The 144,179-nt window shown below is 43.9% G+C and overlaps 1 protein-coding gene across 1 annotated transcript; it reads left to right on the top strand.

Annotated features, from left to right (window-relative positions):
* The first annotated feature begins 25,771 nt into the window (after positions 1 to 25,771).
* TACR3 (tachykinin receptor 3) lies at positions 25,772 to 134,692 on the top strand. The gene is made up of 5 exons (XM_014608867.3): positions 25,772 to 26,477; positions 66,578 to 66,766; positions 69,653 to 69,803; positions 122,174 to 122,370; positions 128,789 to 134,692. Exons 1-5 carry the CDS (start codon positions 26,002 to 26,004, stop codon positions 129,102 to 129,104), a joined length of 1,329 nt encoding a protein of 442 aa, XP_014464353.1. The 5' UTR covers positions 25,772 to 26,001; the 3' UTR covers positions 129,105 to 134,692.
* The last annotated feature ends 9,487 nt before the right edge of the window (positions 134,693 to 144,179 follow it).

Genomic DNA, 144,179 nt, shown 5'->3' with positions numbered 1-144,179 from the left:
CTTCATGCACTCCTTTCACCTTCAAAGTCCAAAACTTCAGTCCTGCTATGCAATTTGTCTGCCTTGCGATGGACAGTGAGCATGATGATTTCATGGTCACTGCCACCCAGGCTACCTTTTATTTTTAAGTTGGTCACCAAGTTGTCCCCCTTGGCCAGGACCAAGTCCAGAATATCATTACCTCTGGTTGCCTCATACACCTCCCAAGTCAGGAAAAGTTGTTCAATGCAGGTCAGGAAGGAACACGACTGATCTGACTTGGCTGAGTGTTCCTCCCAAGAAATATCTGGATAATTGAAGTTGCCCGTGATGACCATGTCCTGTGCTTGTGCAGCCTCTGTCAGTTCTCGGGTAAACTCTAGATCAAGTTCCTCTCCCTGGTTTGGTGGTTTGTAGTATACACCTACAGTTAGGTCTCTCTCGCTGTGTCCCTCCCCCAGCAGTTTGACCCAGAGGGTTTCAGGCCATCCTTCTTTGGAGCAGATGTCAGCCTCCAAGGAGGAGTACTGCTCCTTCATGTAGAGAACTACTCCTCCACCTTTCTTCCCTACTTGGTGCCTTCTATGCAGGGTGGAGTCCTCAATGGCTATGCTCTAATCATGTGAGGACTCCCACCAGGTCTCTGTAATCCCTACTAAATCAGCCCACTGGAGAGCTCCTCCTGCTTGTTGACCATGCCCCTGGCATTAGTGTATAGGCACCCGAGTCCTCCTTCTGTGGCTCTTGACTTCCTGTCATGCTGAAGAAGAACTATTCCCTCAGTTCCTGCATGAGTACCTCTCCTAGTGTTCCTATTTATGGAGCTTTTTTGTGCGATGGTCCCTGGGCTTTCTTGAATTAGTGTATCCCCATCCCCCAGCAATCTTAGTTTAATGCGCTGTCCAGAAGAACAGACATCCTGGCTGAGAACAGGGACTTACCTTTCCGTGTGAGGTGGATGCCATCCGTTCCCAGGAGTCCTCTCTCCCTGAAGTGTGCACTGATTGAGGAATCTGAAGCCCTCTCAGTAGTACCACTGTTGGAGTCATCAGTTTACTTACTCAATGCATCCTTCCCTCCTAGGACCATGGCCTGCAACAGGGAGAACAGCAGAAAAGCTTAGGCTGCAACAGGATTGTGCATGCTGCAGAGAGAGGGAGCCTTGCAGGACCAGAGTTTGGGTGTAGCTACAGGGGCAGTTGGAGGCCACAGGGAGTGCCTGGGAGGCACTCTGAGATCTGTCCCCTTCAAAGACAAGGACCCCAGGCTGCCTATACATGTGCTGGAATGTGTTTTAACTAGAACACATTGGAGAAGACTCAATTAATGGAGTCTGCTCCACGTTCTAATTAGGATGCTGCAGCATTGCCACAGCATTATTTGTGGCAATGTGTCTTTAACATGCCTCCCTGTTCCCTGCCCTCCCCCCATGTGTTAAAAATGGGCAATGGGGTTCTTTAACTAAACCTCATGAATAGGGCTTAATACACATTATGCTGCTATGTTTTAATTAGAGCAGCTTCCCAGAAATCACTCCAATTAAAATGCCCCCCCCCCCTTCTTGTTACCCTGTACATCCCTTGCTAGCTGCAACTGCAATTGCACTTGGGCATGCAGGGATGAAGCCAGGATGGCCAAAGCAATACCCTTGCAGCCTGACCAGTACTCCATCCCTTGTTTTTTGTCCAAGTTTCCATTTCTTATATGCTTCCTTTTTGTGTTTTAACTTACTGAAGAGTTCCCTGCTAAGCCAATCTGGTCTTCTGCCATACTTGCTAGTCTTCCTGCACATTGGGCTGGTTTTAATCTTGCAGGGTCCTCTACCCCCATGCTGCTGACTGGTGGAGGGGCTCCTTTTGTGGCTCACTCCTGATCAGCAGGGAAGCAAAAAAATCACAGTTTTAAATGTGGTGCCATTTTTGTCTCCCCAACGCTGATTGGCTGAGGGGCCCCACTGTTCCCAATGCTTGCTGCTGACTGAGGCAAAAATGGTGCCATGTTTAAAACTGTGGTTTTTGTTTCCACACTGATCAGGAGTGAGCTGTAAGTAGGGCCCCTCCAGCAATCTGTGGCAGGGGGTCAGGTACACAGAGGAACCTACAAGATTAAAAGAGCTGCAGTGCAGCCCACTTCACCAAGAATTCAGTAGGGCCCTAATCATGGAGCAAGTTCTCAAGGAATCCATTTCTAAGCATTTGGAGGAGAAGAAAGTGATTAGAAATAGTCTGTATGGATTCACCAAGGGCAAGCCATGCCTGACCAACTTGATTGCTTCCTATGATGAGATGACTGGCTCTGTGGATTTGGGGAGACCAGTGGATATGATATACCTTGACTTTAGCAAGGCTTTTCATATAGTTTCCTACAACAGTCTCACAAGCAAGCTATGAATGGACTGTAAGGTAGATAGGAAGCTGTCTGGATCATTGGACTCAGAGGTTAGTAGTCAATGGCTTGATGGCTAGTTGGCATATGGTATCAAGTGGAGTGCCCCAGGGGTTGGCCCTGGGGCCAGTTTTGTTCAATATTTTCATCCATGACCTAGAAGATAGGATAGCGTGCACTCTCAGGAAGTTTGTGGATGACACCAAGCTGAGGGGAGTAGTAGATACACTGGAGGATTCAGAGAGACGTCAACAAATTGGAGGATTGGACCAAAACAAATCTTATGAAGTTCAATAAGGAGAACTGCAATCCTCTGCACTTTGGACAGAATAATCCCATTCACCAGTGTAGGCTGGGGACCAACTGGCTAATCAACAGCTCTGAAGATAAGGACTGAAAGGTTACAATAAGCTGAATATAAGCTAACTGTGTGCCCTTGTTGTGAAGAAGACTAACAGCATACTGGGCTGAATTGATAGGAGTGATGCCAGCAGATCAAGGGAAGTCATTATTCCTCTCTATTCAGCACTCATGAGGCCACATCTGGAGTATTATGTCCAGTTTTGGGCCCATCACTACATAAAGGATGTGGACAAATTGGAGAGAGTCATATGGAGGGCAATGTAAATGGTTAGGGGGCTAGGGCACATGACTTCTGAGAAGAGGCTGAGGGAACTTGGTTTATTTAGTCTGGAGAAGAGAATATTGAGGGAGGATTTAAATTGCCTGAAGGGTGGTTCCAAAGAGGATGGAGCTAGAGTGTTCTCAGTGGTGGCAGATGACAGAACAAGGAGAAATGGTCTCACGCTGCAGCCAGAAAAGTTTAGGTTAGACATGGGAAAAATTCTCACTAGAAAGGTAGTAAAATACTGGAACAGGTTACCCAGAGAGGCTGTGGAATGTCCATCCTTGGAGGTTTTTAAGACTTGGGTAGAAAAAGCCTTGGCTGGGATGATCTACTTGGGGATGGTCCTATTCTGAGCAAGGGGCTGGACTAGTTGGCCTCCTGAGGTCACTTCCAACCTTAATTTTTTATGATTCTATTATTCTAAGTCTATTTCAGATTACCCCATTATGACTTAACTCATTTTTGTAGACTCTTCCCTTGTTTTTTTGCGTATAAAATATTCGTGGCATCCTCATGTGTTCTCATTGCATACCATATAATTTTTTATATGCTTTTATTATCCATAGCAGGTAAAATAGACAAGAAGCATATAGCAGTTCATCAATTTTTAAGTGAAGAAAAATTTCATCTTGGTTATGTTGAAGATGTAATCTGGAAAACTGTCCATTAAATTCCAATTTCCCTTTTTTCGCTTGATGTTCTCATTTTATCATTTATCCTAGTCACTGGTTTGTACGTTAGTAAGGTAATTTTCACTTCAAAGGACAAACATTTTTGGAGGTATTTTGATTAAAACAACAATTAGAATAAGATTCATAAACAACTGAAAACCAGTGATATCTGAACTCCAGGCATTTAGCAGGTTCAGCTGATTCTACTGCTCAAATACATTGACCAGCCTCAAATTTCTAATTCTACAATGATCTCTAAATGATAATCTCTGTCAATCTGGAGACTTCTGTGGCCAAAAGATTATAACCAGGCTATAAAATCTGCTACGTTGTTTTAAAGCAAAATGTTTCTGCTGCAGCCAAGAGGAAAAGGGGTGGTAAGGAGGAGGTTAGATAGAGTTAAGAATGGCTACCTGATCTAAGGTAAGGCAGGATGGGGGGTGGGTCTAGTGGGGAACTAGGGGGATCCAGGGAACAAGCAGGTTCCAGGGGGAGGGGGAAGCTAGTGGGATCTGTGTGGGGGGGGGGGGATTGGTGGGCGAGCAAGGTCTGTATGGGCATGAATGATGTGTGCCTCTGGCAGCTGGGGGGGCACGGTAGCACTGGCAGCAGCAAGAACGCGGTGGCGGCAAGTGAGGAGCTCCCACAGATGCCACCAGCGCTGTTGGCAGCAGGAGGTGGGGTGGTGAGCACTGACTAGGGGTCGACAACCACCCGCAGATGCTGCTAGCAGCGGTGGCCAGCGGCAATCACTGAGTGCCTGCAGATGCCACCGGTGGTGTCAGCAGCCGGTGGGGTGGGGGGTGGTGATGGCAAGCAGTGACCATCATTTCAGGTTGCGGCAAGTGCCCACAACCTGAAATGACCAGAAAGATATTGATGATCACCAATGTGTATGGGGATCAGTGGAGCAAAGTGGTCCACAGGGCATCAGCAGAACAGGAGGGAAGTCCGCTTCCATGGTGGGGATCAGGGAGTTCAGGGGTGCAAGCAGGGTCTGTACTAGGATTGGGGGTGCAGGTGGGGTCCTCAGGAGGGATATGGAGGATTGGGGCAGCTAGCAGGATCTGTGGGGTGGATGGAGGGGAAGCAGGGTCTGTGAGGGAATGGTGGGTTCTGAGAGGGTTTGGTGGGATCAGGGGGCTCATGGAGTCACTTGCAGAGGGGCTTGGAGGGATGGGGGCTCTCTACCTTACCCCCCTAGGAACAAGGGCTATTTTTAGCTCCCAAACCCCCTCATCCCCAGATAAACCACCTCGCCTCCCCCCCGCCCCTCTCCCCCGGCAACATGATCTAACCTCCCCCTATACTCCCCATATGTCTCTATGTACTCTTAATTTACTAGTGTTCAAAGTGCTATTTTAAAAAGTCCTCCTATAAAATATTTTTCATTTAAAGTCTAGTAAAACACCTGAAAGTCAATGATTAGAAGGAGCACCAACAGCATCTCGACTGCCGAAAGCAAGTGGCAGAGCGCAATGAAAATCAGTCACTCCCAATTCTGAGGAAAATTTAATTTCTTTTTTAATCTTTTGCAGGATGGAAATTTTCAGAAAAGAAGAAGATTAGGACATGTTGAAATGTTTCATTCCAAGATTTTTTAAAATCTAAATGAGACATTTTCCAAGACAGTTAAATTTGTTGAAATGACCTAAAATACCTTGTTTCAAGTTGGTTCAACAAAAGCCCATCACCATTGTAGCACTTTCTTCATGGAATTTGGACAAGATGAGGAGAAGAAACAGATATGTAACCCAGAAGCATAACTAGCACTAGAAGGGAAGAGGAGCTGAGAGCAGGTGCTATGTTACATGACTGATGTGAGCAAGTAGAGAACGACTGAAAGCAAGAAATGACCAAAAAGATACTAGCAGCTTATGCCTTAAAATGGCTCTTTTCCCACATTTTTTTTAGAATGTAAGGGAAGTCATGGAGGAAGCAAGAAAACAAATTGAGCATTGAGAGAAACTATATCAGAAAAACCTGTACATAGAGTGTCACGGCGGGGTCCTCGCGGAGGGCCGTGATCTCCTTGAGGCCCTCTCACTGCGCTACTCCGGCCCGAGGGCACCCTCCATTCTCGCCCGCCACGTCTTGATCAAATATGTAGTAGGGAGGCTGCCTTGTGTTTCCTTGGGCCTGTCAGCTCCTGGACCCCTCGTGGGTCTCCCCGTACAATGAGCGCTACCCAAGCGCCCTAGCCTTATGGGCTATGCGTGGCTCCTACCTCCTCTGATACCACACCCCAAGCCTCGCAGATGTAAAGGACGTTGTCCGGTCTGTCTCTCTACTGTGGCCCACCCTGGGCTCCCTCTCTTATGCCCGGCCTCTTGCTGGGACTCTCGTCTGGCCCACTCTGGGCCTCCCCTGCCGGTGTGGTTCCACTCCGGGACTCTCTAGCGGGCCTCCGGTCCTATGGGCCAACTACACGGATACCCTCCCTGACTCTGGCTCCCCGCACTGCTACTCCCAGTCTTCTCAGGTGCAACCGCAGCGCCCTGCCTTGGTCTGAGGGGGATTGCTGCACTAGCCTGCAGCCGGGCTCGTTATGCCCGTGCGCCCACACTGGGCTACTCAATAAAACACAATGGCGTTCCCCCTCTCTGGGGGCTCGCCGCGCCCACACTGGGCCACTCAACAACGTACAAGGGCGTTCCCCCCTCTCTGGGGGCTCGCCGCGCCCACACTGGGCTCCTCAGTAATACCGCCCCTTTCCTGGGGCCGGGGGCTATGTTCCCCCACACGCAATCTGGGGTCTAGGTCCCCGTCTGCAACCTACGGGTTGCGCCCGCGACCCACTGGCCGCGCTCCTCGCTGCCAGCTGCTTATACTGGCGTGCGAGCTGCACCTTCCCTGGCGCTATGAACAATAATGCGCCCTCCTGGCACTAGGGCACCCCACACTCTCTGGGGTCCCTGTGATTGAGGCCTCCTCCAACCCCTACAGCCTCACCCAAGCCTCCGGGGGTAATAATACAAACACAAAGCAAAACCACAAGCCCCTAGGCTGTAACACAAATGCAAGCCGCCTGGCCATAACTCCTCATCATAGCTCAAGCCTCCAGGGCTATCATGAGCTGTACTTGCAACTTAGGCTCCTTCCCATATCTCAGCCGAGGGAGCTCCTGCCTCTCTGGCTGCTGGCAGAGAACTGCTAGCCTGGCTTTGGCCCTGGGCTTTATAAGGGCCAGGCCCTGCCCCCTACAGGCAGCTGGCTCCCCTTAGTTGCTCCGGCAACCCGCAGCTGTGCTCACTTGGTTCTGCCAGGGCTCTCTCCCTGGCAGTTTCTCCTCTCTTAGGAGCAGGCATTAAGGTGCCCTGCGACAAGAGTATACCAGCAAATGTAAACAAAGCAGAAAACGAACAAACGAAAGTAAGAATGAATACCAGTCAGTATCACAACAGACAGAAGGATAATTAGAAGCCACACTTAAACCAGCTTTCATGAGAGAATGTCATCATAAAAAGGCAGGACAAAGCCCCGTCATTTTACAAAGAACCTGTATTCCACACAGGTTATTTACATGAGCATAAATGTGGGGAAGTGAAAAGGCTGCAAGCCTGGGCCTTACTTCAGGAATCATAGACTGTTTCCATCTTCACTAATTTGTACTATTGCATCCTCATTGTGCAGCATGCCAATAAAAATACACCTTTCAAAAATATTGGACCAGACTTTTCACTGCCATCTATTTTTGCCTCCACATAAAGCACATTTAAAATCCCACCAAAGCAGAATGAAAATTCTATTAAGCCAATGCCATGTAGGGAGATGTCTCCAAGTAATTGAGTAAGCCACATTTTGGGTTGCCCTGCATTAAGAGCATAACCTGACCCTTTAACTGCCATGCAATGTGTGAACTTATTTCCTCCTGAAAAAAAATTCCAAAAAGATCCATATCCTTACAACCAAAGGGCCCAGACATACTGCCACTGAAATCAGCATTTCCATACACCACAGTGACGGCTTAATATCAATACTTTTTGATCAATACACTAATTCACACAATATTATGCAAGCTTCAGTGAGGGCAAAGCAGACTTTTTTAATCTCCTGTTGTACACAAAAACACCAGCACATCACCTCAAATAAAAACAGCCTTTTTGAACCACCCAGCTAAATCATGCAGCTGTCTGGAAAGTCAACAAAAATGAAATTGCCATGAAAGACAGAAAACAAAACAGTGAGTTTCAAATCAAATTGTCAGTAGATATGGAGATTGTTAAAACAAAGTTCCAATATATGTAGACTATTATACCATTCATATGAATGCAATTCATATGCAAAACCCCTTTAAAAGAAGGAAGTGATCAATTTCCAGAGCATTTCAGTTATGCCTTCCTTTTAGTATTTTCTTTGCATTTTTAGTAGAATAACTGTACACTGGAGCAGAGGAAATATGAGATAAATGTTGTGGAATTTATTACTTGTTACAAATTGGAAATCCATCCTCAGGAACTACAAATTATAAAATAAAATTGCTTTTTATGATACATAGAGCCATATACTGAAGAAACCATGCTGACAGTACAACTAATGGCAGTCATCCGCTAGGTATTGGGGGAAAAAGTATAGCATTTTACAGAATATTTTTCCCTCCCACAGCTTTAGCTGATCAGAAAAGCTAATGAATAAAAACTGTTTTTCAAAGAACAGCTGTGCCCTACAAAACATATTTTGATGACTGACTGTTCCAGATACTCAACCCCTGTGGGCATGTCCTATGTGCAGTAACTAAAAATTACAGTGCAGATGTTATTGTCACATGGACAGCATAGCCAATTCAAGATCAATTGTAACAGATTACAGTCAGTGGGAAATGTAGGTACTCAGCATCTCACAGGAGACATTCAGTGCCTTGCAGGATTGAGACCTCAAGGGTCAACGAGACCTTTATTGTTTATTTTCTTGTTTCTTTATTTGTTCCTTTGTTATTTCTGAGTCTGGATCAAATATGAAAGACAGTCTTTCTTGGAAAAAATCATTCTTGGATTCAACACTAGTCCAAAGAAATCTTCACTTCCATTTATGTTCCACCTCACCTTCAAAGAGGAAGTCTGCCACTTCTAGATCTGTGGAATTTACTGACTTCTCAAAGTCATCTTACTGAAATCACTGCAGTACAGTATTGCTCAACATCCACACATGCACCAGAATTTGGACTACCCCTTCACCTCAGCTTGATAGCAATGTAAATTTGTTAACTTAACTGGAGTCAGTTACCCATGTGTGAGTAAAAGGGTAATTATAAAAAATATCCAGTGTAGAATCCTATGAAATTAAAAATGGCCACTTCAAAACTAATTAAAAAGAATACTTTTTTTGCATAATGCCTAATTAGACTACAAAACTCATTGCTACTGGAAGCCATCAAGACCCAGGCTACAGCAAGATGCGTAGAGATTTAACTGAATAATAAGAATATCCAGAGTCATTATAATTAAAAATAACATTTAGAAATCAGCATTATGCTTCATCCTTCAGGACTTTGGCCAATCTCTCATTCCCAGAGATCCATGCCTAATGAGATGCAACTGGGAAGCGCACTATCCTACATCTGCCTACAGTTGAAGCAGCTGGTACTGGCTACTGTCAGAAACAGGCCATTGGACTAGAGAGATCTCTGGTGTAAAACAGTATGGTGATTCCTATGTTCTTATGAATCCAACACCAAATGCAAAAACATCTTTATCAGTTAGATGGCAGACTTGTTTGTCCAGTCAGGAAAACACTTTCCTGTTTTTTCTAATATGTCTATTACAGAGTAGACTTTAAGGGAGATGAAAAAACATCATCATAGGGATACATATACAGAATTTACCACCATTAGAAATACTGTTTTGATGTATTACTCATGAGGCCCAATGTAATATTCTAATAATGCTTGTGTAATGGTAACCCTATCTCATATATCATATAACAAATGTCAACCAGGTCAGTATACCTGAATTCATAGTCTTCCTTCCTCTAATGTCTTAAAAGCCAAGTTCCATGCACTTAGACATCTAAAGTCCACTTAATTCTAACATTTCAATTTAAAAGCTCCCTCTCCCCAGCCATCTAAATCCACTATCCAACCTGAAAGCTCCTTGACAGATTTGTTCTGCCTTTATTGTCAGAAATACCCTAAGCAGGTGAACCTAAGTCCCCTGCCTATGCCTCCTTTGAATCCAGAAATGAGGTCAAGTGAAGAAGCTACTGTCGGAGGCAAGCTGTAACCAGGGGTGTTCAAAGACTGGCCTGCAGGCCAAATCTTTCCATGAGTCTGAAAATTTGGCAGCAGGCAACCATAGCAATGTTAATTGCCACTTCACTGCTGCCAAATTTCCACACCTATGGGGAGCCCTGTAGGTTGGATAGTGTGCATCTAGCCCACCCTCTGCACATTAGATCAGGCACACAGGGCCAGGGTAGCACAGGGCCCAGTACAGGCACGCAGGATGGGGCAGCGCAAGGCAGGATCTGGGTGCATTAGGCCCAGTCTAGGGACATGGGGCCTAACAAGGGCAGAGCAAGGTTGAATTTGGACATGTGGGTCTCCCTGACCTAATAATGCTCCCTGCCCAATATGATGCCCTGCTTTTCTGCTCTCTATCCTATTTGACACTGTTTTCTGTCCCCTCCCCAGTTTGAAATATCCACATGCAGAGGCTTCCTGTGCCAACTGTGGCACGTGCATCACAGGTGACCACCCCCACTGTAAGCACACCTAATACACATCAGCACAAAAGACAATAACCACAGCTGGCAAGTCCCACTTAAAATGTCTATGTATTTTACAAATATAATGCAATATGCCTAAATGTATACCTTCATTATGAGCATGGAGCATATTTATGAAAAATGGGGAGGCCTTCCTGTTGGATTATTTGGCTGCTATCGTGCAAATTTGGTTTGCTATTGGTTTTTAAGTAGTTGCTATTTCAATTGGGTGCCATTTGCTGTTGTTTCATTCCTGGTAATCAAAATCATGTTTCAAAACGTGATAGGATTTGAAGCAGAGATTGACTTCTTTTTTAACTTCTACCTGCAACAAAATCACTGGGTCTTCTGGGGCTGCCAGCTAGTTTAAAAAACCAGTTAAAGAGGACAAGGTCATTGAAGAGAAGATAAATGATTTCTTGAATATTAAAGAAACTGGTTCTATCAATGGCAGACATCTCTCAAGGGATGTAGTGGTGAACTCATTTCAAATAATTTACAGATTATGAAGCTTTTATGTACCTTAAAAGAGTGTAAAGGCCTTTGAAATAAACAGATATGCAGCAAGAAACTGAACAGCTGTATGTTTACAGATATGGAATTATGCATTAAGGATCGCACCATGCTTCAAAAAGACTTCACTCTTCCAAAAACACGAACATTTCATTTTGTATGAAAAGTCTCCACTGAATATTCTAATGAATAGCCCCAATAATCAGCAGGGTTAAACTGTAGGATATTTAACATTGATAAAAATATGCAGACAATATAAACCCCTAAAACCGTTATCTAAATAATTTGTATTTCTCACATTCTTTTTATCAAAAAATGTTATTTTCTATAAGTTGGATACTAAAAGCTTCTTGCTTTTATTTTCATTTTTCAGATAAAAAATACTAAGGTTTACTAAGATAACTTTGCACTCAGTTACTTTCTGGGCAATTGCATTGAAATCAGTGAAGCTGTGGCATGTACTAAACTAGACAGTCTCAAGGCTATGACTATTCTTTGTTGAAGTTTTTATTTCATGCAACAAGCATGTGTCACACATCAAAAATATTATACCATAAATAAGTTCCTGTTCTAGAGGAAAGGGCCTCTGGGAAAATGTCTCCTTCTGTACAAAATTCAGGAAGGAAAATGTTTTTGAGAAACACCTTTTCAGACCAGAATTCTGCAAAGGAAAATTAAATGCTTCCAGGAAAAGCTTCTCTTGAGGCAACCCCTGCAAGAAATAGTATACTAGTTTTTAGATAAAACTCTGAGTAAGGGAAAACTGCTTTTGAAGTACATTTGTAAAACCCTACCCTCAATCTAAACCAAAACTACAATTAAAACATTTATAAAACTGGACTCATCTACTCTTTCATTATTCCTGCTGCATCCAAAGTATTTCAATTAATTCTGAGTTGTTTCTGTATAGATTTGCCTTTTGATTTGCTTTAGACAAGGTTGCACCATCATTCACTGAACAGTGATAGAATCGTACAGAAAATGTCAATTCTTCAATCAATAAACTGTCACCTCCCACTGTTAATTTGTATTTCAGAAAAGCATTTTCTGATTAAAATAATTCACTACATGGCTAGATATTAGTTATTTTACTGTCAATTGCAGATATTGGAAGAGTTTGAATGCACGATGCTTTCTGTGCTATGTTATATCCTATGTAACCCCATCAACATTAATACAAGGCAGATAAAGAGAAAGCAGGGAGGAAAGGAAAAAGAGAAACAGAGACAATGGAAAGGAAAAAAAAAACTGGAAGTCCTATGGGAGAGAGACTAACAGCCCCAGTTAGATCACGTTATATTCTGTACATAGCAGAGGTGGATTAATGTGTACTGGAGCCCGGGGAAGCACAAAATTGGAGGCCCTCTCCCCCCATCGGAGCTGGGCTGCAGGGAGGGGGGGCAGAGGGGCCCCTTCCTCTCCTAGTGCTGGTGGAGGAGGCTGGGTGGATCCTACCTGGCTGGGGGGTACATGCCTGCCTTTTCTCCCTGCTCTCTGCCCCCACTACGGCTGAACATACACACGCACAAACACAGGCACACACAGACACAGGTGCACACACTTTACTCTCACTCTCTGCACATGGACACAGACAGAGACAGACACACACACAGACACACACACGCATGCACACACACAGACAGACACACACACAGACACACACGCACCTGCACTGACAGACACACACACAGATATGCACACGCACTTCCCCCTCACAGGTCCTCCCCCCCCTACTCTCGATCACACAGAGTCAGCCCTCTGCCCCACTGCTGTGAGCCACCCGCAGGCTCAGTCTTGCTCCCTGCCTGGCCCCTGGTACATTTATCTGCAGGGAGCTGCTACCTAGCTGTCATGTGCAGCCCCACAGATGCAGAGGGCTGGGCTGGGCTGGGCTGGGCCGGGCTAGGCCAGGAGCACCGCGCGTTGTGTCTCTGTGGGTGGGCAGCGGCACTGGGAGGGGTGGCTGTGGGAAACTAAAATGAATTTTGGGGGCTCTAAGGCCCTTCCAGCACCACCACCCATGAAGGCACAGTGCAGTGTCGTGCGGCGTGGCATGGCGTTCCTGGCTGGCCCCAATCCCCCTGCACCCGCTAGGTAGGGCGCAGCTCTCCCAGCCCGACTTGGCCCTCTTTCCCCCAGATGAGACACCATCCAGCCCGCCCCCCTCACCCAGGCATGGCATGGCTCTCCCAGCCCAGTCCCAGCCTGGCCTGATTCCACCCCATTGGTGGAGGGGCCCTGCTTCCAGCTCCCAGGGAAGCAAAGGTGAAAGCCACAGTTTTAAACTTGGCACCAAAATTGGGTGCTGAGTTTGAAACTGCGGCTTTCACTTCCCTGCTGTTGAGGATCCTGGGCCCAGGGCCCCAATTTGGTATGGGCCCCAATTTGGTATGGGCCCCTGGGCTCATGCCCAGCTTGCCTATTCATTAATCTGCCTATGGTGCATAGTATGTTGTGGTTTCTCAACCCACCACTATATACAAAAATAAGTCAGTAAGAGAGAAAGAGAGAGATCACAATGGAAAAGTTTTTACTTCTCTGTAGTCATTCCTTCTTTTTAGGGCGTATTCAAAAATCTATTGTAGCCAAGACACCCATCAGTTTCAACAGGCTTTGGATCAGGCTCATGGTACTAATCATTTTTGAGGACTTTGAGGACTAAACACAGAAAGGCTGAAGGCAGAATGACAGAAACATTATAGCCAAATCGTTATCACTATGGACTTAGTGGAACACAATACAGGGATTACATGCTGTAGGAATGTTTGGGTTTTGTTTTTTATCAAACAACTTTTTATATTTGATCCTTTGTCCAGGAAAACATTCAGTGCATGGCTCTACAATGAAGAACTCAGGCAGAGGAATATTATAGATACTGCAAACACTAAACTGTATTGAGAATAAATGTAGTCAATTGCCTTTACATTAGAAAATATACAATAATAGGGTGTCATAAATCTAAGTGAATGATGGAATATTTTATTTGGAGGCTAAACAGAAAAAAGCAAAGAAAATTCATTTGAATAACACATTTTTTCAGATTTTTCATTCAAACTACAGCAAAGCCCCCCACACAGAACAAATATGTGGCTTCTAATCATTCTTACTTTAGTATATCCTTACTTTGCACTGAGCAGAGTTGCTGCTTGACATTCAGTATGCACTGATTCTTCAACAGGAAACAGATTCTGCTATCTCCTCTGTCAGTGTGAAGATCACTGCAGAAGAAACATTGAGGGTGCTGTTACAGGTTACCTTTCAAACGTTAAATCTGTGGAATGTTATACCATCATAAAAGTTAGAACAATTTCAAAGCAGTCACAGGTTAAGGCTTAATGACATCTCAGACCTACACAACTGTGGCTTGAGGTTTAGAGGTCCTGGTGGTGAGCAGAAGCATAGATAGAAGTCAGGACTGTATCCCTCTGGCAAGGGAGAGGAGAGGGGTAGGGTGGTATGTCGTTTGGAGGTGGAGAAACCATTATGGGTGTTCTGGCTTCTCCACAGTTAGCCAAAGCCAACCAGAGCTATGGGTGGGAGGGAAAATCATGAAAGAAAAACTGTTTGAAGCAAACGGGCAGGGGACAGAGATAAAGAGAAAGGAGTAAAAAAATAAATAAAATTAAATTTAAAAAAGAAGAAAAAAACAAATTACCAACATTTTACATGTGTTTCACTGAATTGGGATTGAGTTGGGGGGGAGTTGGTTACCACTCACACCAGGACAGAGCTGAGACCATGTAGACTTACTGCAAGTATGCCATACTGAGGCACAGTTAATACCAAGCAAGATCACTACATACCACACTGGGGCAGAGCTGAGACCAACTAGGTTGGCTACATGCAGGTCTCACCAGGGCAGAGCTGTTACCAAACAAGCTCCTTGCATGCCACACTGAGGCAGAGGTAAGACCCAGTTTGCAGTCTGCCTGATGTTTTTTATTCAGCTCATTCCCTTCATAGAGGTAGGCAGTAGGATTTCTGCCGCTGCTTGTGTGGGGGTGCTAGAGCAAGCAGCAAACTGCTGAGCTGGAATCCCACCCCTGGGAGTGGGAGGGGCTCTTGGCTTGGAGCCAGCATCATCCCCCTGAGCAATAGAGTTTGGGGGGGTTGAAAGTCTGCCCATGAAGCAAAGGAGTGGGAAGGACTGGAGATGGTGCATCCTGGTATACTGGAGGAATGAAGAGAGAGCATTTTAATTCCCCAGAGCTGACTAACAATAACCTGGAATGACCAAGTAAACCAGATCAAAGATAACCCTCACCTGAAGTGGATAACTAAAACATTTAGAAGGTACTTAGCACAGGTTAACACACTGTAAGAGGTAAATACTCCCATTTTAAGTGTCTTCATAACATTTAAAGGTAACCTGTAACACCACACCTGAGCCTCTGCTGTGAAAAGCTGGGAGTGGCTTTGGGGAGGCCACACAGCAAATGTATATCCCAAGAGGGAATTGCTGGGGATAAGGAAGTGCTAAAACCTTATGGTTTGTCATTCACTGCATGGCTCCTCTGGTGCTTCCATTCTCTTTAGCACTGTGGAAGCAAGGGCACTAGGACTGTGCAGGCTGTTTTGGCTATGATGGTGAGTGTCATCTATATGGTGACTTTTGTGTGGCCCAGGCATGATGATTCCTTTCTACCATCTCTCCCAACTTATGTAACCACATGGTCATGGAGTTCTAAGGAATCTTGCTGATTTGCTCAGGTTTGGTCCCAAGAAGAGGATTTTGGCACATGTGATCAACATCAACAAATCAGCATTCAAACTATGATTCAAACCATCAAATGAAGAGTTCCATAAACAGGGACCTACCAAATTTGCAATTGTGCTATTTTGCTAGAAAATGCAAAATTGGGCAGGCTCTGCAAAAAGTGGTGGGTTCTGCAATTTTGGCAGGCAAGCTGCAAAACAAAACAAAACAAAACAAAACAAAACAAAACAACCTTACCTGCAAGGAGAGAAAAGGCAGGAAGCCCTACAGTCTGAAGCACAGGGTGGCTGGGGTTGAGAGCAAATCAGAGGCTGAGCCTGTGACATAGGCTTACTACAGGAGTCAGTCCAGATCCAGTCAGGGAAGTGAGAGGGTTTTGTCTGTGGCTTTTAAAACAGCCACAGGCATGCTACTAAACCACGCTGCAGCCCAAGAAGGATTCTTCAGCATGACCACTGAGAAGAAATCCTCCAAGATGGCCAAATATGTTTCAGCACTGAACTAAGTAAGGCAGCATCCTGCAGGGACGTTGCAGGCAGATGGAGGCAGACTGTTGTGTACCACCTGCAGTGTGACTCTGGATGTGTCAAGGAAAATCAGTATAGATTGACACTTAGAGTCCAAGGCGCACATGAAGTGAAAGTCTGTTGCAGAGGCTGAAGGTCAGAGCAAGAAACAAGCAACCATGTCTTCACTCTTTAAAAAGGACTGTGGAAAGCAGCTTGGCAAGCAGAGGAGTGGCATCCTGCTAAAGAAACGTGATCACCCAAAGTTAAGGGATTACCTTAACCAAAACATACCAAACGCTGGCAGTTTTCTGTGTGTCAACAAGCTTTACCAAGACTATCTCCCTGCAGTGATTGCTTTACATGTACAGTCCATAGATTGGCAGAGTATGAATACTTCTCCACAGTGGCGATGTGTAGGAAATGCACAGGGGTGCACACCAGGACAAGCGCCACTGGCACTTCCAGGCATGCCCCTGGCCCTTCTGGGTGCACCACTGGCACTTCTGGGTCAGCGTGACCGGCCACAGGGGAACCCCCCCAGTTGCTGACTAGCCACTAGGAGGGCGAGTGCCCCCCCTTACTCAGAAGGCACCAGTCACCCATGCTTCTCCACTGGGGCTGATGAAGCCACTACCAACCCTCAAGATAACTATGTGGTGCAAATTTTATTTGTACGAGGGAGCTGGACATACTGACACCTGCCTGTGTTTCAAACAGAGCCAGTCCACTCACGTCTGTCAATTTTTCTACAGTGTCTCAAGCCATAGTGAAGGCAATTGTCAGCTATGGCCTAGAATTCAATAAGATCTCAGCATTCCTGTCCAACACTGCCATGTACATATGCAAGGCTTTCTGTGATGTAATGCTGCCCAATGCAGTTCATGTTACCTGCCATGTGCATATTCTGTCTTTAGCAAGTGATATCTGGCACACACAGTTCCCCAATGTGGATAGTCTGGTGTCCTCCCTCAAGAAAACTTTCAAGCACTGTCCAGGTCATAAGGTCCAGTACAGGGAATCCATCGCCGGTCAAAATGGGTACTCACCTGCCACTGTGCCACTGCCACCAGAGCCTGTGCTTACATGGTGGAATTCATGGTTCAATGGGGTCCATTACCACACCAAGCATATGCAGTACCAGCAGCAGTTTGTGAGTGAGGAGTTGGAATCACACCCAGCACACCGTGCATGTTTAAGCTTTGTGATCTCTTAAGGTGAGGCAACATTAAGATCAAGAAATGTTTGTGGCTGAAAATGCCACCCAGTTCATGGAGCTTCTAACATGGTTTGAAGACCAGCAGGCTGTGATCCACCATGCCTACAACAAGCTGATGGATTTGATAAACTGCGTCAAAGACAGGACATTGCAAGAACTGTCAAGCAGTACTTGTGAAAACCAGTGGAGACAGGAACTGCTCCAGATAATAGCTGTGAAACTGAACCAGTCCTACATGTGCAACCCATTACTGCCACCTTGTTATAGCCATCCAACGTCTTGACAGATGAATGAAAACATGACAAAAGTCAGTCAGTCAATGGTGTTTGGCAGTGGTGTGGGAGAAGAGCCCAATGCATGAGCAGCAAGCCTTCCCACAGTGGCTAAGTCCACTTGTCAGATGGAGGTTGAAGAACACTCTGCTTCCTGGCTCACCTGCAGGCCTCAACCTGGGCTCTCTGAAGGCTTTCTCTGGTGACTGTGCCAGTTTTGACCTGGCTTCTCCAGACTGAGTGATTGTGGGCAGAATTCTCCCAGTTGTCAGTGGGAATGCTGAATTTCTTGAGACCTTGCTTGACCTTATCACTGTATCAGAGCTTTGGTCTTCCTCTGTGTCGCAGGCAGTTCTTGAGTTGGCCATAAACCATAGCCTTTGGCAGAGGATCTTGAGGCATGCACTACATGTGCCCCAGCCAGTGAAGCCTGCAAACATCCAGTGTAGTCTGCATAGACTGTAGACTGGTCCTTTCAAGGATCTTGTTGTTGGTGATCTATTGGTCCCAAGTGACTCCATGGATTTTTCTGAGACAGTGAAGGGGGAAGCTGTTCAATCTCCACTCCTGATTGGAGTATGTGACCCAGATTTCACAGATGTAAAGGAGGATACTGAGGTCACAAGCCTGATAGATGTGAACCTTTGGGTTCAGGGTTAACAGCTTGTTGTTCCAGACATGTGAGGAAAGTTTGTCAATGGTGGCAGAGGCTTTGCCGATTCTTGTGTCAAGTTCTCTATCAAGGCTAAGTAAGCTGGTAAGAGTTGAGTTGAGATAGTAGAAGTGGTCTATGTTGTCCAGAGCTTCATATTAACATAGATTTGAGGTGGAATGTTAGTGCTCTGTGACATGAGAACTGTTTTCTTGATACTGATTGCCATGCCAAGCTTGATGCATGCATCAGAGAACTTGTTCATCATGATCTGCAATTCATCAGGTTAGTTAGACATTAATGCAGCGGCATCTGCAAAGAACAGATCCTGAACAGTGAGCTGGGTGACACGTCTTTTGATTTGAAATCATCTGATGTTGAACAAGCTGCCATCTGTCTTCAATTCAGTTAGTACACAAAACTGATCATTTCTAAAAGCATACTCAAGAAGGATAGAGAAGAAGATGCCAAAACTGGTAGATGCCAAAACTGCATTCCCTTATGGAACTCCTTGAATAGGGAGAGGACTTTTTGTGGAAAGCCAATTTTCGACAGGATCTTGTAGATGCCATTCTTGCTAACCATGTTGAAGGCCTTTTGTAGGTTGATGAATGCTACATAGAGAGGTGCCTTTTGTTCACAGCTTTTTTCTTGCAACAAATGCTGTGTGAAGGCCATTTCAGTTATGGAGCATCCAGCTCTGAACTCACACTGGCTCTCAGGGTAGACTCTGTCAGCAAGGACTTGGAGTTTTTTCAGCAGAATCCTTGAAGCACCTTGCCGACCACACTGAGCAGAGATATCCCTCAGTAGTTGCTGCAGTCTGCTCTGTCACCTTTATTTTTATATAGAGTAATTATGTTTGTATTTTTCAGATCCTGGGGTATATGGCTTTCTTCCAAGTAGGTTTTTTCCTAGTAGGTGCAGAGAAGTGTGTGAATGTTGCTTGCAAGCTTTCTCCTCCCTGGCTTTAGGAGCTCTGGGGGTATCTGATCATTGCATGCTGCTTTCCCAGGTGCAGTCTCTTCAACAGTTTTCTCTACATCTTCAAGAGTTGGTGTTTGGTTCAGCTCCTGCATCATTGCAAGCTGGGGAATGGCAGTTAAGGCAATATCACAGATAATGGCATCCCTTAAATAGAATTCTTTGTAATGCTCAATCCATCACTCAAGTTCTTTTTGTCCATCAGTCAGGATGGTCCATATTTCACTTTCAGGTTTGCAGTCTTTTTATAAGTTGGACCAAGTGGCTCTTTAATTCCATCATAGGTACCATGAAGGTCCCCTCTTTCAAAGCGAAACTGAATCTTTTTACACAGATCTTGCCAATACTTCTGGGCACATTTTCTGGTGGCTTTATGGACTCTAGCATTAGCTCCTTTGAACTTGAGATTTCTGGACTTAGTTGGTTGTTGAAGTAGAGTTAGGCGAGCTTGCTTTTTCTGTTTTATGAGTGGGAGCAGCAGATGTTCAGATGCTACAAACCACCTCATGAAAACCAGTGAAGACAGAAACTGTTCCAAATAATAGCTATGAAGCTAAACCAGTACTACAGATATGACCTGTCATTGCCACCATGGTTCAGAAAACTGTTTACCTCCTACCTTAGTACTGTTTGTATTTTGGACCCCAAATTGGTGCCTGTTCCAAGTTGTAACCCTTAACTACTGAAATCAATCCCTGGGTGGCAGAAAGAGCATGGCAATGAACATGCTGCTTATGTGAACTTTGTTAAAGAGTGCTGGATGCCTGTGCTTGTGTTCTGGGACTCTGTTAGGTTTCTACACCCTGGCAAAATGCTGTCTTACCATTCAACAAACTCAGTGGATGCTGGGTGTGCCATCTCAACATGTGGACAAGTGCTCACCCCAAGAGACAGAATGTCTGCTGGGTGCAGAATGCTTGCATTTAATACCTAACATGAATTGCATGTCTCAAGGTTAGCATTCAGTAAACTCTTTTTTATAATGTTCATTAATAAAGTATATATAGTTGGTATTAGTTAATAAAGTCTATATAGTTGGTATTAGTTACAATTCATGCTGTGTATAACTTTATTTTCGTGATGCATTTAATTTTAGAGCTTAATGAAATGCTTAGATTGCTTAAAAATGTGTCAATTAATGGCTTCTGTGGACTTAATCCCCTGATTAAGTCCACAGAAGCCATTAATGGTAAGCAATTAATTCGTGTTTTCAGGCCCTCTGACAATCTGCAGGGAGGGGCAGGACTGACTGGGCCCCTTGGCCAGAGGCATGGGGGGCCCAGCCACATTCAGCCTGCAAAAATGGCAGCTGGCCCTGGGATCTGCCCATGAAATTGGCCAGTTGTCTCCTTGAGTTTGATAGACTCCTATCCATAAATAAAAGCAACAAAACTGTTTCTTTATTAGATTGATATTTAGATTTAGATTGATTATTCATTTAGATTGATATACAATAGGACTATATTAAACATTTTTAAATGACAGTTCTTCCACTAACTAAAACACTGCATGAAACTAATGAACAGTGAATTTCAAAACAGCAAAGAAGCATCTAGGCTGAAGAAGAAATTTTGAAATATCAAAGCTGTTGCTAAAAGGATTGCTTCTTGAAGCTTCTGCTCTGGGGTGTGTGAAGTAAAAGAAAATGAGATTGCAAGAACTATGTCTGTGCTAGAGAACTGAATCACCGAGGTGCAAGCTAGTAGGACAGCAGCTGTGTAACTGACCTTGGAACAATACATTCATATGATGTCACTATGCTATGTTGGGGGCTGTTAGCCTCTGCTGTACTGCTGTACTGCTGTTATATCTATATCAGCTATCTCTCAACATGAGGATGATGTCACCGGGAGGGGGGTGAGGGAGGATTATTGGTGAGTTAAAATGGCTAAGAAGTCCAATCTGTGCTCTGCAAGTTTTTCCAGCACAGGTGGTGCCTTGGTGGGGGGGAGGGGAGGGGGAGGAGCAACAGCTGCTGGCCAGGACATTGTGCACTTTCCTTCCTCCTCTGCCATTTCTTGGATTCCTGAACAAGATGGTTCTCTTCAAAGTGGACAGTAGTTTGATGTATGGTGCAGCACCTTTGAGACCTGTTATCAGCCAGCACTTCTGCTGATGCTAAGATGTTATCAGTCTTTTAGTTGCTTGATTCAGCTTACTGGAAAGCTAATCTGAGCACAAAGGGAGCCAGGCCTCTGTCGGACGTGTACCAACGCTCCATTGTTGTTGTGTAGAATGTACCCAAAGCTTCTTTATTCTCACTTACCTTTTATAGTAGCTGTCTCCCATATATGTCTATGCACCTTGCTGTGTCAGGGTGTTCATGTCCTAGCTGCATGTATTCAGTTCTTTGTAGTTGGATCACGCATGGTTTGCTCAGACTTGTTGTTTGGGTGGATTCTTCTTTGCTTTGGGTTTCTCTGTCTGTAATCTTCAGCTGTTGAAACAGGAGGTTACTACAACCTTTGGCTGTTGAACTATCTTATCACATGCATACCACATCCAAACAGAAAGAGAAGTGTAACAGAATGGCATTACACTTAGGCTAAGCAGTACCCGAAATTGGAGTTTATCTTAGGTTAAGTCATACAAAAGTAAATGGATACAATCAAAGTAAAATGGATACAAGTTAGTTTTACCTTAGGCAAAGTAGTACAAAAGTGAAATGGATACAAGTTAGTTTAAAAGAAAATCACCCCAAACCTGACACTTGTACTGGGGCAGGCTTATGGAGCACCTTGGTCTTGCCAGTATTAAGGGAGTATCCCAGGCTATGATAGGCACCTGAAAAAAGGTGAAGGGTAGACTACAGATCAGTCTCAGTGTGGACAAGGATAACAGTTGTCAGTGTACTGAAGGTCAGTGATGCCAGTCTTGGTAACTGTGGTTTTGCTGTGAAGGTGCTGCAGGTTGAAAAGCTGAACATCCATTTGATACTCAAACCCAATTCCAGGAGGAAGGTAGTCAAGGATGAGAATCAAAATCACACAAAAATAGATGGAGAAAAGGATTGGGGCGATGATGCAGACTTGTTTTACATCAGTACAGATGGTAAATGGGTCTCTCTCTGATCCATTGCAAAGGACTGTGGTGGTCATCCCACCACAGCATAGCCTGAGGATGCTGATGAACTTCAGGGGACAACCAAATCTACCCAGCACATTCCATAAGGCTTCATGATTGATGGAGACAAAGGCCTTGGGGTTAGGTCAATGAATGCCACAAACAGCTCCTGGTGTTGCTTTCTACACTTCTTCTGGATCTGCTGTGCAACAATAATCGTGTTGACGGTACCCCACCATGGTCTAAAAGCCATGCTTCAAGTTTGTGAAGTTTTTGCATTTGTGCTGTTCCACCAGCTTTGAAGACCTCTGCAGGAATTCCATCGGGTCCTGATGCCTTATTGTTCTTGGTCTGAGTGATGGCATGCCAGACTTCCTTGAAAGATGGGGGATCATTAAGAGATTCTATTACTGGGTGTTGAGGGATAGACTCAGTGGTGGCAGCTGAAACCTCAGATTCACAGTTGAGTAGAATATCAAAGTGCTCTTTGCAGAGTTGTTTGATGGATACATTATCCATGAGAAGGGTGGAACTGTCCTGGGATTGCAAGGACATTGGGCCATTGGAACATGGCCTGTGGATGGCTTTTATTGCTTGAAAGAAGCTTCTTATGTCATGTTGATAATCAAAACTCTGGATTTCCATGTCCTTTGCTTGCCACCACTGGTTCTTGGTGTCCCATAGCCTCCTCTGAACTACAGTTTTAAGCCAGTGGTAAGCCTCTCATTTTTGCTGGTTGGAGGGTTCATTTTGCCAGCTGCAGAGCATGGTTCACTTCTGATGGATAGGTGCTAGGATTTCCTCATTATTCCCATTGAACCAATCTTGGTGATGGTAAGTGGAGTATCCAACTGAATCAGCACATGCCTTGTGAATACCATTCTTAAGCTCTTCCCAATGTGCCTGGATGTCCTTGATGTCATCAGGTAGGTCATAGAGCCTCTCAGTAAGGCACTGATGAAGAACCTCATATCTAGCTTGGTCTTGCAGTGCCTTGGGAAGCATAACTTATGAGAAAGGCTTGAAAGAACTAGGGTAGTTTTTCCGGAGAAGAGAAGAGTGACTGGGAATTTGATAATGGCCTCCAGATGCCTGAAGGGCAATTTCAGAGAAGATGCAGATGGATTTTACTCTGTGGCCATAGGGGACAGAACTAGGAAAAATGGCCTCAAGCTGAAACAGAGGAAATTTAGGTTGGGGATCAGGAAGAACTTTCTGACTATCAGAATGGTCAAACATTGGAACAAGTTAACTAGAAAAGCTGTGGCATCTCCATATCTGAACATTTTTAAGAGTAGGTTGCACAGATGCTGGACTAGGATGGTTTAATAAGGGATGATCTAGCTTTGAGCAGGGGGTTGGACTAAATAACCTCATAGGGTCCTTTCCAGCCCTACTTTCCTATGATCCCATGATCCCCATGGTACTGTAGTCAGACTAATTAGCATGGCTACAGGTTAATTGGCATTGTCGGTCAGCAATGCTAGTTAGCCTGATAATCACATGAACACAGTTATACTACTCCTGGTCTAGGAGGCAGCCTATCCATGCTTGACAAAGTGTCATTGCTAACCTCAGGCTATTACTCAGGTGCTGCCTGCAAGCCAACTCCTTTCCACACACTGAACTCTTTCAGTGGAGCTAGCTGATTTGTTCTGAGTTACAGACAGAAGCCCGTGGCTTGCTTGCCCTCAGGCTGATACAGTAAGAATATAAGCTATATCACTCAAGTGCTGACATTTCTTTGATATAGTCCCACAAGTCTTCCCATGTTCCCTGAAGAACAGATGTTGTCCCACAGTTCAAAGACTCAAAAGCAACTCTACTGACCAGTGCTAAAAGCTGCTGAATTCAACTCACAAGAATGCCGTGCTTTGGTAAAGATATATTAACTCCACGGCTTTGCCATGAATATGATCCCATTCAACCTACACCAACCTCGGTGTTTACAGTCACCAGAATTCACTCTAAAATGAATACATAAAGCCAGTAAAATACATGTTCTACTTTTACTGCTTAAACACTGCAGTTAGACAGTGGCACAAATTAATGCTTCAATTCTGTATAAATTTTGTGTTTCAAAATGCAGAATGTATCCCTACATAACAGAGACTTTGGATATGTTTAATCACTATGATATATTCCAGAGAAAATATATTCTGATGACAAGCATTAGTGCCTAACTTATGGAACATGGAGTAGATCATCACTGATGCTTGACGTTCTTTCCAATTAACTTCTGCGTGAAGCGTATGATCTTTATTGCAATTGTTGTTATAGAACCAAGAAATATAGTTGTTTCTTGCTTTTTAAAACTTCAAGTATTACATGTGGTTCCAAATCCATGTATTCCACCTTATCCAATATGGAAATGGACATAAACAACAATGAAACATATTGATCATTCAAAATAAGTATTATAATAAATTACAAGAAGTTCATGTGCATTAAAAACATTTAAATCAGTCCAAAGAATTCAAAGCATGCAGGATTTATATCAACATAAATACTTTGAACCTGGACTTATTATTTTCATTATAAGATAAATAAAATTAAATATAACCCTGTTTCCCCATGTTTAACAAAATGTACACAAAAGACAATAAATGAAATTCTGCCTCTATTGAAATCAATTGGAATTTTGCCACTGACTTCACTGGGAAACAGTATTTCCCCCAGATCATGTTGTCATTTGCAATCAATGTCTGCTTAATAAACTTCATGTGCATCAAGTACTAACTCTGTTTTAGCATTAATAAATTTTCCTAATGAAATTTTCTATTATGGATCAAGTACAATTAGAAATCAGAAAAGCATGTATTTATCTAAAGAAAAATGTAAATACTTTTGATCTGTAATTAACAGAAGTAACAGATAATCATATGTGGTAAAATGAAATCTTAATGGAGGGAAAACCACATAACAGCAGAAAATGAGACTCCCAATACATTGTTCTGAAAAAATGTATTAATAAAGCATTACCAAAAGCCCAGAAATGTCACAACCCAAACTAAGAGCCAACTTTAGCAGCAGCTTTTTTGGACAACGTTCTGAAACCAAAAAAGAATGAAAGTATTTTCATTAAGATCCAAGTCTTGGAATGTGCAATTCACACAATTAATAGTCCTGTAAAGCCAGGGCAAAGAGCTATTGAAAACACAGCATGAGGAAAGAAAGGTAAAAAAACAAAGAAACAACCCCCCCCCCCCCCCACCAAAATAGAAAACAAAAATGAGAGAGAAAAAGAAAGAAGAATTCATTCTCCTGGTGATTTTCTCCACAGCTACTAAAAGCGCATGCAGTTGACAATGAATGAAATGGAAAGGGGAGGAGGGAGAACAGAGAGAAACAGTTGTTATCTCACCAGCCTATAGAATTTGTCATCCCTGCTCCCTTTATGACGCTAGGAATACATAAGCCTATAAAAGGTGCCTCGACTCCTGATCTCTTTCTTCAGCAAAACCAAAAGCAAGAGCTGTCTGAGCTGAGAGCGAAGGGGACTTTACACTTAGAAGCAGCAGCAATACTGGTCCAGCTAATGTAGCATCCTTCATGGTCTAAACAGCATAACCACAAATGATATTGCTCAAGCCTGCTCTTATCCCTCACTCACTCCCTTACACTTGTTTTGTTACCTAACATTTTTGGGGGAGGGGGAAAAGGCTGAGGGGTATTTTTCATTGCTGGGAAGAGGGGAGAGAACACTCAAGATGACTTCTTTACCGGCAGCCAACTGGAGTGCAAATGAGAGCAGCAGATGGAACATGAGCTTTGCTGGACCAGGGGACAGCTGGGAGCAACCACTGGGGCCACAGGCTGGGAATGCTTCTCCCCCTGTACAGTCCTCATCAGCCAACTTCTCCAACCAGTTTGTACAGCCCTCTTGGCGCATTGCCCTGTGGTCTCTGGCTTATGGTGGGGTGGTGGCTGTCGCTGTCTTTGGAAATCTGATTGTCATCTGGATCATCTTGGCTCACAAGCGCATGAGGACAGTGACCAACTATTTCCTGGTGAACCTGGCCTTCTCAGATGCTTCCATGGCAGCTTTCAACACCCTCATCAACTTCATCTACGCCCTGCACAGTGAGTGGTACTTTGGGGAGGCTTACTGCCGTTTCCATAACTTCTTCCCCATCACTGCAGTCTTCGCTAGCATCTACTCCATGACAGCAATTGCGGTTGACAGGTGAGAGAAAGAAGGGGAAAGGTGGGGATTACAAGATCAGGTCAGGATCTCTCTGCTGAAGCAGAAAAAAACTGGAAATAAAGCCTAGTAGGTGATGGGAGGAGTGACCATGAAAACACACTCAAAAAGTGTGATGCATGGAAATCTCTGTCCAGCCTATCTGGCTGACATCCCACCCGATCAGTGACACCCCACCATGCATCCGGAAACTCTCCTCTAGACATTTGTTTGAATTTTCTTTCTTTATCCTTGATTTGTCTCTTTCTCTCCTTTATCCTTCTCTCTCTCCTTCCAGTCTTTTTCTTTCTTTCTTTCTCTCCTTCTACCTATTCCTTCTTCCCTTGCACCCTGCCTTTCTTTCTCACATTCACATTCTTTTTCTTTGTGATATCCTTGCTTCTATCCTTTTAATACAGATTGTGCCATGCCAGTTCCTGCTCTGCATGATGACCCTGGAACTCTCTAAGAAAAGCAATTCAGTCTGTGCCACAATGTTCTGCTATTGCGGTGTTTATACTGACTGTCTGATTAAAAAAAGCATTTCAAATTTCCCTCCCCTTTGTATTGCTGCAGTTAGCATAAGGATTTACTCAGCAGGAAGAAAGCAACCTGAGGCTATGTTATCAGTAACTTCTCTAGAAGAAAGCTTTGCTCAGCCTTTCTTCCTCCTGTTCTTAGCTAATTAGACAATTTGCAATGCCATTTGTGCCAGCTAACAGGTATTGTTACATCAAGTATTACATGTTTAGCAATTGTATGATTTTCCTCCAAATAACTGCAGCAAAGAAGCTTTGGGAAATATGAAAGAAATAGGACAAAGACAAACTGTATTCTTATGTTGTCCATGCTGGTCAGATGGTATAAAGGCTCTTATTCATAGAGGAGAGAGGTAGCACTCAGATTTCAAACAAACACATATCACTAGATTGATCTGGTGACTCTGTAAGGGGTACTGTGAAGCCTTCCTCTGGGAAGCACTCTCTTCGTTATAATCATTTTCATACACACTGTTTTTAAAAAATGATTCATCACATGCTTTGCAACCCAAGCAATTAAATTTGCCTAAAACCCCCCAAAAAGCTCAACATTCCATATCCGCTGAAATGTCCGTTAAAGTTATTGCTAAGATTCTTTAATCCATGGTTTTGTTCTTGCTCTGCTTTTAAAATAATTCCGATTTTAAATGCTGGACAGATCTAAGATTAGAATCATGTTGTACATCTTGGGTCAGTTGACATGCTTGGGTTTCTGAAACTTTGAGGTGATAATGACTTGCTCTTTTAAAAGGTCTAATCTATCCTATAAAGCTTTAAAATGACATTATTTGTAAGTGAAAGCAGTAAAATATTCTGTGCCATTATAGATTCACAGAAAATTAGGGTTGGAAGGGACCTCAGGAAGTTATCTAATCCAACCTGTTGCTCAAAGCAGGACTATCCCCACTATATCATCCCAGCCAAGGCTTATCTAGCCAGGTCTCAAAAACATTGAAAGATGACGTTTCCACCACCTCGCTGGGTAACCTGTTCTAGTGCTTTACTGCCCTCCTAGTGAGAGAATTTTTTCCTAATGTCTAGCCTAAACTTCCAGTGCTGCAACTTGAATACATTCCATATACAGAGCAAAAGTTCATAATACCTTACCCTGTTAGTTATGCTAATTATAAATTTCAGGACTAAATCTTCAGTCAGGTGAATTCATACTATTCTGTAAACACAGTTTTGCCAGAACACACTAACATCTTATCCTCACTGCCTTTCCCTCCCCTATCCTGCAATCCCACAGAGAAAAATGCTAGTAGCATAAAGCAATGTCATCTTTAAGCCTGCTGAGGATTTCCCTAGCTACCCAGTTAGGGATAAGTTAGCTCTCAGTGATGCAAATGTACGTTCTTGGATGCTGAGAATCTGGCCCAGAGTTTTAGGTTTATTTTCATTTCTACACAGCTGCATTTTTTTGAGGAGAAAACATTCTGAGTTGTTGCATCAAAGAGTTCTTAAGTATTTTAGGAGACTGGAATCAATGAGGAAGTTGCTTTAGATCAGTAGCACAACTAGGGTGGGGTGAGGGGGCACTAACCCAAGGCACCAATTTAGAGGAGGGTGTCAGAATGGCAGAACCCAGGGAGCCAGCACCCCACTAGCTGCAGCCAGGCAGGGTGTAAGGAACCAGCACCAATCCCAAAAAGGCAGCATAAAGGGAGTCGGCTGCAGTAGCAGCAGCAAAAACTGCTGTCAGGTAAGACCATCCTATGCTTGCCCCTGTTTCTCCCTCTTCTCCTCCCCCTCCCCCCCGCCCCCACCCACTCTCAGGTCCTTGGCACAGCACCCCTCCAAGGCATAAAAATCACTAGATATGCCTCTGCTTTATGTTACATGCTCCCTAAGGTGGAGAGATGGGTGCATTTTCAGAATAAATGAAAAAGTGTACTCTCCTCTTTCTGCCTAGTATAATCAGGGAAACTGAATTTACCCACAAGGTTCCCCTTTGCTTTTCAAAAATAATTTACCAGGTTCTATTCTTTCCTCCAATATGTTTCTGAACCCATGGCAGGGCTCAAAGATGATCCCAAGGATTACCCATCCACTAACCCAAAAAACACCTACTCCCAAGCAAAGGAAAATACACACATTCAGAGTCTTTGTCAAAGAGGCACAATAACCACTGCAACAACCCCATCACTGGGGTACCACTCAACTCTCTGCAGCATTTATTGTGAGTCTTTTGCAAACAAAACTCACCCTTCTGAGGCGCAGGCAGACAAGCACTCTCCCCTACAAGGCTGCTATTCCTCCTTTTATGCCTAACAGTTGTGCCAACTAGCCAACCACATATGTTCTGCACCTTTAACTGTTCCCTGGTTGCTTCTACAGAATAATCCTGCAGAGTCAACTGGGAAACAAAGCTGAGCTGGGAATGTCCAGGTAGATCGAGCAGATAAACTCCTAGGAGCTTTATGAGACTGAAATTGGTTTCCTGTCACAGGATGCTGCTGTGCAGCAAGTGGGATCTTTAAGAAGAGATGTAGAGGACTGAACTCAGTGGCCCAGGAGACCATTTCCAGTCCTATGTTCCTACACAGCAATGAGGCCTTGATTTCTTTCCTTAGAGAGACTTCTTTGCAGGAACAAAGATATTATCTTTGGTATTCTGGTCAAACTCTAATGGAAGCAATTACATTTTGCTAATCTAAATATCGTCTACTGTATAAATTGATTATCATATTCTTCATTTCCCCTCTGACACCTAAATCCATTTCAGTAGTGGATGAAGTGATCTTTCTATTTTCCATGCACATTACACTTACTTCTTTGCATGACAGGCACAGTAGCAATGCAAAGGTTTTAATACTGTTATTGCTTTATTTTTAAAGCACTAGCTATTCTGTTGAGGTACACAGAGAACTGTGCAGACAATTAAAGTACAGTAATAATTAGCACTTCTTAACTAAACAAAAGTAAAGAAAAAACAGAATAATTCAAAGCTAAGCAATACTGAGGAAAGGAAAAGCCAAAGAATGGCCTCAGTTAAAATGCTGCTGCAATGGAAGCTGTATTGCCCCAAATAACTGAAAGACTGGGATAAATAAAAGGAACATAATTATAAACTATGCTTATACAGCACTTTGGTATTCACACAAGATTGATCACTCTCTCTTAGATACCTCTGCAGGTTCTTGATCAGAATTTCAATGCCTCTAGTGCTGGGCCAGGTTGTTGGAAGCGGAGTGTTTTGTTAGCAATCTGTGCGTAGTGCAAGGTTGGCAGGAGTTCTCAAAGGCATCACAGACTCAAGGGACACATCCAGATGCGCCCACATGTGCCTCTTCCTGCGTCTCAAAGCAGTTTGAGATGTGGCAAGAGGCACTTTGGGAACAAAAAAATGATCCCCACGCTGCATATTTGCAGTGCGGGCTCAAAATTTAATGCCTGGATATCCAGGTATAAAAAAAAAATAAAAATCCAGAAAAAAAAGCAGATCAGGGTATGGTCTAGGACCATGTCCCGAGGCAACCAGAGGCTCATGTCCTCCAAAGAGACACTCTGGTAGCTGACCAGAACGTGTCTAATGGTTCAGCGATGCTGCAGCACAAGGCCTGCCCACGCAAGGCAAACTGTGATGCAGGCTGCAGCAACCTGGACCCGAGCTCTGTTCCAGGTAAGTAGGGGTGGGGGGACCTGTAGAGGGGTGGTTGTGAGGGTACAGAGGACTGTGGGGGGGGGCAGCTCAGGAGGGGTGGGTCCCCCACCCGACCTCCACATGGCCTACAGCTCACCCACAGCAGCAGCAGCCACTGGGGCACAGCCCCCCCCTTGTGAAGCAGCATGGGGCAGTGTGGCTCAATCCCAGCTGCCAAGGACCTGGCACTCCCTGTGCCATATCGCGCGGGCCTGGCCAGGTTCAGCACAGGGCCTTGCAACTTTGGGCACCTCCAGGCCACTTGGGGTATCATCCAGGGCCCCATGCTACTCACAGGGTCTGCCTGTTGCACCGGGCCGGGTCCTGCATGCACACCACGTGGTGTTGTGCCGGACCACTTCTGTGGAGACAGGACCCAACTGGGCACAACAGGTGGTCCTAACGAGCAGTGCTGGCCCCCTTGTGAGAGCCCGAGTGGCTGAGAGCTGCCCAAAGGTGCGTGGCCCTGCTCAGGGCTGGGCCGGGCCCACACAATTTGGCACAGGAAGTGCCAGGTGCCAAACGGCCGGGGCTGAGCCATGCTGCCCTGCACCACGGGGGGGCTGTACCAGGAAAGCCCCGAGCACCCCGATGGCCGCTGGTGCTGAGGGTGAGCTGTGGGCTGTGCAGGGGAGGCTGTGGGCCCTGAAGGGGGCAGCTGTAGCCCTGCAGTGGGGGGAAGGGGTGCAATCCATGGGCTGTGTGGGGTGGCTGTGCCAGTTCTGGATGTGTCATGTGGGGTGAACAATTCTGGATGCTGAAGGCTGGCCCCAGCCAGTTAATCAGAAGTCCCAGGCCGGAGTCCGGCAGGGAGGCAGGGCAGAGAAGCATGGCAGGCAGTAGGCAGCTGGGCAGGTACCACTGCTGCTGTGTGGAAACAAAGGCCTTGCCACATACAGGTGGGATGGTGCCTGCTCCAGTCCACCCACCTTGCTTTTGCACAGCAGCAGCAGTGCCTGCCTGGCCACCTGCTTAGAGCACCATGCTGCTCTGCCTCCTTACCAGACTCTATCCCAAAACTTTTGACCAAATGGCTGGAACCAGCCTGCAGAATCTGGGAGTGTCCCAGCCAAACCAGCACATATGGTCACCTTATACTTATAGCTAGATGCCAAGTTACTGTTTTAGCATGCAAAAAAAAATTAAGCTTTCTTTTGGGTTTTTTTTTTTTTTTAACTTGCAATGAGTGCTGGACATAAGGTGAGAGAGCAGGCAGCTGGTTTTTTTTCTTTGTATAAGGAGACAGTTGTAGGACAGAATAATTTTCTCAGAACCTGGCACTGCTGTGTGGGCTGAGATTTCTAGACCAGCAGTTTGTGTTTATCCAGAATGAATGTATGTGTGAGGACGACATTATCCTGAGAATATATACTGATTCTACACCACTGCAGAATTAGCTACAGTGTAGAATGGGCTCCTCTTTTACATGGAAGCAAACCAGCAAGGCCCCACAGAGGCAAGCCACATCTACACAGTAAGCTTAATAGGTCCAGCAGCAATGCCCTCAAGCAAAATTTGCTGTTCCAGGCCAGCTATCTCCTAAACTACAAACAATGCATTTGTACCTGGACAGGGCTTCAAGTGAGATCATTAGCACTGGTGAGCAACAGTGGCAAGAATCCCATTCCTTATTAGTCCACACACAGCTAGCTACAGTGCACAGTGTGCGGAGCTGCACAGCATGCTTGAGGATACCCTTGCCAGGCACAGTAAAATTACTTTGTAGACTAAGCCACTGGCCTCAGAAGAAGAGACAACATTATATAATGCCTTAGGTCAGGAGCTGACTTTCTCTACCAGTTTAAACAATGGCAACTGGTTCATTAACTGATGGCCAGATTCTGCCAACATTTGCTCATTAGGTCTAGTACCTTATTTTGCCAGTCTCACTCTTTTTCAATACAGCTAGTTTCAGATCAAAAAATTGTTCATCTATATTATGCATCAATATCACTGATTTCTCCAGTATCTGCAAGCCAACCAGCAACACCACAGAGAAGCAACACTAGTCATGTCTACACAACAAGCTTTTCAGGCCTGGCAGTGGCATCCTTAAGCATTCCAAGCTGCTTCATGCCATACAGCTGGCAACAGAAGGACTCAAGGATGATAGAATCTAGCATAATGTTACAAGGCTTCTGTTTTTTTCTGAGGAGCTTTTACAGTGCCTGTTATAAGTGGTTTATAGGTACAAGCTTTTGTTAATATAAACTTCAGAGATGTTATATTTTACTGTGTGAATAAGCCATAAATATTGTGTCTTATAATTAACTTCTATTCAGATAACTTTTGGTGGGGAAACCATCATTCTCCAAATTAAAACTTGATTTTTTTTCCCCAAAGTCCCAGTACAGTTCAATAATACCTTTAATGTTTTTCCTTACTTCATTAGCAACACACATAACAAAATGAAGCAAAAAGCAAAAACAAAAAAATGCACAAGATTAATTTTAAAAATGAACCGCTTAGTGTAATTTCTCAAACCAGGAGAATCATAATGAAAACATTTTCATTTGTATTTAATTCAAACAGTTGTGCCCCAGGACAATACCATTATGAAATCAGATTAAAGCCATCAGAATTATCATATTGAGCTAAAAATCCACTCAAAATGAACCATGGTCTGTTGGGTTTCGTTAACATCAGTTTAGGAACATAACACTGAAAGGGATCTCCTCAGTTATCAAGCCCAGTCCTCTGCTATTGCAGGCAACGCTGTCATAGAACCCTTTCATAAACCAGTCAAGGCCAAATGGTTATGTTTTTCCCCACTGACCCTACTGTTCGAGAAAGCTTTTCCAGAATGCCACACTTCTCGTTGTTAAAAACATTCTTTTAATTTCCATATTAAGTTTATTCATGACCAATTTATATATATTTATTCTTGTGCCAACATTACACTTCTTAACCCTTCTTGTTCTCCAGATGTGTTTATATGTATTTATAGACAATAATTTTATCCTGTACCCCGGTCCCACCCCAGGGGTGTCAGTGATGCCATCTGGAGTGCCTCCTCAGTCCTTGTCACCTCTGCTTTCTTTGGGCAATCTCCCCTTTCGCTGTCCTGACATGCCTTGATGTAATTATGCTTTTATAAAAAAGGAAGCTGCCCCAGGGCTCCCCAAGAAAGATCTCATACTCCTGAATACAACTGACACTGCTCATCAACTTACAGGCTATTATGTGACCTCATCTCCCCTCTTTGCCATGCCCAAGCCTCACAGATGTTACCAATCTCTCACTCTTCATCGGGCTTTAAGCCCCAATGTCCAATTCAGTCATATTCCCCTCCATGGGCCTTCAGCCCCACTGTCAACTCAAGTCCATGCAGGCATCTAAACCTAGAAAAGTCTCCACCACTGTTGGGGTCTCCAGTCCCAGTGCCTTTAACAGGCCTGGCCCCTCCTAGGCTTTGGCCTGTGTACCTTGAACAGCCTCAACCCCTCTTAGGCTTAGGACTGCATTCTCTGCCCCTCCTGGGCTCAGGCCTATGTCTCTAATTGTACCTCCAACTCTTCTCAGCCCCTCCAAGGACCAGGCCACAATCCTCAGTTCAGGCCTGATTACTTTCAACAGACTCCACCCCTCCCAGGCTAAAAGCCCCCTGGCCCTGCTTATTCTTGCCTCTCCCGGGCTATGGGACTTTGGCCCTAGTTCTCATTCCTCATGGGCTGCAGGTCCCTGGCCCCAGTTTACGCTCCTCATGGGATGCAGGTCCCTAACTCTGCCTGCTGTCATCATTCTGTGGATATGACCCTGCTCCTCAGCCTTAACTCCTATCCCTCGGGTCTTGGCTCCACTCCTGGGCCAGTTGAGACCTCCACTGCCTCTACAGGTCAATCCCTAAACCACTGTTCTTGCCTACCCTAGCGCAGGTGTTAGTCAGGAGCCTTGTTACAGCCCTTCTACTCAAGATCTCTTCTCTCCATGGCTTCCAGGTCAGACTGCCTGCCTAGTTCAGGCCCCTGATCTTATATCTTACAAGCCCAGCCCCTTCTGGTCATGTAGCTAATTACATGGCTTTGCATTCTGTACTATTTAATTTCATTCCATTTCAATTGTTCCAGTCCTCAAAGTTATCCAGGTCATCCTGAATGATGTTCTGATCCTTCTTATTGTTGATAATGCCTCCTAAATTTATGTCCTCTAAAGTTTGTGAATATATTTGGGAAAGTAGACTGGATTTGTAGATTAGATCAGTTAATGGGTTTCTTCCCTGAATCGTCCTTCTTTGCTGTCATTCCTTCCACCAACGATTCCAAACCTACTTCTAAATTTTAAATGTTTTGAGCTTGATCCAAAGACCACTGAAGTTAATGGAAGCAATTTTACTGATTTTCAGCTTGTATCAGGCCCTTTAAGAATACATCAGTGGCAGCAATCCCTTAATTCAAGAGTGATCTCTACCACAGCGCACTGATGGGTCTTGAGGTGACTTAAGAGTCCAATCCTTGAGCCACAGATCTGTCTTCAGAAGTTGCAGGTCTTTCCACAGGGGAGAGAAAGCTCCAGGCTGGGATTTATCTCCCTTTACTTCCTCTGCTCAATCTTCTCTGCTTCAAGGGCAAGATAGTCTACTTCCAAGAGTTATGCTTCTTGGTTGAGGTTGCAATGCAATTGGAATGTGTTAACAACCAGAGCCTCCCAACTCTTGATGTCAACATCCATTTTCTTGAGATGTAGCTTCAGTACATCCCAGTTTGGAAAGCCCTCTATCCATTCATTATTCAATGTCAGTTCTGGAAGGGAGTCAGTCTTTAATAAAAGCCAGAGTGATGGTCAAACAGATGGAAAACAGAATTGGGGCAATGATTCATCCTTGCTTGATCCCAATTCAGATGACAAATAGATCAGTCACCAATCTGCTACAAAGAACTGTCACAGTCATCTGATGTGTAAAAGCTTCAAGACCTTGATGTATTTTTCAGGGCATCCAAATCTGGCCAGTACTTTCCACAAGACTTTGTAATTTACAGAATCGAAGGCCTTAGTAAGGTCAATAAAGGCCATCCACAGATTCTGGTGTTGTTCCCAACACTTCCCTTGGACCTGGGAGGCATCAAAGATCATGTCAATTGCCCTGCAGAATGGTCTGTTACCACACAGAGATTCTGACAGGACTTCCTCATCAAGAGATAAAAAAATTATTCAGGAGGATGTAGGCAGGATTTTCCTGCTGTGGAAAGGAGGGCAATATCTCAATAGTTGCCACACACAGAGTTATCTTCTTTCTTGAAGATAAGCACAATGTTGGCATTCCTCAGGTCCTCAGGCACATCCTTGTTGTTCCAAATTCAAAGAATAAATTCATGGAGCCTTAGTACCAGTTCCTTGTTTCCAACCTTCAAGATTTTAGCAGGTATGCCATCTGGTCCAGTAACCTTGTTTTTGGTTTCCTTGATGGCACTCCGGACTTCTTCTAGGATAGTGAGGGATCCCCTTTTGGGGTGTTGAAAGATGGACTTTTTGGTGGCATCTGCCACAGTCAACTCATGGTTCAGGAGCACCCTGAAGTGCTCTTTCCATCTAGCTTGGATAGACTCATTGTCTGTAAAGAGTATCAAACCATCGAAGTAGAACCATGAGAGGTTGGACTGTAGATGCCTTTTGTTGCCTGGAAAAAATTATGTATGCCATGCTGTAAGCATAAAGCTGAATATGTTTGGCTTTATGCCACCACTGTTTTTTCATTTCCAGGATCCTCCTCTGAGTTACAGTTTTGAGAAGCTGATATGTCTCCTTCTTTGGCTGAGATGAGGTGTCATCTTGCCAAGCAAAATGAGCTTTTCTCTTTCTGAAGGGGTTGAATCTCACATTGCTCTCATTGAAACAGTGTTGGTGTCAATGGGTGCTATGAGACTGGAGTCAGCACAGGCCTTCCAGAGTTCCTCAATGATGCTTTCGGTTGTAGGCAAAGCAGAGAACATTTTGTGAAGATGCTTTTGAAGATCCTCCCAGACCTTTCATGTTCAAAAAAACTTCATTGCTTTTGGCTGTTTTGGGTGTTTCAGAGAAAGATGGATGTTCATAATGGATCTGACAAGACAATGATCTCATCAGAAGTCATCAGTTCCTCCCATGGATCATTTGATTATGGATATCCATCCAATCATGGACTCCAACAATAACATAATGAAGGAAATGCCAGTGCCTAGGGTGAGGATGTCTCCTAGTAATCTTGTATTTGTCACTCTGTCTAAAGACAGTGTTTGCACTAACAAGATCATTCTCTGTGCATTTGCTCAAGAAAAGGATGCCATTGGAATTGGCTTTGGCCTTGTGAGCTAGTGCCATTCTATCTCATGTTATGGAAGTGTGGTACATGCCCGCAGTTTCTCAGACTATGTGACCTTGTTTGTTAGACATCCTGTCTGCTTCTGAAGGCTGAGAAAACTGTGTGTGTGAGAGACCCAGGCTTTTAGGAATCAATTATCCCCTGCTGCCCATCCTGAAACATTCTAATATATATATACCATTCTAGTGGTATATATGTGTGTGTGTGTGTAATATAATATATGCAGGATGAGCAGCAGGGGTTAATTGGTTCCCCTTATATATACATACCTATAAGCCAATTCCCAAAAAGCAAACCTTTCAATACCATGTTTAAGCCATCAACCCCCATCTTGCTCCTGCTTTCTTTTGTGTTTACAGCTGTTGAGAATCTGACATCTTCCACCTGATCCCTCACTTAAGACTTGGGGTTGGACCATAGTTTGTCTGGAACCTATCCTCAGGCCTGTTTACCATGGGTGACCCTAACAGGGGTGCAAGACTCTGGATGACAGCTCTGAGGATTACTGAGACATGCAAACCTCCCCAGCACTACAAAGACTTGGTCTACAGAGAGGGTATCTAGAGAAGGATAAAGAAGAAAAGTTAAGTCTTGGATAGAAAGGCACTTGCTATGAGGTATTGTATTGCAGGTTTGTACTCCAAACAAGCCTTCAGAGATAATTTATCCTTCATAAATCAAACTGCAGGGCTCCCTTGACATAAACACGATCCCAAAGAAAAACCTACATGGTTCATTGTATTGTCATTATAACTCTTCATTTAAACAAAGAGACAATTCATCCAATATTGTGAACTATCATGTTACCATCTTAAGTAACAGGGAAAAAAAGGACAGATGAATTCTACTAGTGACCTGCTCTACTTATTTTAAACAAAGAAACCCCTAGCACTACTCATAAAAATGCAGATCTGAGCTCATGTGGTACATTTTTATGCTATTCAATATTCTTTTTTTCTCTGTTGTTTCATCCTTCCTTTGATGGACAATTTTTCTACTCTGTGGGCGCATCTACACAAGACACTTACTCTGCATTGGCCTAATAACACTGTGCAGTAGTGTGTCATGCTGCACAGTGTTATTAGACTAATGCACAGTCAGCGTTACTAAATAATCATGCGTCAGTGCTACTGCGCAGTAACTTTAGGTACTGTGCATTTAGTTAGTGCTTTATTAAGGAAGTACAAAACTATATGTGCAGTATCTAAAGCAAATTAATGAACGTGTAGATGCACCTAGTATTGAGTATATCTAAAGTTTCATACCTCACTGTCTTTTTTTGTTCCATTTAAATAGTCTGTTCCTCAAATTGCTCTTAGAAATTGGAAAGATTACTTACTTCTGGTAAATACACATTTGTTTCATTGCCAGACACTTCATTCAGACAGAATTCCCATTGTCTTCATCGAGAGTTTTGCCAAGAGTGAGACATACAGGACCAGCGAACAGGCCAGCAAACAGTGAATGGGATTACTGCTTGCGACAGAAGGAGGAACCCATGGTTGCCTGGGGAGAGGGCTTGGGAGTGCTAATGAGTAGAATAGTCTGTGTAGGCTTCCCTGAAATATTGATCAATATTGCTGCTCACACAAAGGCTTTACTAAAGCAGTGGCCAGAGTAGGCCTCACCAGTGAATTTGACTGATGTTATGAACTCCTCACATAAACAAATCTTGGCATGTGAGCCAGATGTGCATTCCCACCAAAATAATGGGAGGCGGAGATGGCAGTGCAAGGTTTGGAATAATCCAGTACCAGGATGATAAGGTTGGAATGGGAACACCCAGGTCAAGATGTGAAACAAGCCCCTGGTACAGGACAGCTTGAGATATTCAAGATAGATGGAAAGCAATATGTAATTTGTTTTGATCACTGCATAAAAGGAGAATTGGAAAGCAGGGAAATTTTGTAGCAGCCTGGGGGAGCCTGCATTGTGTTGTGCCTTGTGAGAGATACAAATGCCTTTGCTCCTGGACTGATGTACTTGTTAGGCCAAAATGGGTTAGGGCTGTACTTGTAGACAATAAATCTGGCTAAATCTCTGCCACCAAACTGACCCTGTGGTTGTTCTTTAAGACAAGACTAGTGGTGAAATCTCCTGGCTGTAACTTGTTGACACCACGTTTCTTGAGATTTCAAGATTGACAACACATCAATAGCATCCAATGAGGACAACAGCAGCAATGATAGTGATAACACCGAATGACACTCTACCTGGTTCAGACTTGGTGGTGTAGCTTTAGTTAGGGAGCCATTTGGCAGGCTTGTTTGGAGGATTGTGCCTAGAGCTGATTGTGCCTAAATGTGGGCAATTGGGACTGATTGTAGCCAACTGCAGAGTGACCTGGCTTACCTAAGCAGAAAGGCAAGGCTTGCCAGAAGTCAGCAATGCAAAAAAGTATGAGACACAGGACTAAAGAGCAGGCCAGCAAGCAGAGGAGTTCAAGTGGGAAGTTCTCTGGGGAGTTTTCCAGCCACTTGCTGTCTCTGTAAGATTGCTGAGTGGAAGCAAGGGAAGGAAGAAGAGGGAATTTTTTTCCAGGACATAGCAGCATAAGAGGAAGAAGAAAATAGCAGGAAAATCAATACAATGGCTGGAAGTCATAGCAATGCTGAAGACCCTGCCACTGCCAGTCCTTCCTCTGCCTGCATATGTGGAGGCTGTGTCCAGGCATAGCCACTGACCACCAAGGCTTCCACCCAAGGTCTTGCCTGGCTTTGCAGGAATAGTGGCCTGCATGTCCCTGCCAGGAACATCCAAGTGGGATAGTGCTTGCAGTGTAACAGGTGCCTCAAGCATTATGAAAGAGAGAAAGCTAGAGAAGGCATTGGAAGACATAGGTTCTCTTGAATGTGGCAGCTGGCAACTTGTCACATTTGGCAACAGACAGTACTCCTCCTCTGGGCTTATGGCTGTCAAGATGAAGAACAGATATGAAGTCCTGGCACTCCAGGAAAAGGAGCCTACTCCAGTGTCAGGGGAGGCCATATCATGCACCACTGAGGGGGGAGGAATCAAGACTACTGCTAACAAGAGGAAGTCACAGGCGGTGATGGTTGGCAACTCCCCGGTGGTGGTGGTGGTTGGTCTCCATTTGATGGCCTGACCTCCTGTTGGCTCAGGAGGTCTGCCTGCCAGAAGCCCACATCAAAGATGTCACAGAGAGGTTGCCCAGACTCATATGGACCTCAAACCACTATCCCATGATGCTCATGCAGGTGGGCACTAATGATACTGCTCATGAACAAACTAAGGACATACAGACTAGGTGAAAGTACTATAAGATAGATACATAACTGGTTGCATCACCCTACATAAGTTGTCATCAATGCTTCAATGTCTATTTGGGAGGAGGTATCAAGTGGAGGTCCTCAGGGGTCTGTCCTAGGCCTGGTATTGCTTAATATCTTCATTTAATCATTGGGATGAAGGGATCAAGTGCACACTTAGGAAATTTGCAGATGAGACCAAGTTAGATGGAGTTGCAGATACTCTGGAGAGTAGGGTGAGGATCCAGAATGACCTGAACAGGCTGCAGAAATGGTCCACAATCAATCAGACAAGATTCAACAAAGGCAACTGCAACATTCTGCACTTGAGACAGAATAATTATATTCATAATGACAAACTGGAGAATGACTGGCTTGGCTCTAGTACTGCAGAAAAGAACCTGGGGATTACAGTGGACCATAAGCTGAATATATACAAACAATGTGCTCTCGTTGCCAAAAAGCCAACAATATACTGCATTATATCAACAGGAGTGTTACTTTCAAATCAAGGGAAATGATTCTTCTACTCTACTCAGCAGTGGTGAGGCTTCACCTGAAGTACTGTGTCTAGTTTTGGGTCCCACACTTCAAGAAGGATGTTGACAGATTGTAAAGAGTCCAGAGCAGAACGACAAAATGATTATGGACCTGGGAAGTGAGATTTATGAGAAAAGATGAAAGAACTAGGGCAGTTTAAAGTCTGACGAAGAGAAACCTAAGGGAAAATTTGATAAGTCTTCAGATATCTGAAAGGCAATTACAGATAGCATGGAGATAGACTTTTCTCTGTGGCTTTAGAGGACAGGACAGGACTAGGAGCAATGGCCTCAAGCTTCACCAGGGGAAATTTAGGTTGAAGATTAGGAAGGAAGTTCTGACTATGAGGGTGGCGGAGCATTGGAACAGCCTACCTAGAGAAATTGTAGAATCTCAGTCCTTGGAAACTTTCAAGAGCAGATTAGACAGACACTTGGCTGGAATGATTTAATCAGGATGATCCTGCTTTGATCAGTGGACTGGACTAGATGGCCTCCAGCCCTACTTTCCTATGATACTCTGATAAAATTTTCTGGATAAGATCTTATGTTTATTAAGTTTTGTTCAGGTAAACAGGTGACTTCCAGGCATTTATGGATCCCATGATAACATCCCATCCTTTCTATCAAATCCATAGGTATTATAATCTGAAACAACTTTACTGAGGCCAGTAAGGACCTATACCATTTTACACTAGCTGTGAATGTAGCTCTTCATCTTTTCAGCTCTCCAACCTCTTTATCTTAACTCCTGCTTTAGCTACTTTTATTCTGCTTATCCCACATAAAATTTTAAACACCAGTCAAATTTAAAAAAAAAAAATTTTGCTAACAAAGCATTAGCTAACTATAGAATCTCCATATTTATATGTAGAAGCTTCAAATGGCCAAGTAAATCTAACTTCTGCTAGGGTTATACAGTACTTTGTACTATATGTCAGTTAATTTTCCATCAAAACAGGAAGTCTTTGAGGAATCTATATTAGAGATCAGTTCAAAGAAGAGCTCCAAGATCTGCTGTAAGGTGTATGTACTGTAACATGAGATATGAGTGTCTCCATACGTCAGTGGGAATTGGGTATCTATGTTTAGAAGTAGTTACGAAGTATTGTTTCCCCAGGAAAAAAATTGATTTTCTATATTTTCCTCATTTTCTTCTGTTACGAAATCTGACTTTTTCAGGGCTGGGGTGGGGGGGGGGGAGCTGTGTGTGAAAAACACTAAAATTTAAAACAGAAACAAAGCAGGATGATGATGTCTGAGTGTAACTGCCACTGGCAAAGTGACCTTAAAAACAAGTAGAGACATAGGAGTGCAGGTGAGGGCTATAAAAGATGTAAGGCATAGAAGGCCCCTGAAGTAATGGAACTATCAAGATTTTGTTGCCTAATGCAAGGGTGTAACAGAGGGTCCCAGGCTCTCTGTTCCTTTAAGAGAGCAGCAGCCCAGCCAGGGAGTGCCGCAGGCCAGGCAGGGTGCGGCAGCTACAGTCGCTATGGCAATGGGGCAATAAAGCCAATTAGCAGGAACTTGCAGCCAGCCCAAGGTAGTCTGTTGACTGGGAGGGGCAGGACTCTGGGAGGATATAAGCCCCAGGCTTAGGGTAGCAAGCTAATCTATCCCTGCAGGCCACAGCAGTAGGAGTTCCAGCCTAGGACAGCCACCAGAGAGTGCTGGAGGGGACTGCAGCGCTACATGTGGATCCCCGGTGAGGCCTGGGGAGCTCACAAGGATATAGCCCAGGGCTGGGAGACTGCCCTGGCAAGACGTAAAGGGAAGTTTTCCCTCTTAAAGGCCTCAGTGAGTGTTGACCTTGGAGCAAGGCAGAGCACGAGGCCACAGAGCCAGAGAGGGGCCAGGGGCCTGGCACCTGAAAGGGCTAGATCAGAACTAGTGCCTCAAAGCCAGGTCCCACACAGTGGGCCCAGGATAGGTGGCCTAGTTGCAAGGAAGGGACTGGTGGCCAAGGAGGCTGAAGACCCAACAGGACAGCAACATTACAGTAACACCTGCGAGAGCAAGAGAGCCCCAGTGAGTGGCCTGGGGTAAGAGTGCCTGCTGAACCTGAGGGCATACTAGAAACCAGTAGAGTGCAGGGAACCCCAGTGGGGGTTCAGCTAGACTGGGGCCCACACAAAGGCCCATGGGCAGCCTCCCTTTAAACCTTATTACATCAAAGCGTGGCAGGAAAGACAGAAGGGAATGCACCCTAGGGGCAGAGCAAGGCACCAGGGGGTGTCATGGCTTCTCCTGGGATGCCAAAATGCTACAAGAGGTTACTAACTTAAGGCCCACAGAGCAATTGGATCTGGCCCATGGAGTGAGCTGGGGGGCTTTAGCAGAATTCTGGCAGTGGAGCACTTTGCCCACACCAGGCTGCAGCTGGGCAGTGGGGGACTTCAGCAGCAAGGGCTTCACCTGGTGGGGATTTTCACCCATGTTGCACCATGCCCAAGTGTTAGAGAGCTTCATCTACGCCAGAGCTGAGCATCTAGGTGGCAGAGAGTTGCAGCAGCAGTGGCAGTGTTCAGGTCCTAGCACCAGGCTGCTTCAGACCAGAGCCAAGACATTCTTGCCCGCTCCTGGAAAAAAGGTTGCCAACCACTAGCCTAAGAGGATGCCATTTTCCAGGTGAAACACTGGAGAATGCACTATGGCAGCACAATTTAAATCACCATCCAGAGAGGTCTGAAGAGTAGCATGGGAGAAGTCTAACCCAGTAGTGTCAAACTCATTTGACCCCACAGCCCAAATGAGTGGCATGATGCCAGTCTGTAGGATGGATTAGGCCCCAAAACTTACTCCCCATCTCTTTTTTCCCCTCTTTTAGCATACCCAATCTAGCCATCACTCCAACCAGTCTGGGACTCCCACTGCATGTAACATGCCATGTGTGGTGCTGTGTGCAGTGTACATCCTAGAGCACGTGTTATGTGTGGCATTGTCTGGCCAGGGTGCCGAATGCATGCAGAGGGGCTACTGTTTAAACCAGGCTGTGCTGTACATGGTCCTGGTTCCAGTCACTCTGGGATCCACAATAGAACACACACTGTGTGGGTCCCCAACTGGCTAGAGCAGCTGCTGGATCAGGTATGCAGGGGAATGGGGAGAAGAGGGGGTCTTTGAGCCAGATTCAGCCCTTTGACTGGCCCTGTGCCATGGGCATGCACTGTGCCTCACGTGGGTCTGATCAGACCCAGGGGCAGCACTTGGGGCTGGCTGGCAGGGTTCTGCGGGCCAGATTCATCCCAAGGTCCATATATTTGATATCCTTGGCCTAACCAGTACATCTACAACTGTACACTTCTAATGGCTAAAGCACCATTTAAAAAGGCAACACCTTTGAATTAAAAAAATAAGGTAAAACCTCCTTTTCCTTATTTTTACCCAAAATGTGATCTACCCTTGGAAGGCTGTAGTTCACGTAATGAAATATTGTCTGTGAGGGTCGGCTGGAAAGTAATGCGCTACTATGTTTCTCTGCCAAAGAGGATGAGACACATTGTTCATCCAAATGATGAGATTGCCTCTGTGGTGTGCAAGCTGGTGTGTGGGCGAGCATTTTTGTGCAGAAGCAGCAACTCAGGATGGGTTCTTTGCATGCAATGTTTCAGTTTCTTCAGGGTCTTGACACAGACCTCTGGATTTACTGAGGTTCCCTTAGGCAGGAAGTCAACAAGAGAACATAAAAATTAGGAAACATTAATTTAGGACTGCTCCCCATATATACAAATCTTAAAGCAGATGGATCTAGGAATCTAACTGCATGCATACAAGAGTAAATGGAAGGAGTACTGTGTTGTTAATATATATTTTGCTTAAATATTTTGGAAGTACAGAGAAGTTGTGGGGCTGGGACATTTTACTCACAGATTCTTGTAAAAACTGCAAGCAGCATGATAGCATGTTGTATTCTCCTGGGATTTTATAAAAGGATATTTTCCTTTAGAATCCTTCAAGGTGACATTTCTAAAGAGATGGATGAGAGAAGCTCCTACCTCTCAAGCATTTTTTTGTTAGATACCACTAAATGAGTAATTAGTTTTATCTGTCCCCAGTGTAACACAGTTATACACAAAGCTTTTCTTCTCTTAGCTCTACACCAATGAGGCTAAATACCACATTTACCTTCTACTAACTGAAAGAATAAATGGTATTGTGCCCACTTAGATAATTGCATGGCAGGAAGAGACAGGAACATAGGACTGAAAGGAGCCATCCTATCTAGTTCTCTGTATTTGGAAGCTATCAAAAACCAAAGAAATCTTCCAAATTACTGCTTTGAATGCACACCCACAACTACAAGCAGCAGCATCAAAAACATCATGAACACCCTATAGCATAGCACAGGTAAAAGCCAGGGCAATAAGAACCCTCTCAGTGCCCTGCCACTGCAACAAGGAAGCAGTTGGTTAATAGTGAAGAGATACAGACACTTGTACAAAATGTTTTCTTCTGATTCTGCCAACTAGATCAGAGAGTTCAGATGTTAATAATAGTACAAAAAACACGTCTCCCTCTCCTAGCATCAGCAGTATTTGCATTTTATCATGAATCTCACTATATTTCATGCTTCTCTCATACATGTTGTCATGTGATTATGAGTATCTTTAAAAAAGCAAATTGTTCATCCTTGCAATTACAGAAAAGAACTGAATAAAAGAAGCCAAGAGGCTCAAACAAAAACAGAGGCAAAACAGAAGCTTATCCAAAATGCATTTTTAGAATCTTATGATTTCTAACTAATTACTTTGGAGCCTGACTCATGATCTTTAAGGATTTAGTTGTATCAACCTCTCTCTCTCCCTCTTTCTGATGAGAGAGAGGATTGGTTAACTTATCAGGGAGGCTGGAGAAATAGTTTAAGCATGGCTAGAAAGTAAATTTATCATATCCAGGAGTGGTACCCCGCAGAACTCCATGCTGCTCAGGACAAACTGCTCTCTAAACCAGAAGCAGTGGAGTTATATCCACAGACATATCCATAGTTTGCTTTGAACAAACTAGCAATGTGGTGAATTAATTGGCCCTGCCACTCAGCCCTGTTAATTCTCCTGCCTAAAGGACAACTCCACTCCTAGTTCAGCATGCTGCCTGCCGATAGCCCATGGAGTGCTTAAGTGTATTGCTTCTGGAAACAGTAAATATATGTTTAGACAAGCCCCATGTGCCTTGTTCTAACACCTTTCCTACCAAATATAATATGAACTAAAAATGTACCTGCAAACAGACTGAGTTCATTAATAACCAGGCAGAGAAACTTTGGGCATAAACAGCATTCTTTGTTTACTATTAAAGAGATGTTTCTTTTTCCCCTCTATTTCAAATAGAAAAATCTACCTTAACGCGTGCAGTGAAAAAAATAAGATTGTCAGGGTAATCTCTTCAAGCATACAGACAACATTTGCAATAGTGCTTATCCTCACATTTCCATACCTCAAGCAGGAAATAGCCTCTGACAAGTTAAAAGCATATGCTCAATGAGAAATTTAAATCAGACATTCCCCTAGCCCCATTTTCATTTTCTCAGTGACTTTATTTATAGAATAATTGTCATAATTACATGGCATATTTGGAATTTATCAAATTTCTCAGTCTAGACGGATATACTTCTTTTGTCCCTGGACAAAGATGCAAAATCATAGTTCATTTTCTTTGAATATTGTTCTTTAATTTATGTGCACATAATTTTCAGAATCTACCAGCCAGAAGCTGACTTTGCTGAGCATGTGCATAGGTAGGTGATTCTTTTACATAAATAAAATATGTGGATGGCAGAATGTAAACATTGCTAGCCTCCTTCTTGAAGATAAGAACATAAGAAGGATGTGGAGAAGTTAGAGAGGGCCCAGAAACAGACAATTAAACAATAAAGGAGCTGGAAGACAAGTCAAAATAGTGTAACTGGAAAACAGGGGGGACCAGAGCAGCAGTCATAATATTACAGCTGTCCTGGGTGCAGAGCTGCCCTACTATGTCTTTGGCAAGTTGTGTAAGGAAAGTTTGATAGAACTAGGCTTGTTCAACTAGCAAAAAAGGCAGGTGTGGGGAAAAGAGGGGGCAAGGAGGACACAATCTTTGAATATCTGAAAGGCTGCCATAAAGAAGAGGAAGAACATCTTTCCTCCCTTGCTGCAGACTGTAGGATGTAAAGCAATAGAGTCAACTTGCAGCAGATTAGATATCAGGCAAAACTTTCTATGGTTAGAATACCAAGGCAGCAGAATAGACACTAAATGGGCCCTCTTAGCCTGTCTGTGCCCCCCAGGATACTAATGGCCTTAAGGGCTAACTGAGTGGTCTCCAACCTCCCCTACAGCCATGCCCATGCCTTGCAGGTGTAACCAGTTGTCCCTTAGGCAGGGCACTTTGCTTTCCAGCCAGTATCAGGTCATTTCAGGACTCTATACCCTTATTGGGGCCTTGGCTTTCCTGGCCTCTGTCCCTTTTCTCTTTGATTCATAGATGTTAGGGACTGGAAAGGACCTTACAAGATCATGAGGGCCAGCCATCTTACACTTGGGCAGGCAAGACTGTTGGGTCAGATTACCCCAACAAGGTGGGTGTAAAGATGCTTTTTGAAGGTTGCCAGGGTAGGTGACTGTACCACCTCTGTTCCAGACCATTGGCACTTGAATTGTAAAGAAGTTTTTCCTTATGTCCAATCTGAAGCAATCCTCAATCAGTTTGTGCCCACTGTTTCTTGTTTTTCCCTGGGATGCCTTGGTGAACAGATGTACCCCCACCCCCAATATACTTATTAGGCTGCCACCAAGTCCCCTGTAAGTCTTCTCTTCTCCAGACTGAACAGTCCCATGTCTTTCAGCCTTTCCTCATATGACCTGCCTCCAGACCTCTAATGATGTGCATGGCTCTCCTTTGGACTCTCTCAAGCTTCTCCACATCCTTCCAGAAGTGCAGCACCCAGAACTGGACACAGTACTCAAGCTGTGCTCTCACCGAGGCCAAGTCGAGTGAGAGGATGCTGATGTAACTGGTTGTAGCAGTACCCCTGCTGCTCAAGCAGAGCTCTGCTCTATTTTACTACTGCAGAGAAGTCAGCTCTGCAATAGACATCCAGAGGGTCAGAAGCTGTGAGAACCTATTTCCCAGCCACCAGCTCACTATAGGCAGTGTTTTCCCCCACCTAGACAACACTGCTGCTGCTTTCTCCCTAAAGCAACAGGGATCCCCTGGCTCACTACTACACATGAGAAGAAATTCTTTTCTCAGTGTTCTTTTTATTGGCACACTTTATAGCACATGGTCCATTTACAAATTGTTAAAGCATCAATAACTGATTCATAAATATTTTAATAAATGATTAATTTATATGAGATAATTATTGAGTCCAAACAGGTTAATATAGCTCATGAACAACTGTCAACATCCTCTATGAAGGTGCTTATAAACAGTTTCACCACTTATATTACATAGGCACTTACAAAATTTGAGAGAGGCACAGATTTCTTAGGGTGACATCTTTTATTTGAAAGCTTGTCTTACTTTAGCCCAACTTCATAGTTGGTCCAATAAAAATATTCACCCTAAGAAATCCTTGCCCCTCACATAATTTCGGGATCATCATGGCTACAATACCGCTCTTACACTACTATAAAATTTGAGAACTTTCACGGACTATTTGTAAGTGTTGCCCTATTATAAACATTATCCATTTAATAATAGTTGTTATGCGCTGAAAGATTTTAACAGTAGATGTCAAGTCTCTGAAGTTAAATACCCAAAAGCATTACTCAGTCATTTTAACCATAAAAAGCAGACTGTGGTGCCAGTTAACAGCCAAGGGCAGAGTTTTGCAAACACTCTCCTAAGTAGTCCCTGGCCACACGAAATGACTAAGGCCACTTGCAGGAGTGTGAATTACATTTTGAACCGAATAGTTGCAGGTTAAAGGCTGCACAAGTCTGTCCAGGTTGACAGAATGCAATAGAAAAGTTAGGCATCTGGCTTTGGTCAATTAAAAATGTTTAGAAATGGCAAGTTTATTGTGTTTCCTTTCATTATTATACCTATATTGCAGATAAACATTGCTGGATTTTTCTTAGCAAAGTTTTTAATTGCTTCTGTAGGAAATAGATTATTCCTACTACACTTTCTTAATTACTAATGAATACCAAATTCGATGTCAGAGGGCAATACTGGGCAATGGGCATCTAGCTTCAGTTTTGGAAGAAATAATATCATATGTATGCTATAAATTATTGCCTTCCATCTGCTACTGATGTACCTCTTCCCTGGCAGAAGTGTGATTTTTCTTCCAATCTGTTTCCTATAAGAGCCCCAACTGCACATTTCAATGTGTGCTGTAAAGGTGGGGTCTTCTTTTCCATGTGAGAAAACTGTGAGTAAGCAAAACAAAACATTTAGAACAATTTATGGGTTCCAACTGTGTTGGCAGGTGGGTATTTGTAAGATTCAGTTTTGAATTTAGGATTGTTTAAAACATGCATTTAGGCATTTTTATTGCAATTTTCCAAATAACATGTTAGAGAGAGAGCAATTTTTCTTAACAATGTTTTGCAGGGCCCAATCCTTTGTGTCTCTTTTTCCCATCATCTGAAGGTTGCTTTACCCTTTCCTGGTCTGATTTATGTTTCTCAGATGAGGTAGGATGACATTTAGCTTGATTTAGATAAACATTTCCTAGTTCTATGCCATTTTGTGTGGATATAAAATTAAAAGCATTTAGTTGTTGTACAGTTTTTAAAGCATAGGTGAGGGGGCATAATCGTCTGCATTTAAGAGCAGAAGAATTATTTTCTTTGTTCTTATTTGTATCAAGCAAGATCAAGATAAGCCCTAAATACTGATGATATTATCTCGCAGCAATGTATGTCTGCAGAGCTAGAACTAGAAACTGGGACTTATGTCTCCATATTTACTATACAGAACTATAACACATGAGCCAAAGAAAGAATTATGTTAGCTCTCAGTAGGCATGTCTACATGTCCTATAACAGTGCCAGAATAAACTGCGGAGCTTATTGCTCTGGAGTTTATTGATCCCAGGAGTGCTGTTTGAACATGCACCCAGGAGCAATTAACTGCAGAGCAATAAGCTCCACAGTTTATTCAGGCAGCATGTGGAACCAGGTCAGAGCAAAACAAATACAGAGTGATGTATTATGCTATCATCAGAGTCAACAGATAACAGTCCTCATGTTATTTGAACCAGAACTATCCCTGTATTGTTCTCGAGAGATGAGGCTGGTTTTTCCTGTTTTGTTAGGCCTAACAAGCAAGTGCCCCAAAACAGATCCTGGACATTAGCCAGACAGACTGGTCAGATCTGAAGGAAATAAGATCCATCTTGTCACCAGTAGATGAGACCAGTTTTGAAGGTGAAGATTGTGAACTCTTTGCATGCCACCATTCACTCCGGTTTTCTGGGGCCTGATCCAGGTACCATTAAAGCCAAGGGAAAGACTTACACTGAATATAATAGTTACTGGCCTCATTCAATTCCTTAAAAACCTGGTACCTAGAAAATTCAGTAAGTATACACTTCCTCAATCATGACTGCAATAAGCAAAATAGTGGTTTAATGATGAAACTAAGGAGTTAACTGCCACCAGAAATTCTTAAAAGCAGAAATCCATATTCAGAGTTTACTGCAGAGGCTGAATAATTCACAAGTCATTCTTGCAAGTGATGATGAAAATATTTAAATATACTTAGTTACTTGTCATCTGTTCTGAGCTGTATTTACCTATATTCATTTCTAAATATGAACCTCCTATCTTATAATTACCTTAACAGTGTTGATTTGCTGTTTATTGTGGATGTGTAAATAACCATTTTTGAATGTTTGGAGGAACAAACATACCGATTTATTTTTTCTGGACTGATTTGCATTTTTGATTCCTTTTCCCCATTTATTTTTGTGGTATTGGTCATTTCATAGAATCATAGAAAGTTAGGGTTGGAAGAGACCTCAGGAGGTCATCTAGTCCAACCCCCTGCTTAAAGTAGGACCATCCCCTACTAGATCATCCCAGCCACAGCTTTGTCTAGCTCCAAGGATGGAGCTTCCACCACCTCTCTGGGTAACCTGTTCCAGTGCTTTACTACCCTCCTAGTGAGACAATTCTTCCTAAATGCCCCTTGCTGCAACTTGAGACCATTGCTCCCTGTTCTGCCATCTGCCACCATTGAGAAAAATCTAGCTCCATCCTCTTTTGAACCCCACTTCAGGTAGTTGAAGGCTGCTATTAAGTCCCCTCTCAGTCTCCTCTTCTCTAGACTAAAGAAGCCCAGTTCCCTCAGTCTTTCCTCGTAAGTCATGTCCCCCAGCCCCCTCACCATTTTTGTTGCCCTCTGCTGGACTCTTTCCAACTTGCTGAGGGTGAACTCTATGTCATTTTCCAGGTCATTGATGAAGACATTGAACAAAACTCCCCCCAGGACTGACCCCTGGGGCACTCCACTTGATACCAGTGATCAAGTAGACATCAAGCCATTGATTACTACCCTCTGAACCAAATGATCCAGCCAGTTTTCTATCCACCTTATTGTCCATTCATCCAGCCCATACTTCCTTAGTTTGCCTGCGAGAATGTTGTGGAAGACCATACCAAAAGCCTTGCTAACATCAAGGTACAGGTTTCCCTCACTTTATGCTGTACATGCATTCCTGGAAAACAGCGCATAACTTGAATTGGCATAAAGGGAACCCACTTTACAATGTAACAAATAGGGTGTGACAGGTACACGATCTAGGCCGACCTAAACGTGGCCTGCACACCTGTTCCTGGGTGTAACTGCCCACCTACTCGCCTGCCATGCCTTGTTGTTAATTAATTAATTGGTGTTAATTAGCAGGAGGCTGCCCTTTTACTGCCCCGCTGCCAGGGAGCGCTATCTGCGGCTTCGTTTCCTCCCCTACACCGCAGTCCTCACCTCACCAATGGAATAGATGTTCCTAGTTATGCCCTTTTTGTCCTCTCTGAGCCTCCTCAGTTACGCCACCCCCTCTCTGGGACTCCCCCAATAATGCCCCCTCCTCTGGGGCTTCTCAGCAACTGCCCCCTCTCTGGGGCTCCCCAGTAGTGCTGCCCCCTCTCCAGGGCTCACCACACCTGCACTGGAGCTTCTCAGTAGCTGCCCCCTTCTCTGGGCTTTTGCCCCCTCTCAGGGCGCTCCTCAACACTGCTGCCCCCTCTCTGGGTCTTCTCTGTCAGGCCACCCTCTCTCGGGGCCTACTCTGTCAAGCCGCCCTCTCTGGGCTCAATACGCCTGCACTGGGCTTCTCAATAAGGCCGCCCCTCTCTGGGGCTCACCAGGCCCTCACTGGGGCCTCTCAGTAAATGCCCCCTCTCTGGGGATTCTCAACTGCCCTTCTCTAGGGCTGGGGTCTATGCACCCCGAACGCTGCACCTTCACTGGCACTGGGGTCCTCACACTCCTCTGTGAGCTCCCTATGAGGCCTCCTCCAACCCCTAATAGCCTCACCCAAACCACCGGTCACAAACAACAACATAAGCACAAGCCCTTCGGCTATAACAAAAACAGAAACCAACCGGCCCAAACAACATTTGGTCCTACCAGTGACCCCTTAACTCTCAGATGCAGCCCCTGCATCAGGTTTCCCCTCTCTCCCAGGGCAGAGAGCTCCTTCCTCTTTGGCAGCTGGCAGGGCACTGCCTCTAGCCCCAGCCCCTAGGGTTTATAAGGGAGCCAGGCCCTGCCCCTTCTGGTCAGCTGACCTTCCCTGGTTGCCCAGGCAAACCACAGCTGGGCTCCTTATTTCCTGCTAGGGCTTCCTCCCTAGCAGTTTTCCCCCTCTTTGGGAGGAGGGCACCTCAGTGCTCTGTGACATAGGGATACGTTCCAAGACCTCCACTGTACTGACCCCAGACCCATTTCTACGACCTTTAAAAGACAATTGTGGTACTCACCATCGGCAGACAGTACACACAAGCACAGGGTGGTAGTGAATGTTTAGTTGGTGTGAAGAGAGGGTAGTAAAGGTTTCATTGATGGACCAGGGAGAGGGGTAGGAGATAAGCTAGCGGAACGCTTAGAAGCCATAATGGGGATGACAACTACAGAAACACAGGTCACAGACAATGAGCAAGGCACAGAGATCCACACACGAGATTATATTTTGGTGCACATCACTCCCACAATGCACCACACAAAGCAGCTGACTGCGGTCTTCCACCACACCCATTGCATAAGAGTGAATTTAACTTGCATAACGAATTTTTGGTATAAAAAGGGTCATTGCATAAGAATGAATTCACATATACAGAACCTGCATAAAGCAAGGGAAACCTGTACACCACATCCCCCGGTCTCCCCACATCCACAGAGCCAGTCATCTCATCATAAAAGGCAGTCAGGTTGGTCAGGCATGACTTGCCCCTAGTGAATCCATGTTGACTTTTCCTAATCACCTTCTTCTCCTCCAAGTGCGTAGAAATGGATTCTTTGAGTATCTGCTCCATGATTTTTCCAGGGATTGAGGTGAGGCTGAGTGGTCTGTAGATTCCCTGGATCCTTCTTTCTTAAATATGGGCACTATGTCTGCCCTTTTCTAATCAATTGGGACCTCTCCTAATCGCCATGAGTTTTCAAAGATGATGGCCAATGGCTCTGCAGTCACATCAACAAACTCCCTTAGCACACTCAGGTGAATCCCATCCAGCCCTATGGACTTGTACACATCCAGAACACCACGTATCCCCAGAGGCTGGTGAGGCATGGTGACTGCCCGCACGCGGTGGCAGCGATGGCAGTGGCAGGGGTGTGGTGGCCCCCCACAGGTGGCCACAGCAGTGTCAGGGGGGTGTGGTGAGCAGTGACCACCCACAGGCACCACCAGCAGTGTTGGCGGCGATTTTTGCAGGGGGTGCACCGCCAAGCTCAGGGGACCCCCTATGCGTCACCAATGGTACATGTCAAGCTTTTCTAAGTAGTCCCATTTCGTAAGGGACCCACACTTTCCCTGGTCTTCATCTTGCTATTGACATAGTTTTAGAAACCCTTCTTATTACCCTTCATTATCCCTTGCTAGAATCAACTCCAATTGCACTTTGGCCTTCCTGACTTCATCCCTGCATGCCCAAGCAATGCTCTTATATTCTTCCCTAGTTATTTGTCCAAGTTTCCACTTCTTATAGGCTTCTTTTTTTGTGATTTAGTTTACTAAAGAGGTATCTTCTAAGCCAAGATGGTGTTCTGCCATACTTGCTAGTCTTTCTGTGCATCAGGATGGTTTGCTCCTGCACTCTCAGTACGGCTTCTTTAAAGTACAGCAAGCTCTCCTGGACTCCTGTCTCCCTCAGTCTGGCTTCCCAGTGGATCCTGCTCATGAGTTCCCTGTGTGAGTCAAAGTCTGCTTTTCTGAAGTCCAGGGTCCTTGCTATTTTGCTCCCCATCCTTCCTTTTCTCAGTATCCTGAACTCAATCATCTCATGGTCACTGTTGCCCAACTTGCCATCCACTACTACATTCCCCACCAATTTTTCCCTGTTTGTGAGCAGCAGGTCAAGAAGAGCATGGGCCCCAGTTGGCCACTCCAGCATTTACACCAGGAAGTTGTCCCCAATACGCTCCAGAAACTTCCTGGATTGCCTGTGCACTGCTGTATTGCCCTCCCAGCAGATGTCAGGGTGATTGAAGTCCCCCATGAGAACCAGGCCTTGTGATCGGGAAACTTCTGCTAGCTATTCAAAGAAAGCCTCATCCACCACTTCCTCCTTGTCTGGTGGTCTACAGCACCTATTGTGGCACAATTTGCAGTTTCCCATAGAAAGCAAGGATTAGTGGTCTAGTTCTGAAATAAATGACCTCAGGAATGGGCATTTTGGCCTCTAGTTAGGAAAGACAAAATGGGACCTTCTAATCCTCCATCCTGTGACTGCCTGCATGGCAACAGGCCTGTTGCTTGGAGTAAATTAGTTCCTGAATTTTCATGACAGTGTACCTATGCACTGTGATTGAACCATATGTGTGGCACTATTATGGCCTTTGTTGGCTTACTACTGCTTAAAAATTTACATGAGAATCCATCAGTCAGTGCTAGCCAGCATAAATCTTCTTTTAGCTCCAGTGTCAGAGGTCTTTATAGCCTTTTTGAAGCTTTTTATCATCTCTGCAGGTATGAATTTATTTTGAAATGCCAATAAATACTGCAGAACTATAAGTGACCTCAAAATCTGCACTCTCATTGACTTCCGAGTGAGGGCTGCTGGTGCTTGACATCCCACAAAAGTCTTATCACTCTAAAATATAAAACAGAGGCAACCTAGGGGGTGGAACTATGTATTAGGTCTGTGAAAATCTTTGGTAGCCAATTTGATTTGGAGAAGTTTCGACTCGATTTGGCTGGTGAATCTCCAAATCCAAATCAAATCGAGAGACCCATTAATCTCTCCAAATCGAATTGTAAGCCTCCAAATTGATTCCAAGAGATTCGGAGATTTGGCCATAGATTGTACAGGGAGGCACTAGGGAGTGCTCCCCTGGCTGCCCCACCGGGACATGGCAGGTAGTGCTGACAGCCCCAGGAGAAGCTGCAGGGGCTGAGGGGAATGACTTGTGTAAGGCCTTGTTGCAGTCTAGTCTTGATACCACAGCACGACACTTTGCTCATGCTATCCCTGATGATGGGACTGAATTTTCTTCAGTCTTCTTCTGTTTTTTATCTTCCTACTTTTGGTCCTACACATATACACCTTATTCCTCACAGTTGCTCTTCATTTTTTCCTTTAGAGTATGTATAAACACTACAGTTAGACTGACCTAACTAGGATTAGGTTGATCTAAATGAACAATCATACAGAAGAGCAGAGGGTTTAAATCACCTAAAAATAGTGTGCCTGATCTGTTAGTTCACCTGAGTAGATGCACCAAATTTAGATCAAGATTGGGTTGACCCAATCTAAGAAAGGGTTAACCGGATCAGCTGAACACCTATATGCATTCACAGCACAGCACTAGGTCTGGGAAAGTCCAGCCACTTGCCCCAGTTCTGGGGCTGTGCTATTCCCACCCCCACCCGAATAGGCTATTTTAGGCCCCCTCCACCTTCCCCTCCCTCCCCCTGACTGACCTGCCAACACCACTCCCCTATACAGCTGCACATGCTGCTTCCAGCAACACAAACTCCTGCATGCACCCACTCCAAATATAGGTGTGACAGCTTAGAGGAAACTACCCACATCTAGTCTGGGTATGGCCAACACTTATTCACACCCTCATTTGCTTCTCATTTCTTTTCTCACCCCATACCTTCATTCTCCCCTTCATTGCCATCCCTCCCATCTTTCTGAGTTCACATTTTTGTTTTCCTTCTTCTTGTTCCGTATATTGTACCCCACTTGTACTCTTTCTGCTCTTGGCCCACTCATAAATTCCTCCTATTTCTGCCCTGTTCAGGCTGGCAGCACTCATGTCATATTTAATCCTTGATAAAACCTTGCAAGACAGACCATTCTAACGTTAGGGCTAAATGAACCACAGGCCACTGCTCCTCCAAATTGGAGATTGAGCAATAAGCCAGATATCTATTCTCATAAAAAGAGGGAAAACTAAATTTTAGAAACCTACGCTAGCCAGTCTACTAACCACAATGACATTTAAGGCAGGCGTAGCACAAAAAAACCTATCAAATCAGAGGACAATGTTTGAATAGGTGATAGCTTACGTCATCTGAAATGTAGCAACCACAAACTAAAGCAATGTTTTAGTTATTTTAATACTTATTTTTGAAGCATATGGACAGAATAGAAATCAGGGACTGACAAATATTTTAAAAATGAAAAATTAAACCATATTAAAGGGATTTCCTTTTTAAGGAAAGCCACTTAATGTGCACGTTAAAAAAAACTTTGAAAGTGGTGACTGCACTTGCAAATGGAAACAAAGAATAACCATTGTTAACAGTAATGCTTGTAAAAGGGCAAGCAATATAGCAAGATCTATTTGAGAGAAAGGTTCTAGTAAAAATCCTTCTTGCATCATCAGCTATTACACAGGACATGAACAGGACTCTGCTGCCATCCCATTCATCCATGCTCTTTACCAGATTAGATACCCTTTTGGAATTTTTATTGCAAGTGTATTGCGTTGGCGTATCATTCAACTTCCAGCTCTAGCTTCTAACTTAGACCCTATTCTTTTACTTATCTAGTGGATAGCCCTATCAAGAGAAAAAGCTCATGAGGTGACTGGACTGCAGAAGCCTTCCCACTTTATGAAATACAATCCTGTAGAAAAGTGACACAAATGCACAGTCTTAACCAAAAGGCTCAGTTTTACGCTATCTAAAGAAGGCTGCTGTGAGGGCTTCCTCCACTAAGAATGGAAATAAAATACCACTACAATAGAAATATGATATGATAGAAATATGATAATTTGACATTGCGCCATTCAAAGGACAGCAAATGAAAAAATAATTAATCTAAGCCAAAAGAAGCAATCTTGCCAGTTAGCCATGCATATGAGAAGTTGTACTCATTTATGGAGTATCACTTACTACAGCTACAGATCATCATGCATTTGTCAACATTTGGCAGTGCGCATTCCAGCAAGCTAACTGAATTTGAAAGACAAGACTATACAGTTATCCTCTTTACCATTTTATGCTTAATCTTCAAGAAGATCTTCAATCTTCAAGAAAAAAGAAGTGAAGGAAGGGTGGGGGTGGACAAAAACAAAGCCACCCAGCTAAGGTATATCTAGAAGGCATCTCTTAGACTATCAGCATGAAACACTCAGCATGAGAAGAATAGAGCTGTTTCAAAGCTAGTCCATGAAATGCTGAAATACAAAAATGGCAGGTAATACAGACAAAAACCAGAACGCATAGTGGACATTAATATATAAAAGCACATAAAACAAGGCACAAAATTTAAATCTGTCTGCTCTTGATGTCTTGTTAATACTGGGTAGTAATAGAATGGTTAAACAAAACCAGAATAACAGTATGTGTTGCTTTCATTGTGATTCTGATGAAAATTAAACAGTTACCTATCCTAAAGTTATTGCTGCAAATGTGGGGGTTTTTTTAAAATAAATAAATAAATACCCCAAACCCTCAAATCAGTGCAAGGATCAAATACTCAAAAAGAAACAAAACTTGCATGTAGTTTACTTGCACTGCTTGGGTAAATTCATACACACACAATTGTTCATATACATACTTACCTCATCTCTCTCTCTCTCTCTCTCTCTCTCTCTCCCCCTCTGTCTCATTAAATTAACATAAGTACTAGGACTGTATGAAACAGCACCATTTTGTTTCAACTTCCATTTCACCATTTCAAAGGGACAGAGTTTCATTTAGCTGTTTCAAAGCACAGTTCCATTTCGTTTTGTCAAAATTGTTTTGCTGTTTTGATGCATTTTGACATTTTACCCATAGGCTATAAAGGGGAAGCATGAAAATGCCTAAAACGTCATCATTTCTTTCCTGATTCAAATGAAAACAGCAGGGATGGTAGCCCCTGCTGAGGCCATAAAGCCTGCCAAGTTTCAAGGAGATAGGTGCATGTGTTACTGGAAAACTGCACCCTAAGCTGCTGACAAGCAAAACTCGTGTCACGTGTATGTGTTAAGGCAGAGCAGGGTGAAAACTGTAGGCATGCTAGCCCCTGCTGAGGCCATGAAGCTTGCTAGGTTTCAAGGAGATAGGTGTAGGTGTTTCTGGGAAACTGTACCTCAAACTGTTCAGAGCAAAACTTGTATCACCTGTAAGTGTGAAGGCATGGAGAAAGCTCAGTTCAAACAATGCTTTTTATGCAGTTTGTCTGTCCTTCCCACAGAGCACTGGGATTGGAAGGGACCTCAGGGAAGGATCACAGTCACTGGCCAGCTACACATACCAATATGAGAGCAGTCTTTTCCCCCTCCCTCTCCCTAGTTTCCGTTTAGATGCAAGCAAGCCCAGCTTCAAAACTCAAATCATTTCAAAAGTTTCAAAACATTTTGAGTGCTCTTGTTTCATTTCAAAGCCTTTCGTTTTTATTCAATGTCACTGTTTCGAGCTTGAAACGCATCAAAACAGCTTCAAAATGAAACACCTGTTGAAATTTCACACAGCCCAAGTAAGTACCTAGAAACCTCATCCTTGGACCAAGACTACACTGTGCTAGGCGCTGTATGAGCACAGAACAAAAAGATGGTCCCTGCCCTGGAGAGCTTACAATTAAAGTATATGCAATGATTTTTTTCCCCAACTACAGTGGTCCAGCTGTTCATGTGATTTGAAGAAATGCAGCTCTTCTGACTTCAGTGGAGGTTAGCCCCTTATAAATCATCTGATGCAAAGCCCACTTGATGCTAATGAAAACCCTTCCACTGATTTTGACTGGGAATATGTCATATTTAGAAATGGAAAGCCATACACAAAAGAGAGAACCCAAAAGCATGAAAAAATGTTTCCCTGATTTAAGTCCAAATATAAGATATTTATTAAGGCATAAGAACAAGAAAATAAAACTACTAATATATTGGAAGACAAAAAAGTAAACAAAGTAATGAACTGCACAGAAGTGAAAAAGACTTTAGAAATTTATCTCCAGTATCCAAAAAGAAAAGATGTAGGCAGGAAAATGATATTTAACCATAAACATCCAGCAGAATACCACTAATTTATGCTTGCCCATACAAAAGTAGCTTATCCCTTGTAACCACGCAAGTTTGCATTACAATAGTTGAATCATTGGTCCCAAAGGAGCTCATCAGTGCTATCTAAGAAAGGACTAGCCCTCAACCTGTAAAACCTCAGAAGACAATATAGTGCTGCTTTTTTATTGTCCTGGGCTAGGGACAGACATTACACATAAACCAGTTTAAGTGATCAGAAACTGGTTTAGACCTTTAACAGAACATAAGTTCAGTGCACATAAGCCAGTTTCAAAATGACTGAAACTGGTTTAAGATAAACCTGGTTGAATGTAGTATCAGACTTAACTGATTTAGGTCAAACCACTTTATGCAATGTCTGTCCCAGACCCCTACCTGATTTATGTTAAACCAGAGACCCCCAGCATCCCAAATGCTTTGCAGACCTGGGTTGGGCTCTCTGCTCCAGAGAACAGGCTGGCCCTGCTCCTCTGCTCCCTAGCTAGAGCTCTGGCAGAGACTGCAAGCACAGCAGGGTCTGCCTGGCTTCCCTTGCTGCTCAAACAGGGATTCCCCCCTCCCTCCCATCTCCTACAGCACAGACCTCAGCCCCATAGGCCCTAGGCATGTGGTATGCTAGCTAATGCTGAGAGGGGTCTGTGTGTGTGTGTCTTCAATTTCACTAGGACAGGACAAAGGCAGACAGAACAGTGTCCACTTAGGGCTTTTTGGAGGTAATCAACAGCAGTGTTCCCTCTAAGCTGCGTGGAATGCATAGTCACACAGGGGCACTCTACCAGCTGACCTGTTGATCAGCATTCCCTCTAAGCTGTGCGGTATGCTTGGCCATGCAGGTGCACCTGGCAGCATGGTATATGTCCCTCCATTCCTTCCTTGGAAAAAGCTGGTTAAGAAGAGCTTGACCTAATGAGAGAGGCTTTTGTTTTGTTGATGGGCTGATAAACACCAGCTCCCTGCTGGTTTGCAGCCCTGTCAGGTTTGCAGACAGTATGAAAAAGCAGGAAGAGGGAGATTGAAAAGCTCGGTATCATCAACAAATGCATGCACTGCACACCTCTCTTTGCCACAGAGTGCTAGCTGGGGGCTGGGGGCTGGCAACACTACCGTCTCTTGAGCAGTGAGTGGGGAAAAACCTGGGACAGTGCAAGTCAGGGTGGGGGTTTACACCCTTCTCTAATCAGAGCATCCTGCTAGGGCCTGGCCACCCTCCTCCCCCCCCTCTCAGCTCAGCACTATGGAAGGAAAGGGAGGGCTGCTTTAGCGCCCCCTGGCTTCTAACCTGAGCCACTGCAGGCATGTGCCTGCATTTCTTCAGTCCAGAGGGAATGTCTATGCAGTTGCAAACCGGTTCAACATAGGCAGGTTAAACTAACCTGCAAAGATTGAATCAATTCACACATGCCCCCTATCTCCGATCACCCTCTCCCTGTTCCCCCTAACCCCAAGCAGCTCCTTGCAGGATTGAAGGCTACCAGCCTACAAGGAGAACCCTGCTGTTTCCTACAGTTTTCCTTTTTAAAGAGGAAAATCTGCACTTTTCTCCTTTAAAAGAGAAATCTGTGTTCTTCTTCTCCAAATGAGAAAATCCACATTTTTCCACAGCAAGCTCCTGACACCCTCTCCTGGTGCCAAAAATCCTAAAGGGAATCTTTTTTTTTTTTTTTTTTTTTTTTTTTTGAGGTAGGGGAGTGTTGCTCTTAAAAAAATTGGGAGTGTATTCCCCTCCACAGGGAACTGGCACCAGGCCTGGAGGTACTACAATACAGGCTGGTACCAGGCAGACCAGAGCCAACCCTGACAGCCTCTCTTTGGTACCAGAAATGCTTGATTTTAGCCAAAAACACAAGATGCTGATAGGAACTAGGCCTGTGTGAAGTAGCAAGTATTCACTTCAGATTCGGCTGATTTGGAGGGACAGTGATTCGATTAGGAGATTTGAATCACTGTCCTGATTCAATTCGGCTAAATCAGGTCTGAAGATTCAGTGAGGCTTCGGAGATTCGGCCATAGACTAAACAGGCAGCAGTCCTCACCTCACTGGACACAACTGCCTCCACCTGGTAAGTCTGCTGTGGTGGGTGGAGTGGGGAGGGAAGGGACATGGGGGAGGGAGGGATCGGGACTGGGGCTAGGACAAGCTAGCCAGCCAGGGCGGGGAGGGGCACGGGACTTGGGGAAGAGGGGAAGGGGGTGCCGGATGCAGGCCTGGCAGCACTCAGAATGGGGGCTATGCCCTGCTGCCACTTGCCCAGCCAGGTCGGGTGGGGAGTGCTATGCAGGTATGGCTCACTCTGGGTGGAAGGGGGCAAGCAGCAGCAGGGCATTGCCAGCCACTTGCCCGGCTAGGCTGGGATGTGGTGTGGTAGCACTGTGAGTAAAGGCTATGCCCTGCTGCTGCTTGCCCCCTTCCACCCAGAGCAAGCCACGCCTGCATTGCACCCCCACCCCAGCTGGGCAAGCGGCAGCAGAGCATAGCCCCCACTCTCAGCTCCTTCTGTGGTGCCCGGTGCGGCAGTGCTAGGAGCAGGGGCTCTGCCCTGGCTGCTTTTCCAGCCGGGGTGGGGGCGGGGGGTGCAAAGCAGGTGCGGCTCACTCCAGGTGGAAGGGCCCAAGCGGCAGCAGGACATAGACCCCACTCCCAGTGCTGCCATGCCACAAACCCCCACCACCTCACCCCGGCTGGGCAAGCAGTGGGTTATGCCCTGCTGCCATTTGCCCCCTTCCACCCGGAGCGAGTCACACCTGCATCATGTCCCCCTATCAACCTGGCTGGGCAAGCAGCAGCAGGGAATAGCCCCTGCTCCCATCACTGTTGTGTCCACATCCCATGCCCCCCACCCCTCTCCCTGAGTCCCACACCCCCCTACCCTGACTGGGCAGCTTGTCCCAGCCCCAATCCCTCCCTCCCCCACGCCCTGTCTCTCCCCCCTCTGCCCACCACAACAGACTTACCAGCTGGAGGCAGTTGTGTCCAGCATGGTGAGCACCGCTGCCTGTTTAATCTATGGACAAATCTTTAAAGTGGTGCTGAGTCTTTTCTGAATCAATTTGGAGGCTTCTGATTCGATTCAGACCTTTTAATAGGTCTCCCAATTCAATTCCAATTAATAGATTCAGTTGCTGAATTGGGCCAAATCTCCTCCAAATCAAATTGGCTACCAAAGCTTTGCACAGCCCTAATAGGAACCTACCACAAGGATAGATTAGAACAGCCCATCTGAAGAAGATAATTAGTAGTGCCCATTGAATGCAGTCTCCTTCAGCACTGACTTCTTTTCTGATACTCATGCACCACTACATTGCATATATTTTGACTTCCTCCTTATTCCCACAGCTGAACTGTCCCTTTCTCTCCCATTTCCAATGAGTCCTGTGTCTTCACTAGCCTCACAAGTCCTCACAAGTCTGACAAACATCACCAAATGGAGCCCCAAACACTTCACCCAGAACCCCTCTGTCACCCTCTCTCTCAGCCTGGTGCATATGATTAGTGTGCTCCTTCCCTCCGTGAAGTCAAACCAGGCCAGATGGCCCTGTGCCTAATCTGCATACAAATGTTTGGAGGATCTCAGGACTCATGACAAGAACACCCCATTCCAGTCATGAGTGTAGGTGCTAATTAGCACATGAATTCTTTGTGGAGGGCATGTGGAGTATATGCACATACTGAGCAGTGCTGAGCTGTGGGGTCACCATGGCTTAAAGTATTGTTGTCTCTGTTGGGGCCATCCCAGTGAACCATATAATGAATTATAAGCATCTTGGCTTTGGATTAATATCAGGTATAGTATTGCTTTTTGGTCTCTTGAAGGCTCAGATCAAGCGTAGTGGCTTTTTAACCTGGTAGGGGAAATACCATGTATGTGTATCTAAGAAAGCAGTTTTCCTAAACCACATTGCAGGAGAATTGTTTTTCTGGTGTGGTTCAGTACCCAATGAGGTGCAGTAGCTTTAAAACCAGTATATGCAAATGAGAGTCTTCTCCCTTGCTTGTTTCAAGGGCCTTATGGCAAAGGGCAAGCAAAACTCAGAGGCATTTGAACACCAAGCTTCTGGTCTTGGGCCTGCAAATAGTATGCCTGCCAAAGGTTTTGGAAACATCTGAAGCCCCAGGTGCAGGTGGAGAATGTTTGCCAGTAGTAGGGCCACTTATGGTTCTGGACTCCTGGATTTGGAATTAGTTTTGGCTAATTTGGCCTCAGATACAAATTAAATAGCTCTATCAAGCCTTCAGTCAGTGCAGATGTAGTTAGGGATCTTCTGGAAGGGCTAGATATTTTTAAATCTGCAGGTCCAGATGCCCTCCACCCAAGGGTCTTGAGGGAGCTGGCAGGGATCATCGCGGAGCCTTTGGCCTGGCTGTATGAGCATTCGTGGTCATCTGGCCAGATGCCGGGGGACTGGAAACTGGCTAATGTGGTCCTTATTTTTAAGAAGGGGAGGAAGGAGGACCCAAGTAACTATAGGCCTGTAAGCCTCACCTCGGTGCTTGGGAAGCTCTTGGAGCGGATCATCAAGGAGCATATCTGTGGGGGGCCTGCAGGGGAGATCATGCCCAGGGGCAATCAGCATGGATTCATCAAAGGCAGGTCCTGCCAGACCAACCTGATTGCCTTTTACGACCAAGTAACTAAATCCTTGGATGATGGTGTTGCTGTGGACATAGTCTTTCTAGACTTTAAGAAGGCCTTTGACACTGTCTCTCACCCCATCCTCATCAGTAAATTAAGTGACTGCGGCATTGATGCCTGCACAGTTGGATGGGTAAAAAATTGGCTGATGGGGCACACCCAGAGAGTAGTGGTGGATGGGTTGTACTCAACCTGGCGAGATGTGAGCAGTTGGGTACCCCAGGGCTCGGTCCTCGGGCCCGCACTGTTTAACATCTTCATCAGCGACTTGGACAAGGGGGTGGAAAGCACTCTGTCTAAGTTTCCTGATGACACTAAGATGTGGGGCGAGGTGGACACACTTGAACGGAGAGAGAGGCTGCAACTAGATTTAGACAGGCTACAAAAGTGGGCAGATGAGAATAGGACGGGGTTCAACATAGACAAATGCAGGGTGCTGCACCTTGGGAGAAGGAATCCACAGCATACATACAGGCTGGGGAGTTCCCTTCTTAAAAGCACAGAGGCAGAAAGGGATCTCGGAGTCATTATTGACTCCAAGATGAACATGAGACGCCAATGCCAAACCATAGTCAGCAAGGCCAGCCATACGTTGTCATGCATCCAAAGGTGCATCTCAAGCTGATCCAGAGAGGTGATATTCCCCCTCTATGCGACTTTGGTCAGGCTGTAGTTGGAGTACTGTGTCCAGTACTGGGCGCCGCACTTCAAAAGGGATGTGGCCATCCTGGAGAGGGTTCAGATGAGGGCCACCCTCTTGGTGAGAGGGCAGCAGGACAGGCCCTATGAGGAGAGACTGAAGGACCTGAACCTGTTCAGCCTCAGCAAGAGGAGGCTGAGGGGGGACCTGGTGGCTGCCTACAAGCTCATCAGGGGGGATCAACAGCAAATAGACACAGCTTTTTTCTCCCCAGCACCACCTGGGGTGACAAGGAACAATGGTCATAAGCTGATGGAGAATAGGTTTAGGTCGGAGATCAGAAGGCAATATTTTACAGTTAGGGTGGCCAAAATCTGGAACCAACTTCCCAGGGAGGTGGTCCTTGCCCCCACCTTGGGCATATTCAAGAGGAGGTTGGATGATCACCTGTCTGGGGTCTTGTGAACCCAGCATTCATTCCTGCCTGTGGCAGGGGGTCAGGCTAGATGATCTGTTCAGGTCCCTCCTGACCCTAGCTACTATGAAACTATGAAATACAAAATAAATAAATAAAAGTCTGTACTATACATAAATAATTATAAAAATACTGCTTAAAATTGTGCATATTATGTACCTTTTCTAAAACTTATGTCAGTTTTTAAAAAGATAAAATATTCCAGTTCTGGATGAACTAAGTCCATAGGTACTTATTGCAATTTGTCTATCTGGAATATTATGTTTATTTCAATGTTAGCATTTTCAGATTTGTTCCCTTCTTCTATGTGCTAAGGGAGAACATAGTCTGACAGCAAGGAAGGGGGAAAGGAGCTCCCAGGATAAGAAGCTGAGGTGGCAAAGAAGCTACCTGACCTTCCAGATTTATTTTCACTATGGTTTTATTGTCAGGGTTGTCTTATATGAGTAAATATGGTAAAGATGTAACATCTCTTGAAATAGACAAAGACTATATACTGGTCTATGGCACCAGTGTAACCTTGCAGGTTTGGTTACTGGTTTTTAGATTTGATACCAAATCTGTTGTATGCAAACAAACAATACCCTACCTTAATAACAAACTAAATGTGGCTTACTTTTCTCACCCGTGTAAGCCTACGGCAGTGGTTCTCAGCCTTTTTATACTCAAGATACACCTTGATAAATTCAAGGCACCTCTCACTAGACTCAAGACACCACTCAGAAAATGTTAGCTCTTGGTTTTCTTTCCATTTTTGACTACAGAAAAATAATAAAGCAATTCTGTTGCAAAACCTCAAAAAGACCGCAACAGATCAGAATTATTTTAAAACTATGGATTCCTATTTGAAATCTCTAGGTTTATTGTGTGACACTTGTTTGCATTCCTAACAGTGCTAATATACATGGAACCCCACAGCACCCGTGAAAGGATCTCAGGGCACTCAGTGTGCCACAGCACCCAGATTGAGACTCACTGCTCTGAGACAACACTTCAGAATGTACAGTGAGGAAGCTCATGTATATACTTCAAGTCAACAAGAGAGGAGCTGTACATTAAGATTTATAGTTGGTTTGTTGATTCACAAATCAACTGCATCCTTGGAAAGCTTAACTAACTTATTGTGAATCAGCTGATGTAGTGGTATATGTATGGTAAACTATGTGCACCATAGCTTTTAAAAACAGTCAGCTGAACCTCCTTTCCACTTGTTCTGATTTACAGAACAGTTCATTAGAAAGTGTCATTCAGAATTTCAGCTTGAAATCAATTAAGTTTTTTCATTCATTTTAAAGGGAGCTAGATCAGGCTAATATGCACCTGAAAAGTGTGATATCTGTCTCTTTGAAGGAAAGAAAACAAACTATCTTTTTCTTTCATTTTCCAAACTGCAAGACCTGCTTTCTTTTAGAAACACTGAAGATTTCTCACGAAATCTGTTTTTATTCCCTACACAGATACATGGCCATTATTGATCCCTTGAAGCCCAGGCTGTCTGCAACTGCTACTAAGGTAGTCATTGGGAGCATATGGATTTTGGCTTTCCTACTTGCATTTCCACAGTGTCTCTACTCCATAACCAAGGTGATGCCTGGGAGAACGCTCTGCTATGTAGCATGGCCAGGTGGTCCAAAACAGCATTTTACGTAAGCTTTTGTTATTTTAAATTAATGCATGCCTCTATTTAAACAAAGATACATTTTGCAAAGTCTGTAGAATAGCTTCCAGACCCATATCAAGCATCTCTTAACAATGATAACAAGCTCTCATGTACGATACCATGGTATTTAAGTGATTGTTCTTTACTTGGGTTGCTATGTAGAATTTAAGGTACCTAGCCTACACTCCTATGTGATATAACAAGGATTGAACTGGATCTTATCTGTGATAAATTGACCTACCTCTACTAGGCACAAAGAAGCTGCACTGATTTTATACCAGCTGGTTTCTTATTCTAGACCAGTAGTCTCCAACCATTTTAGGCTGGAGAGCACTTTTGGAATTTAAAAGTAACCGAAGATCTACTTCCTACCCACCCAAGCAAGTCTGTGGGGAGGGGAGGGAGAAGGGCCTTGGGGGGGCAGGGCAGATCAAGACCCCAGCCCTAGCTCCCTCCCTCACCACTGCGGCCTTGATCTCCCCACCCTCCCTCCCCTGCCCACAACAGTGGGGAGGTAGGGAAAGGGGCAGGGGCAGGCCTTGCACAGCCAGTGCAAAGTGGGGTATGAAGCTATGAGCAGCTTATCTGGGGGGCATGGGGAGGATGGGCATGCAACCTGGGAGGGCACAGGTGGCACATGCCCCCGGATCTGCTGGCAGCGCCACTGGGGCTGCAGACTGGCCAGTAAGAGCCAGCATCGCCCTGGCTCCAGCCCCTAGCCTGCCCCACCCTGCTGGGGGCATGCTTTACTTTGAGAAGCAGGCAGGGGAATTTAGCGTTACTGCCTCGGCTCAGCTCCAGGTGCCAGATGCTCCAGGCAAAGCATCCTGTCCACTTCTCACGCCAAGGTTTCCAGACTGCAAAGAAGGTTGGGGAGGGAGGGGGGACAGGGGCACAGGCAGGGACCGCACTCCCTGCATTTGGCTCCCAGCTCTTGCACTTCACCCATCTCGGGAAGGCACAGGAGCCTTCAATCTGGCTTCAATCCTTTTGGTCCCTGGGAGGAGTTAAGCTGGGAGAAAGTGCACAGATGTTCATTCTCCTGGGACCAGGAGTGACTTCAAACTGGTTGTAGTCAGCTTATTTTTCTCCCAAAACACCAATTTTGGTATGGCAGAATGAGTGTGAGCATTTATAATACTTTTGGTTTCTATCAGGTGAAAGCAATTCTCTTAGTAGAAATTTGAATTTCTCTTATACACTCATACATGGCCATAGGAAAATAAGCCCAAACAATCTTCTCCCTGTTCACAAGGGATAAACTTGCTTCTGGACTCTTATGTGTGGATTAGGCTGTGAGGTGTGACCTGGCCCATTATATTACCACAACTGGTTTTCTACAATTTATCATTCTGAATAAAGAGTGTTGAAAAAGCCTTTAAAACAATGATTTAATTTAAATATTCCCTGCTTTTTTATCTAGAAGAATTGTGATTAAATTACCTTTTGCTTTAAAGGTTTTTCAAATGGCACTAGATCTGTAAGAGCAAACAAGGAATCTTGTATTAAGGTCATATTAGATACAGCAAAAAGCTAGGTTTTCAAATATTTAAATAAAAATCAGTTGTGTTCCTTTGTATATTTTTGTGTATTATTTGAGTCTATTCAAATAATTTTGGTATAGTCACACTATCTTGCAGTGGCATACTAGCATTTCAGTTAATGCTGATTTCTACTAGACTGAATTCAGAAACATGATGAGATATTTTGGACTAATCCGATAGAACTTTATTTTGATTGTAATGTAATTTTGCAGTTCACAGTTCAGACTTGTATGAGAAGACAGTAAGAATACTGGATCAGAGGACAAGCTATCATATTTACTCAAATGCAAGATGAGGTCTTTTTCCCATTCAAAATACACAAGGCAAAGAGAGGGGAGGGGGAAGGCAGCTACTGCAGCTCTGATCCTGGCCCCAACCCAGGGTCATTCTGGCTGCTTGCCCCTCACCTCCATTTGGTCCCTTGCCACATCTGCTTCCTCTTCCCCCACCACTTACTGTCAATTGCAGCTGCACCCCTATTCTGGCCTGGGGCATGAGTACATGGTAGCTCTGGCCCCAGCCCATCCATGCCGCAGCAGCAGGAGAGGCAGCAGCTCTGGCATCCCAGAGCCAGAGTTACTGCTGCTGAAGCTGCTGTTGTGTGGCCAAGCCAGGGCTGGAGCTACCCCAAGCCATAATGGGGCTGGAGCAGCAACTAACAGTAAGTAGTGTGGGGAGACAGGCTGCAGGGAGCAGGCAGCAGGGGGGCAGAGGCTGCAGGAGGGACAGAGGCAGGGGGGCAGGTATCAGGGGCCACAGGCACCAGGTTTGGGGTTCAGGCACTGGGAAGCACAGGAACAAGGGGACAGGCACAAGGAGGGGAGGCATCAGGTGGCACAGGCACCACAGGGTGGTCACAGGCATGGTGGGGCAGATGGCAGTGGGCACAGGCACCAAGGGATGGGAGGGGCATGTGCTGGGTGTGCAGGTACCAGAGTGGGTAGGTGGCAGGGGGGGGAAAGTGAGACGGAGGCAAGGTGCAGGGGTCAGACCACTTGCCCCCCCACTGCCTACTCTCCTGCAGTTTTCTCCACAGTGGGGGGGAAGGGGGGCACAAATTTAATTAGATTCTATACATGGAAAATAATAACAAATTAATACATTTTCCATGTCTAGAATCTAGTTATTTGGTGGAGGTCATCTTAAATTCAAAGTCATCTTGGATTCGGGTAAATACGGTAGCATAAACAGTCATTGCCACTAAATATAGAAAATGCTGTTATTTTCTTCCTTAGAGTAGCACTGTTTATTTCTGATAGTATGAACATCAAATTCTATCTGAACAGCTCCTTATAAAGCATTTATCAATTCAAGCTCTTTTATTGCAGGTATCATGTCATTGTGATTGTACTGGTATACTGTTTTCCACTGCTTGTCATGGGTATCACTTATACCATAGTTGGAGTTACCCTATGGGGAGGAGAGATTCCAGGTGACACATCTGACAAATATCATGAACAGCTCAAAGCTAAGAGAAAGGTACTGTTCTGTTAAACCCAGCTAAGTACATATATATTGCTTTTCCTGCTGAAATCATTCACAATTATGTTGTAAAGTATTTTATTTTAAACAGAACAGTAATTGAGACCATAATCCGTAAGAGCACTATTGCAATTAAAATCTCATTTGAACTTGGCAGGTTATCTAAAATGTGTATTAGTTGTTTTTTTTTTATTTGGTTGTCATTCATCAAATAGATTAGGTTAATATTTGGGCTATAATTGCTTGCTCCAAGTCTAGGGACATCTGTTGGAATAGTGCTTAGTCACAGGCACTGGGTGCATCTACACCAGATGCTTTACTGCAGAGCTGACTAATTAGCTCTGCAGTAAGGGTCATCATCTACATGCGTGGAGCTATCAAGCCTGAGTAAACTAATTAATTCCACCATAGGATAGTAGAATAGTGTTGTTCAAAACAAGTACTATCCTATGGCAGACTTATTTACTCTATCATAAGGCACATGTAGACAGTGACCGGGGCTGGCTGGGGCATGAGGCTGCTACAGTGCAGGGGGCTGCCAGCTGTCTAGCCCCACAATGTAGCAACCTCAGGCCCCAGCCAGCCCCTCCAAAACACATTGAGCCGGGGTGGGAAGCAGCTCTGGACTGGCAGCCTGACCCTCCGCCAGCTGAGGCTGCACCACTCCAGCTCAATGTGCTACTGTCCTGGGTACAAATGTAAATGCTGTGCCCAAAAGCAATAAACTCTGGTGTGAGCTGTACCCGAGTTTATTGTTTCACATTAATATCACGTGTAAATGCACCCATTGAGAATTAGAATCACTGCCTTACTGTTATAAAATTAAAATAATGCTTTTTGTGAACAATTGTTTCATAAAATATCTCCTTAAATTCCTAAAGCTATTGCTGTTGAAGTCAATGAAAACTTTTCTATTGACTTCAGGCTCCAGACCAGATCTATGTGACCTACTTGCAATAAATTATGCTTTTAAGTTTAGAACTGTTATTAGTTAATCAGTAGCAAACCGATTTTTTCAATTATTTCCTTTCAGTTTGCTCATGCTAAGTAAAATGGTTTGCTCCTACTTCAGTAAGATTTCTGAAGTCTTGATTCAGCCTGCAGCAAGTCTTACAAGCTTCAGTGACCTAGCCAAGAACATAGAAAGATTCTTACACTCCCCAAGACAGTACAAAGGATCATAACCTAAAGAGTGGAGACTAAGGAAGGGAGAAGTCAAGAGAATTTGAAGGCCCAGGATGACTCAAAATTTTAAATCCTTTTTCTCACTCATGTAGCACAGCTATATTTAAGGGGCAAATGCAAAGTTCAGTGTACAGTCTGTAGTTACTGGAAGTTTAATTCACCCAAGCTCTGCATGTACCAAGGGAGGTTTAGGCAACAGGCTGGACCAACGAAAGACTTCAGTAGAGACTTTTCACAATACCCTTTCAGGAGGACAAAATGCCAGCATCTCTTAAAGAAACAGTTGTTAGGCCTTGTTTAAGAAGGTCACTTGTATATGGGATGGGGGTTTAATCCCCAAGGTTAATTCTATGCCCCCTAAATTGAAATGGTGGGGCATAGAATAAAACCCTGAGAACTAAACCATTTCATTTTTTCCATCAGATTAACATGAGGGGCCTGATGCTTTTTTTTTTTTTTTGGTTGGAGCCAGAACATGCTGGTAGTCAGGGTGTGAGTTGCTGATGAGCCAAGCGGCCGCTGAGCTGCAGAGAGCCTCAGTCCTTCCCTCTGTAGCAGTGGTACCCGCTTGGACCACCCAGGCAGGCTGCTAGCGAGCTGCCCCAATCCAACTCTTCTCTGAGCATGCTGGGGCTTCTAGAACTCCTTGCACTGTCCCCGCCACCTTCCCACCACCTGGAACTGCCCGGGAATGGGATGGCTTGCCCCTGGGGTAGCATGGGGAGGTGGAAGGGCAGCTGGGTGTGCTGACTGCTGGAGAAGGTGGCGGGGACAGTGCATGGGGTGCTGGGAGCCCCGGTGGGCTTGGGGAAGAGTCGGATTAGGCCAGGTGCTCCCTTTGTGCTGGGGCACAACCCAGCCCACTACCAGCCTGCCCAGGCAGCCCTGGGGGGCACCACCACCACAAAGAGAAGGACCAGGGTCCCCCACAGCTCAGGGGGCACTCAGCCCGCCGGCAGCTCACCCCCCAGCCATGGGCAGGCTCCACTGAAAAAAAAAAGGATCAGGCCCCTCTCTGTTTCTGCCTGGTGAAGACAGAAGCAGCAAGGGACCCAATCCTTCTTTTTTGGCAGAGCCTGTCTGCCTCCCCTGCAGCCAGTGGGGGTGAGCTGACAGTTGCATCATTGCAATTTGCAAAGTTGCAAATTAAACTAGCTCCTGATATAGTTTAGTTTGAAAGAGTGCAAAATCATTTAAAACCCCCAAAAGTCTTACATGTGTACACTGTGGTGCCATTAAGCCACACAAAGTAACATTTTTGTCACATGTACATGTTAATGGTGTCACATGTACATGCTCCTGAAATGTCTTTTGACTGAGTATCAGTGATGTTGTAGCCATGATGGTCCAGGAATTATGCAAGAGGCAAGGCTTTCTTAGGGTAATATCTTTCATTGGACAAAATATCTAGTTAGGATAGAGTTAGATAAGCTTTCTAATGCAAGACATTCTTCATGACCTGACAAAGAATGTCATGCATTAGAAAGCTTATTTAACTCTATCCTAACTACATAAATGGTCCAATAAAAGATATCACCCTAAGAAATCCTTGCCTCTCTTTTGATTGACACACTTACCAATTGTTGCCCTTTACTCTTGGCTTTTTGGTGAAAATTATTTATAAGTGTAAGGGACTGCCAATGTGGCCTCACCAGATTGGCTTGAGATACTTACCCTGGGCTAGAAACAGTGCCGGTGAACTCTGAGCGACTCCAAGGGTGGAGCAGGGGAGCCCTGCCCTGTGGAAAAGGAGAAGCCAATTGAAAGAAGGGGTTTTCAATCCCTTCATTCACATGGAAGGGGGTGGCCAAAGTTGGGGGCCCACCACCCTGAGCTCTGGTTTGCCGGTTTGCAAGCCAGGGGGGGACTGCCAGAAGGGATAAAAACAGCTGCCCAACTGGCGTGGGGGGCTGCTGACTGTGACTCCGGGGAACGATGCAGGGGGCCTAAGAAGAGCTGATGAGAGCTGACCCAGCAGGGGGAGCAGAGAGACCCCTCTGAAGAGCCTCAAATGCCCTGGGAGAAGGCGGCAGCATCAGTCAGCTGTGCCTCCACCCCTGCAGCAGAGAGGGAGCAGCAGCCAGGGCTTGGGGCAGAGAGCTGGTGCCATAAGGCCCCATCGTAGTGTGCTGGATGTGCCAGGCATCCCGGAGGCTAGGGGTGCCAGTTGGCCCCCCACTCTGCTGCGGAGAAGCAGCAGCGGCCAAGAGCACAGGCGGCATCCTTATCTGGAGCAGGGAGCTGAGCTGGTGAGTTGAAGAAACCCCTTACCTCCCCTGGGGAAGCAGGACAGCAGAAGGCAAGGCATGGGAGCAGCAGAGCGCCAGAACAAGGGTCTCCAGGAGCAGCAGAGCACCAGGACGAGGAGCAGCAGAGCAGAGTGCCAGGACGAGGGTCCCCAGGAGCTTGGGGCACAGGCCGGCGCTCGGAGTAGGATTGGCAAGCCACAAGGTGTATGGGGTGCCCGGCCAGTTATTTGGAGCAGGGGTTTAGAGCAATGACCCCTGGGAGCTGCCTGTGCTGCTGACCCTCTGCCATTGACTGCCCCAGAGGGGACTCAGTCCTGTCCCTTATTCTACAGCTGATTGTCATCAGATGGAGTCCCTGAGCTTTGTGCTTGGGTCATGCTGATTGCTGCAGGAGCCTATTCTGTTGCTTGTTGCTTGCCTTTTTGGTTGCCACAGAGGGTCACCCTTCCGCCTCTTTGAGGGGTTGGGGTTTGATACAATTTGATTGCTGCAGACCAGAAGAGCTTAACCTGTTTCAGTCTGGTGCTTATTGGGAATCCTGTTGGAGCTGCTGGGAGTGAGCACCTTGCTTCCTTGTGGTAGCATCTCAGCAGTGGGCTGAAAGCTGCCAGTTACCCTACCTGTGGTTCTTGAGTCAAGGATTGACTAATGCATTCTGGTTTGTTTTGTGATTCTGGTTATGCCATTTAAATTAAGTTGTAAATAACCTTTCCTATTATTCTTGTTTTGTAAATAAAGTGTAAACAGTTAAATCAGTTAAGTGTTAGACCTTGGGACCACAAGCTGATCTGTGGGGAGCAGGGGCTGGCTGGAAAGTGAATTGGTGCTGGCCGGAAGCCCTGCCCCACTCTCACCACTGATACTGGGCAGGGGTGGCAACTATTTGGCCGCCACCGGGGTTACAGAAGGCTATGGTTTGTTTTTACAGAGTGATTACTGACAAGCTGTTATCAAGAAAAGCTGTACAAAGTGCTTATTTTTCCCCCTAATACCTGGCACCAGCTAAAGAATGAACGCATTTTATTTCCAGCAGCATTGAAAGCATTTCAAGGGTTCTCCTTTTAAGTCTTTAAAAGGCTCCTTAACTAATGTATCATTAGGAATAAAAATCTGTCCTGTACAACATCACCCATTCAAAATACATTTCCTGTATTACTTCAAAATAAGCATTGCTACCTAACATTAACAGTGGAAATAATTTATCTGGACTATTATCAAACTTTTCAGTCATAAAAATAAATACTTTGAAGGATGCCAGGCATTTGACTGTGAAGATAAGCTGAGAAGTCACTGTGTGTGACAGATGAATCATGCAAGAATATAAACAGAAACTTATTAAAATCAGTAACTCAGAGAAGTAGGACATCCCAGCATCAAGAAAGAAATTCACTTTTCATAGTAGTGACTAAGTAAAATTAACAGGGTCTGCCATGAACTGAAGAGAAAACAGAAACTAGCATGTACTGTACATTACTAATAACTATAAAATCCCTGGGATCCTTTAAAACATTCATCTTTAGGACTGTAAATGCATTTAGGAGACAAGAAACAACATCCTTAATGAAATGTTTTTAATGCAGTAGTAAACTCTTGTTTTCCTGTTGCCTTTACATAATAACTCTGTGTCTTGGTAAAGCATGCAGTAGAATTTGTGCTTTGAATACATACAGCAAAGGGATTAGAAACACGCACGGATGTGCTGCAACTGCACCAGTTGCATTATTAGTGGAGCCCTGAGCCCTGAGATGGTTCTTCAGATATACTGTTGTAGCCTCAGATGGGGTTCATGATGGAACTAGTATTTGGAAAAATGAATTTGTAATAGGCTATTCAAGGAGTTTAATTCATTTAGAGTCTTGTCTTTTAATTTATCATTAATTCTGTCTGTGAAAATAAAAAGCCATGGGGCTGCTTTCATTCAAAAAAAAAAAGGGACAACTTGTTTTTCTTGCTCTTTAGCATCCAATTATCTAAGCAGAAGGCTTGTGCTGATTGCATATTATGATATAGAGGAAAAACATTCAGTAGCACTGGGAGAGTATTGCATAATGCAGTGATGTAGAGTCAAAGATCACAGGCTATTTGGAATGGGAATTATCACCATCAAGATTCATAGATTCATAGATGTTAGGGTCAGAAGGGACCTCAATAGATCATCGAGTCCGACCGATGCTTACAGTTAGTGAGTGAACAGCTCATGCAAGACTTTAAGGAAATCATACAGATTTTTGTCTCGATAAAAAATGGTCAAGGCTTAGGCAAGCATCGGTTATCAACAGTTTCAAAATATTTCCATTGCTTCTATAGATGCAGTATTGTAACACACCCATATTCTTCTGAAGATTACTGCTAATATATAGATTTTAAAGAAAAACACATAGTAACTGGATATAAGCAAAATTATTGTTGGTATTTTGGAAGGCTACAAGCTTGCAATACTTCAATAGTTCAGGACAACATGGGCAAAATGCCTTCCATGCTTTCCTCCTCAGTGCTTCTGCAATGACTCGTTTTTGGAGAATCAGCTTTGTAGCAACCCAAAAAGTTGCCACACCACATGATGCCCCAGCCAAGGGCTGATTAAACAGTAAACTAGCACTTTGGGCCCCCAATCCAGGTTCTGTGAAACACTGTGCTTCTCCATGATCAAAGCTTGAACTAACCCCTTTCTTCTTAGACTTTCAGACCTTGTTTTTTTGTGTGGTTTTTTTGTTGTTTTTTTCTGGGGTGGAGGGGTTGGATCTTAAGGGGACACGTGGAGGAAGATCATTCTTTTCCATTTTGTGAGTCTTGCAACTTCCTGTTTCATTCAGGATGGCAGAAATATTACAGGAGGCTATGGTGTTATTATTTTGGGTCAAATCCAATTCCACAAATTACTGGAAAAGTCTTGCAAATTTTTCTTTTTTAAAAGATATTCAGCTGCTTCACTAATCTCTATGCTTATCTCACCCACATTCATTGATCCTTTGAAGCTTGCCTCTCAGTAACCTTACCATAAGCACAATAGACAAGGTCATGAGATTTTAGAGACATTTCTTCTCCTTGTTAACATCTTTATTACAAATATTGTCTCTTGTTTCTTTGCTTTGTTCTCTTCGTATTCATTTCCATGTGAAGGAAACACATGCACATAATAGGGCAATTTCAATACCCTAGTATGTGCAAAATATAACCCTTGAGTAAGCTCATTAATATTGCATACTATTCTATGTTACTGTGTCAAAGTCCTCCTCATGTCATGGAGTAAGTACATCCCAGAGTTTCAGTTTTTTATATTTTAGTGGACCATCAATTCCTATCCCTCTTCTAATGTAACTGAAGCCCTGAAAGAGGCATAGTTGACTGATCTTTACAATACCTAAACAATAGTTTACAACCATCTTCCACAAAGAAATGGGAGTGATACAATTCTGGCACATCATCTGACAGAAATTGTTTTGATAACAATCTCATACCAATAATTATATTAGATCAAGAACAGGAACTACTATTCCTCAACCCTCGAAACTTTTCTGTGTTCTCTTTCCCTTTATCCTTACCCCTACCTATTAATTTTATGTTAATTATATTTCAGTGCATGTCTCCTTTGACAGTTTTCATGACTCCTCCATACTTATGTTTCTCTCCATATTCCCTGCTTCTCTTCACACTCTCAACACGCAGCCTCTTCTCAGCTTCCTATGCAATGATGTTTAAATAAAGGTCAAGTTTGTCCTATATCAAAAGATGTTTTGTACATTTGGGGGGCTTTGGGGCTTGGAAGTATGCATAAAGCTGTACATTTTCCACTAATCCATAACATCTAATGAAGCTTAAGTGAACAGGCAAGTGTAATTACATGAGTAAATTCAGAAAGCTAAAATAATAAAATAATTACTGTGAAAGAAAGGCACTATGCACACGAAGCCAAGAAACTTCTTTTTTTATCAGTTATCATGTTGCTCATACAATGAAGCCTGGAGTGCAAGGTGAAAGATATTAAAGAGCACCCTCTCAAAAGGGAAATAAAAGCATCTCAAAATAGTCTGCTGACTCTCTGGGGATAAAGTCAAGCATCTGACCTTTGTTGTGAATTCTGAACAAGCTACACTCTGTGGGAAGCTAAACATAGTAAGAAAACAGGATAGCTAGCTTTTGAACAGAGGTTAGAAAACAGAGATTGAAAATTGTGGTGGGTAGGGGAGGGATTACCCACAACAAATGGATGAGATTTCATAGGTACACAGAGGGTGCATCTACATGTGTATATTAATGCAATGCAATAAACTCCAGCACATATAGTCTACATGTGCACCCAGGACCGCAGCATGTTGAGCTGGGTCAGAGCAGCCCTGGCTGGCAGGAGGCCCAGTAGGTCAGTCTGCCAGCCCAGGGCTGCTCTGACCCAGGTCAGTGTCCTGCAGAGGGGCTGGCTGGGGATGAGTTACTCTGGTACGGGGCTAGCTGGCAGGCAGCCCCCACACTGAAACACCTTTGTGCCCTAGCCAGCTGGATCAGCATATACACATGCACTGCTGCACATGGAAAAACTCTGCCGCAGGGTAGTACTTGTATTTAAAAGTACTGCACTGATGTGGAGTTTATTAGTTTCTTGTGGTCTAATAGGGCCACACAAGTAGATGCCAAGCCATTTACTGTGGAGCCAATTAGCCTATTGCACATTAAACTTCTTGTGTAGATGCACCCAAAAATACTCAAATAAGCCCTTGGTATTACAACATAAATACCAGAATAAGGCACATCAGAGTAAGACACACCAACTGAACAATTTAAAGTAATGTGCTAGGAAAGCTTTAATCATACTGGGGATATGATTACTAGTTAAAAGGAAGCACAGTGTTAAACAGCTGCCTCCCCAAGCAAGCAGCAAGCTAGGACTGCACTGAATTTAATTTGTATATTAGATTTTAGCTTGTTTCCATCACAACTAGAGTATAAAGACTGCAATCCCAAAGAACTCATGAATGAAAATATTATTAAAATAGAACTCAACAAATGGATGCTCAGAAAAATATCCTTGGCTTCTATCTGGCATTCTAGACAAAGCAAAGGGGGAAGGTTGTTTGGTGTATCAATACACACACAAGCAATTTCATGTCCAGGGAATGTATCCAGGGAAACAAACTGCTGGAACATGATATTATGTTCTATTATATAAACTGAAGTTAATCTACATTCACACAATTGTATATGAAATAAGCAAAATAAAAAACAGAAATCGTTTCAGCTGATAGAAACGGTGGTGGTATAAAAAAAAATATGGTTGCATTGTGTCTGTAGTAACAGAGCATGTCCAGACAAGTGCACGTGTGGTCTGCAGTGCCTCAGAGCTGTTTGAGGTGCAGCAAACTGCACACAGTGCATGTGCAACTGTTTGCTGCACTGCAAATTTGCAGTACAGCACCAAAATTTGATACCAGGAACTCCCAGTATCAGAAAAACTGCTGCCAAAAAAAATGGTGCAGTGCACGCTCCTGGAGCATGCACTGGCTGACAAAGAGGCTGGGTCCTCCAGGGAGACACTCTGGCTGCTAGCCAGAGCCTCTAGTTGTACCTTCTGCAAGCTGGGAGTCAGGAGGAGTAGGGAAAATGCCTTTTCCCCAAAGTTTGGCATTTTATTCTGCACCAAGCCCCACATACACATACCTATAGAGTTAACTTGCTACTTCACATCCAATTAGCAACTGTTTCTATTAAAGCAATGCCCTTAAAGTTGAATGGGAGAGAGATTTTTAGATCAGAGAATTTCAGTGGAAGCTTCACAATTAGAACTTTCATAATATTAAGGGCCCTGCTACATGTTCAGATTGAAGTTAGATAGAAACCACCTATGGAGTTACACATTTTCGAGCATGAACTGTATAGCTGATTGGCTTTTTTATAGGTGAATAGAGATTTTTATCATGAGATAATTTCTTTGCAAACATGGCTGGTCTTGCTTCACAGGTGTGGCCAGTCTAAACTTATTGTATGATTAACCAGTTAATTGTGTAATATAATAAATGTAACTTGTAGCAGGGACCTTATCCTTCTAGCAAACATTACACTTAAGATGTGATTAACCAGTTAATCACATTTTAAGTAGTAATCTGGCCACACATCCATGCAATCATGCAGTAAAACAGGGAACAAGCCAGAAAGTTATTACAAAAAAATGTGTAATAACTTTGTGGCTGGTTTGCATGGCACATTAAATTGAATGCATGGCCAGCACTGAAACCTTGAGGGGCTCTAGTGTGTGGCTGGGCACCTCAATCAGCTGACAGGGACTCCCAGCTACAGGAGCTCATCAGAGCCAAGGGCTCCTTGCACTCCCAGCTGAGAGCCCCAATCAGTAACAGACTCTCTCAGCTGCAGTGCGCCACATGCTGGTACAAAGGGAGACAAGGATCATAATTCCAGGCTCCACCTGCACCAGCAATATGGTGCAATTGGGATCTGATCTATGATCCCACAACCATGCCTCATGTCATACATATCCAGGCACTGCATCAGATCCCATTGTACCTTTAACAGAACATCTGTCGGTGACTTACGGTCCACATTTTCTCTCAGAAAATGTAATTCACAGAATCAAACCTTGCATTATATCACTTTCCAGAATGACACAGTTACATCACCAAATTTAAAAAGTCATTGACTGAGTGATTATGATGGGCAGTTGCCTACTAAGCCCCTTGCTACAGTTCAGAAGTATACATGTCCCAGAAATCCAAAATAATCGTGCTTTCTAGCACAAGGGACATTTTAACTTTAGTTCTGTTTGCAGATGTTGGATACAGATCAGATCACAGATGCTCTTGAGTGTCTGGTGCCTTCTGAATTGGGGGGGGCGGGGGGGGGCACCTGCAGAAGCCACTGGTGGCAGTGGCCCTGTTAGGGGGGGCACCAGCCCTACCAACAGCATCACTGTCCGCCATCGGGGGGGCACTGGCCCCTTCAGGGGTGGCACGTGCACCCCTAACAGTTGCCTATGCAGATGCTCACACAAAGGTTTAAGTTCAAGGTTTTTGTCATTCCAAGTACAAGAGAATCTCTCTTATAGACTTTTCCCCACTAGCACATAATTAAAACTATCCCTCCATACACCTTGGAAACATCGCTTTTATTTTAAATGACATGTTTGCAGGTGATTTTTGAAAGTGGAGCAAGGTGGCTATTTGGGGAGATAGTAAGAGAGAGAAGGAGGTTCACTTTCCTCCACAGGGCATGAACCACCTGTCCAGAATCATTAAGCTTTCCATAGCATGAGTTGAAAGGTGGAAATGCACATTAAAAACTAAAATTATAGCTTATTTCCAAACTTTATAGATCAGCATTTTTTAAATAGGCATCATACATGTATATCTCATTTACATCTACTTTCTGTCAGCTTGTAACCAGTGTAAGCCCAACTGCTATAAATGAATTTCTGGGGGTTTTGTCAATAACCCGTGGGGTCAAAACCCCTAGTTACAGAACCACCACTCTGGATCCTTTGCAGTTGGCAGTATCTGGGAGACAGAGTGGAAAGACAGAATTTGCATACAATGGTCCCAAGGCTCTGTTTTAAAAAAATCTACAAAGGCTAAAGAACTGTATGATCTGAACACTGCTGTCCATTTAAGTTTTAGCCATAGTATTGCTATTTGTGTAGTAAAATTTTCCCCCTTTCTGTATTGTCTATGCAAAAGAACCAATGTAGAAGATTCGTGAAGTGCACAGTCTGTGGAAGGAAGGCACCTAAGTTGTAGTCCTTATAAACTGTTCCTATAACAGTGGACACAGAAGCAGTTTACAGTGTTTCCCTCCACCGTTCCTGCCTTTTACCTCTTTTTGGGACCTAATTCTCTACTGCTTGGAAAGTAGATGTGGGGGAAAAATGCACTCTACTGGAAACAGCAGACATTACTTCAACCAGGCTCTCTAGCTACTGTATAGATCCAGCACTTCAGCAGGGCTTTTTGATGCTGATTCAATCAACTATTAGATAAAAGCATCAAAAAAGCCCCACTAAACCACCCAATCTCTACAGATGTTGGGAAAACAGGGTGTAACAAACACACTGCCTACTCTGGGCAAATGCTGGACTTGGCATGGGAACACGCTGAGTTTAAAGTGCCTTTTTTTAATTTTATTTTTTCCCCCCAACATTTACAAGCAGCCTTAGAGAATAACTGGTTCAGAGAGGCATAAGCATTACTGGCAACAGACTACTTCATCAGATGGTATGAATGGATTTACATTCCTTTCTATTTAGAGCCCCTTTTTTCTACAAGTCCATTCTTAATATCTAAGTAGACTGTTGCCTTCAAAAGCCCTGCCTTCTGCCTGACTTGAGACTAACATGGCTGACTAACCCTGTCTACTTTTGACTTCAAGGTTAGAATTCTCCAGTTCACTGGTAACCTTAAAATATATGGGCACTTTTACATGTACTCCAGTGGTGGTGGTGGGGGGGAGGGGGTGATGTTGCTTTAATTAGAGTGAATCTGAGAGCAACTCTCATTAAAGCGCCACAGAGTCTCGTGTATTAGTGTCCTTGCACTTTAAAATGGCAGCAGGGGTGCTTGAACTAAAGTTCATCAAACAAACTTTAATTCAAGTGCCCCTGACACCATTTTGAAATGCAGGGACACTAACACACAAGATGCAGGAGGCTCCTGGAGTGTGGTAATTACCAAGCTCCAGCAGAGTAGATTAATTACAGCACAATGGAGCAGCCTCCCAGCTCGTCTACAGGCACCCTACATTCCTTTAGACTAAATCTAGTACCAAGTCCCTCGAGCCCTGCCATATGCCCCTGTGGCTCCAGCCTCCAGCCCCAGCACTTGGCAGCCATGTTTGAAGCCAGGCCCAGCTGCCAGCACTTAGCAACCATCTTTAAAAACAGCCCCGCACTGTGATCTCTGGGCAGCCAGTTCCAGTGCGCAGACAAGCAGCATGGCATGCACAGAAGCAGCATGTGACAGTTCTGTTCATGTCCCCTCTGCATTCCTAAACTATGGCTGCCCCAGCCCCTGGCCCTGGTGGCGAGGGACATGGTCCCCCAATCCTTCTGGCTGCTCACCCTGCTGGCCCACCGCAGTCACCATCACCAGGCCCATGGCCATCTCACTCCACCTGGCTTCCCCACATGCCGCAACCACTTGCCCACCCACAGCAAGCCTTCCCAGGACCTTCGGCACTACACAGCTGCTGCCGCCAGCCACACTGACATGGAGCTCCAGGAGGCCACCACAAAGGCTGCCTTCACTCTCTTGGCCTTCCAGCCCCACTGCCTCTGGGCCTGCCATGCTACCTGGGACTGGAGACAGCATCTGGTGCAACACAACTGGGATGACGAGCAGTGGGCTGATCCCTTTAGGATGACCTGGGCCACCTTCACCAACCTGTTCCACCAGCTCTGGCCCCACCTGGAGTGTCAGGTCACTGGCATGTATCAGCCCCCTCCACCGACACCCACCTGGCTCTGGCCCTGCTTGAGTTGGTCATTCCCACCAACCTGCAGTATGTGGGGCACTTGTTTGAAGTGGGAAGGCCACCACTGGGGAGGCTGTCCTGGAGGTGTGCAGCACACTCCAGGACATGCTGACAGACACTGTCCTCTACATCCACAACCTGCAGACGGTGCTCACAGGTTTCCGTGCACTGGGGTTTCCCCAGTGTATCAGGGCCATGGATGGGATGCACATCCCAGTGACCTGTCCACCCCACAGAGACCACCCCTATTATAGCCACAGGGGGTTCCACTCAGTGGTCCTGCAGGTGGTCATTGATCACCAGGGGACCTTCATCCATGTCAATGCCAGCTGGGTGGGCAGCACACATGATGCATGCTTATTCAGTAATTCTGAACGGGGCATGCTGGTGGAGAGTGGGTGCTTCACACCAGGAGTGGGGGGCATGCACACGACTACCAGGCCTAGGAGGGTGTCCAAGATCTGGTGGTCATTGTCCATGGCCTCCACTGACTGGCCCTGGATGGCATTCTGTTCTTGCACAATCCTCAGGTGTTCTCACTCCAGGAGCAAGAGCTCAGCCTAGAATGCCTCTTCCCAAGCAATGTCCTCCCCCCACCACCTTCTCTACCAGGTCAAGTCCTCTTGCCACCAGACCTGAGCCCACTCCTCCTGCTCCTCAGCCACCACTGTCAGCCACTGGAGCAGGATGGTCTGATCTTGTGTGTGCCACTAGTGCAGCCAGCACAAGAACTCCTGCTGGGGCTGCTGGCCTATCCCCCACATCTGGAAGCTGGCCCTGCAAAGGCAAGAAACATAATCCTTTTGTGAATTTGCAACATTTCAGAGATAAGATGCTCTACACCAGAGGCTGTGCACTGCTTAGCCTCAGATCAGGGATCAGCTGTGCACGGGTGCCTAGGAACAATGATATGTTGTCCAGGCAGGCCTGGACCCAGGTGGCTGCTGGCCAAGCCCCCCATTCCCACTTGCTCCCCTGAGGCCAGCGCGCCACTGGGTGCTGGCCACAGGGAGCCTGCCTCCGCCCCACCTCTGAGGGCAGAACTGGACAGGCTGCTGGCAGCACCTAATGCCACAACTCCAGACCCCACTCCTCACCTCTCCCCTTGCAGGCCAACTGTTCTGCTGTACTGCCACCCAGCTTATGGTGCCCAGGCTTGGGGTGCACAAGGCTCCCAGAGAACTGGAGTGAGGAGCGGGCATGCTTCTGCCCTTCCTATTGGGGGCCTCTCTGGGGAGGGACCCTGGGGTGGTACGTGATGAGCTGTTTGTGCAGGTTGAGGGGTGCCAGAGCCACTACACCCTACTGATGATGATCTTCCTGATGCCCTGGGCACACACGTGCTCTGGTTTGGGATCCTGAGCTATGATGGCATAGGGGACAAGCCCAGGCTGCCCCACAACCTCTGCTGCTGCCTGGAAGGCTATCTATTGCAGCACTACACATCCCTGCCCCGCTCCCACCACCCTGTCACTGAGGGGGACATTGCTGCCACCATTGACATGTTCCTCGGGGTGTGAGAGGTGCATGCCCACCCAGCTGTGGGGGCATGGTCTGCTGAATAAAGTTTTGAACTGTGTCCCACCTCTCTGCTGTGGGGAGAGGGGCAGAGGAATCTGTGGCCAGGGGACTGTGGGCAGGCCAGGCAGGGAGGGCAGGGCCTGGGGTGGGACTGGGACTGGGAGGTCCCTTTGCCCAGTGCAGGACTTACCACATGACTCTGGCTGGCATGGCTGGTGGCTTGTCACAGGCCTCCCTGTTGACAATGGATGTGCCAGGTGTCCATAGCCTGTGGTGTGCAGTGGGCCAGTGCTGGGCCAGGAGCCACTCCGGGAAGGAACTGGCACTGCTGACAGCTGGTGGTGACATGGCAGTCTGCTTCTTGTGGCAGAGTCTGGAACTATGCAGTGGCTGAAGCAGCTGCTGGCCAGGGCTCCCCAAGCTGCTAGGGAGCTGGGCAGGGTGCTGAGTGCCCCTCCTTCACTGATGTGTCACCAGAAGGGTCTGAGCACGGCAGGGATTGGGCAGGCATGATTAGTTAATTCACTTGCCTGCGTTAAGGCCTGGTGAAATCTTCAGCGATGTGGCCTGAGTCCTGGGATGCTAGCATATTGGTCAGCTGTCACATAAAGGACATGGTTTTGCAGGCGTGACCAGACTGATGATTGTAGTCACTCATGGCTACTCACTGTGCCTACAAGGCCTTGACCTCTATGCCCTGCCAACCAAGAGTGTCCTGGGGCTTGCATCCCACCTGATAGGGCCTCATAAATGTGAGCATTCAAACACCCACCCCAATCAAGTTGACTCTGGAGCTCTGCATCACCCCAGTGCCAGGGATCCAGTTGGGGTCCTGGGTGGATGGTACGGGATTGCGCATGTGGGCAAGGTTGGGCCTCAACAGGGAGTATAAGGATGACATGCTGCATCCCGTGCCAGCTCTCTGCATCCCTGAACACCTGTCCCTCTGTTGCTGGCCCTGGGCAGCTGCCAGCACCGCCCAGCACAGGGCCACAGCAAGGGACTGGAAGCTGCATGGCAGAGGCTGTGCCCCACAGCATCTGCAGACAGAGGGCAGGCTTCTGGGGGTGGGCAGCAGTGAACTGATGCTGGCTCTGCTGCCAGAAGCAGCCTGCAATCAGCTAATGGCACTAGCCAGGGGATACAGCAGCGTGCAGCCCTATTCAGCACCCTTCTGGCCTGGTAGGGGTGTTCTGGTAGCTGTGTGGCCCAGCAGTAGTGAAGCAGCAGCTCAGGCTTGCAGGAAAGGCAGGCAGGGGAAGCCTGTGGCCTGTCCAGGGGAGCACACAGGGCCTATAGTACTCCTGTGGAGCATACAGATGCCCTCTGGCTCCTCTAATGTGTGCCTGCAGCAGCTAGGAGCTCCCAGAGAGGCCAGTCTCTAATGGTAGGGCAGACCTGACACTAAACATAGTGCTGTGTCATGTCTACACATGTGTTACTGTGCATTAACTAATCATGCCTAAATTTGATACCTGCAAATGCAGGTATCAGTTTAGTCACGATTAGCCATTTTTATTGCACAGTAAGGGCATGAACATGTAGACACATGCCCATACTGCACAGTAAACTAGCCTAATGTGCAGTAACACATCTGTGTAGACACATCCCGTATGAGTTAGGAGCAGCTTTCTTAGTCCCTTAGCCTCTGAATAGATTTAAACTTTTCATCCAGTAGTCATTTAATTTGTGTAAATTCACCAGACACAGGTAATAACTTTCCTCCTGTGTTACCAGGACATTTTAACAAAGTTCTACACCCAGGTGATTGTCACCTGTAGAAAACTATTCCCTTCTTAACACAAGAGGTCATGTCACATTTCCATAATTAGTGACTCAACTAATCAGAATTCTCCCTAGACAATCCTTCCTAGAACTAACAAATCAGAAGACAGTAATGTTTTCCAGGAGATATAAATCCTTTCAGAAAAGCTGATGAATGGAATAAGGGTCAATTAGGACTTCAGTAGTAAAGTGTCAGTAAAGTGTGTACCTTCACCAAAGCAACTGCATGGGCTTGGCACAAAAAGCAGAACAGAGAGTACTCATGTCCAAAACTACGAGCTTCTGAAGTAGATGGTTAGTTTCAGAGCTAAGGTTCTACTATACTGGGGATTTAAGAAATGTATATACAATTACTTGCCCTGTCAAAGACTTCCTTTATGATACCTATACAGTGGTGACAACAATATTTCCTTTTTTATTAACTTGTCAAAAACTTGTAAATTTTCTTCTTTTTAGAGTGACTAAACAAAATAGGGCCCCAGCCATGCTTAGGCACTAACATAATATAAATAAATATTAGAACTATCAAGAATATCAATTAGCCCTTCTGGAATCGTAAAATAGTAACACTGGAAAGAAACTCAAGAAGTCACCAGTCCAATCCCCACTGCTCAAGACAGGATCATCCCTAGACAGCTGTTTGCCTAACCTGCTCTTAAATATGGTTTTTGAAGACTATTATCAAATCCCTCTCTGTCTTCTCTTCTCCAGGATAAATGATCACAGCTCTTTCAGCCTTTGCTCATGTAAGTCATATTGCCCAGATATTCATTTTTGTTGTTCTCAAATATTCAAATATTTTGTTGTTTCCCAAATATTCATTTTTGTTGTTCTCTACTAGACTCTAATTTGTCCACATTGCTCTTGTAGTGCAGCACTAGGTCTGATATTTCTGGGACATTAGGATCCAGACTAAAATACAGTTTAATCACATCTGACACTCTGTGAGACTATACAAGTATACTAACTAAGATGTTATGGTCTTGAAGCTTCAGGTAAACACATTGAGAAAAAAAGAAAAGTTTTGTACTATAGTTGCAGACATGCCACATCCCACTACCATTTGCTGCTATCCTTTCAAAACTAAAGCCTAGGGTGTTTATACACATGCTCCAGGAATGGGCAGGGGTGTGGTTTAATTAGAGTGGCTCCAAGAGCCACTCTAATTAAAGCGCCCGGAGTGCCACATGTATCAGTCCCTTTGCTGAAAAATGGCAGAGGGGGGCACTTGAACTAAGGCTCATCAAATGAGCTTGAGTTAAGGTGCCTCTAACACCATTTTTCAGTGGTGATGCTGATACAGGTGACATTGGAGTCTGCTGGAGCACAGTAATTGCCACACTCCAGCAGACTTGATACACTGTAATTACAGCTGTAATTCTTTAATGTCATTAACTTATGAATGCTTTTTTTTACTTTGGAAAGGACTTTAAATATATTCTCTAAATAAAAACTTGTTTATCTGTAAGATTATATTGAGTTTTTGTAGAGAAAATGTGATTTTCACATCTGTAGAAAAAGTGATAAATAGATGCGTATGCTATTAATATATGCCATGGAAAGATAATGGACAGTCATTATTACACATTATCATTTCTTATGATGTATAAAAAGGAAAGAGTCAAAGGGTGAGGTCTGTAGTTAATGAGATATTATTATTCCTATCATGATCTGCCAGACTTATTATCAAATATTCTCATCTTCAAAGTCAAAGTTTGAAGAAATAATTTTAACTGGTAGATGCACAACATACTTTCATGCTGCTTCAGTGAATATATTAAAATACCTTCAAAAGAGAGTTTATAAGAATAGAAGACATTTACAGCCAAAACAGAAGTCACAAAGAAAAGGCTATGTTTACTAAACAGAATGAAGTGGGCAATAGCACTTGTGGACGTGTACTTACATGAACCATACCTCAAAATATGAAGCTGTTACTGCAGTTCATGTCACTGCTATCCTTCCATCAAAATCAAATCTATGATGAATTAGGCCATTAAACTTCAGTTCCTGATTTGCTATATGAGGAAGCAAGATAGGTGGCTCGGGTTATGAAGCTAGATGAATTAACTTTGTACTTAATAAAAATTAATTTTGGATTTATGATATGTGAAATTAGTATCATGCCTGAAGGAGCACAGTAACCATGGAGCAAACTAACAAATGCTTTCCTTTGCAATCGCCCTCATAAGAGCTTATCTACACTTCAGCTACATTGGTAGTAAAATTGGTGGGAAAGCACCATTGCAATTGACAGCAATGTAAAGTGTATCGACTGACCATACTACTTCACATGGAGTGTGACTGCAATTTTGCTTCTCATTTATATGAACATAGCAGTGCCACTACAGTGCTTTGCAGAGAACAGGGTCCTTTCTCAGGGAGCTATTTAGTAATTAAACTCTTTATTTCTGAGGGTAATTTTCAGCCTTTCTTGTTTTTTCTGTGAAAGGAATTTTATCATCTATGATCTAAAAATCATTTATACCTCATTCCAATATTTTTTTAAGAAAATAGGCAAGCTAGTATATATTTTTCTACTAGACTTACAATTCATTGCAAAAGGTTTGTCAATTTCTGATCATACTTTAGCAAACACCAAAACAAAAATCCCTGCAAAGTAAACACCCACAGATACAAACACAAACACATACATACACACAATAAAATGAACTCATAAAGCTTAATTGGGCAAAGAGCATGTTTTAGATTATTTGTTCAGGGCAGTACCAATACATAGTGATTAGACTAGCAATAAAAGTGTTCTGGATATATAGATGTGATGTGATGTAAAGAAACAGAGCTGATGTAAGGAGACAAAGCTGATTTCTAAGACCTTCCCAAGAGTACTTTGAAAGATTTATTAACCCCTTATTTGCCAGAAATAGGATGGCATCTCTGAATCCTATCCAAACATTTTTTTCCCAAGCTTTCATGAAAGTGTCACCTCTATCATGAACAAGAAGGATGTCAAACTGCAAGGGACTGTGTGGGTCAAGTCCAGGATGCTGCTATCACAGGCAAGTTTCTCATAACCCCTTTCATAAAGTGTCAAGCTCCATTTTGAAGCTAGCTAAGTTTCTTGCCCCATTACACCTAGTAGAAGCCCATCCAAGAATTTCACTGATCTTATGGTTCTGATTTCCATCCTGCATTTGATCATGGCCAGTCCTTTGTTCTCCAGCCAACAATGTTCCTTAATTTAAATAGTTCTTTGAGTTCTTTGGGTGCTTGTATACACCATGGCATTTAATCTTTGTTAATTTAATGAGCTTTAAAAAATGTAACCTGGCTTATTTTGGTTCATCGTGGTTTTTTTGCACACCACGGACTTCTGAATGAATTAAGTCCCATGTGTAATTCCCCGCAAATTCCAGCAGGGGAGTGTAGCAGGGCACTAAGGTACCTGCTACTGGTAAAGCAGACATAATTACCCAGGTGCAGGTTGCTAGGGGCAACCAGAGTGAGCTAGCAACCCACACCTGCCAGCGGTCAGCTGACCAGAAATGGCAGGGCCTGGCTCACATTTAATCCCCAGGCCTGAGAGTAGGCAGGCAGTTTCTTGCCAGCAGCCAAGGGGAGGAAGGAGCTCTCCTAGAAAAGAAAGGAGAGGCCTGATTGCAGAAGCAGCTTCTGACACTGCTGAGGGACAGAGTATTCCCCGGTAGGCTTGAATGATGTTTTAGCTGAGCAGCTTGAATTTATGTTACAGCCCAGGGGCTTGTGTTTTGTTGCTGTTTAAGGACTGGAGGTTTGGGTGAGGCTATTAGGGGATGGAGGAGGCCTCACTTCGGGGACCCACTCCAGAGTGGGAACCCCAGCACCAGTGAAGGCGCAGCTTTTGGGGCACAGCCCCAGCGCCAGTGAGGGCGCAGAGTGAGACAGGGCTGCAGAGAGCCCGAGTGCCAGTAAGGGCACAGTTTGAGGTGACGCAAACCCCAGTACTCAAGAGACGATTGTAAAGGGCCGGAAAGGTCTGGTGCACCTGGGGTTGCAGGTATATTTTTGTTTTTGTTTGGACTGGTAGTGTTGAACTTGTGGCTCCCTTGCTGTGGGGCTGATGCCCATGCCTCTGGGCCAGGGAGTGACGTGCTCCAGAAGGGAACAGGAAAGGGGGCCACAAGCCTCCAGGCACTGGAAGGAAAAGCTAGAGCCTCAGAGTCGAACCCTGGCTGGTGGGTTTTGACGGGGAGGCCTAGCTAGAGGAAAAAGGGATCTGGCCATCCTAGGAGAGACCCCAACATACCCAGTATAATAGGCAGTCTCCCACTCACATAATAATTTTCCATCAAGATGTGGTAGGAGAGATTAGGGCAGGACAGGAGGATTCCAAGAGGGCTCCAAGGGCATCCCACACAGAGGGTGCGAATGACCAGGAAGATGGCGCTGGGGAGGGCGACCGGTTACAGGGAGCCAGATACCAATCTAGCTCAGATCACCCTCCCCCTGCTCCCACCAGCCAAGTAAAGCAAAATCTCTGACACTTGGTCAGGGCAGGGGCAGGGGCTGAGGCTGCTACAGGGCAGAAGGGGTTGGGGTTGCCTCTGGGGGCAGCAGGGAACTTCATGGCCAGCCAGGCAGCACAGGCTTGTCCCATCTCAAGCAGCACACGGCTCCGCCGCCACTTCTGTTGGCTGGTGCCAACCCAGCCAGGCTCCTCCCATCCCCAGCAACATGTGGGAAACCAGCTTCAGCTGCAAGCTTCTCCGGATGGGATGGACCTGACCGGGTCAGCACCAGCCAGCAGAAGTGGCGGCGGAGCCATGTGCCACTTGGAACTGACTGGCGCAGGTAGAGGGAAAGTGCAGCTGAGCCCCTGCCACTTTCATAGATTTCATAGACATTAGGGCTGGAAGGGACCGCGGAAGATAATCGAGTCCAGCCCCCTGCCCAAAGGGCAGGAAGTCAGCTGGGGTTATAGGATCCCAGCAAGATAAGCATCCAGTTTGCTCTTGAAGGTGTTCAATGTAGGCGCTTGAAATCCATGAATAAGGCATGAGTTCATGAATACCATCTCTGTTCATGAACTCAGTGCCCCCAGCGGCTGGGGGAGGGGCACGGCTGCTCTGATGACAGCAGGAGCGCCGCAGTGGCAGAAGCACGGTGGCAGTGGCAGGAGCCCGGCAGTGGGAGCCCAGTGGTAGCAAGTGCGGAGCTCCCGAGGAGCTCCTTTAAGTGTATTTAAGAAGTGGGTTTGGCATTCGCGAATATTTGAAACTGCGAATGCTGAACCCGTGAATAGTGAGGGTTTCCTGTACTATCATGTTGGGTGCCACACTTCAAGAGGGATGTGGACAACCTCAAGAGGGTTCAGAGGAGGGCCACTCGTACGGTTAGGGGCCTTCAGGCAAAGCCTTATGAGGAGAGACTGAGGGCCCTGGATCTCTTCAGCCTCCGCAAGAAAAAGCTGAGACACAATCTTTTGGTTGCCTACAAATTCATCAGAGGGGGGGCAACAGGGAATAGGAGATGCTCTGTTTACCAGGGCACTCATTGGAGTAACTAGGAAAAACAGCCACAAACTGATGGAGGGCAGATTTAGGCTGGACATCAGGAAGAACTTCTTTACGATAAGGGTTGCCAGAATTTGAGATGATCTCCCAAGGGAGGTGGTGCTCTCCCCTGCCTTGGGGGTCTTTAATAGGGGGATAGACATGCACCTGGCTGGGGCCATCTGACCCCAGTGCTCTTTCCTGCCCAGGGCCGGGGGTCAGACTTGATGATCTGCTGAGGACCCTTCCGACCCAAACGTCTATGAATCTACCAAAAGTGGCATGCACTCAGTAATGGAAACCAATAATGAAACTGATTAATATGCAGCAAACACTGAGCACAACTATAAAACATATTGCCCATAATGAGCAAACATACTGATGGGAACCTTTTTTAAATTATTATTACAAAACAACTAAAAGAAACAACATTAACAGAAACCTTGACAACCTCCCATACAACAATACCTTGTTCTCCTTATACCCCTTTTTACCATCAACATACTAACCTCTATGAACCACCCCCAACCCAGGAGAAAGCAACAACTTCACTTCCATCCCTTTGTCCTCTTGAAAGAAACACCACCATTCTTCTTTCCTCCATCCCTTCTCTGCCTTCTTTTTCCTATCTCCTCCACATTTCGATCCACATAGTGTTTCAATTCATACATTGAAAATTCCAAACACTCTCTTCTGGTGAAAGCCAATACTAGGTTAACCAATACTAGGTTTCTCACCATCCATAGCACTACTTGTACACAAAGTAGTATGATTCTCAGTCTCTGTGTCTCCAGTCCTTTGGGCATTAACCCATACAACACCATTTCATATGTTAAGTCACAGTTCATATCGATCATCCTTAAAAAACAATGCACACTCTCCCATATCCCTTGCACAAAAAGACAGACCCAAAATACATGCAGTACATATTCTTCAACCCCATATCCCTCTCTCAGGCAAGCCAGCAATTTTATCAAATCCCATTTATGCTGAATGCCCCTCATAGAAAGAATATTCTGTATCATTATCCATATGATATCTGTCTATTCTCCTTTCAATCTATTATCAGTCACTTCTTTCCACACATTTGCCTTCTGCCTTTCCATCAGATCCCCAACTATTGTTATCTTATCTTTCTTTCTTATCATATTCATCACCTTCTTATGGTCTTTCAAGCATCCTAATTCCACTCTCTCAAGTTTCTTTACCCTTATGAAGCTCTCCATCCTTGCATAGTGGGCTGGTGGATGTCACACCCATAGCTTTTTCCAATCTCCCCTGTACATGCCCCATCTTCCTAATGTTCTTCTTGCCAAATAATGGCAGAAACATGCAGTCTTCCCCACCTCCTCCATTGTGTTTTTACAGAACTTGCTTATAAAGTAAGTATACACAAAGCTTTCCAAATCTGGCATTCCCTTGCCTCCTAATTCCCTGGCTTTATATAGCTCCATTCTAGCTATTCTTCCTCTTTTACTTCCTCCACAAAAAATGAATATCCATCTCTGTACCCTCCTTAACTCTTGCCATGATGGTGGATACACCACTCCTGTGTAAGGGATGATTGGCAAAAGTATCGTTTTCACTGAAGCCACTTTATCCTTGAAAGATAATGTTCTACCACTCCGTGATCCCAAGATCTATCTCACTCTTATCTCTAAATTCTCCTGTGCCTCTGTTTCTTTCCCTTTGGCATTCATTGGGTTTCCCAATATTTTGATTATGCCCTTTACCACCTATAGCCCAAAATTCTGTAAATTCTCCCAATTCCCCATACCCATAGATGTACTTTTCATTTTTTTTAATTTCTCCCCTGACGCTTCACTTTCAGTCTTCCATACCTTCTTGAATGATGTGGTGGGTTGAGCCACTATGTTCACATCATCCACACGTACATTTAACTTCTCCTCCCCTGGTATCTTCACCACTTATCAGCTTATCATAATAAATTATCTGTGCCAATGGCTCCATTGCGCACACACAATAAAATGGGGAGACAGCTTACATTTATTCCCCTGTTGGTATAGGGAATGTTTTACTCAAGTAACCACTTACTGGTACTTCACTTCCTGCTTTACTGTATAGCACTTTGACCCATCCAACCATCTTCACAGGAAGCCCCATGTTCCGCAATACTTCAAACATGCAATCATGGTCAACCCTTTCCTAAACTGCTTCCAAGTCTAAATTCATTATTACCATATTTATTTTTGTCTCTTCCACATCAGATATCCATAGAGCATGGGATATTCTCCTCTCAGGAACAGCACATGTTTGTTCTTCTTGTATCACATCTGCTAAACAGTCATGTATTCTTTTGGCCAATACTTTTGCCATCAATGTGTAGTCTACATTTAAAAGTGTTACTGGCCTCCAGTTGCCTAACACATCTTCCTTTTCCTTCTGCAAAATCCTCCTCTTTCTCCCCACTCTGCATTATGTCCCTATACATCTCTATTATATCTGTCCCCAGCCATTGCCAATTTTTTTCATAGAATTCTACCAGAAGTCCATCTCTTCCCAGCATCTTCCCCATCTTGCAAGCTTTTAAGCAGTGCTCCACCTCTGTCTCACTTAACCTCTCCTCCAATTTTTATTTCTGTAACAGGGGGCCTTCTCGGGGCTGATCTGCCATTGGCCCGCCCACCTATTTCTGGGCCAACTGCCCGCCTTCTTGTCTGCCACACCTTGAGATACCTAATTATGATGTTAATTAGGTGGGAGGCTGCCCATTTCTTGCCCCGATGCCAGGGGCCACTATCTGTGGCTCCTTTCCTCCCCTACACTACAGGCCAAGCCTCGCTGATGGCATCCATAGTTCTTAATGTCATTGGCCCCACACTGGGCCCCAGAATCCTCCAATCTAGACCCCAAATAGATCCCTCCAATCAGGCGGCCTACTCCACCCTCATTATGGGCTGCCTAGTTCCCTGAACTATTTCCCTTCTTGGGTGTGGTCCCCCTGGGACCTTTGGACACACAGGCCCTGGCCCCACCTCCAAGGCCAGTCAGAAACCCCAGGCCCTCAGCTCTGGGTATCCCCTATGGTGGGCCCCTGGCCCTTTTGACCCTTCCAGTCCTGGTCCCAGCATTGACCGGTCGAGGGTGTTTCAAGTCAGGTCTCTGAGCCTCTAGCCCACTTGCTAACCTGGGTCCGCCTTCTTGGCCTGACTATGGGGTAACCCACCCGGTTCATAGATTCATAGATGTTAGGGTCAGAAGGGACCTCAATAGATCATCGAATCCAACCTCCTGCATAGGCAGGAAAGGGTTCTGGGTTTAGATGACCCCAGCTAGATGCCTATCTAACCTCCTTTTGAAGACCCCCAGGGTAGGGGAGAGCACCACCTCCCTTGGGAGCCCATTCCAGACTTTCGCCACTCTAACTGTGAAGAAGTTCTTCCTAATGTCTAGTCTAAATCTGCTCTCTGCTAACTTATGGTCATTATTTCTTGTAACCCCCAGGGGCGCCTTGGTGAGTAAAGCCTCACCAATTCCCTTCTGTGCCCCCGTGATGAACTTATAGGCAGCCACAAGGTTTCCTCTCAACCTTCTCTTGCAGAGGCTGAAGAGGTCCAGGTGCCCCAGTCTCTCCTCATAGGGCTTGGCCTGCAAGCCCTTAACCATACAAGTGGCCCTTCTTTGGACCCTCTCCAGGTTATCCACATCCCTCTTGAAGTGTGGCACCCAAAATTGCATGCAGTACTCCAACTGCGGTCTCACCAGCACCCAATAGAGGGGAATTATCACCTCCTTGGTTCTGTTCGTCATGCATCTGCTGATGCACTATAAAGTGCCATTAGCTTTTCTGATGACTTCGTCACACTGCTGACTCATATTCATCCTGGAGTCCACTAGGACTCCAAGATCCCTTTCCGCTTCCGTGCCACCAAGCAGGTCATTTCCTAGGCAGTAGGTACGCTGGACATTTTTCCTCCCTAGTGCAGCACTTTCCATTTCTCCTTGTTGAACTGCATTCTGTTGTTTCTGCCCATATGTCCAACCTGTCCAGGTCTGCTTATAGTTGTTCCCTGCCCTCCGGCGTGTCCACTTCTCCCCACAGTTTTGTGTCGTCCGCAAACTTGGACAGAGTACACTTCACTCCCTCGTCCAAGTTGCTGATGAAGACATTGAAGAGTATCGGTCCAAGGACCAAGCCCTGCGGGACCCCACTTCCCACACCCTTCCAGGTCAATACCGACCCATCCACTACGACTCTCTGGGTACCACCCTCTAGCCAATTTGCCACCCACTGGACCGTACAGTCAATCAAGTCACAGCCTCTTAACTTGTTCACCAGTATGGTGTGGGATACCATATCAAAGGCCTTCCTGAAGTCTAAGTAAATGACGTCAACCCCTACTCCTGCGTCCAGGTGTTTTGTAACCTGGTCATAAAAAGAGACTAGATTAGTCAGGCATGATCTACCTGCCATGAACCCATGCTGGTTTCCCCTCAGCATAATTTTTCCTGCCGGGCTCTCGCAAATGTGAGCCTTGATAATTTTTTCGAAGATTTTGCCTAGGATGGAGGTGAGACTGACTGGCCTATAGTTGCCTGGGTCCTCCTTCCTCCCCTTCTTGAAAATGGGGACCACATTGGCCCTTTTCCAGTCCTCCGGGACCTGGCCCGTGCACCATGAATGTTCAAATATTTCCGCCAGTGGCTGTGCAATGATGTCAGCCAGTGCCGTCAGTACCCTCGGATGGAGCTCATCCGGGCCTGCTGACTTAAACGCATCCAGTTCCTCCAAGTGCCTCTGCACCATCTGAGGGTCTACGCTTGCTAGCTGGCGCTCTGCTGCTGCCTCTCTACAATCCCAGTGAGAACCTTGTCTTGCCCCTTGCTTAGGAACACTGAGGCAAAGAACTCATTGAGGAGTTCAGCCTTCTCCCCTCTGTCTGTCACCAATTGCTTATGCCCATTTAGTAGAGGTCCTATTCCACCCTGGGCCTTCCTTTTACTCCCTATATATCTAAAAAACAATTTTTTGTTATCCTTAACTTGGGATGCCATCCTCAGCTCCATGGTAGCTTTGGCCTGTCTAACTGCCTCCCTACAAGCGCGAGCAGAGGAGGTATACTCCTCTTTAGTAATCTCTCCCCATTTCCACTTTTTATATGCCCCCCTTTTTGCCCGTAGGCTGCTCTGGATTTCTCTGGTCAGCCAAGGAAGCCTCTTGGCCGCTTTCCCCCTTTTTCCCCGCATCGGGATCGTCTCCCTCTGTGCCCAAAGGATCATTTCCTTAAGGCGGGGGAAGACGTGGACCATCCACCTTAAGGTTGTGAGAGCTGGGGTTATTAAGGCACCCTGACCCTCCTTTCACCGGGGTGGTAACTGGCCTGGTATTTCTTGGGGACTCCCACACCACTGAGAGCCCCACCACTCCCGGCAGGGTGCAGTTTTAGGTCATGCCCAGGACCAGGAGCCTCCAAACCATCCCCTTAAGCTCCTTACCTTACCTCCAGGATGTTGCATGCAGCCTTTCAGCCAGTCAGTGTTACTGCCTGGCCTGCCAGCAGCAAACTGCTCTGTTTTTATAGGCGGCCAGAGATCTAAATTGGCCGCCACAATCAAGCACCTGCTGGCTGCTTAGCTCAGCCCTTAAAGTGGCAGGCACCAACAGTGCCCTGCCACAATTCCCATCTTGTATTCCTTCCTGTTCCCTCAAGGAATACCTTCATTTATCTTCCATCCACTCCTCTTCTTTTGTACAGCTCTTTATAAAATTCTGAAGCTACATATAACACCTTCACCCTCTCTTCTACTCAGATTCCTTCTTCAGTTCTCACTGCTTTCAGTTCCCTCCTTCTTTTCCTCAATTTCACCGAAAAATACTTATACCATCCTTCCCCGTTCTCCACCCAAGGTGCTCTGGTCAGAAAGATTTTTCTCATCCATTTTCCTTTTGAACCATTCTTCAGCCCATCACTTTGTCTTCCCTTTATTCTTTCATTCCTACTCCTCCTACCACCTCCTTTAATAATTCCTGCTTCCTTGTCTGCAGTTCTTCTAGTTCATCCACCTTGTTCTTCACCTCTTTTCAACAATTTTTTTTCTGAAAAAATAACTTGTTCTCCTTTTTATCATAATCCGCCACTCCCAGATGCTTTTGTAGTATCTCTCAGAGTCCTCCATCCTTTATACAGTTCCACATATTCTTGACAGATCTTTTTATCTTGTAATAATTGAACATTTAACTTCCACATCCCTTTCCCCCTACCTTTGCTTTTTCCTAAACTCATTTCCATTCTCAGCATCTGGTGAGAGCTGAAAGGTCACATCTAACATCTTCTTTCCATTCCCTAGCCCATTTAATATTAATACAAATCAGTCCTCAGCACCTGTCTCCACTCAGTTTCATCCTCATAAACACCTTCTCACTGGCACATACATCCTTTAAACCTCCCTCTTTTATTATATTAATCAGTACTGTTGATGAGCTCTCTAGCTCTGCCTCCCTTCCATCCCCTCTCCTATCCACCTCCTCCAATTGAAACCCCACAACAGAATTTGCTGCCTACCTCCACCTACATGCACCTCCAATTTCTTAAACAAGGCAATGCTGGGGCTGGAAAAGGAGGCAGGGAAGGGCATGATGGCCAGCAGCAGGAACATTGCTTACCACCTACGTGTGTGTTGCCCTGTGCCAAGCAAAGCAGGTGATGGCTACTCCATAGGTATGTGTTACCAGTTAAACAGTTATCCAATATAGTTAGAGGAGTTTAAACAACCAGTTTTTAAATGATAATAACATCCCTATATCTTACTTGATCTTAGGATCACATTTGCCTTTTTCACCACTGGGTGACTATGAACTACAAATAAATAAATACATCTGGGTCTCTGCCTCTGACATTTCCAACTTAAAGCAGAAGTTCTTGTTATTAGTCCCAAAATGTATGTTACCCAATTTTGTTGACTTCTGGTATGAAGGCCATCCATTTCATGATATACTGATCCTCCCCTTTTTCCATTAACACTTCCCAATTTTGTGTAATCAGCAAATTTCATCAGGCAATTCTACTACTTTTGCTCAGGTTGTTAATGCAAATATTAAAGATTGGTTACACCACTGAACCTAAATAAACTCTATTAATAATCTCCTGCTAGAAAGGGGAGCACCAATCTATTAGGTTTTTTCATTAGAAAGTGTTTCCCTAAACAATGCCCTGCATTGAATCCTAGATCCAGGCAAAGCACATCAGTACAGACAAGGATCTATTGCTCAAGACACTGCTGAAATGTCATAATAGCTTCTTACTACCTTTGGAAAGCTGTTTTTGCACACTAGATACTGTAACCCAGATTCTCATTTACATTAAGGCAGCTTTACTCCACTCTGCCAGTTTACAAATACCTTTTCTCTTCTGAATGAACATTCTGAATTATAAGCAAGAACTGGGCCTGACAGCATTAAAGTCCAACTTTGCAAGCCTTTATTTGTTAAAAAAGCCACTCCTCTGGTATCAGTAAAACAAGATACAGGAGTAATTTGTGAAATGTCAAATGAAATATTGGCAAAATATCTTTTTCCATTTTTCTCCTCCATAAATCTGTTCACATAACTCAGTACTGCTCATGCAAGTAGAAGATGAAGGATCCAGCCCTAGATATGTTCAGAGGTTCTTGTAATTGTACTTTGTTTCTTTGCTCAGTCCCAAATGCCCAACAGTACTAGTGACTAATGATAGTAGCCTCATTAGTCTCAGTAGGATTGATTACATAAGTAAAACCAGGGCCTTTCTGTATGTGTTTATCACAAGCTTTTTCTGGATCTAGAAATTTAAGGATCAAAATGTTATTAGTGGGTAGAAATACCATGAAAAGCAAGTGTCTCATTAATTTTTGTCCAACAATTCTCTCCCTTCATCATTAGAAATACAGAAAAAATGTAAATATAAATCCAGTACCAAAACATAAGATTTTGGGGTGTTCTTAAACACCATAAATTGAACTTTGCACAATCCAAATGTACAATGATAAAATAGCTACAGAGGGTATTGTTCCTACTAGTTATTTGAAAGCAATTAAAAAAAATATTAAATCTTCTCCATCATAAAGTATATAAAGTTCAAATGGACTAAATTCCCAATGGAAGTGTAGAGAATGAGGAAACCAGGTCTTAATGTTGTATATCATAATTTTGGTTTTATTGCCTAGGTCTTTGAGTGCTTGGTAGTTGTTTGGGGAAAGACTGGAATGCAAAAGAAAGGAAATTATTTTTTAGTATGTTAAAAGAAGCCAACATTAATTACCTTTTAAGCAAAACATTTTTAGATTGATTTTTTTTTTTTTTTAGGTTTAGTTCTTTCAAGGTGTGTCTACATGGGCATGTCTACACATGCTTTTATGCACGCCTAAACTTAATGCGCATTTGCCTAATGCACATTAAGGTGAGTTAGGGGTGCATCTATACATGCACACACTAAGGCACATTAACGTGGTGTGCGAACCAACTTGGAACCAAAGTTAGTCCCAAGTCAGTTGACATACGCAGCATTAATATGCCTTCGTGTATCTACACGTACGTTACAGTGCTTTAGCTATTCACTCCTGCTTTTTCCCCATTGTCTTGGCCTCCTTTCACTCCACCAGCTGTGCCAAATGGAGCTAAAATAGCTCTCAGGCTCCCTTTAACCCTTTCTGTGGTTGTGTGGCACTGATACTCTTGACTGTGACCATTATATGAGTATTTCCTACCCCAGAGCTGAGACATGGAAGCATGTTGGTTATCCAGTTCTTCATCCTGCTGAGTTCTTAAAAGCAAGGAGGTTCCCACTCTCCAAGGACCCTCAGCAATCATTCAGAAATAGCTCCATGATAAAGTAAAGCTACTTCCAAGGCTCTTTTTTCAAGCTTGTAGCCTCTCAGTCTTGGAGGACCAGTCTCAATTGCTTTTACTAACTAAGTTGAAAGGCCCAACTTTGACTGACTGTGAGGCTCCATAACAACTGAAGGTAAGGGAGTAGCTGTAGGGGATAGATAGGAGGCTCCTGGTCCTGGGCGTGACCTAAAACTGCACCCTGCCAGGAATGGGTGGCCTGGTGGGGCTCTCAGTGGCACGGGAGCCCCCAGGAAATGCCAGACCAATTATCACCCCGGTGAAAGGCGGGTAGAGGTGCCTTAACCGCAGCCCTCACCTTCAGGTGGGTTTTGTGACACTGGAGGCAGTTGGGACCAGTCACGGCTGCAGCCACCTGAGCCCTGAGGGGGTGCAAGACCCCGAGAGGGAAAGCTGGGGCCAGGCATGGCTACAGCCACCTGAGCCCACTGGGTAGTGAAGCCCTGTGGCCCCAAGTGAAGGGGGCAGAGATGAGTAGCCCCGAGCGAGGGGGCAGTGTGGAGCCCCAAGTGAGGGGATAAGAACTCCCTGGTGAGGGATGGCCCCAGAAAGGGACAGAGATGAAGAGCCCCAGTAAGGGAGAAGGAAAACCAGAGGGCCAAGTGCCCAGTATGTTTATATAGAGAGAGTTGCCCCCAGAAGGGGCCAGAGTAAGCTTAGGCCTGGTCAGGGAATTGGCTGGCCACTACCCTGGTGAGGGTCATGAGAGAGGCCCAAAAGACAGTACATCTGCCACCCAAGGGATGGACTAGCTAAGCCTATGGCCTAAGGGGCCCACTCCAACAGGGAGCAAGGCAGAATAAGTTGTCGATGGATGAAAGAGACCCTGTGAGAGAGGGTGGAGTGTGTGAGGCCTGAGTGAGTGGCGGGCGGTATGATTGTGCGTGAGACTGAGGCCTGATGGTGTGGCCTAAGCTTGCTCCGGCTGTAGGCTGGGAGCATACTGTCATCTGGATGCCATCTGCGAGGCATGGGCTGCGGTGTAGGAGAGGTTCAGAGCCGCAGGTAGCGCCGCCTTGGCATTGGGGCATAAAATGGGCAGCGCCCCGCCTTAATTAACATTGATCAATGAATTAATTAATATCAAGGTGTGGCAGATGAGTCAGGTGAGGGGGCATGCCCATAGGCAAGTGGGACAACTAGCACTGTGGCTAGGCGGGGAGTCCCACATTGCCACACAGAGAAAACCAGGATTCCTGCTCATCAGGTCCCCAAAGATTCCCTATTTCTTTTAAAAATAGTGTACAAGTCCCAACACTAGACCTTCTGGCTCCTGTGCAGGCTTCTGCTTCACACTGTCTTTCATTAATATTTGGTTACTGTGAAAATGGAGAAAAGAAGGAGTGGGATGAACAGTGTCCCCGGCTTACCCTGGTGTGAGCGGCTCCTGGAAGCAGCAAGAAGCTGCCACTGCAGCACTTCCAAAGCAGCCTGATGCTCCGGATTGGCAGGGAACATCCAACAGGAAGTACTTCTGGCCACGGCAAGGAGCAGAGCAGGCTGGTTTTAGGTGTTCAACGGGGACAGGCAGTGAAGTAGTTCTTGGACAAGGGACAGCTGGCCACTGAAGCAAGGCCAGCAAATTGGCTTGAGCAGCAGGATACTCAGAGGAGTACCAATTCCTGGATGCACACCAGAGTGGGTACAGTGGACTTGAGCGAGACACTCAGAGGCAATCAAGTTATAAGGGCAGAGGGTCCCTAGGTGGTGACAAAGTGGGTGAGGTGCCTGAGTACCAGCAAGTTCTCCTCTTCCCAGGAAAGGTTGTTTGTCTCTGGGCTGAGAGACTGGCAAAGGAAGCAGGCAAAAGGACTAGAGCCTGCCCACCAAGAGGGCCAGAGGCAGTTGGAGTCCTCCAGCCAAATAGCCAGGCCTGAGGATGAGGGAGTAAAGGAAACTGAGTCCAGAAGAGCTGGAAAGTGCTCCTGGGTCGCTGAATAAGAAGCACAAGGTCTATGGCCCTGATGGAAGGTTAAATCCCTTCCCAACAGAGTCCCAAGAGATCGGGTCATACAGCAGCATGGTTTTGTCCTGATTTTGGGGGGAAATATTGGACTGCATTATCTATACTATATTAATGTCCCGGAGGTCAGCTAGTAACCAAGGATCTCACAGCCTGGTGCAAAAAAGGACAGAGCTAGAGTGCAAGATAACCAGATTGCAGGCGACTGTTAGCAGTTGCTACTGTGATCCGTACCATTGAAGACTCATCCTCGAGTCTTGAAAAGCTCCATCTTCAACAGAAACTGGAAATGATTAGAGTGGGATAAAGGAAAGGTTTGGAGCCCCACAAATAAGACAGGGTGAGGGACCAGGAAGATTGCCTATGGGGAACTGCCTCCCAAAAGTGATTACACCAAAGTCATGGCAGGAAAGAGAGAAAGAACAACCTCTAGGCAGGCCAGGCGATCTTACCCCAGGTACCACTTTGCCACTGCCTGTAGGTCGGCAGTCTCTCGGCAGGGGCCTAAGGCTGTATAACATATATAGCTGGCACAGTTACCTGCACCCATGTCAAAGAATTTGGCTGTCCTCCAGTAGTCTGCAAGTGGCCAACTGATTCTTCCAGTGACTTCACAGCAGGACCCCAAATAAATCTTTGACACCTTTCAGGCCATGGAAGTCCTACATAGTTTTTTTTTGTCTGCCAATCCTTGTGGAATCCTCTTGTGTGTTGATGATAGAAATTTTCAGCTAGGCTCACCCAAGGAATATTCTTTATTATCTTCACACATATCTTCCCTTGACAAGCTTCTACTTTCAGCTATACCTCAACTGTTGGATTGACTTGCATTTCTCCATGGAGGTCCACCTTTTAAAATTAAAACCAGTTTCTTCATATATGAACTTACTTACATTTACAAGGCATGCCACATTGGTTAGCACTACATACAGCAGCTTTTCCAGCTTTCCCTGAGAGAACTCCAGTCCTCAAACCTCACTGAAACAATTCAGAATTTTGCATTCCATCACTGGGCAAGCCCTTCTAAAATACTTGTTTCCTACATCTTAAGAAAACCATTCCTTCACCATTCCCAAACTTCCTTCCACTTCCTTCTACATGGGGGACTACATATAGAGCTGGTAAATTCTCTGAAGACTTGTATCTGGGGCCACCTGGCACCTTTTCCTTGAGAATCTTCTCTATGGTTTTTACAATTCAGGACACATTATTTATTTCATTCGGAACATTTTCTCCATCTCTGAGTTGGCTTGATTTGCTCTACTTACTGGGCACATCTACACAAGATGTTTACTGTGAAGTAGATTAATTAGCTCCACAGTAAGCATCTCTGTGTCTACACATGCAGAGCTACTAGGCTGGAGTAAACTAGCAAACTTTGTCTGCAGCAGTTTATTACTTGAAAATACAAGTACTATCCTGCTGCATAGTTTTTTACTGCACAGCTGTGTATGTGTAGACTCTGACATGGCTGGCTGGGGCATGAGGGTGCTTCAATGCGTGGGGCTGTCTGCTTGCTAGCCCTGCACTGGAGTGCCCTCATGCCCCAGCCAACCCTTCTACAACATGTTGAGCTGGGTCAGAAAATCCCTAGGCTTGCAGGCTGGCCCTGTGGGGCCCCCTGCCAGATGGGGCTGCTCTGACCCAGCTCAACATGCTGCGGTCCAAGGCACATGTGTATACATGGTGTCCAAGAGCAATAAATTTCACCACTTATGCCAGAGTGTATTGCATTGCATTAATATGCATGTGTAGATGTGCCCACTGGGACACAAAATGGGTCTACAGCTAGTCCCCTTCCCACTCAGCCAGTACTGTGGGAGATCCCAGGAGAAAGCACCAATAAGTCATTCATATACCTTTTCTGGGTGTATGAATTTCTATACCTAGACAGACAAGTAGATGTTATCTATTGCTCTGAGCCATTCATCTCTTTTTCCACAGTCCTATTACATTCTCAGCCTGGTGATGTTCTACCTCCTCTAGCATTTAATTCTAGACAAACAGAATCTCCAACCATAAACACTTAAGGTTTTCTCATCCCTGCTGGGCTGAAGTTTTCACTCTGTCTTCCCCTACCACTTCAACATTGTCTCATTGTTCCTGCCAGGAGAAAACAATCATGACTTTCATTTGGACCTTTTCTTAATTATCTTCCTCTCTCTCCTGGGAGTTCTACCCACATCCTGGTTACAATCCTCTATGTTATGGATGTCTCAGGTGCAGTGAATATCCCAGGCTCCCTTTGTCCCCTTACATGAGGTTGATATACCCCATCACAGGAATACACTAAAAAATGGCCCTTTCAATCTGTAACTGACAAACCATATGTGAATATGAGACTTCTCAACTGAATTAAATGAAATTTGGTATGGGTTAGATTGTGCCCAGACACAGTCCTACACAAGAGGAGAATTATTGTAGCCTCCCTTCCTATTGTGCCAGACATCATTTCAGTGTGGTGCAATCCTTAAATAATCCTGCAAATAAACATGCTGCACTTTCTGGGATAGTTCCTAATACCAGTTTGATGAGAAGCCCAGAAGGAGTAAGGCGGAAAAGTCATTTTGTATTTCCTGACAAAATCCAGGAAACAGCAGTGTGGCAGCTGATAACTGGAATCAAATTTTAGCAATCATGTTTATATTTATATACCATATATGCTAATTTTTATTTTTATAAAATATCAAATATATTTTATAAATAAAATAAAATTTTGATTTTATCTATAAAATATAGTTTTAGTCTTTTTTTAGTAGATATCTTGTCTTTGATTTTGTTAAGACAGCTGTGTAGCTAGTTCCTTTGAACCTAGATGTAAAAGACCAGACTATGACACTATGTTAAGGAAAACAAGGTTTAAGATGGAAATATGATGAGTCAGTCAGGACATCTTCATAAATGGTAACCATATGAGAAACTGAGCTGCTGTGGACTTTTGACATTCAAGATGCATTTCCCTAGGTAGAGTAACAGCATAACCCACACAAAGAGTTTATGAGTCTATTACTGCTGCTTAGTTTTTCTTTGCTCATAGTTTTAGCTCCAGACTACATGAGTTCATTTCCCATAAATAATGAATACAGGCTTTCTGGGCCCAATGGAAAGATGCTCTTTGACTACAGTGAAGCTCACTGAAGGCAGGGAACTGGTTCTATGATTATGATCGTGGTAGCTTGTATTTCACTGTGCAATTATCCATATGGAAGTATGGTAGTACCTAAAGAAAGTAAGAATTGGTAAACTGACAACATCTGACAGTGGGCAAGGTTTGGGGGACTTCAGTGTCAGCAATGGCATTAGAAACTCCATTGGGAGGAGAGGAACCAGTAGGGCACTAACAGGACAATTAAATTACAGCCACATTAGGCAACAAAGCAGCAAAGCAAAGGGCAAACACTATTAAAGGACACAATATACCCTGTGAATGGCCAGTCATTCTCATAACATTTCAGAGAGTGTTTTACATTTGGGGTGTACAAGTATACTTTTCTTTAAAAATTGATAACTTTGTTCAGTCTTTTAACAAATAAGAAACCAAGCTTATAAAATACAAGTAAAACTGAGACATCATTGACATTATTAATTTACTTTTAACTACATTTAAATGAGAATAGAGCTTATACCTTTTGTTTTCATTTTTGCTTCTGCAGTAATAAACCCCTTTGCTCCAATCATTTAAAGAAAAGAGGTTAGTACTTTTGCAAATGCATAATTATGATGGCAGTAAAGAATAGGTCTAGCTGCTTTGCAAGAAGCATAATGACATGCATTTTGAAAAAGTACTCTCAAAGAGAAATACCTTTCATCTTCAGGCAATGCAGTTTTGTTCCCCTCCAAAGGATAGAGAAGAGACTATAGCTTTTCAAACTATAAATTAAATGACACCATTGTTCTTGTTTAGGCTGTTCTCATGCCAAAAGTGACAATGAAATATGGTGAACACTACAGTGGTTTCTAATTATATAAATCACTTATAAATCCAGTCATAATTTATTCCCAGTGAATAAACAGAAAGGGAAGAAATCCAAAAGAAAGCAGTCTTTATGGCCACTACCCTGGCCCAGTTCCTGCTCATTTCCAAGGATCCCAAAATATGTATGCTACTTTTAGGCCTAATGGGATGTATCCTAAATACCTAATGGGGTGCATCTTAAAAGCCTAATGGGGTGTGTCTTAAAAGCGTCTTAAGAGCCTACTTTTAAGCCTACCCCTTTTTAAGCCTAGTGGGTTACATCTACACGTGCAATTATTCATGACTAAATTTACTGTGCATTAAGTGATTTCTGGCAGGTGTCTACACGTGTAGAGGCTTGGCACTAGATTTAGTGCCAACTCCCTCCAGCCCTTCCATGTGCCCCTGTGGCCACTGGGAGGACCTGCAGGGCCCAGCCCAAGCTGCCAGCACTTGGCAGCGATCTTGGAAACACAGCCCTGCCCTCTGATTCCTGGCCAGCCCCTTCCCTGCCCAGAAGCCATGTGCCCAGTGCAGGGGCAGCACACGGCAGCTTCCTCCATATCCACCCTGCCTCCCCACGGCATGGCTGCTCCAGCCCCTGTCCCAGCCCCAGCCCCTGTGTCCATAGTGATGACCAGTGCCCTGCACTCCTGCTGGCCATGCTAATGTCCCCAGCAGTCCCCATCCTTCCCAGGCCCCAGGAGAGCTGGGCACCCACCAGCAAGGGCCAGGGCATCAAGGTGGAGGAGGCCCTGGATGACCCCCTCCTGTGCTCCCCCCCACCTGCCCAGCCACCCACACACTCCCCACCCTCCAGGGCTCCCTGAGCTGCCAATGAATGCAGCAGCCAAGGAGGAGGGTAAGGCAGGGTGCTGAAGGCCCAAGGGCTCAGTGTAGATCTGGGAGTTCAGGCAGGCCACCACTGCTGGTGACAGTTGCAGGGGTGCAGCCTGGGCCCTGGCACACCAAAATCCAGATCAATTCCTGCATAAAAGCCATCAGCCCTGATCAGACAGATGATTGTCACTGGTCATGGCCATCAACTGTGCCTGTAAGGCCTTGACCTTAATGCAGCACTGCTGCACTGACCAGGAATGCTCTCATTCCCACATGCCACCCAGCAGGACCTCATAAATGTGGGTGTTCGAGGGCTTACCCCACTCAAACTGCCTCAACACCTCAGCACTTCCCCAGAGCATCATAAGGTCTCCAACCTCTTCTCTAGCCCAGAACATGATGTCCCAAGCCATCTCTCTGAGCCCCTGCACAGCTGTCATGTCTGGTAATGTGATGCCAGCTCTGAACAGCTGGTAGCAGCACCCAGCACAAGGGCACAGCCAGGGGCTAGGAGCCGCATGACAGAGAAACTTCACCACAGGACCTGCAAGGACAGGAGACGCTGCTGGAGGTGATCAGCAGAAGGGAGCAAGTGTTGGCCCTGCTACCAGAGACAGCCAGCCAGCAGCCCTGGGGAATATCAGCCCTTTGCAACAGTCACCTGTGGCCAAGCAGCAGGTCTGCAAAAGGGACAGGTCAGGCCTGTGTTCTGCCCAGGAGGGCACATGAGGCCTGCAGTGGACCTGGGGATTGCACAGGACCTACCAAGCTTTTATGCAGTGTGCTCCAAGGCACAGAATGCCAGAGAGCAGCCCAGCCCTGGCCCAGGAGAGGCTCCCAGCCAGGAGCCCTGGGGCTGGGCTGAGGGCAGCTTCCTAGTGGCTTGGCAGATCAGTGCTAAACTTAGTGCTGGGTGGCATCTACTTGTGCAGTACTGCACATTAACTAGTCACAACTAAATTTGATATCTGCGTTTGCAGGTATCAAATTTAGTTATGATTAGCTATTTTTACTGTGCAGTAAGGATGTGCACATGTAGACATGTGCCTTTATTGCACAGTAAACTATGCTAAGGTGCATCAACGCATCTCATTTAGACGCGCCTCATGGGATACTTCCTCTTGTTAGAGAACACATATTGACAACCCTATTTCTACAGCTGGAGAGTGTGTGTGTGTGTGTGTGTGTGTTCATAGATTGGTTTATTTCCATATTCACAATTACTTCTATTTGTATCCTTCATTGCTCTCTAGAGGTGAAATTCAGCCCTGCAAAGAGGCCAACCCTAGGCCTATGCAACACTTTAACTAAATTCCTATGTAAAATGGCACACGGGAAAATTTCAATCAAGGATTAGCACAAAATGTCTTATATTGTTGCAGAGCACTGTGGGGATCAGAACACCTTGGGAGCATCTACACAAGATGTTTACTGCACAGCTGACTAATTAGTTGTGCAGGAAACATCACATGGCTACATGTGGACCCCTATTAGGCCAGAGTAAATTAATTAACTTTTCAGGAGGATATTGTATGTACAAGTACTATCCTGCTGCAGAGTTTTTTGATCTGCAGCAGTGCACATGTAGAAAATCAGGAAAAGTATGTTTTCTCCATCTAGGAAGGTAACAACTGGAAATTCTGTCAGCTGAGTAAAAATCACTTCTTTAATGAGGTACATAAATATTCTGGGCTTTTGCTTCCAATTAAATTATACGTTGAACTTTCCATTACAAGTAATTCAGTGAGACTCATTTGGTCCACAGTTAAGGATTAAGTATGAAATTTAGTACTAGAAAGATTTTTTTTTCATTTAAAAAGCAGGCAAGTGCAAAGGAACTAAAACATATAACCACCTTAGCTGATAAGCAAGTGATCTCTGCTTGTCATTCAAATAAATCAAGAAAGTTCTGGAAAACAGCTTGCCATCCTGGATTGGTAAAGGATAGACAACATTTCTTAATAGACCTTTTCCATCTCTAAGTTTTGATTTACTCATTTCTTGGTCCATGCCACTTGGCATGGGGCAGAGAGAGGCAGGGGCTATTTGTTTATTGCATTTATTTCTCTATTTATACTATGGATAGATCCACATTCATGACATTTAAACAAAAATGAGATTTAAGCAATATCAAATTATCAAGATGGGAAGAAAAAGTATATACATTTGTTTAATTTGGAAGACAATTATGAAGAATCATACTGGATCATTTTTGTTCAGCAGAATTCAGAGGTAAATCCAGCTCCAGGAAAATCCAGAGGGCATAAATGAAATATAGCTTAGCAAGGCCAGTAGCCAAATCTTTTTCTAAAATTATGAACTTTTAATTTTGGCAAGAGACTATTGTATGGAGAGACAGATTTAAAAAAAAGAAAAACTGTCAGAAAGAAGTTCACAAGTGTTAGAAGAACAAAACAACTTGTAAAGTGTTGAAATTGGCACCTTTCTTATCTGTGCTTTCAAACCTGCAATTCTTTATCATTCACAGCCTGCGCACATTACTATTCTCAGGAAAACATTGCTGTTACAGGCTAAAAAGTTAAGAAAAAAAATCACTGCATTTGTGAAAATAAGACCAGAAAAAAAATCTCAGTGACTGACTTCAACAGCCAGTTTTATCCCGATATGAATCCCCGGAGGTTAGTAAAGTAGTTGCATCAACTACCAGTGATAGTTAAGGGCATTAAATACTAATATTCTGAGAAAGTGTAAAATGGTGGTCTACCCTGGGTGACCAGTATAAAGGAAAAATGGGTATGTTGGCAATCTCAAACTGCTAAAAGAAATAGCCATCAGTAAGTAGAGGGCTGACAGCTTACTTACCTCTAAGGAGCAGGAGGAGGAAAATCAGACTATGGGTAGAAACAGACATTGCCAAACTGAAACAGATTGACTGTAGCAGGATATGTCCTGCTAAAGCTGATCCGCTTCACTGTGTGACACACACATCACCCGTTGTCCTGCATTGCCTCCACCCAATATAGGACAAGGGATGAGTCCCCAGGTCCCTTGCTGCCCCCCGTCAGGTCCCATGGAGTCATGAGTCAGCATAGATCCTGGCACAGGACAGTACAGAGGCACAGGGGCTGGGGAATCCCTGGTGCCCCATGTCTCCGTGTAGGCATCTGCACTGACCTGTGCCTCTGCCTGATGCATAGGCCAGTGAAGATCCTGGCAAGGAGGCATGGTGTGTCAGAATTTCTGCAGCTCCCATGCCCCTCCTCCCTCACACTGACCCATGCCTCCACCTGAAACATGGGTTAGCGTGGGTCCCAGCTCAGCTGTGGGGTGTTGGAGCTAAGAAAAGCCAGACAGATGCTCCAAGGGCTTAAGGATCCGGATCCTACTGGCTGTGTGCAGGATTGGGGCTCTCAAGCCCCCAGAGCACCTACACAGGGTGGCAGGAGAGCAAGGGCAGCTCCAGCCTACCTGCATTCTCCTGTCACAAAGCAAATAAGCTAAGCTGCAATAAAGCAACAGAATTTATTAGTATCTTTTATCATATCACTGGTGCTTAATTGAATAATAGTCCACTCCTCTCCAAATGGGTTATGTCCTTCTCTGAGAAGAATTAGTTTGATGATATAGTAAGTGATCTCTATTTAACTATTTATGATCCATTGATTAAGGAAGCAAGAAGGACATATCAACCTTTTGGTTTTAACATAGTCCTTCATAACCAAAGGCAATATTTTTTTTCCTTTATAATATGGAGCCTTGTTTTAAACTTCCCTGGATTTGAAAGTCTCCTTGCCTCATTACATTTTATCAGCTCACCCTGGGATAAAATATAATGATTTTTCAAAAGAATTTTGCTTCTGGGTTTTTAACGTGAAACTGGAAGGTAAAGATTGTTGAAGATTGTTTGAAATGCACTATGGTACTTCAAATGTGAAAAACATTTACTAAATAAGGTGATGGGGAATCAAGATTTAAAGGCCCCTAATACCTTAACACAGGGGTTGTCAACTGGAGGTATGCGTACCCCTGGGGGGACTTGGGAGGCCCCTAGGGGGTGCATGGGCCGGGGGGGGAGGGCAGCGGTGCCCCTCTGCAGGCTGCACAGGTGCCACCCAGCTGGCCAAATGCAAGGGAGAAGGGAAGCTTGCATGTGGCGGCTGCTGCCACTTCCTACCACCCCGCACTGCCGCTGCTCTGCATCCAGCTATGCGCCACCACCACCCCAATTCTGCATCCAGCCATCAGGGGTATGTACACTTACTAAAAAAGGTTGAAAACCCCTGCCTTAAAAGGTACTTGTTTCATCAGTCAGAAAATGCTCCAGACAAAAATGTCATTGGTAGACTTCAGTAACAACCAAAAGGTTATAATCTAATCAGAAGACCAAGCAGCAACAAAAATGCACATTGTTTATTTTTGCTTTGAAAAACCTGTTATTTAGAAATCTTGAGGTTGTAAACTTTGTAACCCTTTAGTACCTAAATAAAAAACCAAACCTACAAATATATGGTCTTTAAAATATTGGGTTGATTCATTCTTACATATGTGTAAATAAGGATTGACTGCATCCAAATTAATGACGTTACACAGGATAAAATTCATGCAAATATGAACAAAATGCAATATCACTAAGCTTGGAGGTTCACTGAAGAAAGGCAATAAAGAGGTGCATACTGGAGAAAAATTTTTCCCCCTGCCTGAGATTCTTGTTATAGACAATAATTTTTTAGGATAATTTATTTTATTGGACCAACTGTGCAGTTGGGATTCTTGCTATAATCATTTTGCAAAGTTATGAAGTACTATCAGATCCAAAGTAAATGAAAGTCTTACCATGGAATTTTACAAAACTTTCTCATGGTCTTGAAAAGTCCCTTCACAGCATGCTACATCTAACCCAGTTAGGTTAATTTTTCCATCCATTTCTAACCCCATTTGATTCAAGCAAAAATAAAAACCAGGAAACCTCTAAGGACTGCTCTTTGTAGGTTTAGTAGAATCCTTCCAGTCCTGTTCATTTTTACAAACAGCATTAAATATTTCTAGAGGCAGGCGGTCCAAAAAATCTGACCCCAAAAAGAAACACTTTCTCACAGCTTTAATCCTTTACACAACTCTAAACAGAGGTGTTGAGTACATGGGGGCCCCAGTGCCCTGGCCCCCTCAAGAAAGGGCTGTCACCTTAAATGTGTAAAACTTTCCACAGGTCCATCATCTTAGGCTCCCCTTCCCTCCCCTCCCCCTGGCAAAAATAAAATGTTTTGAATGTTTTGTTCTTTTTGAAACATTAATGTTTTCAGATGTGTGTTTTTTTCCATTGTTGTGTACCATTCACTAATGAGAAACTGCCACTTGTGAAGCAGGGAAAGACATAAGAAGCAAGAAAGAGTGCAAAATTCAGGATTTAGCTCATTTTTATATGGTCTACACCTTTTGTGAGAAATCATGACTACTACCCCAGGATTATCTATAAATAACATTTATATTGGATTTTAGGCATTCAGGTTGTAGCCATATTGGTCTACAGGCAAAGGAATCAGAACTTGTGGTAGAGGTGATATCTTTTATTAGACCAAATAGCTTTTTGCAAAAAAAAACCTCTTTATTTCCAAGCTTTTGGGCACACGCATCCTACAATCTAGTTGGTCTAATAAAAGATATCACCTCTACCACAAGTTCTGATTTCATATTGGATTTTATGATCTTACACAGCTGCACTCTTAAGAGTAATCCACAGCAACTCCTTCTAGTAAGGGTTCCCTCAGAGCTGTGGCTCTGTGAGACTACCACTAAGTAAAGTATCCAACATGGATTTTATTGACAGGAAATCCATGTTATTTATTTTATCTTTCTGCAAGATTCTCACACAAGAGGAAGTACCATGTACTTAGCCATGAGAAGAGAATAGCTAGAGGGAACAAAGGAGTTCACAGGTAGGTCTGGTCAAAATATTTCTGTCAAAACTGTTTTTCAACAGAAAATTGGGCAACATTTCTTGTGAGAAATGTCTGCAGGAAGTATTGATAAACCCAAAATGGCATCAGATAAAAAAGTTTTGGTTTTAGGTTTTTATACTGAAAAGTCAACATTTTCTGCTGAAAATTTTGGGTGAAACAAAAAAAAAATCAACATTTTCATGGAAAAAAGGTCTTCCAATCCACCATACAAACAGATTCAGGCCTCCTTTACAGCATGCCCAGCTGCCTGAAGGCCCAGAAATTTCAGAAATGAGAAGCATAGAGCATAGATAGCCTGGCACAGATGTTGCATCCTTTTCCCCAAGCCATATGGTCCACCACTCACCAGATGGGAGATTGTAAAACACTGCAATAACTCTATGTCATCCAGATAATTACTGCACATTAGGGGAATTGTCAGGTAGCTGATACATAGGTCTCTGAGTGATTTGTGGTGGCTCTGGAGCTAGAGGTTACATAAAAGTGAATTAAGTGTTTTGCTGGCTGGCTGGCTTCATACAAGGAAGCTCTCATTAATCCACAGGCCAAACACAGAATAAAAAGGTAAAGCCGCTCAAAATGGTAGTATAGCCAAAAGGAACAAAACAGAAGTATTAAAAGGAAACAAAGTAAATTAAATTCTATATGGCCCAATCCATAACCTTTGTCTGATGGCTGAATGATTTGAGCAAACACAGTATTATTAAGACACTTCCTCTGCAGCTGAATTAGCAATGATATCAGTGGAGATATTTTCCTATAATACAATATCTGAGGCACATTATATACAAGTCTTGTTGTATTCCCTTTCCTGTGCTCTAGCTTAGCTCTGTGCTGAAGCTCACACACAATTTCCTTCTTTTTACAGGGGTATAGGTTGTAGCCGTGTTGGTCTAAGGACATAGGCAGACAAGGTTCTTTGGGTGAATCTGATATATTTTATTAGACCAACTTCAATAGTTGGAAAACAATTTTTTAAGCAAGCTTTCAGGTTCAAAAACCCTTAGTCAGGCTGAGGAAGTTTCTGCATTTGGTGTGTGCTTTTCCTGGATTGAATGAAAAGTAAAGAAGCCAGAGGCTGAGCTGGTATGCATACAAGATGGGCAGTCAGTGAAGAAGTAAATTGAGGAGTCAATGAGTAAGAGACAGGCTGGATGGGGAGGAGAGAAGGGGGATGAGTAGTGAAGAAGTACCTGGGGAGTCAGGTGTCAAGCAGGTTATAATGTGTGATAAATGCAATGTCTATATTTAGTCCAGGATTTTTAGTATCCAGGAGATTGATGAAATTACGTTCGTAGGTGCATCTCTGAGAAGTGTTTTGTAAGTTCCCTTTGAGGATTAGAACCGAGAGATTGGAGAAAGAGTGGTTTTCTTGTGAGAAATGTGCCCCCACAGGTAATTGGGTATTCCTGTCTTTGATAGATTTCCGGTGTGCATTCATTCTGGTGTGCAGTTGTTGTTTGGTCTCTCCTACGTATTTTCCATCAGGGCATTTGGTGCACTGGATGAGATATATTACATTTCTGGAGGTGCAGCTGAAAGATCCAGGAATGCTGATGGCTCTGTTGTAGGATATAGTAATTGTGGGGGTGGTGGAGATGTGTTGGCAGGTTTTGCATTTCTTGTCATGGCATGGTCTGGATCCATTTGGTGTATTCTGGGCCTGAGGAAGTTTGCTTCTGGGGATGAGGTTAACGAGGTTCAGTACTTGTTTGAAGGCTAGGACAGTAGGCTCTGGGAAGATCTCTTTAAGAATAGGGTCTCTTTCTAGTATGGGGTGCAATTGTTTGAGGATTTTCCGTATGGGTTTGAGGGAGGGGTGATATGTCATAACCAGCAGTGTGCGATTTGTGAGGATTCTTTTTACAGGATTTATACAGAGCCAGACTAAGTTGTACTACACATATAAACCCTACATTTAGGTCCCACGCATAGTGACCAGTCACTACTGAAGACAGAAATATCTAACATTTGTTTGAATTGAACAAGAGAGCTGAAAAGAATCACACACTGGTTTTTTGTACCACATAGTCTTTCATACATACATTCAGCATTGAATGAGGACAGTTTTAACTTTTTTAGCTAAAATAAGTACAGGGTAGACAGAGTGTATATACTTGCACTTTTGGCAAACGGTATATTTCAATTTCTTATCTAGCTTCTTAATATGCAAGTTTTGCTTGCACCTACTTCTTGCCTTTGTTATATTTCATTATTTAATCAGTTTGCTACATATGCAAAAAGAAAATATGTGAAAAGCAAAACCAAGCCAACATTATTTAGAGGGTCACTTGTACATAGTCTTTTTCTTTTATGAAGCATTCTAGTTTATTTCTTTTTTCACTGTAACCTACTCACCTACTCCATCCTAGACATTCCCAGCTAATCCCCACCCCCATTTGGCCTGGTTGGAGTGGGCAAGAGTGGATTTGAAGCTTCTCCATCCCCTGGACAGTGGGGACAGCAGCAGCAGGAAAGGGAAGGGGACCAGACATGCCATTGAGCATGGCAGTGAAGGTGGGTAGGGGGGATTCATACATGCTTTGGGGACTTTCAAAAAGTCCGCTAAGAATCCCATAGTGCAGTCCAGTCAGAAAATGAGGGTGCAGTCACACCTCTGCACCCTGTCTGGATTTTCCCCTAGCCAGAATACATTTGCAGCTAAATTAGAAGATTTAGTACCATATTCAATTATAAGTCCATTGTGGCAGGGCACTCTTGGTGCCTGCCACTTTAAGACCTAGGCCAGGGAGATGGCAGGTGCCTGATGGGGGTGGCCATTTAATGCCCAGCTCTTTGTGCTGAAGGGAGCAGTTTGAAGACCAGCCAGAGGGTAAAAATCTCCCTGATGAGCTCCTTGTGCCAGAAACAACTTGGAGGTATATGGGCTGATGCTATGGGGATGAAGGAGGCCCCAGGTCCTGGGCATGACCTAAAACTGCACCCTGCCAAGGTAGGAAGGCCTGGTGGGACTGCCGGTGGTGTGGCAGCCCAGGAAATGCCAGGACTACGAACCTCCCTGGTGAAAGGTAGGCAGGAGGCACCTGATAACCTCCAGCCCCAGCACAGTCCTGGCTGGGGAAAGCCCAGACTTCTGAGATCTTTGAGAGGCCTGAGGCTCACTTGATCCAGTGGAGTTGGAAGGGAGAAAAGGCAGGTGGCTGAGACCTGACTGGATGGACTCTTGAACTGATCCATGCTGCGGCCAGGAACCAAGGGGGGTCAAAAGGGCTAGGGGCCACAATGAAGGATGCCCAGAGCAAGAGACTCAAGATTCTGGCTGGCCTGAGGGTGGGGCCAGGGCCTAAGAGGGAGCCAAAGGTCCCAGAGATGGGACCACAGCTTGAGAGGCATACGGGTTACAGGTAAGCTTAGCTGCCTGGGATGCCATCAGCGAAGCATAGGCCACAGTGTAGGGAAAGGTTTGGAGCTAGGGACATCACCCCTCATCATTGGGATCTTAAATGGCCAGCCTTCTGCCTGAATAACATCTCAATCATTTTTCCATCAAGGCGTGGCAGGCGAGAAAGGTGGGCAGTTAGCCGAGAAACAGGTGGGTGGGCCAACATCTAACTGGCCCTAGGAAGACCCCCCTGTTACATACATCCATTTCACAGATAAGTGTTGACTTGCATCATAAACAGTGTTATTTTGTACTCTGACAACATGGCATCTAATGAAATAAGTTGATGCCTATGAAGGTTTATGTATTTTAGAGTTAGTCTATAAGGTGTCACCCTGCCCTGCCTTCTACTTAACATGTCCATCCCCATTCTGCCAGGCAAAAATACGCACTTTATTTTTAAACTGTAAATATGCAAAATTAAGAAAAAGTAAAATCAATTTAAAACCAAATAAGCTTTTCTTGAAAAGCAGGCCCTATCTCTTGAAAAATAAATGTATACAGTTGAGCTTTATTTTTCTTCAAAATAAGCCCAAGTTACAAATTTCCAGCAAAATTCTAATGCTACCTAGAAAGTACCTCCTGTGAAACATGCACATTCTAATATATAATCATTCATTCTAATGAACTTACTCCTGATAGGAAGAGGGGAAAAAACAGACTTTCTGACTTTTAGGTAGTTTTGTCTTTGGTACCGAACAAAACAACTGAATGCCAAAAATCATCACGTGATTCATTGTCTGATTTTGTAGTGGCAGGCAACTAGACTATGAAGACATTAAACAAAGATATTTGCCACACAGTGGATTTTAAAAAATGAGACATGGAACCTGAAAATGTAATGAAATATTTTATTTCAGGGTGAACATTTCATTTTGGGTTGACTCATAAAGAATTTCTGGTGGTATTTTTATCGCACTGAAATGAAAAACTAAATTGAAAATGAAAAATGCCCATTTTAGTTTGACTCAAAGTGAGGTTTTCTTTCCATTTTGGGGAGGAGAAAGGGGGTGTTATTTGCCACGATCTAGCTACCTTGTCTTTATTCAAAGAGACCTTCAAATAATCTATTTTGCAAGCCCCAAGGAACTGCTTGACTTGCCCTTTAAAGGGATGTGCATTTATCTACTTGTGACAGTTTAGGTGTTAGAAACAGTGAGACTACCCTCTCTTAAAAGTGTTGTTAACACATTTTAGTGATACTAGCACTGAAAACTTGTAATGTTACTCTCATAGTTCATCCTGCAATTCTAGGGTAGAAATATCACAGTATTCAGTGAGATTAAACCATATTCAGTACTGGAAATCTCTGCTGCCTCAATTCTCAATCACTCTGTAGCTGGAATGTTCCATATAACTAATTAATTGACTCTTTAGATTATAAGGATTAGCAGTCTGATTTTTACTTTTGGCCTCAGGATTCAGGAGTATTTCCACACATTTCTTATTTTATAAAGTGTTGGAGTGATGTTGTAACCATGATGGTCCAGGAAAGATGTTAGAGTCAATGATCTGGCGGGGGGGGGGGGGGGGGGTGATACCTTTTATTCAATCAACTGTATAGTTGGTGGAGAGTTTAGGCAAGCTTCTGGGCCAGAAAGCTTATTTTAAGATCTCTCTCCCAATTACACAGTTGGTCCAATAAAAAATATCTCCTGAAAAAATCCATCTCCCTTATTTTATATATTTATTGTCAGATGCATAAGTAATTAAATTGCCATTGCAAATAATTAGCCATTAAAATGCCTTGCAAAGTACCTGCAATTATTTTTTGTACTCACAGGCATAACATGTGATTGCAAAACTAGAGGCTAGGACTGCTCTGAAAATCAGGGGATTATTTGCTGAAGTACTGTGGTGAAGCTATATGGCAAGTCTACTAAGTTATACAATATGGCAAGTCTACTAAGTTATCCAAAGTGCAGATGCAGGCATAAATCCATAACAGATAAACAACTGAAAATTTTGCCCAGAGGAGTGGAAAATATCCCAACTGACAATATACTGTGTTTAGCAAACACGTTATGTCTGACATTGTTTCAGATATATGTCACAATGTTGCCTGGTGAAATGTATTCATCCAATACTGCAATGTTTGTTCAAATACTCTTTGTTTTCCCCCCAGAAAGTGGAGGCAGAAGTTTGTATCTTAGAAACACTGGTATATGTATCTACAGATAAAAAGATACTGTGGCAAAGCACTTTCAATGTGGTTAATCAATGTATGGCTCTATGCCTCTTCCCTTAAAGGGAAATAATCCTTTACAAAGTGATTTCAGAACTACTTATGAAAAGTACTTAATTAGAGGTTGTTGTTCTATTTGCTGTTTGCATAGAAAAATGCACCTTGAGAGTGAGTATGTGTTTTGTGGAAACAGTCAAGGTTCTTTGGGTAAATCTGATATCTGTTATTAGACCAACTCAAATAGTTGGAGAAATTCTTCTTTGCAAGCTTTCGGGTATAAATATCCTTCATCAGGCTGAGGTAGCATCTGCAGTTGGTGTGTGCTCTTCCTGGATGGAATGAATAGTAAAGAAGCCAGAGGCTGGTATGCATGCAAGAATTGTTTACAGAATTGTTCCAGATAGTAGATAACCTTTGAACCAGGTTGCAAAAAAATCAATTAAAATTGGTCTGTGTAAGCAGCACAAGCAATATAGTACAATTCAAAGAATGTATCATAATGGCCAGGTACAGATATTACACTTTTGCCAGTACAAATGATCAGAAACCAGTCTATATCTGTAACAGAACAGAAGTTCAGCACACATAGACCGTTTTAAAAATGGTTGAACCCAGTCTAAGATTCTGGTCCCTACCAATCTAAACTACACCACTTATAGAAAGCCACATAACTTATACCAATTCAGTCTCAGGCTTTTTGAATGTCTGTACCTAGCTAATGAGTATACAGGTTTACTGAACTTGATTTGCACAGGTTACCTGAAAATTCAGGATGAGACAACAATTGCTGTCAAGAATTCTGATACTTAAAGTTTGGCAAAGTTATAACTGAAATAGAAAATGTTGTCTTAAGATTGCCCATTACTTCCCAGTAGGCCTGTGTGAGTAGGCAGCTATTCAGTCCAGCTTCAGATCTGGCCACTTCAGATGCCAGGGATCCAATCCAGAGCTCTGGACTGGGTTCCTGCTTCTATCAGGCTGAAGCAGCTCTGAAGCTTCAGAGCCGCCTTGGAGATCCAGCCATAGGGTATAACGGGGAATCGATGAAATATCTATAACTTTGTTGTTTTTTGTTTGATTTGGATGGAACATGTAGGAGTAGTAGCCTCTGCTGAGAGCATGAAGCTGAGCAACTTTTAAGAAGATAGGTGCAGGGGTTTGGGGGAAACTGTACCCCAAATTCTTGAAAGCAAAACTCATGTCACATGTATGTGTTATACCACAGGGGGGTGAAAACTGCAGGGGTGGTGGCCCCTGCTGAGGCCACAAAGCCTGCCAAGTTTCAAGGTGATAGGTGCAGGGGTTTGGGGGAAACTGCACCTCAAGCTGCTGACAGGCAAAACTTGTGACATAGATGACACTGCATGTGTTAAGGTGAAGTGGGCTGAAAACTGCAGGGGTGGTGGCCCCTGCTGAGTTCACAAAGTCTACCAAGTTTCAAGAAGATAATAGCAGGGGTTTGGGGGAACTGCACCTCAAACTGCAGATAAGCAAAACTCGTGACATGGGTGACACTGTGTGTTAAGGCACAGCAGAATGAAAGCTGCAGGGATGGTGGCCCCTGCTGTGGCCACGAAGCCTGCCAGCTGTCAAGGAGATAGGTACAGGGGCTTCTCAGTCCTGGGGCCCTGCACCTCTGGCTGCTGACAGTCAAAACTCATGGGTGCTTGTGCAACTGTGTCTGTCTTGGGGCACAGGGGTGGGGGGGGCTACTGCAGGCCTGGCTGCTAAGCTACTGTGTTACCAGTTACCAATTAATCATGATTCACTCAGAGACCAGCTCAATACACAGTACCCAGCTACTACATAACGAGTTAATGAGCATGGATTAACACCTACAAAACCACAGACTAAGGAGAGGAAATAATCAATAGAGGCAATCAACTGCCCCAAGACAGACACAGTCAGTTGCACAAGCACTCATGTCACGAGTTTTGTCTGTCAGCAGCTAGGGGGGCAGGGCCCCAGAACCCTTGCACCTATCTGCTTGACAGCTGGAAGGCTTCATGGCTGCAGCAAGGGCTAGTCAGCCTGCAGTTTTCACCCCGCTGTGCCTTAACACGCACAGTGTCACCTATGTCAAGAGTTTTGCCTGTCAGCAGCCAGAGGTGCAGGGCCCCAGAAACCATATTCCCCCTGAACCTATCTCCTTGACAGCTGGCAGGCTTTGTGGCCTGAGCAGGGGCCACCACCCCTGCAGTTTTCAGCCCCCTGTGCCTTAACACACACAGGGTCATCTATGTCACGAGTTTGCTTATCAGCAGCTTGAGGTGCAGTTCCCCCCAAACCCCTGCACTGATCTTCTTGAAACTTGGCAGGCTTTGTGACCTCATTAGGGGCTACCATCTCTGCAGTTTTCACCCCCTTGTGGTATAACACATACACGTGACATGAGTTTTGCTGTCAAGAATTTGGGGTGCAGTTCCCTCCAAATCCCTGCATCGATGTTCTTGAAACTTGGCAGGCTTCATACTCTCAGCAGAAGCTACCATCTATGCAAGTTACATCCAAATCAGACAAAAAATAACAAACTTTTAGATATTCCATGATACCCTATGGCCAGATCTCCAAGGCGGCTCTGAAGCTTTTCTGAAGCGGTTCGGAAGCTCCGAACTACTTCAGAAACCCTAACAAAGCCAGCACTTCGATCTGGACATGTTGGTTTGGATGCCGAAACATCCAAAGCTTCTCTGGATCCGAAACATGGTCTGAAGCCTTGCACAGCCCTACTTCCCAGCATAGAGTTGTTAGTATCTGTTCTGCATACATGCCTGCAGCCAGCAGACAGTACTTCAGACCTAACCAGACTAGTTCACCTTTCTCTCTCTCTCTCTCTCTCTCTCTCTCTCTCTCTCACACACACACACACACACACACACACACACACACAATAATGTCTCACATTCTATGCTGAGAAATGGTGGCTGTGCTAGTAAGTTCCCTAGCTGAGGAGGGCAAGGTGGCAGCTCTACACATTTTTGCTTTATGCTTAATTCTTACATTTCTTGCCAAACAAAGACTTTCTTCACTTGCCTTTTACCATGAGTTGGAAGCCAAAATAACACCTAAAACCAGGGAAGAGAATGTAAGAATGATCACCGGCCAATGAAATTATTGAATATGTGCCCTCTGAAACTAAACAGGGAATGGAGGTTGCCACTAGTGGGTATCTATTATTGACCACTGCTTGTTCAACTCCTTTTTTCTGGTCTAAGGGCCCAGAAATGTATCTGTATACCTAAAGCCATTGAAATCTCTTTGATATAAAAGGCTTTAGGGCATAAAGGCCAAGGTGCAGTGGCTAAATGGAAAAAAATGATAGCCTTATTTCATGATTAAATGCAGAAGATAATAATAATGTTGTAGGAGTTTGAGTTTCAGCAGTTAAGTTTGTCTCCTATTATGATAGTCAATATGAATAATACTACAAATGTGTCTCATGTTATTATTTAGGAGAAGGCTGTTCTGTGACCAAACATGCTAATATAGAAAAAATATTAAAAAGAAGGCTTCTGCCTGGTATAGCATATATTAAAAATACATGTTACTTTCTTTTTTCAGGTAGTAAAAATGATGATTGTTGTCGTGTTGACATTTGCAGTCTGTTGGCTGCCCTATCACATTTACTTCGTCATTACTGGGATCTACCAACAGTTAAATCGTTGGAAATACATTCAGCAAATCTACCTAGCCAGCTTCTGGCTTGCCATGAGCTCCACAATGTATAACCCTATTATCTACTGTTGTCTTAATAAGAGGTAAGAGTGAATTATTAATTGCATGTATCTTAGAATATAAATGCTTTGTGTGTGAAAAGGCAAATAATGTTAACTTTAATATAAGGATTTTTAATGAAAAAGGGGGGGAGGGGGGATCATGTGAGGTAAAAGCTTCCTTTAGGTTTCTATTCAGTGCTCATACCAAAGACCCAAATGTATTTTTGAACATAGTGAACACAGTGACTTTCCTAAATCTGAGGAAGTGCCCTCCCAATATGAAAACAACATCTAGCCTTGGGATCCCAGCCTGACCAGGTTCTACATGCAGAATTCCTGATACCATCAGGGAAAGTTGCACTTGAGGGTCTACACATGAGGGCCCTAATTGTGTAATATACACTAAATGCAAGTTAAGGCTTCTGTCTGTCACGTACGCTGCAATGTGTGGGTTGAATGACTAAGCTATAGCATAATTTTACGATGCTAGCTGGATGTAATTTAAAACAATTCTCTCCCAGGAGTGTTTTACTTCCTAATGTGATATTTCTATTATACTCAGAGACCTATAACAAGCTAATAAAATGGTTGTTTACATCCTTACTATTCTTTATGAAATCCTATCTAGTCTGGAGATCTAGTCTAAACACTCAAACAAACTTCTCCATCCTGCTTCACAAAGGCATAACACTTGCAACTAACTTCATCTGGATTTTGTGGGTGCTAAAATGAGCTTAAAAAAATCAGGCCACTGGATTGTTTTGGGGGACTCTGCATGAGCATAAGACTCCCTTTAATTGGATCATATAGCACCATCAGAGTATGAAAATATGGACAGACACTCACTCCCAGGGCTAAGAATTTCTATAAAGTGAAGAGGAGGGAATTTCCCCCCTTGCTAAACCCATCCCCAGTGCCCCAGAAACTACTGGAGTTCTGCTGCAGGATGGTTCTGGCTGTGGAAGAATCCTTCCACCCCCCACCATGCACAGTTTGGGGATCAGTTGCAACTATGCACAGGGCAGCGGGGAGATACATCTGCAGCTAGAACTATCCTGCACCCACAGAAAAGTTCTAGCTGCTGGAGAGTGCCCCTGAGTCCAAGGACAACTTCAAGGTGACCCAAAAGGGTGCACAGGGCAGAGAGGCACACGTGCCTCTGGCTGCAACTGTACCAAATGGTTCCAACCATGGGAGAATGCTCCTCACCTGGTTCTGCCAATCCACTGATTGGCAGGACAGGTTGAGGGTGCATTCTCCCTGGTTTTGTATTGCCCTGTAGCCCCAGGATAGTTCCATACATGGGAGAATGGCCTCTGCTTCATGCTTAGCTCCAGGTTGACCTGGAGGGGTGTATGAGGCACAAAGCAGGTGCACACAGGGCTGGAACCACCCAGAGTCCTGAGACAGTTCCAGCCCTGGGGAGATGTCCATCCATCTGTGTGTCCCCCCCCCACTCCCCCCCAGCTAATCTGCTGCTTGGCCCCAATTTGATCTGTCTTGGGGAAACCAAGTGTGAATTAAGCCACAGGGGTGGCCCATGTCTGTTCACTGATAGGGGGTGGAGTGGGGGGGGGGGTGCACTAGCACAGCTGTCTGGCCAGTCCAGGAACTCCACCCCTGGATTTTTCAAGCAGTGGCAGCAGGGTCTTCACAGGGCTCTTGGAGGCCAAGTACAGAAGTTACATTTATTGTGTGATAGGTTTCAGAAAGCACTCTGCAACTGTAACAGAACAGATGATCAAGGCACATAGAGCACTGTAAAAATGGCAGATCCCAGCCTAAGATAACCCTGGATAGATGTGGTATCAGACTTCAGCATTGCAGGTTAGAGTGCCATAACATAGATCTGTACCAGATCCCATCAAGACTCATGGTAGGTCACATTCTGCCAGCAACCCATGGGGTTTTGCAGCTCCCTGTTCACTGCCCTCCCCCACCAGAGTGGCACTCTTGCATATTGCCATGGGTTCAAGTGAATAAGTGCTGAATATGGGTCAGCTGCTATTTTGCATCTGCTTACAGTTGGGGAGGGAAAAGGGAAGGGGAATGGTGTCCAGGCAGCCTAGGTTGTGGGCACTGGTACCCGTGACTCAGGGCCAGAGGAGCCCATGGCCCAGAGCCAGGATGTGGGCACTTGAAGCCCTCTGGCCCTACTCATCTGGGGAGAGGTCCTGGTCCACACAGGTGAAAAAGCATTTGGCCAGGGCTTCACAGATCTGGACAGTCTACCACAAGTACAGGGCTGGGGCCCCACACATTAGCAGTGGACTTGCCCTCTCCATCATCCCTGCATGACATATGCTTGCATGTGCCAGGCCTGGTCCATAGTTGAAGTGCTCCTTCTGGAAGCCCAGCTGCCCCACATAGGACCTCACAGGCCAGGGCTGGAGCAGGTAGGCTGGGCACCTAATGAGGACTGGGGGGTGGGGAGGCAACGACATCAGTGATGATGAAATTGGGGACCCTGGGTGCATAGCGCCCACTTTCCATCACTCCAGGGAAGGGGGAATTGCACAAGACCCAGACATTGTCCTCATCACCTAGGTGAAAATTGGTGGCCCAGTTGTGCCCTAAAAGCCTGGGTTCTTTCTGTGCATCCTGGGTAGCCGTGCACCCTCTTGGAAGGTGAAAGGGAGAACAGAGGACCCTAGACTTCTGGTGGTTTTTACCACCTCAGAAAAGTGTACAGCTATTCAAGTTAAGGGAAAGAGATCTTCTTGGTCAGAAGTGATCTTTCTTGCAGAAGAGTCAGTTCTCTTCTGCAAAAAAACCCTCCTTGAATGGCTGTATGTTCTTTTTGTGTGTGCTGGGAGAAAGGCTTTTCTCCCAGGACAAATGTAACACCTGTCTATAGTCTAAATACACACTATAACATCCAGGGTATGTGCCATGACACGTCTCTACACATAGTGCATCTGCTTTACTTGTTGGTTCATTTCTCATGGTTTCCTCTTCTAACAGTGAAAGCAAGCCATCAAAGGGCAATGACACAATTTACAAATTAAATCAGTATACAAGTCAATATTGAGTAAGCATTTTTGATTATTTTAAAATCTCTTTTGAAAGTGTGTCAAGAGGCAAGTGTAATTCCTACAATATTTATGCAGATATTTAAAATGATTACAGAAGCTAATGAATGTAATTCTGTCATTTAGCAGGTTGATTATCCATCATCTGTCAGTTGCACTCTAATTTAAGTAACAGGGGCAGAATCTACTAGGATTTATAACAGAGTGCACAACTGAAGTCTTCCACCCAGGTCAGGGGAGAATGTATGGTTAAGCATTTTTCTCTTACAGCCACTTACAGCTATTAAATGCCAGACTCAAGTGACTCTGTATGATTATTGTCAGAGGTGTAAAGTAACTCCAAAAAAGATATAAAGCAGGGATGGGCAAAATGTGGCCCGTGGGCCAGGTGCGGCCCACCAGGCCATTCTATCCAGCCCACAGGGCCCCTAAGAAATGTAGAAAATTCATATTTATCTGCCCCGGCTGCCTGTCATGCAGCCCTCGATGGCTTGCCAAAACTCAGTAACTGGCCCTACACCTGAAATAATTGCCCACCCCTGATATAAAGAATCACCATACTGAAATAGTAGGCACTTACAGCCAACAGATGAAATCCTGTCCCAAATTGCCAGCTCCATAGATTTCACTGAGGCCTAGATTTTAGCTAGTATGCACATGTTTAAAAGGCTAGAAAAGCAGAAAGCAGGAAAACTTCAGTTCTAGTACATTCTGAATAAATGTTGTTGTAACACCTGAACTTTACATCTTCAGAACATGACTAACAGACTTACAAAAAATTTTACTCACAACAAACTGATGTGACTTTAAGGCATCATATTCCTGCACAATGCTCAACTGGATCAGAAGAACAAAGAATTTTGCAACCCATAAAAAAGTCATAATTCTGAAGCCAAAAATAAATCATATTTTCACTATGCACAAGACTGAACTACTGATGACATATTCTGTGCCTCAAACTCAAATCCAGAAAAATCCTAAAGCTTTACATTGTATTCATGGAGTTGGGAGTTACAATCTGTTAGTGGAAGTTTCTTCAGTTCAATTCATACAGCATTGTATGAATACTGGTACCTCAGATGAACCTGGTATCAAAAAAGATGATAATAGCTATTTCAAATCTCATTTCTCAGATAAATGAAGTTACCAGATTGGCATCTAAAAAGTGACAGCAAGCTTTCCAAAGAGGAAAAAAGAGCAAGCCTGGAATAATAAAGAGACTGTAATGCAATGCAAAGTAAAAGACTCTAACGATATTTAGTTTTGTATGTATTCCTCCATGCAAACTTTTTAGATAAGATTTTTGCAAACATTTTCATAGTGCTAACCTCATCTAAATAGAAAGATCATCACTTGCACCCCTCATTCACAATCACAGAACATCCTTGTGGCAATATGTGTAAATAATAATAACATTGAGGGAGAAAGGGAGAGGGTGAGGGAGAGGGAGGGAGAGGGAGGGAGAGATTAAACATATGTATAGATTTAACAAAATATTAGAGTGAAAAGAGAGAGGGAAGACCACTTCTATCATGTGACCACCCAGCTCCCTTTGACACACTGATCTCGATTTTCATACTGTGGTCATCAGAATGATACTTGAACATCTATATTCCAAAATATGTTTTAGACCAGCAGTTTTCAAACTGCAGGGATTGCCCCCCTGGGGGATGTGGAGGAATGCTGGGTGGGGTGCAGCGCAGGGGGGTAACGGCAAGAAGTTTGCAAGGAGCTGGTGCCACTGCAACCCTGTGGGGGGGATGCAAGGGTGGCGAGCCCCAGGTAGGCTGTGCCAGCAGGCTGCTGTGCCTCCGGGAGCCTGGTGTCGTGGGCATACAGCCTAGAGCTACAGCAGGGCCAAGGCAGGAGGCACTGGAACCACAGCGGGTGGAGCCCAGCTTGCTAAACTGCTAGGATGAAGGGTGCCCTCTGCCTGACTGTGCTGCTCCACTAGGGTGAGGGGGAGAGGAGGTGCAAACAAAATTGCAACTCAAAGGGGGACTCAGCTCAAAAAGTTTGAAAACCACTGTTTAAAATATACATAGTTTAATTTTAAAAAGCGGAAGACAGAAATTCTGGCCTGTGCTTTTGGCAAGAGAAAATCATGTTTCTTCAGATTAGATCTGAAAGTTGATATATAAATACTAGGCTAGACAACAGGAGATGCAAAAAGAGGGCACTTGTTCCAACAGTATGAAAAGTTTGTGAGAAACAGCATGGAAAATTTTGCTAGATAGAAGAGAGCAGACAATTCATAGTGAATACTCCTATTTGATGCATTTTGGATGCATTCCTCCAGCACTTGCACTTGATGAACAATAAAGATAGATTAACATTAAAAATAATAGAAGTATCTTATGCACAACTGTAGTTGCATTAAACCTTTCTGAGTGGCATTAATTATGTATATGAAATTATTTACATGTGTAAGTATTGTAGAATTGGTGCCTTAGGCTCCTTTCATGTTTGAGAATCGTTCTTAAGTAGCTTGCCATTTTCTTGTGTGGAGCTTTATTTTTAGTATTCAGAATTATTTGACAGATAATTTTAAAAAAACCTGGCCATTAGATAATTTGTGAGAGAACTCCTGTACTTCCTCTATATACAAAACTAAAAATCAGTCTGTTCTTTATTTTGAAATTGGACAGCTAGACATCATGGATAATGCTATAGTTCCCTGATTGAATAAAGGTAGTTCTCAGAATCCAGATTTTCTATGTAAATAATTATGCCAAAATCCAGAGCTCACTTTCCATAAACATTTTCCAACACTTGTTTTAAGCAAATTCATTTACTGAATGTTTTTAGGAAGAGGATACACAATAGATATGCATAAAATCAAAGTAAATTCAGTGTTTGCAATTTTTTTGTGAGAGAGGGGTAATGAGAGAGTGTGTTTCTTTATGTGTTATCAAGGGAAAAAACAGAATTCTCCTCATTTTTGTAATCTAAAATGCTGAGATTTAGCAAGCTTTTAAAAAGCAGAATGTTGCAATAGTGCAGCTGAGAATAGGCAAAGGTTTGAATCATGACTTCATCAGGGTGAAATCAGAACCATTTCCTAAACAAGCAATGTTGTTGGGGCGTTTGATTTACAAAGCTATGAAGGGAAGGGAAGTTCAGGCCAAAGACACACTGCCAGTGTAATAGGCAGGGAAGGTATTTGGAGTGTCAGAAATAGAAAAGTGCTATCAATTAATTCTGTTCTTCTTACTCAAATTTCAGTCAGGCAAACTCCTGTTGATTTTCATGAGACTAGAAATGGGATTAATGGATCAAGTAAAGCTTTGGAAATTGGAAAACAAGTGTGAGTGTTTGGGTGTGTCTTATCAGCAGTGCATTCTGCTTCTACCAAGCATTTATGTTTTTAACTCATCAGTGTTCTGGGCCACCAAGCATAGATTTTCACCAAATGTCTTTCTTCTCAGATTCCGAGCTGGTTTCAAGAGAGCATTTCGTTGGTGCCCGTTTATTGAAGTTTCTAGCTATGATGAGCTGGAGCTCAAGGTAGCCAGGTTTCATCCCACCAGACAAAGTAGTTTGTATACTGTTTCAAGAATGGAGTCTAGCATGATGGTAGTGTTTGACCCAAATGATGGAGATAATTCCAAGTCTACCAGAAAGAAAAGAGCTGCTTTACGGGACACAAGTTTCAATGGCTGTTCACAAGGGAATTCTAAAACCATGTCTACAACCTCCAGTTTCATCAGCTCACCCTACACATCGGTGGATGAATATTCCTAAGGACCCCAATAACTTTGCAACAGTTGTGAACAGGGCAGTGTTGTGCATGAAAGCTAATGTTGTTCCACCTTAGAACCAAATAGTCATGCTACAGGAAGGCAGTCATGATCCCAGTGGTAAACCTAACTGTAAATATCATAAGAATTATTGGCCAGGCTTACATTTGTGCTTTGGGAGAAATAGAGAAACTCTAAAGACATCTGTTTACATCAGTCTGACAACACAGTGGCACTTTGTACGTAAAACTGCCTAAGTATTATTTGAAACAAATTAACAACATAAATTTATTGTTCTTGTTGATCTGTAATGACCTGCTGATAGTCACATTTCACTGATCAAGATGTAACAAAGCAGCTTCAACATATTACAGTACAAAATATTCTGGATTTTTATGTTGCTCATTTACAGAAGGAAAGTTACATTATACTGGGTATAACATGTCCTTCTCAATCTAGTCATAATTAACCCCAGATCCTGTTCTCCATTACACAAAAGTCCGAACCCATTCCTGATTTTCCTCCTCAGGATGTTATCCTGCTGAATTCAATATGAAGTTCAGTCCTGTTCAGAGCGTGATCTATACCATGCTTAAGTCCTGCTTAAGCTCTAGCTTTTAGGGTTTGAGTCAATTTTAACTGGGGTATAGATTTTGTGCTCACTCCTGCATATAAATTAATCCCACTTTGGATGAGAAAACTGGGCTTTATTTCCCCTACAGTTCTCTTCTCTCTTAAGAGGACTACTGGCTTCAAAATGAAGATCACTTAACATAATCTGTATAAAAGATCTTCATTAAATGTGAATTTATGTGATTCTGCTGAAGAGATCTCTCTTCAGTATGACAGTATTTAAAAATGCCTTAACAGAAGAAATAGATATTATTTCATAGGGATTATGTGGCATTAACTTTGTCACTGAATAATTTGTATGTATAAATAAATTCAGACAAGTGAAACTCATGGTCAATTACCCATTTTCTTGCAGAAGCAAGATAGTGCACATCCTCTTTCTTCAGATACAAACCTGCTCTTTTTAGAAGTGGCTTGAGCATTGGTGATACATACAGGAAGCACAGTGGGGGGAGCACGTGCCCCCCTTACCCACCGCAAATTGGCTCCTGGAAGTGAGGGCGCCGGGAGAAGCACCAATGGGCCCCCCCTGCGGCAAGAGAAGTGCCAATGTGCCCCCTTTGTGCTAAGAGAAGTGCTGGTGGCAAAACCAGAAGTGTTGGTGGAAGTGTCACTGGCACTTCCAGTTTCACTGCTGGTGGTTCTGGGATCAGCGATTGGCCGCTGGGGGACATTCCCCCTCCCCCCAGTCAGCGATCAGCTGCTGAGGGACACCACTTACCCCCGATCGGTGATCAGCGGCTTGTGCTCTCCCAGAATCATAAGGCACCAGTCGCCCATGACAAGCCATAAATGCTATTCATTTCAGTTCAAGTTAAAATATGGCCACTGTCCCAGATGAGCAGTTTGTTCTTGCAAGGTTATGATCCAAGATATCAAGAGAGTTTAATTCAAAATAAAAGTGGATGCTGTGGGATAACTGGCAAGCTTTTCCCATCATTGTGTGCTAACAGCAGCTTCCAAAATTTTTGCAGCATTTACATTCCAGCAAAACTTAACTCTATCCCTGATGTAGTTTTCAGCATGCACTGTATCATCAACTAATCCAGATTTGGGGCCAGAAACAACCATTTGTATTATGTCCTAGTCTGACTTTAAAGTCGGAAAATGGTAGATAATACTGATGATGAGCATGACTTTTAGTCATGTAAATTTAGACAGCTAAAAATGTGTGATGTTTTACACTGTATGAAAATTGTCCTTCAACAACTTCTCCATAACATTCTAAAGCATTGCAGTGTTCTTCAATGAATTTTACAGGTCTGCCTCACACTTCTGTTTCTGCACCCATACTACCAAAAGCAAATGGATCATTTAATATTTAAGGACCTGACTGCATCCACACATATGATGCTAAGGGATCTATATTGTCTAATCATGAGCCTGCAGCTGTTGCACCTGCAAAATGTAGGTGGAAAAACAAGTCTCAACATTCACAAAATGGTCCTATGGACCATCGTATTGCAAAAGTATATTTCCTCAAATATAGGAGAGAGTTTTTTTATGGGTGTGTTTAGAAATTTTGTGGTGACATTTTTAGGAGGCTAACAGCCCCCAAATACGAAACAAATATAAAAGATTAGCTTCTGACATTTTCATATAATAAAGTTTTCAGAAAAGTAGCCTTTAAAAAAAATCACCTTGTGTGACAAAAAATTAATCCTTTGAGAAGGTGAGCACCTCCTGAGAGGTTCAATATGTGCTCATCTCCTACAGTGTACATAAATCTCCAGTTTTCACTCTGTGCTTCTTCAAGCAAATTTGCAGAGAGGACAGAAGATTCTAACTGCTTACATAAGAACTGACTAAACATCTCAAGACTTGGCCCACATGGGTTGAGGGCATCTAGCACTTCTGTAGCTGGGCATGCCATAGGTTTGGTAGATACTAGGGAAGAAGTGTTCAGTGTTCAATCATCTTAATTCAAAATTAACATGGCTACAGTCCTTGTGTTGCTCAACAGCAATGAGGTCTCTTAAGATTAGCGCTCTTTAAATTATGACAAGCACACCTTCTGAATCACTGGAGAATCCAGCACTATACTGTTGAAGTTAGCTGTTATGTTACCATGAAATCTCAAGTGTCTTTAATATAAATCTCCCTTTTTTTCTGATATAAGAAGTACTGCATGATTGACTCTGTAAAGACACTTAGACCCATATCTGTCCAATACATGTGTATGGAATGAACAGACCATATAACATGTTTTCATACAATACAGTATGGCTTGTGTGTCTCTAATATGGATTATGACAAAAGGGTGTGTGCTTGTAAGTAGAACTACAAATGGAGACCAGAGAAGCAGAATATGATAATGATACAATGAATATTATAATTTAGGAAACTGTGATGTTTCTGTGTGTGAATGTATGTACTTTGTAAGAAACATTATTATTAGTTTAAATAATTTTAGTTGTATAAATATGGCACAATATTTTAAGTGTTTTGTTGCAATTGTATAAGATAAAATATACAGGTCAGAAAAAGCCTGAAGTGGAACATGTTGTTGTAAAATGTCAGATTACATTTTAGAAGAGCTATCATATTATTTCATTTCAATATAGACAGTTGCTGCTTAGCTTAAACAGAACCACCATCTCAGGAGAGGAAAGGAATCACAAAGATCTTTTCTAGGTGTATTTTTTTTCTATTGGCTAAGGTAACTTTACTGTACTTACTGTTCTTATGATGAAGAGAAACTTCCTTCACAGAATTCAGTAAGAGCTTGCCTGTTGACTTCAGTGGATTTCCTTGAAGATGTTTAACTGATATACATTGAAAAATAATGGAAAAAAATCAGTTGCAATGTTTGTTTTTACTTGGAAATGGAGGATATTGTGCTACTGAAGAAAAACACCACCACCAGAAGTATACAAGCCATTTTTCAAAATGTTTCCATACCATCTATATAGCTTGCTAAACCAAGCACTCTGCCAATTGAATAAAAAGGAGACAATTACTCCTATGCAAGAAAAGGACCTGGTCAGTTAAAGTATCACTCAAGAATGGAAAAACAAATTCTGATCTCAGTTCCATCACTGAAAACCAGAATAACCTCACTGACTGTTGTGGAATTACTTAGAATTTAAAATGGTATAACCAGAATTAAAAAAAAAAAACTAGCTCAGAGTTCTCCACCAGTAAAGCAGACTACAGATGTCTGATATGTTTGATTTTGTTAATTAGTCATATACACTAAAATTCAGGCTTCAAATAATAAAATTACTTTAATTTCATTCATTTCTAAAATGCATTTAATGCTACACCTTTTTTAAACAAAAATGCCCTGCTGCTAAATGTAATGGTATTCCTGTCTTCATTAACAGGTCTTTTGCCAACCAAAATTTGGAATCCTAAAACACCACTGTCTCCCATTACCTTATTTACTCCCATATCACATGAGCCTTTTTCCCAAAAATCAGCCTCCCAAAATTGGGGTATGTGTCTTTAGTGAGGAAGCTGATTTTCTATCTACTATAGAAACACCATGCTTTCATTCTTGATTCAGGTTTGATTCCTGCCCACAACAATAGTGGCATTTGTATTCAGGCAGCTGAGGGAGTCTATTTACTTAATGGTTTACTGTACTCCACCGCTGTTCATGATTTTCCTTCCTTTTTAATGGTCTTGATGTTTGACTAATCAAGCTAACCTTTCTCAATGTTGCTGTCTTTTAGCTACCCCTGGTCCTTTTCCTTCTATTTCACAGCTTTGTAGACTGCTTTTAGCACTTTCAAAATCCTGGATTCACCCATGGAGACAAGTGTTCAGCAGCAAGGGTTTCAACTCTTGGTTAAACTAGAAAGGAAGGGGGAGTGAATTGAAGATCAGACTTTATTCCTGTTCCGTGCAGCCATAACTCCGGGAAAAATCTAGGTTTTTCATTCTGCCTTCCCAAAAACAAGGTGGGTGTCTTATTTGGGGGCACGTGGTACACACAAAAAAACTCCAGTAGTTAGCTTTTCAGACACACCTGCATGCCTACTGCTTTCAGGCAACAGGCAAGAGGAGGGTAGTGAATCTGAACACAGGAAGGCTAATGTTATGGAGTATAGGAAGGCTGGCACTATAAAGTACTCAAAAAATGTAATGGCTTAACTTGATACATTTTGAGACAATTCATAACATGAATGAAATAGACTGAAGTCTTGAAATGGGCATATTGTAACAGAGGTTTGCTTTCATGAATTTCTGACTCATCTCTGACATTAACTGCCAGTTTTGTGACAGATCAATTAGAAGAGATTGTGCTTGTCCACCTTACTTCTATATCAAGAAAATGACTTGGAGTTCCTTCAACATGTACATGAGTACAGATGTCACTGTACGTTGCCAGAATTCATCTTCCATTGAATACTACCTTTCTTATGGAAAATGTCAAGAAAAATATGAAGGTCAACATTTATACTACAACATTAAAATATATACAGATGTGCAGCAAAAAATGGAAGCAGTTTAAAATATGCAGAATATTTTTTCTTTATTTTGACCTCTTTTAGATATGCCTTTTGCATGACACTCAATAATTCTTCTAAATTTAGATAAAGAAACCATTACTCTTTGCTACTAGAAAAATTATAAATTAATTTACAAGTCTAGCATAACAGCATGAAGGGTGTGATCCAAACCCCATGGAAGACACTTTTTTTCTAGCAAAATATTTATAATGTTTTGCATTCTTTCCCTCAAAAGAAGAAAAAGCAAAACCCACCAGTACATGTAATGCAGTGCATATAAAAAATCTGTTTTAATATTTTTCCTTCAAATGTCCTGATTTAGAGTTTTCAAATGTTCACAGGACTTAACACATAGAAAAGTTTTGGGGGCTACAGAAAACTGAGCAACGTAATATTGTAGTCATATATCATATGACTGTACTATAAAGTCTTTCTTGTTATTCATGTAGATTTTTCATCTATCAAGAGATATGCGCAGATAATTTACAGTTGTTAAACTGCCTTTTTTAATTGTGGCTATTCAAAAAAGGTATTGTGTTGATAAAAATTGGTATATGAATATATGTTGCATATTTTAAACCATGTGACTATTGGCTTTATTTCAATTTTTTATTTTTAAATCTAAAAAGAAGTAAATTTTATAACTAGCTTCTGATACCCAATGGCAAAACTGAACCAGATTCTCTTCCATTCCACATACACATTCCAAATGTTTCTAACATCAAGAACACTGCAACTGGGTTAGAAAAGAGAAAATGAAACAATGTAAGGTACTAGTTAACTACAAGCAGGGTGCATCTATATAAGGTGCTTACTGTGGAGTAGAGCACTTAGCTCTGCAGTAACCGTCACATAACTACATGTGCACATCTGTTAGGCTGGAGTAAACTAATTAACTCCACAGCAGGATAGTATTTGTATTTTACTCTGCAGAAGTGCATGTGTAGATGCTGCCCTGGCCGGCTGTGACATGAGGGTGCTTCAACGCAGGGGCTGCCTGCTAACCAGCCTCTGCACAGAGAATGTTGAGCTAGGGAGAGCAGCCCCGAGCTGGCAGATTGATGGACACCCTGCCAGCCAGGGCTGCTACGACCCAGCTCAACATGTTGCAGTCCTGGGTGCATGTACAAACAATGCGCCTGGGAGCAATAAACACCAGGGCAAACCCCTAACCACCTCCTCCTCCCCCTGAGTTTATTGCTTCATTAATTGAATGTTTATGTGCACCCCCAGACTACTACCTTTATTCATATTGAGTTAATTGAGCTATTAGTGGACTAAATCACCACTAAACATGAGTAAGGGTATCATCATCTGGTCCTTATAAATATTAAGCATAATGGAACATATTCTGTTTTCATTATGCCTATGCAAACCCACATGAAGCAATGGGGTTGAGCAGGTGTTAACTGTGGCAAGTATTTTACACAGAATATATTTTCAATTTTTTTTCATTGTTCAGTTCATGATTTACTAATAGTTTAATGAAAGAGGATTATGCCCAAAACAGCTCATAATAAGTAAATAGCATTCTCTTCCATTAGGCAACACTAGCCAGACTCTGAGGGGGCCTCTGTACCACATTTGTGACACAGTTTGATTCAATATCTTCAACTAATGGTGGTATTAAATCATGCATCATGATATTGTGAGAACATTTGTAAAAAGCATACCCCACAGCCTCCAAGAACAATTCTAACATACAAAGTACTGTAAGGATCAAGATCACGTCCCAAACAGGCTAATCTTTCCACAGCAGGCAGCTGATTTCGAAGTACCACAAGAATTAAACAGAAATGGAAGCCAGTGAATCATACTGCCTTTACCAAGCAGATAAACCTTCCATGGCCCATTACACTAGCTTTTCTGAAAGTCTAGCTGTTAAAGGTGTGTATAATCTCTCCATTTTAAAATGCAAAATTTCAAAGAAAGTGATGTTTTCTAAATGATTCAAAATATTTTCACATCTTTTGATATAATCCCATTTCTGATAAACAAACAATAAATAATAAAATATAAAAAAAAATAAAAAATACCTGGGGGGGGGTGTCTACATGTGCCTATCAATACACTTGAATAAACTCTGGAGCTTACTGCTCCCTGACACATATCTGCAGGTGTACCTGGGATCATAGCATGTTGAACCAGGGCAGAGCAGCCCCGGCTGACAAGGAGGCCTGAGAACGGAAGTGGGGAGAGGAGGCGGTCAGCCTGCCAGCCCAGGACTGCTTCCACAGGATCAACGTGCTGTGGAAGGGCTGGCTGGGCACAAGAATGCTTCACTGCATGGCTAGCCAGCAGGCAGCCCCCGCACTGAAGCACCCCCATGCCCCAGCCAGCTGGGGCAGCATTTATATATGTGCTGCTGTGGAATAAATTAGCTTACTCCAACCTAATGGCACATGTGTAGACACCAGTATCTTTACTGCACAGCTAATTAGTCTACTGCACAGCAAATGTCTCATGTAAACACACCCAGTGATTTCTAGAATGCTTTGCAATTGTCATACAACAATGGAGTGGATTCATCTCCAAGTTCTCAGTCCCCATATAACTGCCCTACAACCTGACCTGGCATACTGGGCTGGCTACTGGATCTAGGATTTAATTCCATGTTAATCAGCTCACCCCAACTCAAAAAGAACTAAAAGGGTGCATCCAGACAAGCATGCATGTGCATTTCCCTGGGGACAAATAGAAGTGGCACATAGCTGTGCCACTGTTCCTTGTCCCCGGGAATACCTGTGCACATGTGCAGCAAGCTGTGGGTGGGGTGGGGGAGGCTGGAGCCAGAACCTGGGCTGGCCCCAGCAGCCTTACCTGGGGTCCTGGGGACCTCCTGCGGCTCCAGTGGTGGTGATCCAGTGCACAGAGCCTGGCTGGCAACCACAGCATGGCTCCAGCTGGCCAAGCTCTGGTTTTGGGTACCACATGCTGCCCTACTTTTTTCAGGCATGAGTTTTTTTGCCACTGGGATCTCCCAAATTAGCAGTGCAGTGAATGCTTGCATGTGCAGTACATGTGGTTTGTGGTGCCACATACAAGTCTGCAGCTCTGCAAACTGCTCATGTGTGCTTGTCTGGACATGCCCACAGGGTGCAATAATATAACTGACACTGAGCTACTCTACTGAGATCCCCATGCAAATGTGGACTCCCAGTCCAGAAATCATCACCATGAGCCATACAGCATTTTAAGAATCATTCAAATGAACTGACCCTTCAGAGGCTGAAAGAAAGAACAGCAAGTTTAAACTGATTCTGTTTGCTTGGTTAACACATGACAACAGGTGAAAATGGACCCTGATGTAATTTTGCTTGACAAACAGATTTATAGGAGGATAAAGTTTACTTGAGATACACAGCCTGAATCAGTAAGAAAATAATAGCAAGGCACCCTGCCTTCAACCAGTAGGACAGCCATGGAGAGCATCTCAGACCTTATATCCAGCTTCATATTCCCTTTCCCTCACAGACCAGATCCAGATGTGCAGGCACATATCACAACCGCACCTATTGCGCAGCACCACAAATTGCACACGTTGCACATTAAACAGTGTATGGTGCTGCTAATTTGCAGCAGTGGGGCAAAATGTGCCATCAGGATTTCCTGGTAGCAAAAAAAAAAAAACAACCCTGGAAGAAAGAAGCAACACAAAGCATGCCAAAGTGGTGTGCACCAGGACAAAGATGGAGATGGGGGAGAAGCCTGTCCAGCGAGCAGGGAGCCCAGGCATTCCTGTTCCCTGATCTCTGCACACCATTGTGTTAAGGCACATGTATCCTAACCAGCTGCTCCCTGGTTGGCTGGGGCACAGTGTGCCTTGAGACAGGGGAGCAGGCAGCCCTAGCCTGGCTACTCCCCTGGCTCCACATGCCTCAGTACAATGCGCTGAGGCACGTGAAGATGGGGGAGGACTCAGCCCAGGGCTGCCTGCCCCCCTGTCTCAAAGCACACTGCTCCGCAGCTGGCTAGGGTGCAGTGTGGCTCAGCACAGGGCTCCATGTGCCTCAACATGGGAGCTCCACAGTGCAGCCCCCACACTGAGGCATGCAGAGACAGGGAGCAGATAGCTGGGGCATAGGATGCCTCAGCGCGGGGGCTCCACAGCACGCGGAGATGGGGGGAGCAGGCAGTCCTGAGCTGCCTGCTTCCCTATCTCCATGTGCTGCTCCTTAGCTGGCTGCTCCTTAGCTGGCACAGGGAGCCTCAGCATGGGGTCTGCCTGCCATCTAGCCCTGTGCTGAGGCACTCTGTGCCCCAGCCAGCCCCTCATGCAGCACATGGAGCAGTGAGACATTGTATCCCACTGCAAAGTGCACAGCAAGGTTGTGCACTGTGGCACAAAGTTGCTGCACACATTAGTGCTGCTACTATTTGTGTTGCTGCAAATGCACGCCCCTTGTGGACATGGATACAAGGTTTATAGGAAGGGGACAGAGAAAGGTGAAGAGAAGCAGAGTTGATCCATACTAGGATAGAAAAAGAGTGTTGTAACTTATATTTACCTAGATGAATTAGTGGGAAAAAAATCTGATTTTTCAGAGGCACAATCCTTCTCAAGACTCCTACTGGGCCAGTGCAGCCCTGGGTTAGATTCAACACACTGCCTAGCCACTGTTTCTATCTTTGTTGAAAGCATGAATTTAATTTAGGCATTTCTTTTCCCTACGGTGATCAGCTTCTTTGAACAGAGTTCAAGGAGATTAACTTTCTCAACCATTGGATCCATGATGCCTCCTGAACCTGATTTCTTGAGAATCAGCTTCCCTTGCAAGCCATTTGGCAGTCTTTGATAAGAAAGGAGCCAGGATAACAGCAAAGATAAATCTAACTGGCTTTAATACAGGTGCTCCAATATGAGTTCATAAATGAGGAGCTATACTTCTTTGACTATAAACTGAACAGCTGCAAGAATCTGGAGTTTCTGAATATTAAAAGCTAAAAAAAGAATATAGAGTTAAGAAAAGCCATTTGAATTCAGAAGAAACTAACCTGCTTTCCATTTTAAGAAGCAGAGGTTAATCTAACAAGAAACTGTATTTGTACAAGATGTATTTCATAAACTACAGCCGGGTGATGACTGGCAAGGAATCTCTTGTTGGCTGCTTCCCTGCTCTACTTAGTATTATTGTGAAGATTAAGATGCCCTGGCAGCCCAATGTTGCATCTGCTCCTACTGTGTCTGGCTGGAGTTACTTGGTAATAGTTATTTGCTAATAACAGGCCAATCTGTTTACTCTGGATCACATTTTCTCTGGTGTCCAAGTGAATGCCCAGTGGAAATGAATGGTACAAATACCGTTATCACGTCTTTATATCCTGAAAGTAGAGGATACAGGTCCAAATGCAGGTAATTTTGGGCAAAAGGCAGATGGTCTGTTCAGTGGCCAAGCATAAAAAAGAAGGTAGAAAAAAAATGTTCTTTTCAAAATCAAATAGGATTTCTAATGGGGGACAGCGCAGGGGAAGGAATGTTGTTTGTTCTGTTTGTTTTCCAGTTGGTCAGTGTGACATGCTCCTTGATAGGACATTCATTGACTTACATGTCTTCGGGCAACTCATGCCAATCCCCTGGAGATCCAAATCACGGCCTACCTGAGTGACTGCACCCCTGAGTCATTACTTATCCAAGTCAGTTTATTCAAGTCACAGCACCAGAATGTTGTCACCAGCAAGAGCCTATTAGGTTGTACTACAACATTGCTTAAATAAGCACGAGCAACTATTCAGTGAATATAAACCTAGTGTAGCCTTTATTCTTGTTATCTGCCAAGTTGATCAGACTGGCTGACAGCATAAATAGTGCAGGCTTAACCACAAATCCAAGGTGCATTTCTATTCTACATTTTTTCACCTCAGAAGTGCTTATATCAAACATGGACCATTACATTTTACTACCCACTGATGGAAGATTTAGCCATTATGTCTGCTGAACTCAGTTTTGGTTGTATCATATTCTGTATAATTTCCTCATGATCCATTATGTTGATTGCCTTACACCTTTAAAATATACTGAATAATGAAGTTATTCAAGTACATCATCCCCTACATATGTATTGTTTCAGGTTTTTTCATACCAATGTGCTTTTATCTACTATACCAGTTTGCAATGATGTCATCCATCTCAGGCTGTTCTTCAGCAGATCCCAAATGTTCTGATGCAAACTGCTGACTTTCATGGAACCTAGGACCTCCAAGCTTTCAACTCTTCTTCACCTGCTCTTGTGGTCTATACTTATTAACCCCTTTTTTATTTCCTATATTTAGGTCAAACTTTGAAAAACCTCATTTTGAAACAAAAAGTCAAAAGTTTCACTTAAATGAATGTAAGGACAAACATTCTGGCATTTCTGCTACAAAATATTTGAGTACTCTGTTACAAAAAGTCTGAGTATTTCAACATTTTTTATGATTTCCTGCCCTCCCCCTCTTCCATTTTTTCAGTGAATATTTTAGCGGATTCATTCTGAATTCATGAATAGTTCAGACTTTACAAAACTCCATTTTTCAGCAAATTTCCTATTCATCAAAAAAACCCAACCCCTGGATATAACTGCAGCACTCAAAGGGAAGGCCCCCCTGATAGCTTCCACATGAGGATGCAAAAGACAAGCCCACCCCTTCATATCCTGCTTAATGGTTTGTTACAATCACTATTTAAAATGTTTTAATATATTTATCTTATATGTAGTTTGACTGTGCCTGTATGCAACATCCGTCACTGAACCTTGTTAGGCCTTTTTCTGCTAGAGTCAAAGATGTCTTGAGAAAGGCCAGTTGGTGATTTTCAAGACAGCTAAATCCAAATTACTGTAAATCCCATTACCACTATCTGTTTACCAGCCCTCAGTTATATCTCCTCTCTGAGAGTACAAGGTATAAACTAGACATTCTCAACCTTGTAAGATTCAAGGAACCCCTCTGAAAATGCCATCTCTTATTTCTCATTCATTTTTTTGACTACAGAAAAATGAGTAATTCTTCTGCAGCAAAGAACTAGAAAGAACACTACAGGTCAGAATGTTTTTAACACTATGGATTCCTGTTTTAAATCTCTTGGTTTGTCTTGTAAACCATGTTTGCACACCTAACAGTGGTAACATTGTGTGGCATCACACAACGCCCTTGAAAGGATCTCAAGGCACCCTGGTTGAGGATCACTGGTGGAAACAATTTGGGTGTTAGTAAGTGGTATTAGTATCTTAAATTAGTAAATTACCATTACATGAATAAACCATAGACAATGTTTTCTAACTCAATATATACAATGATGTAGTCTTACTGAGGTCATTGTAAGCTGAACTGAACACTTACTGATTCTTTATACGGTATTGTAGTTCCTTTTTTCACGGTTCTTCAAAGATGTCTAGCTGCTGTTTGCTTGCCAAGGCAAAGTGGATAAGCTGTGATGATTGCCATGAATCTGAGCCTATGAGCACAGGGAGAGTTGCTATGAGCATCAATTAAAATTAGGAGTTTTAGCATCTTTTATTCAGTCCATTTTGCAAGATTGCTCTTTTAGTTTCATCTAGATTCAATGAGCTGAAATTGTTTCAAATAAATCCAAACAACTTTGCTTTTATAGCACACACCACTCACAAATTAGTCCTTTTAAACTTTATTCTTAACTATTTGCATATAAAGATTCTTTTTATGTGAGGTGGCATTGCCTCATTTGGAGAGGTGATGAGTACTTTTGAGTCAGTAAGGAAGTTGCTTAGTTGTTGCCAGACACCTAATTCCCTAATTTATATCAATATGTTTAAAATGTAAATGGCTTCTTGCATTTATATTCAGTTATAATATCAAATGGCCCTGATGTATTTCACATAATCCATCTCATTCTATGTGTGACAAGGGCATAATGAAGTTATGTGACGGCTTGTGTAAAGACATACAACATATAAAGTATACATCTCAAAGGAGGGTTGTCACATCCAGCCTTTAAGGAATATTAAGAGAATGGCTGAGGTAAGTGGGAGTAAAAAACATTTTCTACAGAATACTTTCCATATATCATTCTTTCTTAATTTCAGAAGGCATTAGAGTGCATAAAGAAGAAAATACTTTCAGTAAGAAAATATTCCACTCTACTAAAAAGAGTTTAAACTAGATGATTTTTCTTGCAATGTTAGATGAAAGAAAACCTGCTTTATGACATAATATATGGCTCTAAATCCCTCTTTGCTTCTAAACAGAACATCCATCTATTTCATTAATGTCAGGACTCTTTCTAAAATATAAATCTCTTATCAGCTTTGTTTCCTCAAGATAGTAACATACCTTTACCAAACTAGTGTTTTGTACAAATGGGCCTTGATAATTTTTATTGGAACACTTGCCTGCTTACAAAATGCTTCCTGATTTACAATCTGCACATTTACAGCATATTTTCAAGCCTTCTAATATTTTATACAAAGCAAAAATAACAATTACTAATGAATACATATATCTATTCTCCAAAACATAGCATGTAAAAGAGCATAGGAAGTAAAAGCAAAATAGACATTTATAAAAGCTGCCTTTTAAAGTTTATTTCAGAGATTCTCAACCTTTTTAAGACACAAGACACCTCTCCAAAAATACTGGCTCTTAGTTCTCACTCATTTTTTGGACTACAGAAAAATAATACAGCAATTCTTCTGTTGTGATGAACTCAGAAAGAACATAACAGATCAGAATGCTTTTCACACTATGGATTCCTACTTGAAATCTCTGGGTTTATCATGTGAATCATGTTTATACATCTAACTGTACTAACATTGCCAGGCACCCCATGTCACCTTTGAAAGGATTCTAAAGTATCCCAGTGTGCTGCAACACCCTGAGACTCGCTGGTTTATATAACCACATTTGGCTATTTTAGAGCAAGCGATACTGTTTCGGGCCTGGGAGCTTTTACTAGGTGACAGAAATCAGAAGCCTCCTGGGTTTTTAATTAGCTTAAATGTCTCATTTAATAAAAACCAACAACCAAAGAAAAAAAAACCAAGCATGTGTTGTTTTACTCTTGCAGCATCATGGATGTAACATAATTTTAAGAGGTTCTTAAAATTAAGTAGAAGCAAGCAAGAGGAAAGAGTAATTTATAATAATTTTATTAATTACCATTGTTCATCATTATTGTGTGTTTTCTTTCTATGCCTCCTTTTACGTGTCTGAGTTAAAAGCTTACTTTGGCTTAATTAACTTTAATTAAGATCACTTATGTCTTCCCATTCACAAATTATTTACATTTTCCAGGATAAACCAAACACAGGGTAAACTCCAGGCTCAAACCAAATTCTTTTGCCAATCTAGAAAACTGTTTGAATATCTATGTTAAAATGTCTTTTCATTCCATCCAGGTAGAGCACACACCAACTGCTGAAACTTCCTTAGCCTGACGAAGGGTTTTTGAACTCGAAAGCTTGCTTAATAACTATTCTCCAACTATTTGGGTTGGTCTAATAAAAGATATCTAATTCACCCAAGGAACCTTGTCTGCCTATGTAAAAATGAGGAAGAGTTCCCTGCTGTTTTGGGGAATAATTACTCTAGTATTTTCTAGTCTATCAAGAGGGTAGAATAACTCTCAATGGTGTTAATCTCTTTTTAAAATTCTCCACAGAAATACATACACAAGATAGAAACTGAAGTAAATATTGGTTTTTGCTTGTAACGTTTCTTTTTCTTTTCCTTTCTTTAATGATAAAATTGTCACCTGAGGAGTGCTTTTGCCCAGCTTTGACTCCGTTCCCCAAGACAGAGATAGAATACCATTTTATGAATATTTTATGAATTGCTATCAAAAGTAGAATTATTAAAATATGCCCTCTCTCTTTCTTCTCCAAGTAACAATAATATATAATATTTTTATTAAATAATTTGAGATTTAAAAGATTTTTTTCTCTATCAGTTTTCTAGTATATACACAAATATATATTTCAGATGTAGCATAGAGCTCCAAGCATAAAATCAGATAGTGCAGTGAGGAGAGAGGCCCA

The sequence above is a fragment of the Alligator mississippiensis genome, chromosome 2 (assembly GCF_030867095.1).
Source record: "Alligator mississippiensis isolate rAllMis1 chromosome 2, rAllMis1, whole genome shotgun sequence".
In the NCBI taxonomy this organism is placed as follows: Eukaryota; Metazoa; Chordata; order Crocodylia; family Alligatoridae; genus Alligator; species Alligator mississippiensis.
Note: the sequence above shows the minus strand (reverse complement) of the source record. Positions and strands in the feature narration are given on the sequence as shown.

Bases quoted from the DNA above. Each gene is read 5' to 3' on its own strand.
- TACR3 (XM_014608867.3), top strand. From the start codon at position 26,002: ATGACTTCTTTACCGGCAGCCAACTGGAGTGCAAATGAGAGCAGCAGA. The intron at 66,767-69,652 runs GTAAGCTTTTGT...CTTTTATTGCAG, and splicing joins GGTCCAAAACAGCATTTTAC to GTATCATGTCATTGTGATTG. The intron at 69,804-122,173 runs GTACTGTTCTGT...TTCTTTTTTCAG, and splicing joins AGCTCAAAGCTAAGAGAAAG to GTAGTAAAAATGATGATTGT.